This window comes from Echeneis naucrates, chromosome 6 (assembly GCF_900963305.1).
Source record: "Echeneis naucrates chromosome 6, fEcheNa1.1, whole genome shotgun sequence".
NCBI classification, from domain to species: Eukaryota; Metazoa; Chordata; class Actinopteri; order Carangiformes; family Echeneidae; genus Echeneis; species Echeneis naucrates.
The window spans coordinates 20,908,342-21,010,524 of record NC_042516.1 but is presented as its reverse complement, the minus strand read 5'-3'; the positions used below and the strand labels follow the sequence as shown (position 1 = coordinate 21,010,524).

The 102,183-nt window shown below is 40.8% G+C and overlaps 4 protein-coding genes across 5 annotated transcripts; 2 read left to right on the top strand and 2 right to left on the bottom strand.

Annotated features, from left to right (window-relative positions):
- The first annotated feature begins 2,675 nt into the window (after positions 1–2,675).
- Positions 2,676–20,018, top strand: smg5 (SMG5 nonsense mediated mRNA decay factor). Its single transcript, XM_029505309.1, has 22 exons — positions 2,676–3,100; positions 3,433–3,531; positions 5,769–5,892; positions 6,923–7,079; positions 7,735–7,824; positions 8,185–8,274; positions 9,211–9,289; positions 9,384–9,509; positions 10,830–10,898; positions 11,308–11,537; positions 12,040–12,177; positions 12,580–13,506; positions 13,666–13,835; positions 13,942–14,017; positions 14,960–15,135; positions 16,128–16,286; positions 16,504–16,563; positions 16,834–16,993; positions 17,541–17,631; positions 17,727–17,801; positions 17,888–18,026; positions 18,917–20,018. The coding sequence occupies exons 1-22, from the start codon at positions 3,036–3,038 to the stop codon at positions 18,998–19,000; spliced, it is 3,384 nt and encodes a 1,127-aa protein (XP_029361169.1). The 5' UTR covers positions 2,676–3,035; the 3' UTR covers positions 19,001–20,018.
- A 1,248-nt stretch (positions 20,019–21,266) lies between these two features.
- Positions 21,267–41,876, top strand: paqr6 (progestin and adipoQ receptor family member VI). 2 transcript variants are annotated; one of them, XM_029504414.1, is made up of 8 exons: positions 21,267–21,389; positions 32,422–32,696; positions 34,387–34,514; positions 34,932–35,137; positions 37,323–37,449; positions 38,057–38,153; positions 38,365–38,509; positions 40,146–41,876. In XM_029504414.1, the coding sequence occupies exons 1-8, from the start codon at positions 21,329–21,331 to the stop codon at positions 40,409–40,411; spliced, it is 1,305 nt and encodes a 434-aa protein (XP_029360274.1). In that variant the 5' UTR covers positions 21,267–21,328; the 3' UTR covers positions 40,412–41,876. The 2 variants fall into 2 exon arrangements, with proteins under 2 accessions (XP_029360274.1, XP_029360275.1); XM_029504415.1 differs by lacking the exon at positions 21,267–21,389 and adding an exon at positions 24,847–25,258.
- Positions 41,877–45,980: 4,104 nt separating this feature from the next.
- Positions 45,981–71,261, bottom strand: ntrk1 (neurotrophic tyrosine kinase, receptor, type 1). The gene is made up of 16 exons (XM_029503831.1): positions 71,062–71,261; positions 66,778–66,852; positions 65,692–65,763; positions 62,780–62,848; positions 61,564–61,718; positions 60,383–60,525; positions 59,596–59,734; positions 57,212–57,547; positions 55,963–56,021; positions 55,769–55,871; positions 54,216–54,371; positions 53,996–54,126; positions 52,978–53,150; positions 50,130–50,370; positions 48,907–49,065; positions 45,981–46,166 (listed from the first exon to the last, which is right to left on the bottom strand). Exons 1-16 carry the CDS (start codon positions 71,259–71,261, stop codon positions 45,981–45,983), a joined length of 2,397 nt encoding a protein of 798 aa, XP_029359691.1.
- Positions 71,262–98,803: 27,542 nt separating this feature from the next.
- Positions 98,804–100,230, bottom strand: LOC115045510 (type-4 ice-structuring protein LS-12-like). Its single transcript, XM_029505242.1, has 3 exons — positions 100,179–100,230; positions 99,732–99,882; positions 98,804–99,065 (listed from the first exon to the last, which is right to left on the bottom strand). The coding sequence occupies exons 1-3, from the start codon at positions 100,228–100,230 to the stop codon at positions 98,804–98,806; spliced, it is 465 nt and encodes a 154-aa protein (XP_029361102.1).
- Positions 100,231–102,183: the final 1,953 nt, after the last annotated feature.

Below are 102,183 nucleotides of genomic sequence, written 5' to 3'. Positions count from 1 at the left end.
GTGCAGACTTAGAACATCAGCGAGGTCTGTCACTTTACAGCTGCATTCCTGAAGCTCTCATACAAGAAGTAACTCACATAATCTTAAGCTTGCACTCATTTTCTGACCAACTAAAAAGCTTTTCTAAGTAGATTTGGGTGACCAAGCAATGTTTGTACATATATAGACTTAACACATTTTTTTTTTTCCCAAAAACTTCCATCTGCATTTCTTTGAAAATTCTCGACCTGTTTTTGAGTTGTTGCGTATCGGACTTTCACTTTAGGTTCCTATGGTATATGTTTGCAGCGGTTGTCATTCAGAGTTATATATTTATTCCGACAACCCTTATATATTTCTTGAAATTTTGTTCCCCAAATTCTGCCTCTCATGGAGCCTTCCGGCCTTTTATTTAGATGCGGTTAGACTGGAAAATCCTTCCATGAAAGTATACTGTCATTACTTAACATTGCTTGTTTTTGTATAGGTCCTTACTAAATAAGTGTGCCTCCCCCCGCCCTTATACTCTTACTAACCTTAGATCCATTAACTGCGCTGGTCACTCATATTCATACCCCTTGACAAGCCATAGCCCCCCTCCACCCCTCGCCCACCCCAGAACTCTTCTATTGTTGTTTTGACAGGACAGACATTTGGGGATTTTGTGTATATTAATGGAAGAGTGATGTTGAAGAGTGTATTGCAGTTGTATATGGATTTGTTATGAATGTGGATATTCTGATCATTGAATTATTATTGTAATAATGATAATAATTATTGCCACTTTGATTTTGTTGATTAATTCATTTAATGAGGTTGATGAAGATGCCATTGTTCTCTTTCTTTTTTTTTCTTTTATCATTCTTTCTTTTATTTATTTATTTTTTTCTTTTCTTTTTGGAATACACCGAAATTTATATTTTTCGGGTGGGTGAATCTGGAGATAGAAATACGTAAATAAATTAATAAATAAACAAATAATTGAATTCTTATCTTGGTGTGGAAATGCGTGTTCTGTTTCTGCGCTAATACGGGCAGCTCTCAACAAATCCACCCATTTATTTAGATTAAAGAGTCACTTATTGGTGTCAAATTATCAGTAGCAAAAAACTATTCAGTAACAACATCAATGACTGCTGTAGTTTATTTAGTTATTAATTAATTATTAGTTATTTAGTTTTGCTGCTGTGAATATTCACTATGGCATCATATATATCAATATAATGACCCACAGAAAAAAAAGACAGCAGGAATGGACATTTTCATGGGATCTATTGTGAACAGTTAGAATATAGAATATTTCTAGTCTTACCATTTAAAACATGACACGGCTTACTTTTTTTAATTAATGATAATGGAAAATTTACCCATTCACAATCATAGAAATAGATGATTCTCAAACTGAGACCTGCAAATATTTGGAACTTTTCTGTGATAAATGTCTCATAACACTGACGCCTCATCAAAAATAGTTGTCAGCTAAGGTAGAGTTGATCATCTAATTAATGACCATTTGTTTCAGCATGACACTACATGTGTAGACTGTATTCTTATTGACAGCAAAGAAAATGGAAAGTTACTGGTCTGCTTTAATGGTTGTACCTTTCTTCTAGGGTTTTTTTTTCTTTTGTTGCTGCCCTCCCCCCAAGATCTACAAGCTCATTTACTCCAACTTTGTTAGATCACAGTTAAGTTTACATGCTTTGTGGATGAATCATACTGCTTGCTCATCTGGGTTGTCCACATTTTTTCTGCATGTCAGGACTGTGATCCTGCCCTTGGTGAGCATCTCCAACCATTTCCTCTGTCTCTCTCTCTCTCTCTCTCGCCAGCTGAGCTGCTGAGAGTGAGAATGGCAGGCAGCATTCGGGAGCTGGGGACTCAGCTTGAACTGAATATAGCAAGCTTGTAATTATCCTCATCCTCCTACACTTAATCGCCTGCAGTTTCTTGGTGGGTTGGCAACTTCTGCGTTTGGACAGCACAGAAAAAAAAAATATAGCACAACAGAGGAGCAATGGTTCATGCTGTGTAAACAGAACAAACAGAGCTGAGACTTCCACCTCAACCTGCTCCACGCCTGAGAATCACATACACCCGTGTACTGATTCTGTCAAGTTAGATCATGTTTTTTTCCTCAAACGTTTATATTAGATCCAAAAATCCCACAATAAGACAGAAAATAGGATGTGAGATAATGATAAAGGGGGATCAGTAACATCTGCTGAGCCAATGAGGTGTGAGTCTCCGTTTCCATAATCAGGAGATGCATCAAACTATCAAAGCAAGCATCCTTCAATATGGCATTTAGCTTTGACTTCAAACATACAGTAGTAGTTAAGAGGGATGGAAAGTAGTCTCTGATCTTTGTGGACCTCTATTGGCAAACTGAGGAATCACAACAACATGGTTTATAGAGGCCAGAGTCGGCGTGAAATTCTTATTAATAGATAGATAAATAGATAGACGGAGGAGCTTTTCTTTAAAAGCTGCCGTGTAAAGTGATTTAATTATTCTGGTAATAATTAGTAATTAATATAATTGATGAACATGTCAGTCATACAGAGTTTGTATGAAAAAAAATTAAAGGTTTGTCACCTGGAAAAACAAACCTACCCCCCCCCCTCTTCCCCCCACCCTCGATCTAATCTCGTGATCGCAAACCGCAGTCTCGCGATATTCAGGCGGCCGCTGCCTGATAGGAATAATGGCCGCCTTCGTAGCAATGGCAGGAACGGATAACAACACAAGGAGCATATCAGAGCGATTTAGCTGACCAGGAGGAGCGCAATCAGCGGGCACCCCCTCCCACCCGGCTTCTGAACGGATGGGTACAGGGGGTTTTGCCAAAGGACACAAGGAACGAAATAGACTCGGAGGGAAGGGGAGAAAAGCTAACGCTACCGTGATAGCTAGCGGCTAGCTGGCTATCAACACGGTTGTCACTGCCGGGGAGAGAGAACCGCGGCAGCCGGGAAAGCAGCGTGTCCGGCGGGTCGGAGGAAACGGCGGCTGAACGCTGGAGCCTGTGATCGGATCGCCGGACAGTCGCTAATATGAGTGGACCGGGGCAGGACAGCGAACCAGAGGCGAAAGTCCTTCTCATCAAGCGGCTTTACAGGTAAGTTGGCGAGGCCGTTTTTTTTTTTTTTGGCCAAGCTAGCCAATGTGCTAATTGGACGTTATTGTGCTAGCTTGGCGCTCTCCAGGAAATACTGTACATATTGTTCAGTTTAATAAGCCGTCAGGACACCGAGGAGCGGGTCGTCATCAGACCGGACGCAGTGGGGTGAGCTCGGGCTGAATTTCACGTGTTTTCCGCGTTCGTCACTATTGTCTTTGTTGTGCAGAAATGAAACGGAAAGGTTTTTGTGTTTGGCTAGCGCACGGCATCCTTAAATTGTTTATGCTTGTCATCATCCTCATGCTGTCTTGTGTCTCCATGCCACCCAGGGCTGTGGTGGAGTCTGTGCACAAGCTGGATGTCATCATCGGCAGCAAAGCATCCTACCGAGAGGTCTTCAAGCCGGAGAACATCAGCCTCCGCAACAAGTAAGTCCTGTTGTCCCGGAACTGGCTGTCACAGAAGGCAAGTCTGGGTGCTCTGTGCTCAGTCTGTCCAGCTGTGAACATCTGCATCAATTCAATCCCATATTCCAGCTGACTGTGACTCACCTCCTGTTCATTTTGCCTAAGTGGCTCTAAAACCTGCCAGGCATCCTTTATGATATGTATTTTGCAAACCGTCACACTGCCTGCCAGTTCTGATCCAGTTTCAGCTTCAGTGTCTCTCATATGGTTTGCGTGTGGGTAATAATTGGCTCTCCAGAAGATAATTAAATCAAGATGCTTCCCAAAAAAAAAAAAAGCCCACAATGTCTGATAATGTTTTTGAATCCCCAAAAGGCTTTTCTAATCATCTGAATGAAAGATATTAATCTGATGCCCAAATTGCTTTCCAGTGTTTGATTTGGAAAGAAATGTGAAACTTAGGAAGCCAATTAGAAATCATGTTAATCATTCAATGTACACCGTATATTTTTCTGTTAGATGGTCTTGTATATTTGAGAGATATCTTCACAGCCACAATTTGTTCCTAAATAACCTTCTGGATTTTTCAAACGTCACTGGTAAATTATATTAAAGACAAACATATGTTAATATTTAAGGGGGTCATTGTACCAAGTCCTAATTTGTTTCTCTCTGTAGGAAATTGTGTGTTCTGTGCAGGACTGAACATAAAAAGTACTACTTTACTTAGTAATTCAGCTAAAGAACAGGATGGTGGTGTTTATTTGCATATACATTTTACAAACAGAAAGCTTTAAAGGGAAGTACTTGATTAGTTATTTGAGAAACAGGCATGATGCATGTCTACACAGTCAGTAAGAGACCGCAGATGGTATCTGACCCTGTTCAGTACCTGCATTTTAGGTTTCAGGTCTGCACGTTGAGCTTTAGATAGTAGTCACATCTATCTATCTCTTTTGACAAATAAGACTTTTAGAAAAAAAAATTATGCAATATTATTATGTTTGTTTTTCATGAAGTTGAAAAGGTGTTATATTAACAGCTAAAATCTGAATAATAAAATAACACAATCTGATGACATGCCTCGCTGAGTAGAAGTGAGTGTACCATGTGTGACCAGATTCAGTTTCACGTTTTGGAAGGTTTTTAAACCTGTGTATCCACTAGAAATCAAATCCTCCAACACAACATGTAGTTTTACGTGTGACAACTATAAATCACACGTAATTTACAAATAGGATGATTCAGCACCTCAGTACAAAGTGGGGCTTATATTGTTGCTTCATATTAGTATGTCACGCTCTCTGCCACTGAAGCTAATTGAAGAATTAAGCACAGAAGAAGAGATAAGAGAAATACGCCATATACTTGCCCAGCTGGATTTAAATAGCCTTGTCACTGGCTGCACACATTAAAGTGGGCACTCAGATTTCACAATACTCTGGTAAACAACTATGATTATGAATCAGTCTACACAGACTATGTTAGTCATAGAACAGAAAGAATGCTATTAGTAATACAACAAGGACTTTCTTTTTGTCTGGTGTTTTTTTTTTTTTCTTTAGCAGCACTGCATCTGACTCATTTTCATTATTGATCACCAAGCTTTGTCCTTCAAATGTCAAACCTGTTCCTGTTCATCACAATCACACAATATTACAATAATCCTTAACTTGATATATGGACCCAGTTGCCAGTTTATGAGGAACCTTTACCTGAAACCGATACACAGTAATACAGCAGCCTGTGCTGTAGTTCTACATAGATGAAAGTTGGAATTAATTTGTTGGGGGTTTTTTTTGTTTGTTTGTTTATTTTTTTTTATGTGTTGTTTTTACAGAGATTATTCTGTGACTTATCTTACTTTTTAGATATACACGAGTTGGACAAAATAATAGAGATGCCTGTCAGAATAACACACAACTGCACTACAAACTACTTCCTTGGCAACAGATAAATCAATACCACAGTCATATTCAGGATGACATAGAAGAAGCAAATCCTCACATGAAAAGCTGGAACCAACCAAAATAGTTGTGAAATAGTTTTCTGTTGATTCATTCCCTACAACTCACTTTTCTAAATCTACTGCCAGGTAATTAAATATGCTAAAACTGGAAGGGCTACGTGCTAAAATTTCTCTTCCTGCTTTGTGCAGAATTAGGTTGACTCATTGGCCCACTTGTGAAACAGTTGACCCAGCTACCTCCTTAGCTTATGCATATGTTCATCTGTTTCTCTCCCCTGTATTTTTTCAGGCTGAGGGAGCTTTGTGTGAAACTGATGTTTCTCCATCCAGTTGACTACGGCCGTAAGGCCGAGGAGCTGCTCTGGAGGAAGGTTTACTATGAGGTCATCCAGGTTATCAAGACCAACAAGAAGGTAACGCACCCTGCAGCTGGTGAAAACGTTTTCCTACAAGTGTTAGGATACCACTTGTACGCTTGTTAGCTGGCTCGTTACCCCGTTTTTCACTTAAAGGTCAACTCTAACATGACAATGCTGCTCTTTTGTGATCACTAGCCTGTAAAATACCAAGAGTGTGTACACGTTATGCATGGCTTGTCTCAGTGGAAATCAAATGTCAAAGAAATGACACCTTTGGCCCTTTACTCCGCTACTCCACCAACACAGGAAAGCCATTATTACCATCATCAAATTTTGCTGGGTCAGATCACAGCTGATTTGTTGTGATAGGAATGTTCACTCTTTATGTCAAACAAATGGTCAAACATCATCACCTGAATCTGCAGCTCCCATCAGCTAAAAAGCTGCTTTACAGACCCCCCCACCCCCAACACACACACACACACACACACACACACACCTACTGTTTTGGTTCATATTCATTGCTCTCATGACATCATTTGCAGCTGCATTGGTTTTTTTTGGCAGAAAAGCTCTAGAAAGCCACTTTATTCTGCCTGGTCAGGACCAAACCCAGACACAATTTAGCATTTCGCCAGCCAACAGAGTAAAGCATTTAGCATGAAAAGAGCTAGATATCAGTTAGCGGTTGGCAATGATGAAAAACAGAACTAAAGAGGGTGAACATTGGACTTACATTCCAAATGTACACTAACATTGCTGGATGTGTAAATAATTGCTTATCAGTTTGCCATTTAAACTGAAAAGCTCATGATATGTCTGTGTAAGTAACCATGAAATGGTGCAGGCCTAAACCATAATGATTTTAACAGTTAAATTTAGAGTCTAGAGTCTAGCTTAGTCTTAATCTCGTCTCATCTTAAAGTACAAATTGTTGAATTCTCCTCTAACCCTCTCAAATTTGCCCGTTTAGTACTCTTTCCTGAAGTCCACCTAAGCACCCGATAGCTAATGGTTATTATCTTTATGCTGCCCTTTTATGTCTTAGATTTTCTCTTTTCTTTCTCTTTCTTCCACGATATAGCACATCCACAGTCGCAGTGCTTTGGAATGCGCCTACCGCACACACCTCATCGCTGGCGTGGGCTTCTACCAGCACCTACTGCTCTACATCCAGTCGCATTATCAACTGGAGCTGCAGGACTGCATTGACTGGACCCACGTCACTGACCCACTGATCGGTCAGTTGTACAAAACACAAATGACGCACAGATTTTTAACATTCAGGGACAGAAGCAGCTTCGATACTCTTGCTTAATGTATTCATATCTGAACAGCCCAAACTCTGTAAAGCATCCCCTCGGTTAAAGTTTGACCTAAAGTAGAGCTGGAGTTAAAATTAACTTTGTATAAACGGTTATTTTTCAGTGTTAGTTTACCGTTTCATTAACATAAAGTCTCTGTGTGTCCATTGTTTGAAGTCAGTATCAGATGTCAGTGTTTCCTCCGTACAATGCAAAGCGGAAAAACAGATAGAGAAGTACCCAGCCCATCTGGTCAGCAAGGACAAACAGGAAGTTGTAGGGTCACAGTGTCGCTGGTTATCTAGGGTCAAATACCAAGGGATAAATGGGGTCTCCAATCCTGTTGTCCAGCACGAAGTACAATTTTATTTAATCTAAAAATGAAACAAATACACAGCTTCTGGTCCACCACGTAAAAAAGGATTTGGATTTTTGCACTTTAGGCAGAAAATCCTCTAACATTCAGACTCTTCTCTGATCCTTTCTTTGTTCTGTCGTTACATAACTGCAAGTCATGCTGGGTAGAGCATCAGATAAATACTTGAAATTTAAAGAAAAAGAAAAAAGAATCTTGTGTAATTGTTCCCCACAGGCCGAAAGAAACCAGTGTCAGCCACCCCTAAGGAGATGGAGTGGGCACAGATGGCCTGTCATCGCTGTCTGGTTTACCTTGGAGATCTGGGTAATAACACTATAATAAAATATGCAATTAATTAATCTCTTTAGCCAGCTTGTAGAGGTGTGAGACAGCATGTGTGTGATTCAGCGTGGGAAATTTTGGCTTTTATAGCTGGCACTGGGCTTGATGGTTGGTTCGAGACTTATGTGATACAGAGATATTAGTACCTTGATACGTTGTCAACTGAACATTGTAGAAGTATATGCAAATTGTCCATTTGTGTGTAAGAAAGATTCAGAAATATTTAAATCCCCATATTTCCACAATCGCACACAATGATCCTGTGGTTTAGATTTTAAAACCAAAAGTAGTTCTTCTTAATATTTGTTTTTCATATTTAACTGTTATTTTTTCCTTATGCAGCCCGTTACCAGAATGAGCTTGCTGGAGTGGAGGCTGAGCAGCTGGCAGAAAGGTTTTACCATCAGGCTCTGTCTGTCATGCCGCATGTGGGTGAGTGACTGTCATGAAATAAATCTTAACACAGTAGTCCGCTGTTGCCTTTGATAGGAAGAACCCAGTAAGGTTTGTCTTTCCTGGGCGTGGATCGTTACAGGTGTATTTGCTTTATAAAAGGCTGGTAAAAGCGTTTTATTCAGAAGCTATTGTGTAGGTAGTAGCAACAACAAAAATGTTTTGTTCAGCTGTTCAATGGAAAAAACATTTAAGTACATCATCAATCAATGTTGACTCTCTTTACAACGTTATTGTGGAAGAACACCATGTTTCACTTGTACACAAATTAAATGTTCAGAACTACCTAAAGGAGTAAAAGAATAGTTTTAACGTTTTGGGAAACCTTTATTCACTGTCTTGAGAAGATGAGCAGATCTATCATGTCAATCCTGAGTCAGCAAGCTTAGCTCAGCAAAAACAGAGGGAAACAGTTAGGGTCACTCTCACTAGAGATAATGAAATAAGGTTACTAGTGGGGATGCGGAGCTCTTGCTAAAACGTTCAACTATTGCTTGATAATATGCAGAGTTGATTCCATGGCCCACTGTTATATGACACTAACTAGATTTCTATGTTCCTTAAGTAAGAAAATATTACATATAATTTTAGCAGAGAAACAACTAGAGGCGAGACATTTGAGACATTTCCAGTAGTTTCTGTTTATGATCTTCTCTGTGTGCCACAAATTACTTTAAGCGTAAGTACAGATTTACAGTACTTGCTTAAGAAAATGCAAGAAGTTAATACGTGGCACAAATAAACTCCATGGCTACAGCTAGTCATCAGCTTTTATCATGGCTATTTCTTAGCATGTTATCTTTCATTTCTCAGATTAAACAGGCAACACTGACTAATAATTCTCTGTCCGTATAAGGCAACTCTAAAAACAAATGATAACTTGTTGAACCGTTTTTTTCACCCACCTGTCTGCAGGAATGCCTTTTAACCAACTGGGCACATTGGCAGGGAGCAAGTTCTACAACGTCGAAGCAACCTACTACTACCTACGCTGGTGAGTAATGATTTAAATGCCATTTCAAATCATACTAGAGAATGAACCAGTTTGGATAAGTAAAAGTGTTAAAAGATATTTTATCTGTGCTTAGTATCCAATCAGATGCCCCCTTTGAGGGCGCCTACGGCAACCTGAAGCGCCTGTTTGACAAAGCTGCCAAGATGTACCACCAAGTGAAAAAGCAGGAAATGAAGAAGCTGTCTCCATCTCGACAAAGGTGAGGAAGATGCCCAGGATTTCTGGGCAACTGTGACAACACAATTATTACTCAGTCCTAGTTCATATTATATGACAAGCCATTAGCAGATCATTTTTCTGGACACCAGTGATAACACCTTTTGAATCACAAAGGCACCTCAACCATAACACAGAATCTCACAGCAGATGGAATTAGATGATAGATGATCCCTCTGGGTGAATTAGTTTGCTTAAACAACAAAGGTTACAAGGTTCAGGAGGAATAAAAGACAAATATTCACACACACAGAGAATGTAAAATAAGTAGGAGACAATGCTTGGTACCTCTGGAAGTATAGCTGGATTTTCTGATGTGGCTTTTTCATGATGGTGTTCAAAGGCTTCCGAAAACACTTGGACCGGTTAAGCTGCACTGTGATTTATAATTCTTTTTCAGTTTATTTATTATATCAGGATTATTTAGAGTAACATTGTGCATGGAGAAGCAGCACGGCAGCATTGTGGATAGCACTGTTACGGTGTGGTTCTGGGGGCTGGAGCCTTTCTGTGGGTTTGCATGTTCTCCCCGTGCCTTTGCGGGTTTGTTCTGGCTATTCTGGTTTCCTCCCACCGTCCAAACGCATCATGTTTAGGTTAATTGGTGACTCTAAATGAGAGCTTATTGTTCTCTGTCTTTCTATGTGTGTTGGCTCTGTGACTGGTGACCTGTCCAGGACCTGTCCACCAAAGCTGTGGTGTGTTCATTCTGGAAACCTTTTGCACCTTTTTTACTGTTTACACCTGTTTGTCTACTGCATTCCAGTAGAACAACTCTGCCATTTGATCTGCCTTCACACAGTTGGGCTTTCTTCAGTCTGAAAGTAAATTAAATGATGTTTATCACTGAATCATTCTCAGAGGAAACATTGTGCTAGATCACATCATATATTATAGAGGTGGGGGTTTTTCATATGTAGAAGGAAGCAGAATATTAGAAATAAATAAAACATAATATGATGAGCATCTTTATGAAAGTGTCAAAAACTGAATGGCATAAATATAATAAAAGTGGATTTTTATTTATTATGACAAACTGTTCTATTGGATTACGTTAGATTTGATGAAGTGATCATCAGTGTATTTGTTATGCAGATATGAATGATTTCCTTCCTTCTCCTCCACTTTTCAGCAAAAATAACACAACAAAAACAAATAAACATATATTCCTCAATATGTGGAAATGCCTGTTCAACGTCTTTAGAAAATTGAATCAAGCAACAGAATGGCACAAATAGCGAATCAAACTCTTTATTTGAACAAAACAACCAAAAAACAAAATTTTCCTGTCATTTCCTTGCAGATCAAAAGACATCAAGCGTCTCCTGGTGAGCTTCATGTATCTCCAGAGCCTGCTGCAGCCGAAGAACAGGTGAGTGAACTGGTGCTGTCAGTCATCTCCTGGCTGGCATCACGCTGCTCATCAAGCAAACACCACTGTGAAAATAAACCTTTGGTTGAACTGTTTTTTGAATCCATTAATTTTGTTAAGACAGGCTGCACCATCAGTCACCGAACGTCATCAGACATTTGAATCTGTAAAGTGTGAACAGAGCTTATGTTTTAGAAAATCCAGTGAATGTAGGAAAGATTATTTACAGTGTAGATATGTTCAAGCAACAACAGAACACATCAACCTACATTTTCTACTGACCCTCTGCATTATTATTATTTGATTAATCATTTATAAATTGTGTTAAACCTCTGTTTTGTTTTGTTTTGTTTTTTTTTTAAATGTCTCATTTCAACTGTGCGGTCTCCCCTCGTGTATCTCTGTGTAGTCTGATGGAGACAGAGCTGACTTCGCTCTGTCAGTCGGTGCTCGAGGATTTCAACCTGGTGTTGTTCTACCTGCCGCCTCCAGCACATGGTGGTGCTCACCACTCCCCTAGCGAAGAGGAGGAGGAGCAGCAGCCGCACGCTGATAGCTCCTGCCCTGTGCTGCCGGACACGCTTGTCTTCAAGATGGTGGTTACTTGTCTTATGGTGGTGCACAGCTTGAAGAGAGGAGGTTGGTGTTAATGTGACAATTTGGGATTGCTGTGTAGTGGAGATTTCAATTATTGTTCAGGCTTATCATAATGTCTTATTTATAAATTCAAAGTTTTAAAATAAATAGTAGACATTCTCTTTAAATTAGTCTTCAACGGCTTAATTCCATTTCTGTAGCATCTTCAGAATAACTAGATCAAAAGTGAACTGGAATAATTGTTTTAAAAAATTGCATAATTTGAGGAGATATACAATTAACTGGCCAGAAGTAGAAGTGACATAACTCTCTGTTAAGACACCATGAGAGGATCTGTCATGGCTTGACTGTGTAACTAAAATTTGGACACTTGAAAATTTGTATAAATCTGTATAAATCTCTCTTTTAAGTCTTTATGGACTACATAAAATACATAAAATTTATTCCACTCTGGAAAAATGTGTGGAAGTGGTTATCTAGAACTGCACTGGTACAAACTAACTGCACAGTTCATACAGATGTTGCTGGTCTATTGTGTCCTCAGGATCGAAGCAGTACAGCGCATCCATCGCTTTTACGCTGGCCCTGTTTTCCCACCTGGTGAACCACGTTAACATCCGGCTGCAAGCTGAACTGGAGGAAGCAGAGAGCCAGGTGCCTCCACTTCACACTGAGGCCACAGGTGAGAGAAGGAAGAAAAGTCAGACAGTGGCAGTTTGTTTTGTTAGTTAGTTAGTTCTGAATGAAAAAAAATGATTCAAAGGAAGCACAGTACAGGAAATCTCCTATTCCCCGTGGCAGCTACATAGATCAATTTGTCAATCCCAATTTGTCCTCATCTTTTAGGATTAAAGTGGCGCCTACATATTTACCCACACACTTCTTTGGCCTGGCTGGTTGTCGGGAGTTATTTCCAGCTAAACACGATTATTTATGTTGTCTGACATACCCTTTTAGGATTAAATAAGTGTAGGAGTGTTTAATTTGTTATGTTAAATATGTTGTTAGAATCAAAAGATTCCAGGGAAATGTCTTTTCCACTGAAGCTGAATAGGAAATTACAAATGCTGTTTTCCTCGTCTAGATGACTTGGAGATGAGGGATGTGTCCGCTCCACCAACAGACCATTCTGATGAGAGACCCCTGCAGAACGGTTCCCTGGAGCAGGAAGACGAGGAGGAGGAGGATGCTAAGGATGAAAATGGCACCCAACGTGTTGGTGCCAAAAAGCACAGCAGTGGCGAAGAGCAGCGAAAGTTGGAAGAGGACAAACAGAGGCAGAAGAAGAAGTACTCCCGCCTCTCTCGACTGCGCCGACGCCGCTGTGCCCGCAAGGACGGTCGAGGAGAGGATGAAAGCGACCTTAGCGAAGGCTTTGAGAGTGAAGAAGATGAAGATGATGACGAAGAGAAGAGGGGTCGTGCTGATTCAACAGGCGGTACCACGACGGGAACACCACTCAATCCTTCCACTATCAGGAATGAAGCTAAGAGAGACCCGTTGGTTGAGGAGGGGAGCTGGGGGAGTGGCTCAGAAGAGGAGGAGGAAGAGGAAGGAGGAACAGCGTTTGATGTAGAGACTGACTCAGACATGAACAGCCAAGAGTCTCGTTCAGACTTGGAAGACATGGAGGACGCAGAGAACTCAGAAAACTTGGAGGGCCAAGCCCGAGAGCATCAAGACGAAGAGGAAGACGAAGACCAAACCAAGGAAGAAGGAGGTGACAGGGATGGTGAGACCCCTCCAACCACTAACGGGCCCCTCATGCCCAGCGACTCCAGCATCAGCAGCAACCTCCAGGCCATGTCCTCGCAACTCTTCCAGGCTAAACGCTGCTTCCGCCTTGCACCCACCTTCAGTAACATGCTGTTGAGGCCTCAAACCTCCTCCTCACCGGGTATTCCCACTCCCACTGACACATCTGCTCCCCCTTCCCAGGAGACTCCTCCCCCTCCCGGGGATTCACCTTGTAACATGAACCCTGGTACAACCAACGGAACCAATGAACATGGTAATTTGCTTTTTGCCTCAACCTATTCTTCTATTTAACCTATTCTTATCTCCTTTTCCCACATTTAGGAGGGAAGCTTTCTTGCTCATTAGTTGTCTTTCCTACATTTGGCTGCTTTTCATTGAATTTTTAAAATTTTTGCTGTACCTTTTTCTGTAGACTTGGACTCAGATTCAGAAGGCAGCCAACACAGCACTCAGTCAGTGCACAGTGAGAAAACTCTACTAGAGAAGCTGGAGATCCTGACCAATCAGGGTTTGATCCAAGTGGTGAAAGTTTTTGTTGACTGGCTAAGGACCAACACTGACATTATCCTCATGTGTGCGCAGGTAATGCTGAAGTCCTTCCTGCTTCAAATATTAAAAAAAAAATAAATAAATCATTGACATCTTAGGAAAATATTGACCCCACTGTAATGCACTATCCTCCCTGCAGAGTTCTCAAAGCCTGTGGAACCGCCTGTCTGTACTGCTCAACCTGCTACCAGATGGCAGCAAGATGCTAGAAGCTGGTGAGTTACTGGTAGACTGCACTGAGTAGAGGTTTCTGGTTGTCATAACAGCAGTCGGGGTTTGGGGTTGCTCCTTTGTTCTGTGATGGGTGCTCATAGAAATGCTCCAAGTCAGGTTTAGCAAACCTTCTTTGGCCGCCTGTTCATTTAGAGGGGCGGGATGACCTCGTTTCATATGTAAGAGTCAACTTAGAAATAACAGCCAGTGAACCATACCAGTTGTGACACCAAAATATTCTTGCCATTGAGCCGTTCAGAAAAAGTCAAAGAAGCATTGATGTGCAGCATAGCACTACAAGTAAAGCCACAATGCTTTCTAAAATTATTTGACGAACCGTCTTTATTCATCTGTTGACTTAATATGAAGTATAATAACCAGAGAAGATCTATGAAATTTTCCCAGTTACACTTGCACAGACTTTTTCAAGGTATTTTGCAGATAGGTTGTTCCAGGCTGTCTTTATGTAATCCCAGACTGACTCTGTGATGTCACTGGAGGCCAGACCATCTGTTAGGTTACTCCTCCTTGTTTTAGTTTTTTGTAAGTCAGTTGTCAATATGACACTAAGATAAGAAGAGTATTATTTTGACTTCGCAGCAGTCCCTGCGTCAAATAGGACATGGGACCACTCACTAATTTGTTTTAAGAAAATTATTTAATTTTTGCTTTTCTTTCTTTTCTTACTTTTCTATCCAATAAATGTTTTATACTGTTTAAAATTTTGTATAAATATGTTATTTGTTGCTGTAGTTTAATGTAATTATGTTAATATCTAATATTTTGATTGTTTGTTTGTTTTTTTTATTAGTTTTATCTACACCTCAGCTTTAATCTCATCCTTATGTTGTTGACTCACTTTACAAACGGTGCTCATGTTCACCTCTCACTCTGAATATTTGGAGTCTCCAGCTCATTTAATTATTTATCGGTGTGTGTTACAGAACTTGGCCTGAACGCGGAGGTGACAGAGCTGTTAAATGAGTGTGAGCAGCCAGGTTTGGTCCAGAGTCTGCTGCTGCCCGAGGATTTGGCTCTGCGACACCTGCCGGCACTGAGCGTAGCTCACCGCCGCCTTGATTTTACACATCGCAACCCCTCCCTCAGCCCCCTACAGGAGGTACACTCACTCACAGGCACACACAGGACTCAGTTTTTAATGTAGGGTGATTGAGACATTTTGAAAAACAAATTAGCTTCTCTGCAAATTACCGGCTCGTATAAGAGAGCCTGCACTTTCTGAAACTACTGAGCGAGACAGATGGGTGCCCACCCTGAGCCTGGTTCTGTCTGAGGTTTCTGCCTCTTCCAGGAAGTTTTCCTGCCACTACTGCCAAGTGCTTGCTCATGGTGGGATTATTTGGCCTTCTTTGATTTGGCAATATATAAATAAAATTTGATATTGAAAAACAGTATAGAAACTGGTTGAGCTTTCTTAACTAGGCAACAAATTTGTGTTGTTATTTTCTGTGTACATTATTCCGATAACTAATAAAATGGAAGGAAAGCATCAGTAACTATTTGTTAGCATAATCAAATGTTAAAGAATTAGTGAAGGTATCAACTTAAATATGAGGAGAAGGTTTTAACAGTACTATTAATTGAAATCTTTACTTTTACAAATTCCAGTTCACAAGTGTGTCAGGAAGGGGGAGAGAGAGCCGACAAACCTGTGACTGTTGTCATGGCTAACATGTTACACAACAGTTGCTTATCTGCACATTCATCAGCCACAGAACAAAGTTAACAAGCAGCTAAATGTTAACCAACGTTTATTACCCAGCTGATAACTGTGTCTGTCTGCCGCTGGAAGCTCAGCGGCTTCTGTTTATCAGTTTAGCTTTTTGGCTGAAAACTGCTGCCCGCTGTGTTTGAGTCGCTGGGCCAAAGGTTTCACAGAGCCGAAACACGTGTAGAATCAGTTGATCAATCTCTGTGTTTTTATCACCTCTCATTTAATTTATTATTAAAAATATTAAGCGCAGCAGCTTCTGATATCTATTGGAGTTTCTGTTATTATCACAGATTATTATCAAGGTGAAGAATGGATTTAACAGATATTATATAAATGTTTTGAGTCTTCAGAAATGTTTTGTACTGTCTTTCCTCCAGTGTGTGGTGCGGGTTTGCTGCATTCGCAGTTTTGGCCATTTCTTAACAAATCTCCAAGGCAACGTGCTGCACTTCAATCCGGAGGCGGGAATCTTCACCAGCATCAGCCAGTCCGAGCAGGATAATCTGGTGCAACAGGCCAAGGCCCAGTTCCGAATGGTGAGCGACATGAACTTAAAAATGACCAGAAGAGCCACAGCTGGCCCTTCATTTAGCCAAGTGTCATTACTCTGCAGGAGAGTTTAGCCAGCATATAAAAAATTATGCGTCAACTTCAATAACTGTGAGAACTGTTAACGGTCCTAAAACCAAAAAACCTCTACTTTCACGTTCCAATTTGATGTCAACTATCCCTTCTTTATCTTTAATTGTCCAGGCTGAAGAGGAAGCTCGTCGAAATCGCTTAATGAGGGATATGGCCCAGCTTCGACTACAGGTTTTTACATTATCACTGTCCTCTGACTGTTTACCCTGTCTGTTCCCCTGTGAAATCTGAGCGGCAATACAACATAAACACAGCTGTCTGCTGATGTCTGTCATCACAGTCGAAAAACCAGCCAACATCCACCTAAATCTGACTGGTACACATCTGATAGAGGCAGCAGGAGCAGAACAGCAGCCCTCAGAGTCATGTGAAAGCTCTGACCACAAAATGAATTGCTCATCATCGTGAGCTGCTCACTTTCCATTTGTCTGATCCTTGCAGCTGGAGGTGTCGCAGCTAGAGGGCAGCCTTCAGCAGCCCAAAGCGCAGTCGTCCATGTCTCCCTACCTGGTGCCAGACACAGCTGCTCTCTGCCAGCATCTCAACCTGATCCGGCAGCTGGCTGGCAGTGGCTGCTTCATCGTCATCATCCCACGAACAGGTCAGTGCACTGCCTTCTCCTCCATCTGTTCCAAGGAGCAAGACAGAGGAGGATGTTTGGGTTACCCCACCAGTGTGGCCTTGAACAAAGTCTAAGTAAAGACATTTCTCATGACCTCTGACAATGGAGAAATGCCTATCAGACGATTTGAATTTATTCTGCTTTCTTACATAAAACTATAGTTCAGTCCAGAAAGTCATGTTAGTGAGGAGAGACATCAGTAAACACAGGTTTACTGCAAATAATGGCAGCTATTTTAAAAGCTGGCCTCATATTGAGTTACTATTGAGTTCATTGTATGTTTAACAAGTAAGTATATTTTCTTCAAAAACCAATTATTCATTGTTTGAACACACATGATTCCTGTAACATAACAGAGCTGGCATACAGCAAAAGCATAGAGTCTGAATAAATAAACTGAAGAAAAGTTCAGCTGCAGCTTCAAACATGATGCCCACTTGACAAAGTTGGTTACTGTGTCACATTGAGACTGTCGGTGTGAACCAGTTTGTGCCGGCTCTTGATCCAGGTGTTTTCTGTGTTGTAGTAATTGATGGACTTGACAGACTGAAAAAGGAAAATGCTGGTGCTAGAGATGGGATCCGCTTCCTGGAGTCTGAATTTCGCAAAGGCAACCGGTGTGTATCTGTGGTGAAAGTACAGTGACTGGTGGAGCTCCTGACTGCTCACCCTTTTTTTGGAGGCTGAAGTTGCTGCTCTTGTCCCTCCATAGGTACATACGCTGCCAGAAGGAGTCCGGTCGAAGTTTTGAAAGAGATAAACTGAAACGGCAGGACATCGAAGCCTGGTAACGCCTCGCTCCCCTTCGGTTTTCTATTTCAGCACTATCATTCCACGACTTAGATTTTGACCGGTCCTCTTCTCTGTTTGTAGGCATCTATACAAGATGGTGGACAGCTGTCGTCAGCTGACAGTCTCCCAGAACAATGGAGATGAAGATACTGCTGGTATGGTGACCATTCTTACTGGTCATCAAGTGGAGGAGCTTTGCACTCGGTCGGCAGCGATGCAGGTCAGTCAGTCAATGCTACTGATTCAAACAAACATTTATTTTTTTGTTTGTTTGTTTTTGTAGCTGTAGATGAGACAAAAAGTTTGTTGATTTAAAATTTTTTACACATCAAACTGACATCCTTTTCAAAATGTCAAAAAATACAACCATGCTGTGAATGTGTAGTTTTTGCATTCTACAGATTGGCCTGATGAGGATGCTGTTACTTAAGAACTGTCACCTTTAGAAGCATGTTTACTTGATAGGTCCTTCTCAGCTTATCATCAATGATAAATCAACTGAGCCAGCGATATTGGTTAATATGAGCTTATCAAGTATTCATCGAAGATATATTTATGGTCTGCTAAAAACTGGATGCTTTTTACATTTATTTTATCATGTAATATAACTTGAACCAGATTTTGTATCAAATGCAAACAAAACTACTAGCTACGTATAGGATTTGAATTATTGGTCAGTAATCTTTCTCATCAAGAAAAGACGACACCTGAAGCAACCTGTCTTCACAGAGATGAAATACAATCACTGCTTTCATTCTCGTATATTGTGTTGTGTGAAGTTGTTGAGGTTGTGATACATGAAAAAAGGTTGAAGTGTGAATCCTGGTTACTTTCTCAATAATTGCTAAATAAAAAAATTCCTCCGTGGCGTGAGATCAAGTCGATCAATAGAATAAATAACATGAAATTATATTTTACATATTCGTTGATAACAGGAACAAGACCTTGTTGATGCACTTGAAGCTCGCTAACATAGATTCTGACCCTCCTTTCTTTTTTTTTTCTTTTTTTTTTATTAGATTTGTTGAAACAACATTGTATTGGCTGTATAAGACTGAAGGAAAGCACAGTTTTTTGAACACTGTTTTGTTTTCATTCTACCTCTGTCAGGCGGCGATGCAGGCGGCGAGCTCGGCGGGCATGGAGCTGAAGAACATCGTGGCGTTCTATCGTCAGTGGAAGGAGATTGGCTGAGAGGTCACGGGGGGGTAGCTGTCGGTGCCGCGAACAGCTGATCGATCACAACACTCGCTCCCTCTCTCTCTCCCACTCTTTTGCTCTGTATCTGCGTCTCCAAAGGCAAAAAAACAACTCAAAAGAAAGCTGCATCGAAGGAAAAGAGTTCAAGGTTAGAGGGATGGAAAAGTAAATAAAGTGGAGTAAAAAATAAAAAATAAAAATAGAGATATGCAGGCGGAATGGCGCTATAAGAAACAGCAGATCTCCCACTCCCAATCCTAAACATCAAGAGTGACCCCTGGTGGTCGGGGTGAGGAAGCAGTGGGGTGGATGCTACACAACTTTTAAGTGCCCCTGGTTCACACCCTAACCAGGAAAACACTGTATATGTTAGCAAACGAGTACATACGTGTCGAGAGAGAAACCGCACACACACATAAACACACTCGCACTCTGACAAATCCATATAGATATTAGAGCAGTGGTCTGGATTTCTGTCCTCGCCTCTAATTCCCTTCCCTCCCCTTTCCTTTCAGTCTGTATTTGAGAAACAGGGCCAGGAATGTGCGAGTCTGGTTGGGCTGCATTTTGTGAAGTGGAGGGTGTATGAAGACAGGTTTGAGACAGAGACAACACACTCTGTCCACCTGACGCCCCGAGCTTCACAGCCTTCAAAAATCTAAAACAAACAAACAAGCAAACAGAAAACAACAACAACCGGGGGTCTCAAAGTTCATAGGCCAGAAAGGTTGAGGAAGACAGATGTACACTTCTTCGGGATCGATTTTTTTTTTTTTTTTGTGGCTTTTTTGTTTTGTTTTTCTTTATTTGCAGTGTACCTTTGTGACCAGTGACTTATGTATTGTGCTATCTCTATGAGGAAAAAAAACAAAAAAACAAAAAACAGGTTGTCGCCCTGTTAAAGGTTTTAATTTGGATTTTATTTTTGTACCAAAATGATGTTGATTATTTTGTTTTTGTAAGCTAAATCTGAATGATATATGCAAGAATGTTAAATCGAAAGGGAAAAGGTTGTCGTCGTCCGTTGATCACTGAACAAGTTCTTCAGATCTGAGGAAGAAAAGAAACAAATTCAGAACTTATATATATAAATTTATGAAGGTGTGGTGTCGGAGGGAGAGGCTGATTGGCTTCACATTGTAGCAAATCATCCAGGAGACTCAGAAGAGCTGACTTTCCCTGAGGAATGTGGGTTGTGTTTGGACCCCTGTAAACTCCTAAAATGTATCCCATCTACATCACCATTTCCATAGTGACTGTCCCATCATGCACAGTGCAACAGAAACAGTATATGTGTGTGGCCATGCATTGAACAATAAAAAGAAACTCATAAGATGCTGACTTATGGTGTCTTATCACCTCTCTGTGCTGCTTCGCTTCCTACCGACGTCTCCTGTGATGAACAAAATCACACATTTCACGCTGCAAAGTCAGCGACTAGGTTTGTGCGCTTGCTTTTAAAGAGGTCAGCGTCTACATGTAATGATGGTGTCTCCATCATTTAAGGAAAAACTCACATCTCTGAAGCAGGTCAATAAATAACGGATCAGTGCATCCACAATCAAATGCTGTTGAAGAACTGCAGCATTTTTTGTTACAGAGAAGAGGAAACGCTTGGATTTCTTTGACTTCAGTTGGAAGTCTCAAATGTTCGCTCAGTTTTGTGTTTACAGGAATTTTTTGGGAAACAGTCAGGCGTTGGATGAGGGAGCAGTAATATAACATCACACTAAATCTGATGGCTCACCCTGATGATGTCACCCAGGGGCTTTAAATAATAATAAAAAATAAAAAAAATTCAGTGCACTTGGACAGATGTTGAAGGCTGCTGCTGAGAGAAGCCAGGACATGTCACGTCTTTTTAGCAATTCTGCACTCACCCTGAAGCTTTATGTCATTTTTTCTGCAGCACTCTAACGCTGCTCCTCACAGTGACCCAAACCTGAAGTCCCTTTCAGTCACCTGTCCCTGCCTTTTCTCTAAAAGTAGGTCTGTGTGTGCTGTTTTTTTCCATCTCTTGTGTCCCTCTCTGTCCCGGGCCCCATGCCCACCAGTGCCTGGACACACAGAACAGCCAATCCCCAGTCAGCGGGGTCAGTGCCACCCTAACAGGAGATGGCTGGCACTGCTGCCTCCCCCCCCCTTCTTTTTTTAAGCAGGGTAAGGGGGTTGGGAAAACCTCACTGACCCGACCAACAATCCTCTTTCTGGGAGCCCACGGAGCTGGAAGGCTGCGGGGATCTCGGAGTGGGCGGGTGACCTGCAGGATGGGAGTTTTAATTATGCGCAAAACAAATTAGTTTGGACTCCAAACTCAGAAAAATGTCCACGCAGGGGTCAGTGCTCGCAGTGAGGAAATGCCTCGCCTGCCTGGAGTTCATGCGTAAGTAACTTCTCTTTATTTGCCTCTTATTTGGATCTTTTCAGATCTGCACTGTTTGTCGTTTTCCTGCGTAAAAAGCTCTCCATGCGCTTCGATCCGGATTAACGCCGTCCATGTTGGCCCCTAAAAGTTACTGATGATGGACTACTTCTCCTCTCTGCCAGTCGGAGAAAACAGGTTTTCTTTCATTAAATCCGACAGGAGGAGGAGGGGGAGAAGAAAAGGGGGGTGTTCAGCCCGAGGGGAGGGATTTCGACATCGGAGGGTCCGACATTGTTTTTATTCGCCTGCTGCAGGAATGTGCGGAGGGAGAGGCGGTAGTTTGGTCCTGCAGGGACGGGCCAGGCTGGGCGGGATGAGGATGGACTTTAAACTTTTCTGTTCCCAGAAAAAAAAAAAAAAAAAAAATACAAAAACAACTCATCACTCGTGTCCCTTCTTCGCTTCATCTCTCTGCAATGATCCGATCGGACACACTCGGCTGAAAAAGGCCGCGGCGGCTCTCTGCGCCTTTTTCCATCCTGCTGCACCGACTGTGTCCGAGCAGAGGGATGTTTGTGCGGACACACTCCACATTTTGTTGGATCTGATGGTCCTCGGCAGCTTTAGTGGCCTTCACGTCGCCTGAATTGATTCGCAAAACTTCACGGGCTGGTCATTGAACGCCTCCCCTTGCGCATTTAATCTTTGTTTTTCTCTGTTTACTGTTCACTCCTTCACTGTTTTATCTTTGAAAACAACAACAAAAAAAAAACAAAAAAAAAAACACCACCAACAAAAACCAACAAACAAAAAAAAAAACCCTGCACATTAACAACTTATACTCCACATTTTGAAAATTATAGTTGCTTTGCCCAAAGCACATGAAATTGACTCACATAATATGATGCATTGCTTCCAGCTCCATCCTGACTGATGGGATGCTAAGTGCATAAGTTTTATATCAAATATGCAAAATTATCCTGTCAGATAGCATACCAGTCTGAAAATAGCCTTTTGGTTGGCTGTAATCTGTTTAAGATTTGACTGCTAGAACTTCCTCTTTAACAAAGTTTGGCTCCTTTCATTTGAGAATCTGAGCGCCGCCTCCACTGCTGATATTTACCTCTTTTTAATGTAAATGATCAGAGTCACTGAGTGGAGTCTATAAGGCCACAGAAGGCATTCATGAGTCTGAATATGTGTCGCTTACATCTGAAGGTACAAGCGCACAGAAGATGATGATATCACTGATGAATAGGTGGGGGTACGTGTGTGCAGCTCAGATGCCTTAAACTACGATACGGTACGATATCGCACAAGTTTTGTACAGCAGCAGGATCTCTGGTTTTGTTATTTTTTTGGCACTAGTGTGAGACAAAAAGAGGCGGCTTCAGTGGAATTTTCCCACAGGGCCAATAAAGTTTTTCTTTCTCATGAATACCGTCTGTTATTTATAGTGTTGAGTAATATGCTGTGAAGATGGGTCTGAGAGTCAGCAGGGTGTGCTCTTAAAAAAAAATAAATAAATAAATATATATTACTTATGGCTCATTTTGAAAAAAAAACAAAAAACAAAAAACATTCATTTATCTGCAGTAAGTCGAACACTTGCCTCGACCTTATGAAGTCTTGTTTATGAGCTTTAGCACTTATGATGATCAAGTAGGCATGCTGTGGAAAAGTATAAAGAGGTGGGCAGAGAATGGGGGGCAACGAGCCAGGCTGGGAGTTTGACTCCATCCCAGCCCCCCCCCCCCCCATTAGCCATCAGAGCTTTAAATCTGTCGGCTGAACGTATTTGTTGATTTCAGAGATTAGTTCAGAATGTGGCCTCTATGTTTTCATCTGGGAAGAATCCAAAAGATGTGATTGATCAACCAGTATGTTCATTCTTTATTTACCATTTTTTGCAATTGCTTAATGTCACATGAAAGCGTAAGGAACATGGATGGCAGTGGTTTGTGCTCTCTCTCTCACTGATGAAGTGGAGTTTCAGAAAATCCCAGGCGACTGACACCTGTTCTGGTTTTCCCGATGAGCCCCTGCCTCCAACCAGATAATCTGGTTTGTTTGGTGAAGTGGTGCTGTTAGCAGGGCGGGTATTAAACCGCTGAATGTGCTGAGTTTACCATTAAAATGCCTTTTGTATTGTCTGTCACACTGGTTTGGGTGCAGGTGGTTAGACCGTCGCAGAGATCGGCAGATCGGCTTGTGCTGACGTGAAAAACGAAATGGTGGAACAGGATGTCTCCTCTGACCGGAGCACGGGTTCACATCAAACCTCTCATTCAAAGAAATCGTGTGACGGCAGGAAGCCAAAGGCCACCGAGCTTCCCGTAAACCCGACGACTGAGTTATCTAAGAGCTTTAGTCAGCTCTGGTGTGGAGTAACTTCCCTAAAGCAACTGCTGTGGCTGACTGACATCTGACTGACTGGCTGCTTTTCAGAGGTCATAGCCGTCATGAGACAGGAAGGGCAGTTGTTCGAGGTGTCTTACCCGCTCCAGGCCGCTGATTCTTTGACTTTTTTTTCTCACTCGCCACCAGACATTCAGAACGACGTTCGTGGTTTGGTGAACATTTGTGGTTTTCGGTAACATGTTTCATGAACTACTAAAGCGATTGGTGTTTTGTACATTCAAGTCCTCCTCAGTTAGCTCAAGTAACCTTTTTCGTTCTAGTGCCGTCATCAGTCTGCCGCTTTAGTTTCAGTTTTCGCTCCCAAATTTAAATTGAAACCGAAAAAAAGGTGTGGATGTGAGGAGGAGGTGAGTTAGGAGAAGGCCCTGGCCATGAGTTTGACCTGCTGATGAAGAGAATGGCTGTTTGTCTTTATTTGTCTTGTGATAGACCAGTGATCTGTCCGGGGTTGTACCCCACCGTGAACCAGTGCCAGCTGGGATTGGCCTCAGCTGCCCCCCTGTGACACCTAAAGGATAAGCAAGTATAGACAACAAATGGATTCTCCTTTGTCATGAAGTTGTCTTCATCGAGTTGCTTCCATCGGCTCTCTGTATCAAATAAAAACTATCCCAGCTGTAACCGGAACCTATCAAGGTCAGAAAACATCTTCTTCTCCTTTTGTCGCTTCTTTCTGGTTGTTTGGGACGCATCTTTGTGCTTTTTTTTTTTTTGGTTGTTTTGTGTAATTTCTTTAAAAAAAAAAAAAAACTACAACATTTTGCATGTCTTTTTGGTTTCTTTCTGTGTTGCTGTGGCCAACTTGTGTCTCTAACAGAGCTCTCGCTGTCAGGCGGTAAACATTCAAGGATTCCACCAACATGAGGGGAAATTAAGAACTATACAAATATATGAAAACAAAAAAAAGGACTCCCTTTTCATAAATAAATAAATAAATGTAGTAGTAATACAGTATTCAGGCTCAGCTGATAAAACCTCTGGAGGCATCTTGGTCTGGGCGGGGCAGCTTCTTCGCCGACTCCCCGTTTTGTTGCACGTGAATCCAGGAAATCAAACTCCGCGGTCCGGTTCGACGCTTCGGTTCTTTGTTTCTGTGTCGATTAATCGTCATCTCTTATTTAAAAAAAAATAATAATAAAATAAAATAAAAAAACTACAACATGACCCGCAACATGCCGTCGGTGGCACGCGCACACATGGCTCGTGCTGTTGTTGTTGTTGTCGCTCCAGAAGGGCCACGTGACCTTCCTGCTGGCTCGTGCGCGGACAAGAGAAGAGGAGGCAGAGCCGACGCTGCCAGAGAAGCAGAAGAAGAAGAAGAAGAAGAAGAAGAAGAAGAAGAAGAAGAAGAAGAAGCAGCAGCAGCAGCCGAGCCGGAGGACACACAGAGAGACTCTGTCCCTTCATACGGAGACACACGGGGGAGGGTGGGGGGGGAGAGACTTCCGGCATGTCCCAGTCTCGCGGTAAGTCCAAGAGACAAGCGTGTGTTTTGTTTTTATTTATTTTATTTTATTGTTCTGTTTTGTTTTAGTTTTTTTTTTTGTTGTTGTTGTTTTTGTTTTTTGCCGTCGCTGCGTCGATGAAGGCGAAGTTTTGCATCCTGGAGTCGTTGTGCGTCTTTTTCATTGTTCAGAGTGTGTGTTGTGTTGTTGTTTTTTTTTTTTTTTGCTTGTTGTTGTAGTTGTTGGAAATGCTGGGAAGTAAAATTAGTTTAAAAAAGGAGTGTGAGAGGAATGGGAAACACACATGGTGGGGTTAAAGGCTTCAGACAGAAAGTCTAAGTCATGTTGTGTGTTGTGTGTTGTGTGTTGTCGGTCATTCTGGAGATCTGTCCGGCCAAACACACCCAGACTGTCCTCTTTTTGTACATGTGTGTTTTCCACCACATGGACTTAAACCTACAGCCCACACAGGACACACTGAAGGGCATGTGTTTTTCTTTAGATTCATGCCTTTCACATTCCAGTGTCAGTCGGGGGGTGAAATATGAGTCAGTATCATTTAATTAGGATTTTTCTGCCAATAGTTTTAGCAGATTTTTTTGTCCAGTCACCAAATTGGCAAATTCTTGCATTTGAGAAGCTGGAACTAGCAATTTGTTTGCATTAAATAAATGTATAAAGAAGATTTATGAAATCAGCTACAGCTTCAAATGACAGGCATTATCTGTTGAGAGCTGCACGGTTTAATTGATTTCTCAACTAAGAGCTAATCAATCAGACACAAATAGTTGTGTTAACTGTTGTTCATCAAGCTTAAATTGCTCCAATATTCCCTTTACACCTTTTTTTAGTGTTGATCAGACAAAACAAAACACCTAAACATGCCAAACTGGTCTTTTTTTTTTTTTTAATTACTCACTTTGAGGAGTTAATTTGAGTAATTTTAGAGTAACCTGGCATTATTAGTTGCAGCCTCTTTTTTTTTTTTTTTTCTTTGTAACTAAATCTGTCATATTTTGTTGATTTCTTTGACTGTTGAGAGGTAGGAGAGTGAAAGCAGGACGATGAACAATGTGGATTTTCAGGTGCAAGTGAAAAGGAATGGAGTGGGGGGTTGGGAATAACAAACGTCCTGGAGAATGGGGGGGGGGGGGGTTTCTAGTTGAAGCTGTGTTGTTTTTGCAGCTATACATCGTGATCTGTGAGAACACTGTTGCGTAACTCTGAGTGGTTCATTTCATGTGAAATGTACACACTTGCCATAAAAGGGAGTGGCCAAGGAGGAACACCTTCAGAAAAACATTCTAGTATGACTTCAGACTTGAAGCCAAAACAGGGAAGCTCATTACAACATTTAGTGTTCGTTTTGTTGTGCAGGGTTTCCCCACAAAGTGTCGGATAATTAATTCTTTATTAGGGAACACAAGGATCAATTTTTTCTTAGCAGGATTCATTTTTAGCTTATAAAACAACAGAAGATAGTGGATAATATGATAGTCCTTGATCCCATTGAGATGATGGGCTATAATTAATATTTTCCTCAACTTTGGTCCTCATATTGTAAATTTGGCTGCCAAATATTTAATTCACATTTCTATGTAAAACATAAATCACAAAGTCCTGTCGAATGAGTTGAAACTGAGTGAGTGACCCAAAAGTTGGCACTTAAAAAATTGGTTCAAAAGTTAGTTTGTTATTTAAAATAATTACCGTCACGAGTACATTCCTTTTTTTTTTTCTCCCTCTGAGTTCAGAAAAATCTGCATTCGCTAGAATAAAATAAATTATTAATTGAGAAATTATTTAGCCATGTATTGGTCACTTTCCTAAATATTTAAGAGGCTGCCATCAGAGAATGGTTAAAAAAACAAACAAACAAACAAAATCATCTCATCAAAACAACTGTTGACAACTTTTGAGTTGACTGCTAAAGCGCGGAAGGAATCAAAGTAAAAAAAAAAAAAAAATCAATCAATTTATCAATTGTCACATTGAGTCAGTAGAAACTGAAAACAGCCTCTGGGTTAGGGTTAGCCTACAGATTATCTGTGATCAGTCTGTAGGTGTTTCAGTGATTTTCTGTGCTGGGGATAAACATGTTTAAGCAGGACAGTGGCCTGCTCTGTAGCTCAGCCTGAAGAATGAAGGAGGCCGATTGACATGCATTACAGGGAGCATGCGCCTGCCTGCGTGGGCAACATGGTCTGTGCATAGCCGTCTTATTGTTAGCCTCGGGCCAGTACAGACGTCCTTTGAGACAGGTCACATGACAAATTAACAAACAAGGGTAAAGAATTTCAGAAGGCAGGAGAAAGACGAAAGGAGGAAGGTGTTGCTTCAGTAGATCCAGAGTTGAGACAGCTCTCGAAGGTAACGACAGCAGTCTAGAACTGGTTTATATCCGTAGTTTGTTTTATTTTTTGTTTTTTTTTGGTCAAATGTTGATCATGTGAGCAGTCAGATAAAATATTTTGCGTCTTATTAGATTTGAATTCCTCCCCATGTTTGCTCAGTAAACATCCTTCAACAGATGAGCATCGTTCTGCACACTCTGCTCTGAGGAACAATCAGGACAGTGATCTGTTTTTGATTGTTCTGGCTCTACTCTGGCACACTGAGTTTAAAATGAAATACCAACTGAAGTTGAAGTGTTGACCTTCAGCGGTTCGAGGAATTTTTATTTGCTTTCTTGCAGCGATTTTAGACGAGATGTCTGTGTGCTATGAAAAGCTCCTCCGCAGCGAACGAACTAACTTTTTTTATTATTATTTCACCATGATGACATCTCAGCGCACAGTTTAAGGGCCACAGAGGAAGCACCACTGTGTGCAGTGGCAAACACAAAACCGCAAGCCAGAAATAATACAATTAATATCATTTGTTTTGTCTCCTTGTTTGTCATGTCAGTCACATGACCTCAGTTTAGCAGATGTCAGTATTTTGCCTGCTGCAGACCAAACTGAAGGCAAAATGTGTCGTGTAGAGCTCACACAGCATCGTCTGGGGAGTCAGATTTGGGAAAACATCAAGGAAAGCACTTCAGTCCAGTGGTGAGTCAGGACAAGCCTCCATAACAACACATTCCCTCAGTGTCTTTATACTTTCTAATCTTCTGTAGGAGTCATTAGATTAAGATGAGTGAGCCATTCGTCCAGCACTTCCTTCGCCTCGGCCTTTATCTCTGTGTACATTCATTAGCTGTGGCGATCCCACACGAGTCATTACAAGCATTACAAAGGGCGTGCAAGTAATTTTTGTGTGTGTTCTGTAAAACCCAAGGAATTTGTGCTTTTAGCTTTTGCATCTTTCATTTGATTTTTGAAGCTGACGAGCTCTTGACTTTGGAGATGTTAATTTGGAGAATGAGCTGAGCTCGGGCACTCGTATGACAAAATGAAGTGTGCTGTGTGGAGTATATTTTCATAATATCAGTTACTTTTTTTTATTCATTCGTCTTCAACCACTTCATCCGTTTCCGGGTCGCGGGGCCGCTGGAGCCAATCCCAGCTCACATTGGGTGAGGGGCGGGGTACACCCTGGACAGGTCGCCAGTCCACCGCAGGGCCAACACAAGAGACACAGTTGATTTAGAGTCTCCAGTTAATCTATACATGCATGTCTTTGGACGGTGGGAGGAAACCCACGCAGACACAGGGAGAACATGCAAACTCCGCACAGAAAGGACCCAGCCTGGGAACCAAACCCGCAACCTCCTTATTGTATTCTCAATAAATAAAAAAATGTAACTGTAAAAATACATTGCTAAAAAAAAAACAATTAGATAATTATCTTACAACCCCACCCATATCAGGTTCTGCAATATTTGTGTGATAAATCCAGATTATGCTTTTTTTGGACATAGCCCAGGTCTAGAATTAGGTGTGTCTGTCTGGTGTTAAACCACATGAAGTCACACACACACAGATCTCTCACAGTACCTGAGAACAGAACTGGAGGAGCCACATTATTTTCTTAAAATCTCCAGGAAACCACAGCTACCGATGGTGAATCTTATCTACTGAGCAAGAATGCATGCAAGATTTAATAACCCACTCACACTGGGAGCTTAAATGACCCCCCCCCCCCACCAATGTTACATGTCTGTATGGGGTGACTTTTTGTGTTTTATTCCATGTCAGATTATTTGCTCTCAGGATAATTATGTAAGTGACTCATTTACTCCAGCAAGTGAGCCAGATGAGCTCAGAAAGAAGGGTTAGGTGATGCTTCACATCAACACTGTTGCATCATTGGTTTGAGGATCCTGGCAACGTTTTCATGCACTTTGCGATTTTATTTTATTTATTTATTTTTTTTGTGCTCTTAATGCAAGTGAAGTTGCCAGATTGGAGCGTCGTTGTTGTTGCCCCCCCCCCTCCACACACACACACAGATTTTTAGGTGTGTTTTCTGGTTCACAGCTGTAAAGAGAAAGCGCTCAGCTTCTTCAGTGTCTTCTTGTTTGAGTGATCAGCATGCTGTGTTGATATTTTGGCTTCAGCCTTGAGCGTCTGACTGTGTGAAAGCTGTTGTTTTCTGTCTTGTGTGTTTGAAGACGTGAACAGCATTTGCATGCCGAATTTCATGTTTACGCTCACAAGTTATGTTTAAGAGGAATAGGGATTTGCGTTAAAATCTAGAGCTTTGATAAGTTGGTCAAAAGATTTTTCATTTACATGGTTAGACAGCATGAGAGGACACACTGGCATGATTCCTGGGTCAACAAGCCCACTCTATATACACACACACACACACGTATGTAAGTATTCAGAGAAAACTGTTTGCTTAGAAGTAATATTCAAATCTGTCTGACAGTTTGTAAAAACCGCATCCAAATCATAAACTGTCTATTCAAATCATTGTCACCACATGATCTGAATTCAAATGAGCTTTTCTTTCTAGCACTGCAGTAAACCCAGTGACCTTTAGTAGCTATTGTCATCAACATAAGCAGTGTGTTGTTGTTTGTGTGCTGCTGTGTTTTCCAGCTGTAGTAAAACAGAATTTGCACCAGCGTGCTTGCCTGTTAGGGCACAGACAGCTTGAGCATGTTCTCCGTGGTAGGGCAGGGTAGGGTATGTGTTTGTTAATGCATGTGAGAGTGTGAGGCCCCTCATTTCCATCCAGTGCAGTGTGTAACAGTCATCCCTTGGCCCCTGTACTCTGAAGGCTTCAGTCTCCACAAAGCTCACTCTGTCACAGTTAACAGGCTCGGGCCTGCAGCTGGGACGCAGTAAGTGGAGGTTGCCTCTTGTTGTTCCCACACTGCCAGAGCGAAGCCCCTTAAGGTGTGGGCTGTAATTGAAAGGAGACATGCCAGCAAATGTTTAATTCTGTTAGGTTTGGGGTGTGGTGCCCACACTGTAATTGGGTCCTGGCAGGTAAATAGAACCGGCGGCTTTGTGGTCTAATGATGGTTTTGGCTTTCCGTTCGAAAAAGAAACACAAAGGTGGGTGATGGCTTTTGAAATTCATGTCTACTAAAGTCTGAGACAACCAATCGTGTCCACTTGTGTATACTGTTTGCTCGGCCTAGTGTCTGTTAGAAACAAATGAAAAATGTCCCTACAGTTGATGCTGTCATTGTTGTGGTGTGTTCACAACAATGACAACAGAGCGGCAGAACAGTTTGTTATTGGACACTTCTATATTCAGACACATTTAGAGTTTGATGAGTACATTTGAAAACTGTCATACTGGATGCCTGAAATATATTGGCCAGTATTTCTTTGTTTTGTTTTGTTTTTTCACCCTTTCTCTGCTTAAATTTGTTTGTTTGTGGTCCTTACATGGAAAAAATAAGGAGCGTATATTTATATTTAAAACCCCCATCATGGATTCTGTCATATTAAGTAAACACCTCTTTCATGTTCTGTCTTTAGCATTTATCTGTTTAATTTTCCTGTTGCATAGCAGCCTACATGCATACATTCAATAGTATCTCTGATGAGATTGATAATCTCTCTCACGCTGACAAAACAAGTTTTTATCTATAAAGATGGGTGGAGTTTTGTGGGTAAAAATAAAAAAAAGTTGATGCTGTTGATACTACGAATATCCAAACTTGCTGAGTGATACTGACAAGTATGCAGGTTGTCTGTTAAAATAAAAATGTGTTTGGTAAGAAGCTGGTTATCAGACATTTCTGTTGTCCTGTCAGGACAAAACAATGCTTTCTGTAATATTGGCTCTCACAAACATGTCGCTATCATCATGTTTGTTTTTCTGTCACAAGCAACTGCAACGTGACAATGGCAGGCATTCTGCAAATCGATGTCTGGGCACATTTCAAGAGCAGTCCACAACAGGAGATTGTTCTCAGTGTCAGCTCCAGTCAACAAAGACGCCACACTCAAGGACTCTGTCATATAATCTTTTTAACGCTGCTGTAACGTTTTCACTGTCGGCATTATTGCAAAGATGAACTTGTAACACAATGTCCATCAGATGAAATTGGTCGAAACTGTGTGGGTGACCTCTGTTGGTGTCAGACTGAGGACCAGAATATCCAGATGGTGCTCTAATAATGTTTCTCTTTTTGCCTTTAAAGTCTCAGTGAAGTCATCTCATCACTCACTCTGTGTTAACACAACTAATCAATTTCATACGTTTACTGTCGTTGGGCTTTTTTTTTTTTTTTTCTTCCCCCCAACATCACTTCAACTTCCTAAAGGAGTCAACCAATTGATGTTTGAAAGCAGCACAGCATAGAAAAATGCAAAGCATGTATGACAGTTCAGTTTAGTTTGTGTTAGGCTGGAGTCTTATCTCTCCTGCTGCCAGCAGTGCTTAGCAGTGTTTATCTTGGAGGAAGAACTCCATCTGTTGAGCTGTTAACAATGTTTAGTTTTTTTTTATTTATACATATACAAAACTAAAGCAACAGATTCACAGAAGTATAAGTGGGGAAAAAAATTAACTGGTGTTAAAAAAAAACAAAAAAAAAAAACAATAAAATACACAATGCCAAGCCCAAACAGTCTGAAGCAGTGCTTCTCAATGATTTTCTGTTAGCACTGGTCGAGAGGAACAATTTTGATAATCAGTCGTTAATTTCAAATAAAAATAATTCATTCACTGTCTCCTGCTAGATGCAAATATCCCCATGTTTGTTAAGCAAAAATAATGTTCCCGATCTGCTGTTGTCTCACTGTGAGTGTCTTTGTTGTGTGTGTCCTTTTTAGTGTTTCCGGTGTGGCGGGGGATCGGAGCCGGTAGTGGCGTTGACGGAGGTGGTTGGAGCCAGGGTTGGGGCCGCTGCTTGCAATGGCAGCCCAAGGGTCCAGAACAAGGGCCCCGGATCCCCGTATTTGACTACCCTGTCTGGCTAGTCCTCTGTCGCGGGGGACGTGCCAGGCTCATAGAGGTTTGTCAAAGAGGGAGGGGCGCCATCAGACTCCCCACGGAGATGCTCAGCATCAAGCTTCCCCAGCTCTTCAACATCCACCAGGTCCCCAAGGTAAAGAAGGAGCAAGACCTTCGATGATCACTCTTTACCAAAAACATGTATAATGTTGTCCTTTTTAATTCTGTCCTGCTTCTTATGCTTTGTTTCCTTTTTCCATGAAATCATATGATGTAAAAGGTATTTCAAAACAACTGATGCCTCAAGAAAGTGCTCTTATGTAACGACAGGAATTCACAGGTCTGACTTCATGCTGCCGCCATGTGCAACAACCTTTTGTATATTCTTCTGTTTGACATATGAATTCGTCGTTGGAAGTACTTAGAATCAGACCATTTCAAAACAAATTGTGGATTGATCACTCTGTGCTGAAGATTTATCTAGAAACTGTAGATATCAAATTCATAGGCAGGAGTCTTATTTATTTGGCTGATCCAGTGAATTAAATGCCTACCAATGAAGCAAAAATCCATCAGTGTCACGAAACCTCAATGTGAACTGAAAAGCAGGACTTTGCAACATAATTGTTGTGGTTACTAAACTTTGATCCAGATAGATTTCAGCCACTCTGAGAGCTGTATCTGCTGCCTGACCCAAATGTGTGTGTGTATGTATGTATATATGTGATGTGAGCGACGAAGCCCATGATTTATTTTTTAATATCCACACCTCAGCAGGAGAGATGATGTGTAATGTGAGTGCTGGCAGGTTGTTGGCACTGCTGTGGTGGAGTTATCTTGGGTGATAAGTGGTTATTGTTCTTGCAGTTATACATCTGGTTTCCAGTGAGCACCTTCAGTGTACCGTAGATAAATATTTACCTTTCTGTTATATTCCCACTCCGTTGTTGCTGCCTGTTATGTTTACTAGAGCTCATTTCCTCCCTGTAGAGATCAACGAGCTTTTAAAACGGCATATGTAAAATCTTAAGTTGATATAAGTAGAATAACATTTGATAAACCAGTCAGTGATGCATAAGAACGGATTTTTCTGTAGGTCATATCTTTGGGTCAGTTACAGCAGATCTCGACTTAATTCCCTCAGTCGCTTTAATGTCCACAATTTGTTCCACGTTATGTTAGCGAACAGCCATCTGATGTGCTTAGACAAGTATTCAAGCTCGCGTCCTTTTGTCTATCTTCATATCTTCATTCTTTGCACATCTTGGAGTGGAAAACAGGTTTCCTTGGGCCGAAGTGTCATTTAGTAAGACAGACAGAAGCATCGGCCAATGAATTAACCCGGCTACTGTAACGGCTAATATTAGCTTATGTAAGTATTTTGAAATTTCAGAGATGCCGTATGTTCCCACCACGGATCACTGACAAGTGTATCATCGAAATGTAACATTTTCTGAGTGATGGAACACAAAATTATCACATAAATACTGTGACATCACAAAGGCACATTTTCTGGACACAAACTGTGCGTTTCTGTATGCACTGGGCTCATTGTTACTCCTACAGTATTAATATATAGAACCTAGATCTGTTTTATAATCCTAAAAGACATTGAGGTGTCACTTGATATAATATGGGACCTTTTGAAGGGCAAACACAAGCAGTGTTTGATAATTTTATATATTTATTTTAGAAAATTAAGACCTGATGTGTGAAAGTTGTAACATGTAATGCAAAGTTACTCTGAGGCCTACATTTTGATCCTATGAGGTAATTTTCTAATGTGGCGTGAGCGAGTGTTGTACAGCGTCACTGCTCATATGGACTGTCTGGTTGGTCCTCAGGTGTTCAGGGAGGACAGCATCATCTCTGGATATCGTCATCCCCGGAGCTCGGCGCTGGACTGTGTCCTCAGCAGCTTCCAGATGAACAACGAGACCATCAACATCTGGACCCACTTCTTGCCAACGTGGTGAGTAACGTCATTGAACTGTTCTCTAAATCCGAGCCAAGTACACTAGAAGGATCCATTAGTCACTGTGGAGTGTTCATTTGTCTTATATCTACAAACTCTCTTCAAACTATTTCATAACCTGGCCTTTTTTTTTTTTTTTTTAAATCAAAGTCCTAGTTTTGACTGAGACCAGAAAAATCTTCCAAGCTAGCAGCAAAATGGAGAGAAAAACAAACAACCCCTCACAGGCAGTAGGAGGTTTCTAAGGCTCATTAGATCTTTGAGGATCAGTGTTAAGTATCTGAGATGTAATCCCTTGAAACTCTTCATACAGATGTAAGAAAAAGGATTTTAGGGAAAACGTTGAGTTACGCAAAAATGTTATAAACCTGAATTGAGACAAGGCCAGGGAGCTGAACGGTTTTTGTGTCCCAGGTATTTCCTGTGGCGTTTCTGTGTCCTCTGCTCCACCCTGAACTTCCTGACCGACAGCTACACCTGGCCCCTGCTGGTCTACATGATGCTCATCTGCATTTACCCCTTCACCTCCAGCTGCGCACACACCTTCAGCACCATGTCTCCAGAGTCCCGCCACGTCTGCTACTTCTTTGACTACGGAGCCCTGAGCCTCTACAGCCTGGGTAAGGCGTCGGAGAGATTATAGCTTTCTGTGAAACTCGAAGGGAACGGTGACGATGAATGTGAGCTCCTTAAGTGATTTCTGCTGAGTTGATCTCGAACTGAGTAAACAATTTCAACAAATGCTTCGTGTGCGTTTGTGCATCTGCTTTCAACCGGAAGAAAATGAATGAAGTAAGCCAACAGTGTTAAAAAATAATTATAATAATTATAATTAAAAATGCTGACTTTCATCAGAATAAGAAGCCAACCCCCAAAACCCTATTTTTACTTGAAGAAAAGTGCCTTTGTGATTTCTGTTTCCAATGGCCAATTCTCTGGACTGCGTTTTCTTAGAAACCGCCTGAAGGAATTTCCTTGTAATATAGTACAAACCTTCACTCAGACTTCAAGATGAACCGTTCGTGGTCAAAAGATCAAAAGTCACTGACAGGAAATCACAAAGTAACTAACTGCAGCTGAAGCGTTTGGCGGAGCACATGTCTCAAATGTTTTGTGACATTAAAACATCAGTTTTGAAATATGATTTCATAACAATAAAATTAAACAAATGCAAAAGCGAGTGCAAGTCAGATGGCTTAAATATAAACAGAAGATTTTTCACAAGGAAAAAATTTAAACAAGCGTTAAGTAAGTACAACATGAATATGACCAAGGTTAAAGACAAGTGTTACAGGACGGAAAACAACGTGAACAATGAAGGTCAGATGTCCTTGTAGTGCAGCCTGTTGTTTGTTAGACAGTGGTGGGAATAAAATAAGCATCAAGATGAGCTGTAATTTTTTATTTACTTTTTTTTTTTTCTTCACACTTTACTCAAAAGAAATCTAAACCTGGATCTAAATGCCTAATGTTTGTGTTTTTGCGTGTTGTTTGTTTTTAATCCGGTGAACTGCTGGATTTAATCATGTGCAGGTCGCACTGCATTTGTCCTCTCAGCAGAAAGTGCGATGATGAGGGAAAACCTGCAGACAGAGCTTGGTGCTCTTTGTCAGACAGGAACCCTGAAATGTTTGAAAACCAGAAATAATATCATTGCTACCTAAGTCTGGCTTATTGTCTGACGTTTTGCTGTTTGTCTGTGAGTGTCCGCTGGGTTCGATCAGAGCATGTCTGGTTTCCATATCATCTTCAATCCAGTCCCATGTTTCATCCTTGAACCGGACAGTGTTTGTTCAGCTTCAGAACTCTAATAATATTTGCCTGTCTGTGTGCACTAACTTTGAATTCTTTGAAGACAGATGTGTTTTTTGTTTTTTTTTTTTTCCCCATCAATGTGTTCATCTGATTTTCCTTCAGGATCTTCACCGTCATGTCGGTCTGTCTCCTTCCTGATGGTTCATTCAGGATTTGACCTTCCAATCTAAACATCTGTATCGCTGTGTGACTCTGTGTACAGGTTTGCGGTTGTGTGTTTGTATTGTGAGTGTTTCTGATCCCTTCATGAATAAAATCCCACCTGCAGGCCAGCAGCCAAACATGAAAAACATGAACTGAGGGCCCCTTTTTTTTTTTTTTTTTTTTTTTTTTTTTTAAATGACATGGCCCCCGACAGTCTGACTCTCAATCTACCACAAACCTTCTTAGTGCCAAGATATATCCACTTTAATATGTTCAAAAGTCTGTGGCAGGATGAGCGCAGCAGGAGTGTGTACAAACTTTTCGTCCTGCAGTGAGAACAAACTTTGCAGTTTGAGGCTGAGCTTTGATGAGGGAAGTCTTTTGAAACCTGACGATAACATCCACGCTGTTCTTCTTTCGATCGTTTTGTTTCACTGGAAGCTTTGAAGAGCCAAGAACCTCGATTGTAACTGAAAACTAACTCTGTAGTTGCGATGGGGACAACAATTTCATTTCCTTTTTCAGAAAATGAAATGTTTGTGCTTTGGCGGCTCCCGGTGGTTTTATCAGAGAAGACACTATCAGAGTCTCGTGGATTATTTCATTACCTCCAGCAGAATCTGTCACCCATCAGTGGCAACTTTGACTCATACTGTAGATCGATTGAACTGTTTTGTTTGTTTTGTTTTGCTTTTTTTCCCCAAAAGTATTTTACGTTTTTGAAAAGAACCTTTCATTTTGAAAATGTAACGACTGTTTGTATAAATGCCAGGCCAGGAGAGGCTTAAAGCTCATTCCCACCCAACAAAACACTTTAAATTTTCTCGTGCTCTGCTTTGGTTTCAGGTTGTGCCATCGTTTACTGCTACTACGTCATGCCAGACTGTTGGCTGAACAGCTTCCTCCATCAGCATTTTGTGCCCATTGCCATTGGAAACACGTTGTTCTGCACCAGCCTGTCCTGCTACTCCAGGTAAAACACTGCTCCGCTCCCCCCAAATGCTGGTGGTCTGTTTGCTTTGTTTATCTTTGAGATGTGTCACATCGGGGGGGGGGGGACCAGCTCTGGCAAATTTAACGGATCGCACAAAATGATTAAAATTATAGCATAGATGGGGGGGCCATGTAGATAAATCTGAGTGCTATCAGGAGCGCAGCGTCCTCATGAACTGTGAAATGGACAGTCAGGGAGGGCACCCAGAGGTCAGCAGAGTGTTACGCTCATGCAGGGGTCTTTAACCTGGGTGAAGTTTATACCCTCCCTGGGGGTTCATCGAGGTGACGGTCAGAGTCGAGGCAAGAATGAATGCAACTAAATCCAGAAGACCTGCTCCAGAGGGCACATTATATAACCGTCTTCTGTTCGTGTCGGGGGGGGGGGAGTCTCTAAAACGGCGTTCACATTGCATCTGACGTTTAAACCCTCCACAGAAATCCAGACGAATGAAATCCTCTGAGCTCTTAAAGACACGGTGACCCACTGCAGTCGCTCAGTGACGGGCCAAAGCTTCTTCCTTAGAAAATGGACATTAACGTGGCTCAGCTGGTGTCTCTGTGCTGGACTGTCTTTGTCTCCACAGGTTCCTGGAGCTGCAGTTCCCACAGAGAAGTAAAGCTATAAGGACGGGAGCATTCGTCGTCCCCTTTATGTTTGACACTGTCCCTCTGTTTTACAGGGTGAGCGCTCACACTGGTTATGTAACGCACCCTTTCAGTCTTTGCACTATTAATGACTTTATTTTGCCAAATCCTCAGCGTTCATTAGTTTGTGTCTTGTGATATTATTACATAAAAGAGCAGAGCTGATTAGTGGCAGGTTTTGATGCCTAAAACGGGAACTGGTTTCATTTCCTGACCCACGACATTGAAAATGTTTGCCTTTGTGTAGATCCTCCTGTGCTTCGGGGGAAGCTGCTGCCGGAGCGACGCCTTGTCCAGTCACTGTTACCACCTTCTCTTTGCCTTCCTCACCTGCTTCCTGTTTACCGCCCACCTCCCAGAGAGGCTGGCCCCGGGGCGATTCGACTACTTTGGTACGTCCTCCACGGAGGTCACGGCAGGCTGAAAGCGGCTTGTTTGGTTCGCTGACGAATGCTTCAGATTTCAGATTGCACTCGTTGGCCTGTGGTCTCACTGTGCGCAGGGAAAGGTCGGGTTAGGCTTGAAACAGGAGGAAACAAAAAGTCAAACACTGAACACCGTGTCCTGTCTGTAAATTCGGAACGCTTTTACTCTCCACATGGGGCCGTAACGTGTATTTTTGCCCTCTTTTGTCTTTGCCTGCTCTTGAACCTTTTCCCTGGTGACCGCCGGACAATTGACCCAAAACAATGGCAGCGAATCAGACAAGCTTTTGATTTGATGGTGTTTTTAATTTCTGTAAAATTTTCTGCCTCTTTTCTTTCGGTTTATTATGTTCTACTGTTCATTGTGTTAATCTTTAATATGTTTCATTGAGTTTCCAATACAAAAACCTCCTGATGGCGTATGAATACACACCTACACAAGTGAGTCCCTCATCCCCTTTGAGGCAAATAGAAACTACACTACAGCTGCTGCACGTTACAAATATCTTTGCTTTATTTTATTTATTTTTTATTTTTTTTGTATTCTCCATATATTTTTCTTTTTTTCTACTTTTTTAATATTAGTAAAATAAGGAAGCACAGGTTCTATCACAAAAAAAAACAAACAAACATTATTTGCCTACTTGTAATTATTTGGGAGAAGTTATATCTAATTTTTATTTTTCATGGTATAATTACAGAAAAAGAATTTAGATTCTGAAAGAAAAGAGCAAGCAGACACTTTTATCAATTAGTTTTCATTTTAATTTTTCATTTTATGTTCAAATTTAGTAAAGTTCAGAAAAAAAGAACTTGTTAAATAAAAAATAAACAGCCATCTCAGTTTCACTTCAGGTATTGAAAAATGCTTTTATCCGCAGATCAGTTTCTGAGCCTCCGTAATGGAGTATGGATTAATCTGAGTGATATTTAAACTCTTTTTATGGTCCCACTCTTTGTTCCCGCCATTGTTTTGTGCAATAATGTGCAGACCTGCCGATACAAAGTAATCTCTCCTGTTGCTCTCATGCTTTGTCTCACACGACATTTCTGCAATTTGAAAGGCCCTCAGCTGTTATTATAAACAATAGTCATGCATTTATACTCATGCGGTATTTGTCTGACCTTCATAAATGGCCAGATTGTGTAGACGTACAGGATACACATGTGTAATTTTTAATCTGTTGTCACAACCTGGAAAACCACAGCCTGATCCAAAGTCATTTATTTATTTACATTTGGGTTTAAATGTTAGAGGGGAGATGTTTCGTGATGGTATCATGCGGTTTGACTTTGGAGCTTTTGAGTGGCGACTGAATTATAGTTTGATGTTAGTCAGATCTGTTTGAGCGTTTCTGTCATAGCTGACTAACACTGTTGTAAAAACAACCTGTCATTTAATCATCAAAATATAATTAGTGAATTATTGCAGCTCTTTTATGAACGTCTTTCAGAAACAGAGAAAAGCAGCAAATTTTCCGATTTGAGAATCTGGTCGATGAAATGAAACCAAGAATTTTGAATCAACATGGATGTGTATTTATTTTCTGGCTGACTGATTTGTTTTGTTTTGTGCACTGAACCTTGTCTTTTCTTGACTCAGGCCACAGCCACCAGCTCTTCCACGTCAGCGCCGTGGTGGGGACTCACTTCCAGATGGAGGGCGTGATAGCGGACATGATGTCCCGGAGGACGTGGCTGGTGGCCCACGGCGCTCCGCCTTCCTTCCTGGGAACTATCGGGGCGCTGGTCGTCAGCCTCGTCCTCAACCTGGGCATCATCGCCATTTTCAGCGCACCGCTGCTGTGGAAGCCGTGCCGCAGCTCCAACCAGCCGCACACATCGACGTGCGGAGGCAAGGAGCAGTGAGGGCCCCCCCCCCCCACACACCTCGGACTCACTTTCCAAAGGAAAGGTTTGGACTCTTTGTCCGTCTCAGCCATGTGTTTGAGGCAGCTATTAACAGTTCACAGTAGAGCTTCTCTAACACCAGTCGTTGTCAGATGTTCAGACGTGATGTTTTTGATGTGCCATGTTGTGCGCGGAAGCATTTTTTTTTTTTTTTTTTTTTCCAAAGTTACACAACTGTTTCATGTGTTTGCACAGAAGCTGAGGACCCACACACAATGAAGCCTTTTAGTCTGTAGGTGAGAGACGGGACACATGCCGTCAAAAAAAGGCTCTGGGTCGAAGGAAGCACGCTGTGATAACGCAACACAAAAGTGCCTTGTGTTAGACCCACACAATGGCAGTGTTTACACTAGATCAGTGCACATACAACTTTAAATGTCAAACTGGAAACAGTGAAATTCACAGTTAGCAGGGATTACACAGAGTCCCCTACTTTCCTTAAAGGATTAGCCCAAAATATTCAGTGGAACCGGACTGTTTTTGGTGTAGCCCGACATTCAGCTCCACATAATATGATGCAGATTGTGTTTCCGGCTCTCATACATCCTGCACTGACTGGGATTGATTCACAGGCTAATGGGCTTCTTTTTCTGATTGCCTACCTAATTATGAAGCCTACAATCTGCCCCCAATAGGGGGATAAAAAAGTTCCAGTGCAGCGGTGATTAAGACAGGTGCCATTTCTGTAGCTGTTTCCATGGCAGCACTATCGCGGCCTTATGCCCCCTGAAGGTCTTGTTCTGAACAAATGGCACCATTTTCTCTTGTTCTTCCATCACACATAAAAAAAGATTGATCGTGTAATTACAGAAAAATACGAAGGGGAAAAAAAAAAAAAAAAAAGAAAATAATTGGCTTCAATTCCAGTTTGCAAGAATTTACATATTTTCAGTCCAGTTTCATTTTTCAGCTTTTGTGGTTTGTAACTACTTTTGCTGGAATTGAGAGAAATTGTGAATTTAAAGAAAACAACACAAAGGACATTTGTTCATAGTTTGGGGTCATATTCATGCAGGAGTCTTGTGGTGTTGCAGCAATTTGGGGAATACAAAGTATAAAAAACTCCTTATATACTGTTACCTTGATGGCAGGCTGTTGTTTACATTTGCCACAGAAATTATAATTGTCATGTATTTATGGAATTTTTTATATTTATTTTAGGAGCAGAATTGGGAGTGTTTTTCTTTCTTTCTTTCTTTTTTTTTTTTTTTTTTTTTTTTTTTTTTGAGGGGTGGAAACCAGATTACTATCTAAGACAACTGTAATTATTGATAAATTAATCACTCACACTGAAACAGTCATTTCACCAACTTATTTTAGTCCATTAAAGAGTCTTAATACAAGTAGAAAAATATTTACACCGATCATTTCCTAAAGATTCCAGTGCTGATCAACTTTCTTCAGCTTTTTCTAAAAAAAAAAACCAACAACAAAAAAAAAGGCTGATCAGTTGGTTTATCAGTTAGTTTGATTGCATTTCATAATTTTTGAAACCTTTTTATGCAATCAATTTTCCTGTTAAACTTCCATTCGTAAATTTAACATCTTTGGTTATTGGACCAAAATAACTTGAGCATTATAATAATAATTATTATTATTATTATTATTATTATCATTACATTACTATTAGAGACTGGATGAAGCATGAGAGTTTAATTGTGAACCTCTCTGTTGTCGCACTAACATACAGTAGGTACAGATTTCAGAGACACTTGTGTGATTTGACAAACCTCATAAGTCCAGAAATTCACCAGTAATTCTTCTCACACACTCACGCCTGTTTTATATGTGTTGGTCGAGGGTTTCATCAGAGGGGGAATGTATGTGATACTGGTGGGACGAGGTGTGGTACAGTTGTTGGATGCTGAAGTGGAAATGTCAGACGCAGAGTGAAGGTGTAGAATCACAAAGAGCACGCGCACACACACACACACACACTTTTGTATTAGGGCATTGTGGTGTATAAAGATGTTTTCAGGGTTTGTGTGCACAGTCAAAAAGTCCTGTTGCAGACAAAGCGGAGCAGTATCTGCCCTCCGTGTGGTTTCACTTCTTGTTTTATCTCCACTCCTGCCGGCTGTTGATCGATGTTTATTTTCTCCACACTCATCACCTTACAGCGCTCAGCGCTTTGACCCTGTTGATTCTTGGAATTGCATCATTTCTGGCTTGCGATGTGGTTCGTTTCTATCGACCCAAACGAGCTTGGATGCTCCTTTTATTTCTCCTGTTGTGTTTTTTTTTGTTGTTGTTGTTGTTGTTGTTGTCGTCGTCGTCTCATCTGTTCAGCCTCAGAGCTGACTTTTCCTTCAAGAACTGAAGTGTGGTAATTATTTAGATTACTCATTACGATCTTTTCCAGACCAGATCACTGTTACTCTGAAGGCTTTTTGTCCAGCAAACCTTTTATTCCTCAGCGGACAAAATTGCTGCAGATTGTATTTTTCAGGAAAACATTACCTGCAGTGACTTTTTTTTTTAACATGCAGTGTATTGAAGGATGTTTGATAACGTGAAATAGAGAGCAAAAATGAGAATGGGGTGAACCATTTATTACAATATTTCTGTTTCAAAAAAGGAGAATCTGGGTTTGGAAGACTTACTGGTGCCTTTGAAAAAAGGTTTTATGCAACTTTTCTTTTGATATGTTAATTACCTGCAAAAAATGACTACAAACTTCTCTTAAAATGTGTAAATACTTTGCTGCGTATTCCATGTATTTGTTACTTTATTTTACTAGACCTGTGTAATAAATTAAGCCTTTTATAAATGTAATAACTCATTTCAGTAATTTCAAGCTTCTTCTGTCGTTTTTAGTTGGCAGATTTATTTATTATTTTTATTTTTTTGGTGCTTTATCTGCTACGTTGAATGTTTGAGTATAAAATCCAACGTAAAAAGAGAAAGGTGATAACATTTTGTTGAAAACCAAATACTCAGTTCAGTTTGTAATTTTTAAGAAAATGGAATCGGAAACTCTTTGGCATTTTAGTTAAAAAAATGTACTTTGATTGACTTAACAAAACTCATTGACAAACTAAATCAACGAATTGATTAATAGTTGAATTGGTGCAGGTCACATGACGTAAACATAACAAAATGCAGCTTGTAATCAGATCTTTAATCTGTGCTAAATACTAACCTGTTAAGCGTGCAGATAACATGCCGGCAAGTTTGCTTAAAAATATATATTTGATGGTGAATTCTTAATTTAAGCTGCGGCATCTGAGCGATGTGTGTTTGTGAGCAGTAGAGGGCAGAGCAGCACAACAAGAGCTCTCTGAGCTAAATCCCCCAACATTTCTCTGCAGGGACACCAACTGTTGGCCGACTACATCAAAACAAAACTCACTTTATGAAGAAATTTTGTCCACAATGATCTCTTCAAGGCAGCTTTTTCTCAGAGAAAGATCCTCTGGTGTAAAGTTGCTGTTTGTTCAGCTCCCTACAGAACCTTCGAACTCAAAAACCCTTCAGGATTATTATTTTTTTTTAAGTATTTGAAGTTGTGCTAACTATAAATTTAAACTGTTCATCATGTAGAACTAGATCAGCCAACAGATCGCAGAGGGGTTCTTTTCTCTTCCTGCTTGGCCTTTGTCTTTACTGCCTTACAGGATGAACAGTAAAGCACACAGACTGAATTATTAGTAGCAGTAGACACAGACACAAAATGAATGGGAAGAAGTAATTACCATTAAAAAAAAAAAAAAAAATCAATATCCTGTGCATTTGTACGAGGAGACAGAAGATTTAAAAAGTAAAGTTTCCCAGTGCGGCGCTCTAAAGGGAGTACCGCTTTAAAAATGGCCTCATTTCCAGCTTTTATTTATAGTCGTACTGCAAACAAGCCGGGAGCTTGAGTGCTAGAAGAAGAAGAAGAAACAATGAGCCAGACATGAGTCCTCCAAGTGTTTTCAACCAGCCCTCCACTCTCTGTCTCAGTACACCAGAGGTGCTGGAGAAAGAAAGAGCCAGAAAGGGATGATAGCATTACTCACAATCCATTACCACTCCCTGGAGATGCTCTGCATGCAGAGTGATTGGGGGGGGGGGGTGTTTGTTTGTTGGAAGGCCGGTGGTAAGGCAATATGAAACTTGATTATTCATTTTCAATAACTGTCTGCTGAGCATCCCGTAGAGGCGTCGCAGGTTGCTGATTAGTTCGTCAAAATAATAGAAAGCTCTTGAATAGCCTTGTTAAGAGTTCTAACTCCAAGCGCAGACGGCATCCCAAATCATTGTTCAGTCTGAAGCAGACCATAATGAGGGATTGACTGGTGTTGGACGTTCTCGGGCACGCAGCAGCCCGATATTTCTTTTTTCCTTTTTTTAAATCAAGTTTTATTTTTTTCAATGGCAGAATATACAAAGTGCTGGAGTAACAATACATGAAGATATATTTTCTTAGCATTAATACAGTGTCTGTACATTCAGTATTTACATTTAAAGGCATCATGATGTTTTTTTTTACAGTCCCTCTGGTTGGATTTATTCTTTTTATTCTTTTTTTATTTTTTATTTTTTTGTGGTGGTGGCCTCACTTCCAGTCTCTGTTTCAGAGCCATCTGTCGCTCTCCTCCTGGAGTTTCACTCACTTTAATCCATCTGTTACCTCTGAAACCATTTCACCCCCCCGTACTCAATTTCACTACAGCGCTCTGATTTCTGGGGGTTGTTACAGTAGCATGTTTAACATGAAGCCATTCCTGAGTCCGTCTCGTAGGCAGTGACACAGGTTTGTTTGTTTGTTTGTTTAAAGTTCATTCTTTCATATCGTATTTGACAGCGTTAAAATGTAAACAGTAGTTAATATAACAGGAAACCCTTTCACTGCTGATAGATGACATTTTCTTTGTCTTTCCTTTGAAAAATATTTATGATACACTTGATTTGACACTTGAGAAACAGTCTTTGAAAGGTTCTGATTGTACATTTACTGAAAGCCTTAAAACAACTTCCCATATCAAAACTCCAAAATCACTGACTCTACTGTACAAATGTCTTCTGTGCCCAAATCTGGAAATTGGCTTTCACTTTAGTCTCATCATGTGAAGTGCATTCTCCTGTAATCACCCATTCATTTTCTAATTGCCTTTCAACAAGTGTCGCCAGTAGAGTTTGAATAAAATTTGGCGCAGCTCCCAAAACTCTGCAGGGACAACAACAACGACAAAAAAATCCCCCTTGAGCCTTCATCTGATATCGCAGAACATAACGGCCATAATACTGTAAGTTCAACACTTCCCCATGCATGTCCCTCCGTCAGGCTCCCTCAGATACACGTGAAGCACTTTGGTAAACATTTGACAGGTCTCCAGAGAATTCATCAGCCATCTGGGTGAAAAGGGCAACTGAAGCAGGAAGGTCACTGCTAAACTGTTCGTAATGTCTCGTCAACCTTCGAAGCGGGAAAAGCAGCGACTGGGAGAAAGAACTGGAGAATCACTACTTCCAACTGCAGCGTGAGTGGAAGAAATAAAAAGCAGATTTAAACTTAAACGCCCCCGATCCCCTCCTGACCCCTTTATCCCAGGATATCCAGGTACACCGGGGGGTTCTTGACCAGAGCCAGCAGCCGGCCGTGGATGTCCTTGATGATCATCCTCTGCTGGGGCTCCCTCTGCCAGCAGCCCTGCATCAGCAGGTACACCTCCTTGGGGCAAGTCCGCGGCCTCTCCAGTTCCCGGCCCTGCGTGATGCATTCGATGGCCTGTTGGGGTAGGACGTCTCAATTAATACGACCAGAAGTTGTTAACGTTTTAACCTCCTAAGGTGCTGCAGGGATCACATTTTGGGTTTTTTTTTTTTTTTTTTTTATTCTTAATGTTGTGAGCCTCACTCTCACACTTGTGGTCACCAAAGCACATTAAAATGATTTGTGTACAATGAAAAAGGCCAACAGTCCCGCCAACATACATACCGAACAAAAGCTTAGGCCTCATGAGCTCCTTTAAACGGTCAATTCCTGAGGCTTGACGTTGATATTTAAAAGTTCAATTAAAGCTTCTCCCAAATCAGTATAAAATATACAACAAACATTTAAAAGATTTTGACCAGCGATTTTTATGACTGCAAACAAACACTTTGTCATTCTCTGCAGGCCGAACTTGGACTGTATATGATGGAGACATTGTTTCTGAACTCTAAACAGCACTTTTACATTTGTGTCTTGACAGTAGCTCCAATATGAAACTGGATGAATGGCTTTGGTTTTCTTTGTCAAGGTTTTGAGATGTCTGCCTCTGACATTTTTGTCAGTGGAGGTCAACAGAAGCTCTTTTGTGATGCTCACAACATTGAAATGTTATTACATGAAAAAAGTATTTGTATTGCAAAAAAAAACAAAAAACCAGGCAGTGTCCTTGTTACTCTCAAAAATCCACAGGCTCTGTAACAAGTTTTAACCAGAGACAGCCGCTGGCCCGACTGTTGACGGAGAGTCCTCCCCATTATCTGGAATAACAGGAGCATTGTTTCTGAAAAGAGATCCTGTTTTCAGAGCCACCTGATTCATCTTGAGGCAGCAGCAGGAATCTTTTTGTTTGCCAGTGGTCTGAACTGTTGCAATGAACTTGGCGGAGGGATCCAGGGAGGATCTGATCTGGATCAGGGGGCATCACTTTTCGGAACTGTGTTTATTTATTTATTTTTTTTATTTTTTTCATTTTATTTTCTTTCAGGCTCTTGACGTAAAGAATATTTCAATACCATCTGTTGCAGATCCAGATTGTAGTCTTTATTTGACAGACGTGTGTAGGATTGTTTGGCCTTGGCTGAGGTATGAGCTCTATTCATTCTTATTCCAATTTATCTTTTACTTTCCTTTTTAGGGACTGTATAATAACTTTATGCACCTTTCTCTGTGTCGTCGATTTGTAGATTCAAATAAAAAGAGTGAATTATAATCCCTGGCAGCAACGAATGAATATTTATTCTGAAAGTCTGCAAGACAATAATTTTTAATAATCAGATATGTTTTTGGCCAAAACAGCCGTGCAGATTAGCAGATATGTGTCCATTAGTCATCACCTCGGGGGCAGCCCAAATATGAATGGCCTCCTGGCTCAGACACTAATGGCTGCGATGACTGATTGAGTTCACACGCTCCTGCTGCTCGGCCAATAAATCACTGTCGAGGATGAGAGAGAGGATTTCCCTGCGCACTCTGTTTGAAGGGTTACTGACTCAACCTCTTCTCCGTCCTTAACCCCGAACTGATCCGGTGAGCGGAAGAGGCCTCACAGGCTCGAGACCGGCGGCCCCAAAATGGCCGCCGTCGCTGCTGCGTGCCGAGTCAGTATTTTTAGGATGATTTATCTACGCCACTGCTTGTTTAGGCAACATGATAATTTCACCTGTCCCTCATTGCCCGAGACAGATTAGGTTAACGAGGTTAGAGCTCATTGGCCTTGGGCAAAAATGAAAACCAATCAGATTAGAATTGAGTGGAGGGGAAAAGTGATCTACTCTCCTCTTGAAAGGAGAGAGGGCTTCGTGCTGTAATAGCACCGCTGTGGTTACAATGGAGTCCCACTTCTTTGGTGCTCCAGCAGAAGGGCTAGACTGGACCACCCTTAATTACTATGAACTTATTGATTAGTTTAAGAGCCGTGTAAAACTTCAGCAACAGACGCTCCGAAGCATCCACAGCTACAGTAATTATGTGGAAGACAGCCGTGGAGAAAGTCTTCAGATCCTTCACTTGTGTTAAAGTCCTTTTACTCCATTAGAAGCACAGAAAAAGTCATTAAGTTACATTCAGGAAAGTGAATTGAAAGTGAAAGGGTCAAACACATTTAGTTATCTTTTCATAACCGCTGATTTTTTTTGTTGGACGTTTTCAGTTTTCATCTCCAGAATATTTTTTAATGTATATTTTTCTGTTAAAAAGAGAAGCTGAGAGCGGCAGAGAGGTGAGAACATGCCACAGAGTTTGTGCTTTCATTAGTGTACTAACACGCACTATGGGCCTGTCTTCTATTTGAGCCGCGACCACTGTTTAATATCACATTGTGTAACAGTGTTTAAATTAAGCTTATTTACAGCAATGTCAAACTGCAGATCCATTCTGTCTTTATTTGGGGAAAAGTTATCATTTCAAGCAAAGAAATGTCCGTTCAATGGAAGTTTTTGTGAATCATCCACTGCCATGTTGTTAACAGCACAAGAATAAAATCAGACTGTCTTTGTATTGCGACGCCGCAGAAAAACAAAAGCAAATAAGAGCATAAGCCACTGTATGTGGTGGTGTTGTTGTCTGTATGTGGCTACAGACAACAAAATGTTAGTGGGAAAATGCCTCAGATATCATTTGGGTGAACCGATCCCTGTTTGCCCAGACGTTTCATCGGACTACCGATAAAAATCAGCTTCACTTAGCAGAATGAAGAAGAAAAACGGCAAAAAGAAATAACACTTTGGCTGTTGAATAACTTTCTGTCCCAACCCACCTCACTGTTGGACAGCTGGTACCAGGGCTGTTTGCCGTAGGTGAAGATCTCCCACAGGACCACGCCGAAGCTCCAGATGTCGCTCTCCGTGGTGAACTTCCTGTACATGATGCTCTCCGGGGGCATCCAGCGGATCGGCAGCATGGTACGTCCACCCACCTGAGGAGGTCGAGGAATCACACCGTAAGCTCTCATTATTTTACGTGCCAAAACACCATTTTTACTTTTTGATAGAATCGAACACATGTGCCATCCTTCAGTGGAGAATTTTTAAGTAAATTATCAAATAAAATCATGTTTCTTCTTCATCCTTCAGCTATCTGTAACAAATACAACAAGCAGCTTGAAATCACTGATATTCTGGATAACAAAGAGGTTTAACATGCAAAAGAACTTCAAATTTTTGTAGCCTGATAAAATGTGAAAAAGAAAACGAACTCATCGCCACCAAAATCTGCTGTGATTGTGCTTTTTTTATTTTTTTTTTATTTGTGAGTTCTCAAAGCAGCTGCCTGTTGATTTCACCTTATTGACTGGAGTGCATGAAAAGCTTTGTTTCAGTTGTATGTGAAGAAAGGAGTGAATTTTTGAGTGAGGAGTGAGTGCTGGAGAGCTAAATCATGCTGGAAGTGAGATGACCTCTACAAATCAGAATCAGATTTAAATCACCAAGGCCTTTCAAGATGAAAATTGCCAACGAGCTCAGATCAGCTCAGTTTGATTGAAAGCCCTCACAATGAGATATGTATATATTATGAGCCACACTTTAAATATAATAGAAAATATAATAGAAAAAAAAAAAAAATAGAATACTGCACAGGCTAGTTTTACATCCGATACATTTACATCCAATTTGGTATCATGAGAAGCACAACTGAGGTTGAGAATTCAGATTGTGCAAACTGTATTTAAATGCATTAAAAAAACATTATAATCAATAATCATAATAACCACTGTAAGCACGTGTTCACTTATTGAGTCATCAAAGATATCTTGCATAACTTTTGTGTGATTCCAGCAAACGATTTGTTTATTTCTCTGCATTACAAGCCAAAATCAAGCAAAAGGGTCATTTCACAACAATAATGAAATTAAGTATGAGTAACACATTTATAATCACAGTACTCTGAGCACCACAAAAAAACTAAAGCATTAATTAATTCACCTTGACTGGACAAGCAGATGAAATTTTATCGATGGGTGTCTGAAGCGCAGCCACTCACCCGGTAGTAGTCTGTGCTGTAGATGTCTCGTGACATCCCAAAGTCTCCGATCTTGACCACCAGCCCCTCTCCCACCAGACAGTTGCGGGTTGCCAGGTCGCGGTGGACAAAGTGCAGCGACGCCAGGTAGACCATGCCCGAGGCGATCTGGGCGGCGATCTGCAGCATCTGAGGCAGAGTGAGCTGACCCATCGGTGGCATCTTGGATTCCTCCAGGATCCGAGCATCCGGGCCGTGAGCTCTGCAGATGCCAGAGAGGTGAGTGAGTGTTTAACAATCAAAGCTGCAAGATCTGCAACATAAAACTGATTTACACAAAGTAGCAAAGGATTGTGCTTGTGTGCAGCGTGTGTGATTCTGTTTCTGAACACAAGAGTTTGACTCCCGTCACTCCGGAGGTGCCAGAGGCTGCTACAGGAAATTCATCATCCAGCTCTCAGGCCTGGATCAGTCTGAGCACAGAAAGAACTCAAAATGCTCAAAGATCACCTTTTGGCCATCCTATACGGTTAATGAATGATTCCACTTTCCCTCCGTTACCAGCTGAGCCCCTGTCCTCCTCTACAAAGCCGGTATTTCCACATGTAAAAAGAAACAGATCATGCTGGCCTTTTGTTATTCCTCTGTTCCTATTGGCCGTTCGGATGTCCCTCAGTATGTTGGTAACTATGGCATCAACCTTAGCTGACCCGCAGGACAGTGAACGCAGCATGAAATCTAACATGAACATGTGCGAGCTCTTGAGGGCCTTGCAGAGGTGATGAGGAGGACAGTGCCATAGTAAAGCCGTTTAACGGTGATGGTTAATAGAAAACACGAGGCTTGTAATACGCCCACAATTGATTTGCAATAATGCAATTCAGAGATGAAGAGCACATTGACTCCCAGTTGTTCTTGTGGATCATAAACACCCTACCTCACATCGAACTCCAGCCCAAATGAGCAAATCACAGATGATGTGTCTCCATCCATCCTAATATCTCTGCTATCCACTTTGTCCCCTCCTTACAAAGGAAGTTGTCTATACAATCACTATTAGTTTAACAGGCAGGTGGCAGGGTGGGAAAGCAGCTGCATTGTGGGGGCCCTCAGACGTTTCACCCATTCTGTCTGCTGGAAATGCAATTTCCATCCATTGGTGAACATATATCTCAGGCAAAGTCTGTGTGCATGTGTTTTCCTCCCCAATCTGACACCTGGCAGCCAGCATCCACGGTGTCTGCTCCAACAGTTTGGTCAGATGGTCTCCCAGGTGCCAAGTGAGCTGTAACAGGTCAACATTGTCTCAGCATCTTCAGAGCTTTCAAGACGTTTTGAGTTACACTTTAAATTTTTTTTTTTTTTTTAAAAAGCTCCTCCGTCACTGTGTGATATAACAATTCAAGTGTTATTATGAACCCATTGGCTACATAACCACTTTTTTTTTTTTTTTTAGATATCGTATTATTCAGAATACAGTTCAATGCGTTCAAGTGCTGTATCTTATTTACTGTGTACATCAGTATTCAAATTAAATCCTGCCACATTTGAATTTCACCCTGTTTATAATGTGAGGACAGCTTTTCAATGAGATATTTGCCCCTTGATATGTTCTCAATCACATCTGCAGTCAAATTTCAACCTTGCCTGTGATGCACAACACTTTTTATTTTTCGATTTTTGCTTCACTGCAGCCTCCATTTATTTTTTGTAACTTTAAGATGATTTAAATGAGTAAGTGGAAGAAAATAGAAGAGCTTGAATCACTTGAACAAAAAATTATGAGAAAGTCTTTGACATTTCTGATTTGTAAAAAAAAAAAAAAAAAAAAAGATTCATTTATGAGCACTATTTAAACTTGTTATTAACATTACAATTCATATTTATATACCTTTATTTTTATTTTTATTTATTGCATCTAATGATTGCTAATTAGTTTTTGATAATGAAAAATATCAGAGGTTGAGGTAGAAGTCCAAATTGCTGCCACAGATAATTTTATGGTTTTCTGATCGTCACTTCAGCTTTGGAGTAAAAAAAAAAAAAAATAATAATAAAATGTATGATGGCTGGATTCCATTTGGCTTCTGCAGGTTCTGGGTCTTGCTGTCAAACTTAATGGGACGTCTGAATAAAAGGGAGCCGTCTTGTCTGCTGAGGAAAGAGGACTATGGTTTGTGATAATGTGATACTGGCGTTTGGAAATAAGAGAAGATGTAACCTTTGATGCAGAGTTGGGAAAATCTTTACAGCTTTTCATCTATAACCTTTACTGATTTTACAATGAAAGGATAATGTGTTGAGTTCTGTTGTAATTCAGTTTGCTCAGCAGGGATGGACAGTTGTGAGAGGCCTCAGCTATCAGGTTGCTCTCCTGTGGAAGCTGCTCCCACTGTGTGTCTTCTCTGCATTTAAGATTCAGCTGAAAACTCCTGTATTCCTAAACTCTTAGCTGCTACAGGTCGATGTTACTGGCAGAACTGCCATGATGCCATAAACTCTCTCCCTCTCTCTTTCTGCAGCTATCTCTGACTCCAGAGCAGCAGGATCCTGATCTGTGACAACAAAACTCATTATTATTATCTCTTTTCTGATTGCTCTCCTAACGACGCCTTTTCTGCTGCGTCCTCCTCCAGTCTGGCTCTCTTGGAGCTTTCTTGCTGTTGCAGGTGCTGCAGCTGAGTTTCTCTTTAGCATTGTAAGCTCCTGACCTGACCTTGTAGAGTTGCTTCAAATAACGTATATTCTCATTTGGCACAATACAAAAAAAAAAAAAAAAAGAATAGAAATGAAAAAGGAACAGAAAAGAATATTTGAATTAAATTGAATTTTTGTCCTTGGGGTCCTCATGAAGTGGTCTAGTACATACCGTAGAAAGCGGTTCAGATCTCCGTGCCGCATGTACTCAAACACCATGGCCAGCGGCTCTCCATCCGTGCAAACGCCGTAGAATCGTACAATGTGTTGGTGCTGGAGCACCGTCAGCAGCTCCGCCTCCCTCTGGAAATCCTGCCGGGTTGACTCGTTGGCGTCCTTCAGAGTCTGTGACCACACGGGGATAATGCATTTAGATAAACACGCTGCTTCTTCTTAAACCGCATAACAGCAATTACTCAACTGCCTTCAAACAGGGAAGAAATGAAACAAAGCAAAATACGATTAGAAACACTAAATGAACAGAAGAGGTTGACAGCAGACAATAATCATGTAGAAAAGGAATAAATGAGAAATGAAGCATTGTGATTAAATGTGATGACAGAATATTTTAAAGCAATTAGCATCGCCTTCATAATGGAAGAAAAAGTGGTGTGAAAATATTAATTTCTAGTAAACCTGCATATCTGATTCATTTTTATATATTTAGATCATTTGGTAAAAAAGTTTGAAAAAGTTGCCAGTCTTTTTTTTTTTTTTTTGGAGCACTTTTGTTTTCTGAGCTGAAAGTGAAAAGTTCTCAATCCTACTAAAAGAAACAAAGGAGGATGATTGTGTGACTTGTGCATCAATGCAACGAGTTCTTGCACACACAACTCTTTCTTACACAACTGCCCACGAGTTCTGCAAGAAGAGCACGTCTGATTAATGGGATGATAAAGAGTCATCATCTTGTTTTTATTCGCTGTGGTTTGCATTAACCTGGTGTAACATGAGCCCTGTATTACAACCACCTGACTGTCCTTTAACAAACACATCTCACTCTGAAACCACAGGATGCTATTTCAGTAAGTGGAACATTTAACTATGTTTGCTGTGCATTTTCTCGTTGCAGCTGTTGCGATAAACTTCAGTTTTTGCTAAGTTTACAATTGGAACAACAGTCTTAAATGTTGTTCAGGGGGAATAAACAACATTAACGAAGCGGAGAAGAGCTCGTGAAAGTTATTCACCTTGATGGCGACCAGCATCTTGTCGCTGTCGGGGCTCAGGTTGGCACACTCTGCTAGGTAGACTTTGCCAAACGCTCCTTCACCGAGCTCCCACTTCAACACAATGTCCTGCCGTTTAATATGCTGGACACCTGATCATAAAGCAGAGAAGAAGTCTGGAACTGGAACTTCAGATTTCTTGTCGAACAAGACAAACAACCAGCTAAGAAGTCAGACTCACACATGTCTTTGTCTTTGATGATGCCGCAGAAGTACTGAGGATTCTCTACAAAGCTGGACAAACCAGAGTCTTCATCTGAGGAAGGTGGGCTTGTGCCAAAGTTCATGAAGCGCAGAGACACGGCCAGGTCATCCTCCGTACCCAAAACTGATGAACCTAATGAAATGGTGGAAGGATGCAATTGCGCAAAACGGAGATATATGCAACACCTAATCAGCTTCTAACCATTTGTGATTACAGTGGCCCATCAAAAGGAGAAATTCAGAACCCATTTTTTCCCCCTTTAAGGGATCAACACTTTTCTGCCACCAACTTGGTTGCACATTAGCTGGTACCATGGCGACAGATGATGACAAGCCCCAATAATCACTATCATCAACCACACAGCAATCAGGCCACATTGAACTGTAAAAATGACCATGTAACAAGCCTGAATGGTTAGCAACTCCTGACTACAGTGCGTATTAAAAGCCAAACAAGTGGGGCCCAAATTGTAAAACCTCACTCAGCAAGGCAAACCACAGAACCCCCAGAGTCCAACATGGTAGAAAATGGAACAACAAAGAGAGCGCACAGGCGATGAAGGGAAGGAAACAGGGAGCAGGGCCCACTTAGGCAATCAGGCCCACTTAGGCACTTTGAGAGTGAGAAGGGTAGATGTGTGTGTGTGTGTGCGTGTGTGTGTGTTAGGGGGTGGGGTCCAAGTAGAGCTATATCATGTCTAGCTGTTCTACCATCCATCTATCCATCCATCTTCTTTAATGGCCTTCACCACGTGGCGGTAGCCAAGGGAGGTTTCTGCCGCCGTTCTCATGCAGTAATTAAGGCACTTTAGCTCGGCCGGCACAGCGGCTGCCTGTGTGCAAAGTTACAGCTCAGTAGAAATCCTATATATTAGCTAGTCTCTCCTATGCCTAACCTTAAAGGAGCCTGACAGAACCATCTGCAACTTGAAACAATAATTTGACAAAAACGTTGGACTGTGGCTCACTGCTGTTAAAACATTCCTTTTCAGACACGGCTCTGGGCCGAAGTCGTGCCACCAGCTGCAAAAGCAGACAGATACAGAAATTTAATGTACGAGTGATGTTGAAAGTCACGCTACATCGGCAGTCAGTGCAGTAAAACGTTAAAGGATTAGTTCCACATTTTGGGAAATATACTCGTTTGTTTTCTTGCAGGGCGTTAAATGAGATGATGAAGTTACCTAAGCTAGAGCCAGGAGGTGAGTCGCTGCCAGAAAACTGTGAGAGTATTTCATAATATTTATCTGCTGTGTACTTAAACAAGTCAGCCTGTAGCTGTTGTGCACGCTCAAGGACAATTTTTGTAGAGCAACATGTCAACACCTACTGAACTAGGTGAGGAGAAGCATAACACGTTTTTATACAAAAAAAAATGTAATCAGAGCCAAAACGCGCTTTAGCTTAGCTTTAAAAGAAAACAAACTGAGTGAGTTAAGTGCTGCAAACCATTCTTTGCCAGAACAGTGACTTCTTCAAACCTCAAAATCTCATACAGTTCGATTGTACCGCTTATGAATGCACACTTACGGTGAATACCAAACTTGGAATGCTGGCCACACTTGTTAATAACCAAAACCATGATGAGGAGAAAAGTGCAGGCGAACACAGCCAGACCCACAGCCACAGACACCTGTCCAAACAGAGACATGCAGATGTGTAGTTACACGCAGCAGCGTTATCGATAGACTATCATGAAGCTTTCCCTGGGAACGATGTCATACCACAAACACTCGGCTCTGTGAGTTCTCTGTGACGTCCATATCTGACTTGGTCGTAGGAACTGAGGGGTAGAAATGGGAATTGTTAAACAACGTGAAAAAAAGTGTGTGTGTGCATATATATTTATTTATTTATTAAAAAAAATCAAACATTAATTCTCTATAGCTCTGACATTCTGGAGATTTTGAGGAAAATCAATTGGATGTACATTTGGCTTCACAATTGAAATAGTTTTTCTCCTACGTTGTTTGCCTTGGGCCTTCACTGAGTTGGCTGCCATAACAGTGTAATTTCACTTCTTACTGATCAATGTAAAAAAAATGCAGTCAAATAAAATCCCTCCCCCTTGAACTCCTGGACTGTTGTCGGCTGTCTGCGATGGTCAGAGGCATAGACAATGTTTCCTGACTGACTTTGTCCTGTTAGCAGATATATATTAAAAATTGGTGAAAAGACAAGCACTGTTCCATTCTGTGCGAAGCGACAATGCAATTGCAATAATGTTCTGTAATAAGTAATCATCTGAAAGCAGGACAGTCCAATTAATGAAACGCTTCTATAAATTTAAAGCAGTTTAACAGTTCAGGGCAGTGATATCTGGCAGAAGAAGGTAGAGCTGATCCAGCTCTACTACGCTGGTACCAGGAATACTAAAGACTCAGATTGTGTGTGGAGTTTCTGCCTTTTCACAAAACTCCATAATCACATCTAGGAACGTATTAATTTCTACAAAGCTATTAAACATGTTTGCTCATGTACTGTTTTAAAGTACCAGGTGTCACATTTGGATAAGAATACTGATGTGAATGAGCTGAATTAGCTTTGTTTTGTGGAAATTCTTTGATAAAAAGTTGTTGTTGTTGGACGACACAGCAAATGAAGAATCACTCATTCTTTCTGAGTATGATGCACCATTTTAATTCAAAAGGCAAAAGACAGAAGCTATTTTCAGTCTGACAGACTCTGACAGGTTCACATATCTTGAACTAATGATGTTTTACATGTCGCCTTCGATGCCGAGATGGTGATCTGATTGGCTCCTTACCCGATGCCATGTATGTCTGTATGTTGTAGAGCTCACTGTGAAGTGTCACAAATTAATAAAGTAATTGTTTCAACACTGGAGCTTGCAGTGTTAAAATGATAAAAAAAAAAAAAATTCAGATAGATCTGTCTTTCAGCTGCCCTAATGGCCTACTCTGCTCGGAAAACAAACATCCTGCAGCTACAAAAACAATTTCAGGAACTTACCGGGAATCACCCCCTCAGGATCATCCAGCGGGTCGAAGGGATTGTCCATAAACATCCCAGTGGCGGTGGCCTCATCCCTTCCCAGTTTGTTCTCCACAATCAGGGTGTAGTCGCCGTTGTTGATGTGGGTGGGCTTGTTGAGGAAGAGACAGCCGTGTTTCACTGACCCGTCAGACGAGTCTGTGATGAACTGGGTGTAGGCGTAGGCCGTCTCGTTCAACGTTTTGCCGTTGTACAGCCAGGTGAAGCTCGGCGCAGGGTTACCGTCCACAGCAAAGGGGAAACACCAGTAATGCTGCTGCACCGCATCTCTCAAAAAAAGGATTTGAACTGGAACTGTTGAGGTGAGAAAAGTCAGGGTTGGTCTTCATCCTGCTGCACCGGTTACTGTGGCATTTTCCAACAAAATTATGTTTGGCAAAAATGTCTAATAAGTTCATGAATAAACGGCATCAGTCTCATGTCAGTCTATGAAATCTAACACAACAAGCAACAGTTAGGGAACAGTTGAGAAATTGATTAAGCGTGTTTTCAAAAATGTTCCTTCTGTAAACATTCAACATTTAACAAAATATGAGATTATTTAATCTATAACATGAGCTAATCACATGATTTAAATATTTATCTGCTAATTCACAGTCAGATAAATGAAGTAGGACAAGAAGGAAAATTTCAGATACTCAAGTGCACCAACTCACTGTTAGTCAAATAGAGATGATCTGCTCTGTCATGATTTTGTGCTGCATGTGCACCTTGATCATGATCATGACCTGAAGGTTTCCTGTGAGTTTTCCACGAATCAATGTTCTCCATCTGTGCTGCAAACCTGTCCTGACCTGCTATGAATAATGAACCCCGCTAGTCGTCGAGCCCCTGACCACAAAAGCTACCTGGAAGCTCAGCAGGACACAAAGTTACAGGAAATAGCCTTGTTTGGATCGAACACAGCTCTGGAGTGCAGAGACCCCTCATTCTGCTGCTCTTAACCCGTGACCCAGCTGCAGAAAGTGCTGTGCTAAAAGGATCCAGAGGGACACGTCTCTCTTCACGGCTAAATTCTGTGACGTTGAGTGAGAATTAGCATTATTTATCACATTTAACTAATCATCCACTGGCGACCTCTGCTAATCTTACACAGCGTTTTCACCACAGGGGTTAAGAGGAAGGATAGAATTAAGCTTGATGAGGCTGCCAGCTCTAAGACTTCCCTGCAGAATTAGACAGTCAAAAGATTGTTTGTTTGTTTGTTTGTTTTTTTTAAATTAGGCAAATACAACAAAAGAAAGATTCCTGAAATCATTCGTATTTAAACAGAACCTTCGCGTGAAAAACGAAACAGACACAAAACTGTGCTCTGTATTCACCTATTGAATTTGAAGTAAAAAAAATATATAAACCATCGTGAGATGAATATAGAAAAGCTCCTCTGTGAAAGGGAAGCTAGGCTGGTACCAGGAATCAATGGCACAGAGAGCCACTCAGCAGTAAACACCCACTGTTCTGGGAGGTAATTAAGAGTAATTAAAGGGCTAGCGGTTAACGAGTGTCCGTCCACCAGGGGGGCTGATGTTGATAGATTAGCCGCACTAACGCATTTACAGACTGCCAATCACTGCGGATGAAGCGGTTTTCCGGAGTAGGAGGGAAAAGTCCATTAGCACAAGCTCAAATCAGATATTCGCGCGGGTTATCAGCCCCATTTTCCTGATGCTCATTATCTGTCCCATGGTGCTCGTGCATTTGGCTTCAGCTGATCGGCGCCCTCGCTCTTTTTGGCTTTATTTTCTAATGAGTGTCACTGAGTTGGTGATACACAATATTGTTTGGGCAGTATTTTCAGTAATGTATCACTAATGTGTCTCACTGTGTTTTTCTGTGGGACCGCTGGGTGCTGTCATTCCTCACTGTTCCTCAACTTCCAGATGCACTAATGCATCTGAAAAGAGGAAACAACAGCAAACCTCCTGGGTCAAGCTGCAACTGTAATTTAGTACAGTACAGTTGGATATGGGGTGAGGGAGTACTTTAAGAGCAAGGAGAGGTAAGTTCACTTTCCTTTGTCCTCGCATTGTATCCCTGCATTAAATGGCAAGCCATACCTGCAGCACTTCACTCATATTATTTTAACACTTTTCACCAGTTGCCAGAGTGAGTGGCAGATGACAGAGAACTCCATTAGAAGCATGGTGGGTACATGCTCGTATTTGGAGAAGGGGCATTTAGAAGAAATCAGTGCAGTGCAATTTTCTTTTCTCTGCCTGTCCACCCTGCCTGCACTAGAAAAATGGCCCCAGTGTGCTCTTGCCCTAACCTCCATTAAGCCCAACGACTTGTATTGAGGCTGTGAGCTTTTAGGAGTACGGTTTTATTTCGCAGGCACTTACACTCAATGTCCAGTTGCACCATGTCCTCCCTGGGCCCAGCTTGGTTCTCTGCCTCGCAAGTGAGGTTGCGCAGATTGTCTTTGGAGGAAACGTTGGTGAGGGAAAGGACCAGCTCTAATGTGGAGCCCCAGATTCTCTTCTGCAGCAGGCGAGAGCAAGCGTGCACAAAGAGCAGAGGGGGTTAATCCAGATGGGCACGGCCACACAATCACTACTGCATCAATTAGAGGTGCACAGGTGACAGGGATGAAGTGGGATCCAATTTACTCCGCTGTAGATCAATACATTACAGAAGATTACTTTTTTTTTTTATGTTTCTTCTTACAAAGATTAACAAAGCAGTGAGCAAATCTGAAAAGAAAATGGTCAAATAAAATAAAGATTTGGGGAAAATGTGAAAACAAAAATCCCAATTTCTACAAGAAAACACAGGCACAAGCCAAAACAGCCAGAGAAAAGCCAGTGACAGCAAACCTATTTTCACACTGAACCGTCAAAGCAGCACAAAAAAAAGGAGGCGCAACATGTGAGGGACAGACAGACACACAATAAATGTAATGTGTATCGCATAGGCCAAAAGAGTTCATATAAAAAGTTGCAAAAACTTCTAAAAACACAGATTAATCTACGAACTGGTGTGATAACGCTCAATCTGGCAGCTCAGAAGTTTCATATCAACATTATCACATTTGCTTCCCTGTACGTCACGGCTGGGAATTGTGTTTATAAAGTTGATGATTTGTCATTTCAGTCATACGTGAATCCCGTACTCAAACATTTTCAGTACCTGGGTGGAGAAGGTCGAGCTCAGCTCATCAGTTCGCCAGCTCACATTGGGAGTGGGATTTCCTGACACCTGGCATTCGAACGTCAAGTTTCCGCCCTCTTGAATTTTGGATTTGGAGAAGTTGATTCTCACCTCAGGCAGACCTGAGAGCAACGGAAGACAGCATGAGACGACAAGCCACAAGGTCAAGTCGCTAATGAGATGGAACGACTGAGTTGGGTCTTTTTAGCGGTTCAGAGAAACAGGCACAGGGCACGAAACGCTCTGATATGTTTCCTGGCAACAGGATGTTCTACTGTATCCAATTAAGGCAACAATCCGGAGCCAATTTCTTTCCTGCATTACACTGCACCTGCTTATGGAAGGCATTAAAACACATAATCGAAAGAACAGATGATTTTTATTTTTCCTTTTGAAGCCAGCTGGATGAAACGGCAATATTCAGATTTTCAGAATCAGAAGCAGAATCCTCTTTATTCTCGCTGTTCGTAAACAAACACAGAGATTAGTGCAGACTCTTCTTAGAGTTAGAATAAGATATAGACAGAATAGCATGCAATAGAATGTAATATAAAAGAAAGGGATATCTATAAAAAGGAAAAGAGATTTTTATATGGCAGCAAAGTGACCCGTATACTTAAAATATTACCAATGTAAAATAACAGTGGGCCACACTTGGGTAAAAAAAGAAATGAAAAAGTGGTGAAGTGTGTTAAAATCAGATTCAAAGTGAGAACATTAACTTTAGCAGAACAACCTCTACAAAAACTCTACTCGCACTTTAGACTCTTTTCATCTGAGTGGTCCCAAATTTAATTTTGCAGCATCATGAGTCACAGAGAAATATCTTCAGAGGCAAGACCCTGGAACAAATGGTCTGACCCCCCCCAGATGGGCCTGATCTCAACATCATGGAGACAGAGGAGCTGCGGTAGATGGTCAACAACAACAAAACCTTCCTGTCAAGTAAAGGTGTGTGAGTGCAGCTGGACAGTGGCAGAAAAAAGAGATTTGTTTTGGTCGTTTTTTCTGTTTACTGTACTTTGTATGACATTATCTGACAAATAATTTCAGGGTATTATTTCTGAATGCGAACTAACGTCTCCATTAGAATGATCACCTTCTGAACATTTTGCTGCAAATATTCATATCAAATATATCAAAATGTCAGCCAAACTCACTGCAGTTGTCTATCACCAGTGTGCTGAGACGTTTTTCCTTGTTGTCAGAGAAACAAGACAGCATTTGGGTGTCCAAGTCGCCACGGTCGTTGACGTGCCACTGTTGCAGCCAATAGAGATCACATGAGCAAACCAGAGGGTTGTCTCTCAAAACTCTGAGGGAGAAAAAGGAGAATAAATGTTTCTTTGAGTCCATCTTTCTGAGAAGAAACCACAGGAAAGAAACAAGCTCCAAGCACCAGAGCTTATGAATAAAACTACCACAGAGAAATAAATCATCATGAAAACATGTTTTCTTTAAGTGAAAAGTTCAACAGAATTGGCCCACAGTGATGCACGTACAATATGGAGATATATATCATTTGAATCTAGTCCTTGAAGAATTTTACTCTATGAACACAGAAATGAACCTTTCATACCCTCCAACCTAAGATATCATCGATGATTAGTCATTTTTCTATGACCTTTAAAATACCTCATGACCTATACTACAAGCTGACAATCAAACTTGATGGGGAAAGCACAATAATTGTACTTGTAGCTCCTATCTTTGCTCTTCTATAAGATTCATATATAACATGAATAAGATACACACCATTGCCGGTTTAGAGCACAAAATACTGTTCCTGTTTTTGCAAAACAAAAGCTGCATTTTTGAAAAATGATATCATTTTCTCTAATCATGGAGGTAAATATCCTGATGGGACCACAGTGGCACTAATTCTCCACTTTTTTGGATTAAATACATTTTCTACCACCGCACGGTCACCAGCACGTTTCAACACATTTCAACCTTTGTCTTTTTCTTTAAAACTCAAGATTTTTGTTTTAACTTAAAAATGCAAGAAATTATATTCTGGATGGAAACACACTTGATGAAGTCATGGAAATTACTTTTTAAGATGCATTTGATTCTTGATATCAGGTAGAAAATGATGCCATCTGGATTAGTCTGCTGTGTTTTTTGGGTTAGGACTAAATCAGAGTACTGTACTGTGCAGAGCGCTGATGGCACAAATGGAACTAACCATAAATATGTTGTGCGTTTTGCACATGTTTTCCAAGAAGTCAACAAGCTGCAGATCTGCTTGTTAGAATTTTGGCACATTTTGATGTACAGTAGGTTTAATTCTTCCTTTGCAGGAAACCCAATTGAATTTGGAGATCCATTTTTAATGGATGGGACTATCCTTGTTCTCAGTTTAACGGAACTCACAGGTTGAGCAGGGGTAGGAAATGAAACACTCTCCAGGAGATGTGCTCCAGTGAATTTGAAGCCAGGTTCCTATGAAACAGGGAGAGAAGATTCACGTTATCGACGTCTACTTTACTTCTCTGTCACTACATGTAACACAACAGCAAACTGAGCTACTTAGGTATCTAGTGTGTGAAAAGCTGTAATATGTGGTGGGAAAACTTTACTGTCCTAACATCATTTATATTGTTAGACTGGAAGGAAAGGGCAGCCTGAGCATAAGAAATATGTAGAAACATGTTTAATTACTACAACAATGTGTGTGTTTTTGTCACAGTTGTAATGTAGTCCTGTTCTGCGTTTGAGGCACAATGTGATTTGATCACTCACTCTCGGAACTTATCTGCTTTGAATTATGTTCAGGGGGAAACATTAATGCATCCAAATGGTTTCAGATCAATTGCCATGACAAGTATTTCGCACTAGCCACATTTACAACCCCCCCCCCCACACACACCTCCAGCATCACTAACAGTGTTTGCAAAGTGTTCAGTACATTAAGTGATTCGTCACAAACCGTTCTTAGAGCGAGGACACATCAAAAGTAAAAAAAAAAAAAAAAAAAGCGAGCTGGAAGCAAATCTCCTTTTACGCCCTTGTTGGGAAATTCTAGATCGAGCTTTGTGCGTCACCCAGCGCCGCCACCTGTGCGAGGTGGACAGATGAAGGAGCCGAGATTATCAGGATGGTTCGAGGAGGAAACATCACAGATTCTCAGTTGAGCTCTGACTCAGAAAAGAGGCCTATTGTGGAGTAGACATATCAGGACTGGTTTATGTTGTCCATTATAGTTCTCTCTGGTTTCAGGTTTATTTAGCTGCGCCCTCTATCATTAGGGCGCAGCTATCATATCATATCTATCACAAGAGAGTATGATGTTATAGTCCGTATGAATCCCTGCAGGTCTGCCTCCGTTTAGATGAGACTGTCACTGGTTCAATGGTATTTCAAGATAGTTCAAAGCATGCTACCATTTTCAAGCTTTTATTGCAGATACAGAGAGAAAAGGGAAATGAAGACGCAGAGCAAAGAGCCGTGGGTTGGACCCAAATCCATGATGTCGTAATTAGGACGGAGGGCCGAACCAGATGAGGTACCAAGGCACGACGACGCTGTACGAAAAAGGTAAAAACCCTCACTGATTTGGTACATCTGGACCCTGAATGACAGGAACACAGAGAGGGGATGTGAAAGTCCACCTATGACAGACAGATGTTTGTAAATGTGTTTGAGTGAGAGAGCGAGGGGCTGAGATAAGGAGGTGTCAAATAAATCAATACACTGTGCATATAACACGATTTTACCCATTTGAAATTATAGAAAAATATAGAAAATGTTATTATAATTCTTATGGGAGACCATACAAAAAATATATTCACTTGGTGAATTATCACAGGTTTGTTATATGAAACCCTTTAATTTGCTGAAATCTAACAATCCCCTACTTGTGACTCAATAAACAGCTGATGTGGCAGCATTTAGCAGGACAAGGCCAGCAGCTCCAGACATAAATACTGTGCCAACTAATGTGGAATATTTAGCTTTGCCTCCTAAAACTTAGAGAAAGTAAATAGAAATATGGTTGTTAAATCAAGACTACATCTTTAATGGTGCATGTCAGGCGATCGTTACAAGACCATAATAGATGAATCCTGTTGTCAGTTCTCCGAGGCCACTTAAGTATCATCACGGTGGCTTTGAAATGAGCCTCAGCCAGACAAGAAGCCAGACTGTAAGTAAACTCCCCTCAGAAGATGACAAAAAGCCACATTGGGGAGCGCATATATGGAAACCAAAGCATATTCACTCTGGCAAGGCCAAGAGTTCAACTATTTGTTTTCCTCGCTCCCAAAAGTTCATGTCAGATGGGTTAGCCATTGGGGGTTCTCCATTACCAGTTCGATTCCTCCTCCAGTCCAGAGGGGGAGAGAACAGCCAGGAAGTGCAGCTCATTCTCAATTTTCTTAAGACCTGAATGTGCTTTTGTGTGCGGTGCGGATAAGGACGAGAGCACGAGGAGAAAACACAAAGCAGCCTGTTCACTGTGTGGTTTAGTTTTAATCTCAGAAATACATCTGTCACGCAGAAGCCCCTCCACCCCCGCCAACCCCATCCCCATCCCACCCTATCTCTCTCTCCACGGTGAAATATTGATCAAGTGATAATGGACCCTTAGTGGAGTGTATTTATTATGCATCAGTTCTCGATAATCCGCCAAAGTGAACGAGTAAAAGGTGACTGGTGGATGTCTTCTCCAATTTCTCGAGTTCGCTCAGCCCACTCCACCACCACCACCACCACCACCACCACCCTCTGGCCCTCAGAACCCGCTCGTCTTTCAGATAAACAACATTGGACATGTCGCAAACATTCAGTGAGACAACGAGGACAAGATGGTGGCGATAAAGGTCAGCTGCTGATGAATAGACAATTTGATGGTTCCAGTAGATAATTCTTCCAATTATTATCTATTGTTGGGCCTGGATTTGAAGAACTGGCCAGATGTAAGTGTAAAAAAAAAGGTTGGTTGGTGTTTAACAAACAGGCTGTTTGCTGAAGTGTTTTGAAACGTGTTGAGGTATCAATTTTTTACCACACAATGTTTCTTTTGTCACTTCAGTCTTCAGTGAAAGATTTCCAAAGATATAAGGCTGAGAAAAGATCCAATTCCTCGCAAATTTCCCAGATCTGTGTTTGATTAAAACCTTCAGCTGAGTCGCTGTGATTTTCAGAAGTGTCCCTCTCTCCCCATGTGACGTGAGCAGTATTGAAAGGTCAGTTGAGTACTGACTGACAGCGACTAATAATCTGAAACACACAGGTCAAAACGCAACACGGGGAAGACAATCCAGTTGTATTAAGAGGACACTTACACATACTGGAGCTTGACGTTGTTTTGGAAGGCGTTGCTGGCGATGAGCCTCAGTTTACATGATGTAACTGTGCTGGAGAGGAGTAGAAATCACAGTAAACACCAAACCAGAGGAAATCTGAACACATAAATAAAAGCAGAAGAGCTCAGAAAGGTGTGTGGCAGAGATAAGAACAGGGCTTGTATTATTATTATCATTATTGATTAATGCACTTTTTTTTTTTTTTTTTCAGTTTATCTGTGAATTTTTTTGTTCACTCTTCCAGACTCAAAAGCTCAAAAATCTTCAACCCACTGTCATTGGAAGCACAGATTTTCCTTCCTTTCTTCTTTATTATTAAATAATTTGCCAATTATTTTTTATTGACCAACTTAACCTTTTGGCAAAATCCTTTCATGTAGAAGTTAGTTTGTTTGCTATGAATGTAAGAAACTTTTCTGCCTCATATTAATTGCACCTCTTTACAAACATAAAACAGAGAACATTACAGATGTGTAATATTTTTCTGTTAAGGGCCAGAAGTATATGGACATGACATGCAACTTTTTAACTAATGTTCTTGTTTAAGGGGTACTTTTGGCTATGTATGAATTGCATTCGCAAAATCAGCGAAATCAGCGTTTTAACTAACTAACTATAACTATTTATCACTCTGGCATGGATCTAAGGAGCAACTGACCATTAGCCAAGCCCCTCCCACAAGGAGAAACTGACCAATCAGAGCAGCAATAATTGGGCACAGCAGTTCTACATGATATCTCCATTTTACTAGTAAAAAAACGAACAAAAAAGTTACATTTTGATGACTTGTCCAAAAGTTAACCAAAGCTTACTTTCGTTTTACTACATGAAATCAAAGACAGATTGTTTACAAAATGACTCACAGCGCTGTGAGAGCTGAGAAAAAGTGCAACAAAAGTAAGCAAATTGGAAATCAGCTAATGGTCAGTTGCATGGAATGACATTTTGTAGTGAGAAATGCACACAGAACAATCAGGACAATATAGACAAGTACATAACAATGCTGGATGCATCAGCTGCTCAACATGTCTTATAGATGCTAACTTGGAAGAAAAGTATACTTACAGGTTCTTCAGTTCGCGGTAGTTAGCAAAATCTGATTCTGTTATATTCTCCAGGCCTGCTTGGTTTTCTATATAACTGGTTGATAAAAGCAAGGGGGGAGAGAGAGCGAGAGAGGGAGGGAGAGAGTTACAAGTTCAATCCATACATTTTGGTGTGATGTTCAGCTGTTTACTGTGTAATTGGATGTTGACTGAAAAAACAAACAAAAAAAACAAGAGACGAAACGAGTGAATATGTTTCTTCACCAAGAACAGAGCAGGATAACCTGTGATTATTATTATTTTATTTTTTTCAACTTTGGAAAGATTAATAAAAATATTGATTTGCCATACAACAAGGATTGTAGAGCTATGAAGAGATTTTTAGCTCTAATCCAGGAGGCTTTCTTCAGATTACAACCGAACAGTCATGACCTGGATGACTGAAAATCTTCCAGGACTACTGATTTGCCATTTTAAAAAGGCCAGTTTTGTACCAAATAAAACACCGTGTTAACAAAGAGAACAATGGAGGAATGGTTTTCTATTTTTTATTCGAGGTAAAGCATAGAAATGCCACTCTATTAACAATAACAGTCCACACTGAGCACAGAAAGTAAGAGAAGAGGCTGCAGCAAATTAGGGTCACCTGTGTAACCTTTATGTCAACGCTCAGCAGCTAATTACTTAGACCATTAAAAATTTTTAAAGACATCATCATTCAGGGGAGAGAAGAGCAGAAGGAAGGGAAGTGGTTTGGACGAAGCACATTCAACCCCGAGAGTGAGCAGGATATAAAACTATGATTATGGAGGAAAGGAAAGCAGCGAGCATCTAAATTCAACCTCATTAACATGTGTCTGACCTCCCTGACATCAACGGAGCAGACTACAAGATAACAAAACCAACCAAGATGCCCAGGGATTCGCAAAAAGCTCATTTCATTGTGGAAAAAAACGACGCCTTAAGAGACGCCAGGTAAATGAGGCTGATGGGAAATTCTTCTCAATGAGTCATTTTCCACTTCTCCCCTCAGCCTATCTCAGAATAACTAGTGAGCTGTAGATCAATTCAGCACTCAGCGCAAGGACAGCCAGGCCTTTTCATGAGATGTTTCAATAGATGGTTTGATGGTTCTGACCTACCAAGGATCTCGCCAGCGCAAACTGTCCATCCAATCCTCTGCCCTCATCAACCCCCTGTTTCACCGTCTGTCTCTCACTCACTCTGCTGTCCATCCTATATACGAATGTTGTCCATTTAGCTCAGGAGGACACTCCTTCAATGAGCTTTTCTGAAAAGATTAGATTCACTAGAATCAAATATTGAGGGGTTTTATCCACGTGAATGTCTCCATCTTTTTTCTCTCAAGCAAAATATCCTTGAAAAAGCTTTCCTTCCCACATCAAATGAACAAAATGATCAAAATAAAAAGAAATTATAAAAATAATATTATTTTCAAGAGAGCACCTTGAGGCAATGACAATGGAAGATGAAAAAAATTGATGAAAATGTGAATGCACACGAAATTCATCCAACAATGCCGCTTCATTTCTAAGGTAGACAGAAGGAGCAAAAAATGTATTAAAAAATTGCCATAAACAACTAAAGAATCCCCAAAAATTCAAAATATGTCTGCTTCGTCAGAGTGCTTTTATTTTGAAAAAAGTAGTGAAAATTTGCTGTTCTTCAAGAATATTATCAAGCTCATCTATCAAAATACATGCAACAGAAAGAGGTATTTTCTCTTTTATTCCATGCATACATTCTTCTCAAAGCCCACAATGCAACACAACGTTGCTGCAGGTGGCAGTTGATGCAGTCTGGAGATACCAGCTTCAAGCAGAGAGGAGCAGCAAGCTGCAGAAAGAAGTCTGGGAAAGATTTACATCTCCACATCTCCAGCTTTCCTTGTTTTCACACTTCATGACATTATTGAAGGCAATTTATCAGATTTCTCTCAACTCACTCTGCAGCCACAAAAATCCAGAACATATCTGTATGTGAGTACGACTCGTTTCAAAAAGTCTTAATTGCTGGACACACGTCTTCCAATTCAACGAAAAACCTCCTCACAGACTTCAAATCAGACCTTGGCTGACCCTCAAACTAGTCGTGGCATCAAACAACTGTTTTAAGTCTGACTAAAGCTCCAAACAACTTGAGAAATAAAAGATTTCAAGGGCATTAAACACAAGCTAATGTGAAATGTATTGAAACTGAAGATATAAACTTGAATAGATGGAGAGATAGATGGATAGAGTGATAGACAGATAGATAGATAGAGTGATCCTCCTTTGTAAAATACCTGCAGTAATTTCTACATGGTGACAGCCACTTTCAGCATGTGGCATTGTTTCAACCTCCCACTTCTCTGTTTGTCAGCTGGAACACACAAACCTTTTTATTCATGTCTGATTGACCCACACAGCAATAATGTGATTACGGGGCAGGTGGGCTCAGGATCACCCATCGCCCTTACTTATTAGATTGAGCCAAGTGGGTTGTATATCATCTATTGTTCCCGGGTGGGGGCATTGACTGGCAATTCACAAAATTGAATTTATAACTAGGCGTATGATGAATTTCAGCCCCTGTTCCACAGTTAATGGCCCCTTGTTTGTTCTGTGCATTGGCTGTATTCCCTTGCACTGCCAATACAGTGAGTGTTGTTGTTTGCTGGCATGTAGAGCACGGTGGTAAACAGAAGCAGAGAAAGCAGAGAAAGACCCGCTTTCTTATTGATTGAACGGTTGAGAGAGAATGTCAAGCCTCACCCTGAGCTCCAAGAAGCATGCTTAACTACAGGTACAGGTAAGAGAGAGAGTTAGGGGAGAAAAGTAAAAATAAAAGAAAAGAGAGACAGGGAGGAAAAGGGAAGGAGAGTGGAGTATTTTGCTCCACCAAAAGCAGCATTTCGAAAATGGAGTTCCTTCTTAACAAGTGCTAATTGCTCAGATCCGGGGACAGGAACAAAGAGAGAACAGCGTGGTGGTGCAGAGAGTGACATTTAGTTTTCCATGTTGGAGCTGATGCTGGGTTGCATAATAATACAGCAGCCTCCTTTAAATCACAGGTGGTCAGTTTTGACATCTTTTCCCGTTGAAAGTTTTAAAAAGCCAGCATTAAATAACAGTCATCTGCTGCGATGAGCGAGAAGCCTCAGTTCATCTGAACCATGACTCAGATGAGTTTTATTCAAACACATTTCCCCCAGGGAAGGTCTCTCCTTCGGCTCTGCCGTCAGAGAAGCGTGACAAGTATGGCTGTTAAGATCTGTCTACATCAAACCAAATTACCCACCAAAACCGCAGCATAAATGATCAGCCATTTCTTAATTCATCTGTTGAGCTGCAGCTCAGGCTCGAAGAGGTCAGGACAACCTAAGTTGCCTGGCATGTCAGTGGGTCCTTCATCAGGAATGGAATTCACATGAGAGCCCCCCGACAAACACACACACACACACACACACACACACACCCCTTATGAGGAGGATTACTTTGAGTATTGCACAATTCATCATTCAATTAAGGTTTTAATTGCAGATTTATGGGTTTAAAAAGTGTAGCACAAAGGTTCTAACTCATTCTAATTTCTTCAGTTCTAACTAAAGAAATTGAGCAACTTGGTCAGCGCCAGTTGCATTTATTTATTTTTGACACTCAAGTCGAAAAATGATTCAGCTTGTGACAAAATAAAATAAACGTAACTCTTGTGTGGCTTTCTTGGGAAAGACTTCATATGGCTGAGACTCCTCGAGGCCACACATTGTGATGATGCAACATCACTTCCCATCACTTGATGCCACTGTTTGTCAGAACTGATCCATAATTGATTTCCAATAACCAGAGTGACTAAATCACTGCCAAGCTAATGCATCTCAGACATCAAGCGGCACCTGGATTTAGTCCGCTGATCAAATGATGACAAATACACCAACACATAGCTGAAATTCACAAGAAAAAGCAAACACCCATAGCATTCAGAGGAACACATGTTGTTTTGGACGAAAGCAATGGAAAGAACCTTTGCAGTTGCACAACTATCCTGGGAACTCTAGCGGTGATTACTGAGTCATTTGACACCCAGTGTGCATAAACACAAGTGTACAGGACGCACATTTATTGGCAAGAGGTTTTCTAGATATTATGAGAAAAGTTTCAAATGCTCCATTAAAACCACAAACAACCCAACCCAATGTAATAAAGTCAAAAAGTCAAGCATCAGTATCAGGGAACAGGAGCGCATCTGAAACACTTGAGTGCATTCAGAGGCGCATGCAGAGCAGGTGACACGTCTTACTCACATCTCCGTCACGTTTTCGCTCTCTTGCGGTGCCAGAATCGGGATGCTGGTGATGTCATCTGGGTCCAGGCACTGCAGCATGGCGGACGAGCACCGGCAAGCCGATGGGCATCCTCCCAGTGTGGGCGCCGGGGCCAGGCTGAGCAGGGCGAGCACCGAGGGCAGGAGAAGTGCCAGGGCCCGGGGTGCCACCACAGCCATGCTGGAAAGAGGTTTTTCTCAGCAGCAGCAGTAGCAGAGAGGTTTAGCTTTAGCTGGAGGAAGTACCTGTGGAGTTCACTTAATGAAGAGTGAGCGAGGAGAGGTGCTTTCACACTCTCTTCCCCTGTCTCCCTGGCAGGGCTGAGATCCCAGCTGCTCAGGGTCTGGTACTGAGCCACAGCTGTACTGAGCAGCAGGAGGGGCAGGCGGCCAGGCAGGCAAGGGGCCTCTGGGGACATGGTGGTAGTGGGCTGCAGCCTCTCCCTTTCTCCCTCTCTCTCTCTCTCTCTCCCTCATCTCCATGATGAAGGGAGGGGCAAGATAACTGGGGCCAGAGTCACCAGACACCTCAGAAAGAAAGAAGAGGAGGGGTGGGGACGAGGATGGGAGTGGAGGGGTAAAGAGTGTGTGTCGATGATGAGGGGAGGAGATGGTGATGGAGATCTCATCTGCCTCCCTCCCCGGGGTGAGAGGTCTGGTGTCCTGCCAGCAGCTCAAGGTGCAAACCAGAGCCAAGAAGTCAGGGCTCCTGGGTGCTTGTTTTGGACTCAGCACTGCTCTCACAATCCCAAAACTACTATAGCAACATCCTGCCGTTAGGACGGATGGAGCGCTCCGTTCTCTGAGGATTGATTGTTGAGACTTGGGAGGTTGTGGAAAATCGCTATCTGCAAAAAGCTGTTTTTCAGCAGTGTGAAGTCTGAGCAGGATTTAATGATAGTAAATGAAAGAAAAGGAGCGCAGGTCTGTGGGTGTGTTTGTTTTTAGTCCCATATATACAGTATAGTTGAGGCTGGTAAACAATAGACATGTTGCTCATTGTGAAACATTTTGTTTTTGACTCCAGAACTGCATGACTACAACATTTTCACTTGCTACACTTGACTGGAGAAATGTACTGTGGCAGCAACATACTTCAGAGCTGTTTCTGAAATGGAAAAATCTTCTATGGACATGAAATCAGGGCCGAAGGTTGCACTGAAATCGGTTTCAGAGATAATTTGAGATGAAGTGAGGTTGCGCGTACTGCTCCTCATCTCATCCACCCAGCTCAGCTGTAGGCAGTGTAGGTACTGGAAAGAAGAGTGCACAGAAGGACTGCTTTAAATCTTTAGAAAACATCATAGCAGCGAGCTACAAAATATGTGGAGCGTTGAAAAAAGAAAAAAGAAGAAGAGAAATTAATGGAAGACAAATGGATCTCTGGTTCAGCTATACATTCCAACGCTCTCATTCCGACACAGCTACACAACAAACAGAGCTGTAAACTCAGGCATCAGACACATGATAGCAAAAAACTTTCAGCCTTCATTTCTAAACGTAAATGAGGAAATATTTTAAGTTCAGTGTTTTGGAGTGGGGGTTGTGGTTTTTTGTGGTTTTATGGATGATTAAATAAACAAATAAATAAGCTAAATCCTTGCATCTCTCATAGTGGATAAAGTGAAACTATGCCAGCAGGTCAACTGCACATGGTATCACTGATGGTGCCTCTAATCCTATAACTGCTAACATTAACCTGCTGCTGTCCATCACACATATGTTCTGTACGTAAGTGGAGCTGCTTTTTACCCATGGGACAAATATTGTGCCCCGCCCCCATTCCTCTTAGTCACTCTGCACATGAGTAAGGTCATAGTGTCCCAACCACAATTACTGGCCATGAGCTGAATAGTCAGTTTTGCTGCCGTCATCAGGATTATCAAGGGGCTTAATTACTCTTCTCTTTACGTCCCTTTTTCTTGGTCTTAGCTCAGCAAATCATGCAGCGGAACAAGGCACTCATTCACAGGAAGTGTGTTTGAGAGCTCGTCTGACAGCCGGTGCAAGAAGATAAACTGAATGGTCAGTTGGGAAATGCATGTGACAATATTCTGCGTAACTGTGTTAAATTAACATATGCAAATGAAGGCAGGTCGTATCAGCAATCTATTTTCAAATCTTTTATACACCGTTTTTAATGGAAACTTCACTCTGATTCAGATGGAAGTTTCTCAACTATTGGATGGAAGGAATAAAGTGGTGATCTGGCTTTTCTTCTGGCATCACCAGCGGATCAAGATGTGAAATTTCTGTGGTGATTGAGGTAAACGTGATTTCTGCAAATGTCTACATGTTAGGGTTGTTTTACAATATACAGAGTATATAATAAGAGCTTTTTCCAGCATCCGCTGTTAGTTAAGAGAGCCACTGGGCTGGCCAGGAAAGGAGGAAAGGTCAGGATTCAGATCAGATCTCCAGACCTTGAACTTGTGAGTCATTCCAGAGAATTGCTGAACATTGGAATATAAGTTAAGGCTACCTGGCTGCCTTTACTGGAGGTTTGTGATGGATTTTTAACCCTGAATCTGCCTTGAGCCACTGTGCCAAAGTCCAGCCTCAAAGTCTGTAACATGGCTGCTGTTGCAGCTGTTTTGAGTACATTAGGCCTTTACATTGACTCAAACAGCAACATGCAGACAACTACAAGTCAAAGCGACTGGAAAGATGTAGTGAAAAGCTTAATCTTGCTCGTTAAATCTTTTGTTTGTGGTCACACTGTTATCATTACTCTATTTTATATTTCTCCAGTTTTACTACAGAGATAGTGTCTGTCTTACATATTACACTTTACTTACTTTGCTTATTTAATTTTGTTTTACTTAGTTAAATGAATTTATGTTTATTTTTCCGAAGACTTAGATAAGTGCAGCACTATCATCTGCCATGAGGAGCCGGCATAAATCATCAGTTAGATTGGACACAATAAATCCTGATAAAACAATAACCAATCAAGCAATTTACATTCCCCACCCACACACGTCACCAGCTTCCTCTGGAGGTCCATGTTAACTTCATAAAGTTGACAACTAAAATAACATCCATTGAAAAGTGTCTACTCTGAACAATAGAGGAATATGAGACGGGGTATGAAGTTTTACATTTTCTGACTGAAAATTGTTACCTGTTTTTGCATTAAGATCGATTTCACCATATGAAATTATTATGATGATTGTCAGAAATACTAGTTATAGCTTTGATGATCACCAAATAATGTAGTGTACAGAAAGTGACCGCTAGTTTACCAAACCGTGCTTGTTTCTGTCTGTCCTGGTCCTTCAGTCAGCACTATTAATTGACAAATAATCTAATTACATAAGAGCCATGTGACAATTTTCAAACTCCCATCATTTGGAAACAGTGGACATTCGAAGGATAATAATGGTCTCCTTTCTCTCTGGGTATTTAATTAGATTACTGTTTTTGCATTATAGTGATTGATGGCCAGAAAAGGGGTTAATTGCAACACTTGGATTTTGGATCAATCTCCCCCTGTCACGTCAAAGATAAATATACGGGTTAGGTCTCCGCTCACTGGGAACAAACAGTCACTGTTACATCCTGTTTTATAGATTTGACCATGTTACCAGCCATATCTCTACCACATGTCCATAACTTCCTCTCTCTATCTCTCTGGCACGTACGCACACAGCACACAGCTTCATTAAACCAGCCCATACGCGGCGATAAAAATCGGACTAATAAGTCTTCATATATCTTATTACCCATGGTTGTGAAAAACTGAATTAAAAACACATCAGCGCACCGCACTGTTGCCCTGGGTCCCTTCATCCCATCATCCCTTCTGTTCGGCAGGGGCCCGGTCAGCCATTAAATTTGGTACACAAATGTAGGGTGATCAGAAGATGAATTCCCTCAACTTTTTTTAATCAACAAATGGCCACTTGGTTTGAACACAAATACTTGTACGGCTCAGTCTGTCAATAACATGATCAGTCACATCCTGATTTATGTTCTACCTTCCTCAAAATGGGACCATGGTTTAAAAAAAATTTGTATCATGTTGTATTGGAGACTTTAAACTAGAGACAGAAATCATAAACTAACACGGAAAAAGTTTACTGAGGTAATAAATTGAGAGAAACGGGTCATTTTCCCATAGATTACGCTGCGATCAAACTTCCTTATTCATCCAGATCATTACATAGAATTCAGCTTTTAGGCACTTTTCAGCTACATTCATTTTCATATAGTGTCTTTGTTGGTCATCAAGTCAAACCTGATGGTTCTGGACATTCTGTACAGACGCTCAGGGAAAATGAACCTGTGGCTCTACTGGTAAGTACAACATCACAGAACTTCTAGAGATGATGTAGACACACATCATTTCAACATATGGAAAACCATGGTATCAAAGACTGATTGTTGCGCTTTTCTTTATTATTTATTTATTATTATTATTATTATTTATTGTTTATTTTAGCCGCCATCTACTTTAAAAACTAAAATGATTTTATTGGAAATATATTTGGGAGGTCTGAGGAAAGTTTTCAAGGTATTCCCTTTCATCCAACGACAAAAAACCCCCAGTAATAATAACAAATTGGACAACACTGTCAAGGTTGTACATTGGGAGAGCTTATGGCGTTTTACATGGAATATCTGAGCTGTAGATTTGTATAGCAACAGAAGAAAGAAAAACCAAGGTGGGGGGCACAGCAGGCAAGTAATTAGCATGCAGAGAGGAAGAGTCTTGATGATAAACAATCACTTTCAAGTGTGTGCAGCATTGGATAGAGAACGATATAAGGAAGGGGCGATTTAGAGAAAGAGAGAGCGAAAGCACAAGAGAGCCAATGTAACAAGAGAACAAGCAGGTGAGTAAAAGCTCTTTTGGACCAAGGACAAGGAAAAGCTTTTACACTTTAAGTGGAAAATGCACATAGGTGCCATGTTTGTCTATAGGCCGAGTAGTCTCTGCCTGTCATTCACTTGATTGATGTAATTAACACTGATGTGATGGATTGTTTTTTTTATGATGATCTATTATATTATTTTAAAAGAAATATAGTTCCTTTGTGGAAAATAAAGTCAGTCTGGCTGGCCAACCATCACTCATAATCACTCAATAAGTGATACCTGAAGCTAATAAGTCCCTCCACATAAAGGTCACAGATGTTGTTCACACAAAATCATACTTTTAAAAGTATTATATTCAAACTTCCTCTGACAGTAAGAAAATGATGACGATACAGTAGCTGTTCTCGTGTCCAATGAGCACCAAATCTCCATTGTACCAACTGCCCAAACTTATATACATAATAAATAGTGACACTTTTAAATAAATTGTCAATTTTGGTATAAGAACTTGAGAGTTATGATCAAAAGTAAATCCTGCAAGGTTAAAGTGATGACTTTTGATTTCAGAAATGTTATTAGTTCATCCTTGAGTGATGTTTTGGTCCAAATTGATGACATTTCCTCAAGTGGTTTGTGAGATATCATGGCAGTTTATTCAACACAAGACAGTTCAACCTGTGAAAATTGTAAATTGATGTTGAGTGAAAGGACTTTTAGTGTAAAAAGTCTTTACTTTTACTAAAGTACAACTTCTTTTCAACAAAAAACCTGCTTTCCATACTGTATGGTGTATGGCATGAAAGAGAAAGACGGGCTTCCTGGAAAAAAAAAAAAAAAGAAATCTATTAAAAAAAATCAATGGGTGATACTCTAGAGAGCAGAAGTTGATCTGAATTTTTGAAAATCCCAATTTTTATTGAATATTGCAATAAAAATCTAGACAAAGCAAAACCAAAGCTGATCTCTCATTTAGTTTGAGTCTGAGATTTCAGAGAGACAACACGGACGGTTACAGTGAGGTTTCAGCCTGAGAAATCAAATGTTAACGCCACACTTTATCCAAAGAGCTCTACAGCAGCGCGTCTCCTCCGTCTCTTATCAGATGCGATGCAGTTCAGCACAAGCTGATGGAACAAGATACAGAGAGGGGACTTTGTGTAAAGCATCATATGCTGCAGTGTCTTTATCTACAGATCTGGACATTAAAGCCAGCCCCAACCCCTTGTCAGATGAAATCCTCTCCTCCCTGATCGATACACCACTAAGCAAAACAGCGGTGTTGGGTGTAGCCATCTCAATTTCGTCACCTCTCCACTCGTCTTTTTTTTACATTCAGCCAACCCTCGCCCGTCTTATTTTCCATTTGCATCTGTGGCTTGATCATCAACACCCAACCAGTAATAGCAGGACCCGTGCTGTGTGTGTGTGTGTGTGTGTGTGTGTGTCTGGATGTTTGAGAGCACATAAGCAGATCACAGGGGTAAACCCAGAATCAATGGGCTGGAGCAAACTATAGTAGAAGTTGTGTTAGTGTGTGTGTGTGTGTGTGTAACCAGATCGGCCCGTCTCAGCCCATCATTAGTAGCCGGGCCGTGGACACCAAAAGCCTCTGAGAGGCTCATGCAGATGAGAAGAAACCCGAGGAGCTGCAATGGATGGGGAGGGGGGGGATCTGCAGTAGTTAGTTCAGAAGCTAATGAACAACAGAATCTCTCCTCCTTTCTGCTGCTGTTACCTTGTACAGCGTTTGTCCCTGTTGTTGTTGCTGTTGTTGTTGTTGTTACCTTCTTATGGTTGGACTGAGCTGAAGAGGCCTTTCAGGAGAGATTAAAAAGTCTTCTATAACCAGTGTCCTTCATTCTTATCCCCCTCCCTTCATTTCTCTCGTCTTTTTCTGGTAGTCTCTTTCTTTGTCTTTTCTCATCAAAATGACACAAAGAAAACTTTTGGCATCTCGAGCCACTCTTCACTGAGTTCTCACACAGAGTGGTCGTAGTTAACCCTGAATGCTGTTTTGCAGCACATTTTCATTTTGTGCGACAACAACAACGGTCAGAATGATGAAATAAGTTTTATAACTCAGCTGAAGTGGAATTCCCGAGATAATATATTTTTAAAAATGGGAAGGATGGACAGTCTGAAGACTCAAAGCCAGTGCTGGCATAAAAACACTGGAGCTGACAAAAACATCTAACGTGTGGAGGAAGATCATGTTGATACAGACCAGCATCAGTAAATCAGTCGATTTAGATTTTCAGTGTGTTCTCCATCCCCGTTAGCTTCGCTCACACTTACTTTGGGAAAGAAAGGGGCACCATCTTTGGTTGTGTTTCTTGTAAAAACTGCTTCCATTTCCGTGGGTGTAGGGTTAAACAGTGGACATTTCAGACTCTACATTCTACTGCGGTGGATGGCTCAGAAGTTCCAAGAAAAACCACATCAGTCATTTCAGGAAATGCCCAGTAATGCTCACTCAGCCAAACCAGCTTTAGTCTTCTCTTAGATATTTTAGGGACAGTTGGATGGAGGTGCAGGTTGATGGACAGTGTCAGCGAACTTCTAAAGCCAGATTTTCACTCTGGTGGACGATAAAATAACTCTCCATCTCTCCGACTAAAAGAAGGTCTGTGTTGTGACTGGGCAGCTCAGCTATCTGTTCTCATTTCTTATGTAACCATTCGTGGTGCTTTTCATGTGATAACACCACGCACGTCTTTCATAAGATGCACTCTGAGAATGTGCATTTACACATCAGATATCAGATGAGACGACACCTGAACAATGATGCTGGAGGCTTTTAATTTGAGAAAACTAAGATAGAACTTTTGTCCTTTTAGTCCGTCTCTCAGTTTCTTTACCTTTCTTTTCTGTGTCAGTATTGCTGAAGCACTCAAACATATTCATGCTGAATGTAAAAATAAAGTCCAGCCTCCCTGACAAAATCTCTCTCTATACTGTACTGCTCCTGCATTCTGCAGTAAGAAATTCACTGGAGTCACTTTTTGCTTTCAGTTGTTCCTTCACACCACAGTGTTACAAATAGCCTCTATAAAAGGTCGATAGAAGACGAGAAATCTGTCAGCGTGCATCTGAAGGCATCCCTCCACGTCACGTCAGTAAACCTCACACAGCACTTTGTGTCAGAAATGTTGATCTCAAACACACAGTTCATCCATTTGAAAATCCACATTTAGCACGCTGAATCTTCAAAATAAGTATTGATATATAAGCACTTGGTTTAGTTTAGGAATAAAAACAAAAATGTTAAATACTGAGGCAAGAAACCTTAAGGGGAATATAGTCGATAATCTGATGTTCTAACTGTCAAGGTTTCATATTTACTATTATGAGAGTGAAGTCAATTTCCTCTGAGTAATCATGTCAGTCAATAGAGAAAGAGGTTCTCAAACAAGCTGACCAAATCAACCATTTTCTTGTCATTTAAACCAACAAGGCTGCTGCATTGTCAGACAGAAATTTCACCTTGTGCAGTAAGTCAAACTAAAAATATAAGACTCTCCTCCTCCTTTCTCCTCTTATTGTGTGACTGTCGCTCTGTCTCCCTCCTCCCATCCCCTCAGCCACATCTCCAGCTCATATTCATGTTAGTAAAGAGCTGCTCTCCATTATCCTAATTGAAAAATGAGAGTAAAGTGCCACTTTATTCTCAATACACAGCCATAACCCCTCTATTCATCTCATGCACTGTAGTTCATCCCACTACAGCAAAGACAAATCTTCAGTATTTCTGCAGAGATCACAAAGCATGAGGGATTAAGAAGCTAATATAATAATTAGTTTCCTTTAAGTAATATTTATTGTATGGTTACATCAGAAAAAATATCCAAGATGCAAAAAACACATTCAGAGACACGCACATGTGCAAAGTCAAGATGATGAGATGATTTAATATTTGTTATGGTTTCCCTCTCGCCACACACACACACACACACACACACACACACACACACACACACACACACACACAGCCCAAATCGTTCAGTAATATTAACATTGCATTTTGTGACTCATACACTGCATGTTCTACTTTCTGCTTGCTCCATTCTCATAAAGAGCTGATATGCTTTCTCCAGCTCTGGGAAAAGTCAATAATCCAGTGAAATACACGGCAGGAAAACAATAATCACATACCGCTCTCATTCTACGATGCCACAAGTTATTAGAAGAAATTATGGTGCAAGTATAGAATAACACACAGAGCAGTGGATCATACTGATGCCGAAAAACAGCATCCCTCTGAGATGTTCAGCAGCATGACCTATGAATCTATATATATATATATATGTGTGTGTGTGTGTGTGTGTGAAGTTATGTATTGTATACTAGCTCATGTGCACGGGAACAGTCATTTGTTCGACGTGCACTGTGAGTACAGTGTGTTTTTCTGAGAAATAATCTGCAACTTTCATCATAATAATTGACTGGTTTTACTGTTACCTTGACCCATTACGTTCAGCGTGAGTGAGAATCACAACAATGACTCAACAAACATACACACAAAGATGTGGAGAGAAGGAAAAAAAAAAAAAAAAAAAAGCTTTTAGTCTTCTAATCACTGAGTCTGTTTATTTTTTTTATTTTTGCATCCCCTGGAGCTGGAAACAACATAAGTATAACCACTGTAACTGCAGCTCTATGAGCTCTGTATCAAGTGGGCTTCCCCATTCAGAACGGGAACAGCAATCTCTCTGGGATAAACATGAGGCACTGGGTGATCGGACATCATTAGCTCACATTTTATAGTAGGAGGGACTGATCAATTACTTGATTAGTCGATTGACAGAGAAAAATCTGCAACTATTCTGATTGACTCATCATTTCCAAGTCCGAGGGGCACACCAGTTGTTAATTGCTCAGCTGGTTGAGCATCGTGGACATTTGAATAAGTTGTACTTCTCGCAGACCACCTTCGTGTGGCACAGAGGATGACACCATTACGTCTGTGGTTGGGCTCACATTGTGTGAACGGCACCCCGTTGTGCCTGCAATTTTCATGGCAGAACGTGTGAGCGGCAATTCGTTTATATAAGAAATTCAACTTTCATTCTATGCCGTTAAAGCATCTGCTAATATTCAGCACAGTGAGCAAATGAATCACAAAGTGCTCGGTGGCCTGCAGTCTCAGTTAATGATATGTCAGCATGGCTCAGCCAGCGAAGCAACAGGAGCTGCATTGGGTTAAAATAAGAAATTTGGTGTGTATGCCTCCATTTTGAAAAGCATTTTCCAAGTGCACTTTGCCTTGAAAGTGCTGCTGTTGGTATTTTACTAAGTATTTTACTAATGATGAAGAGAGGCCATCTCCAAACCTTCCAACTTGGACAGACAGAATCCATTTTACCACAAATAAAGGACACTATAGCACCCTATCAGTGCAACAGCAGAGCTGTATTTTCTTTATGCTGGCAAACCTATCCAACTAAGTGGAAGCAAGTTCTTTTTAAAGGCAGTAAATCCTTCGACATAGGAATTTCAACATATGCTGTCAAATTCTAATGCAGACAACATTAAGGTAGCCAGCCATTGCTTACGTTGTACTTCCTCAGGACAGGAACTGACTTGTGTGGACACTTGGGATCTTGGAGTAGTCAGCTTTTCCTAAATGGATTTTACTTCAACAAGTCAGACTCAAACAGTCCTAGTTTTTAACCTTGTGTCACTTTATAAAGTTTTTCAGGGTTAGGTTAATCGAGAGGTTAAATAATTGATCAACCATATTGCAATACAAACAAACATTTAAACATTCATGATCCTCTTTTAAAGATGCATTCAAGAGTTTTCTGTGAAATTCATAATTTCACTAAAAGCGAAGTTGTTCATTTGTACTGCCTCAAAACAGCGCATGCGTCTCTGCGGCTTCCCTGCATGAACGAGAACTGGTCGGAAGAGCGCTCAGTGTAAACTTGAGAGGACTGACTGCTTCTCTGTGATCAGAATGGGACATTAGCTGTAAGCAGCACCAGGAGTCAGCCCAGATCTTTCCAAGTCACACAAAACCGAGTGAAGTGTCCGAGACTGATGGTGTGCGTGTGTTTTTGAAGTACAGCCTCTGGTGTCACAACTGCATTTTACTCAATGAAAAAAGAAAAATTCGGCCTGCAATTTTCTAGCATTTGAGTCAGTCATTCTGACCCTTGTAGCAGAAATCCGCCATTAGCAGGTGCAAAGTAACAGCATCTCAAGTCCTATTTGTGTTATGCAGGTGAAAATATTATGGAGAAGGGGCTCAAAGATGTGTTTGTCAGGAGGGCAACTTGAACGTCAGCCCGACTGAAATGTTGCTCTTCGTAGGTGGCAATCTGAATTAGAACATCATCGGCAGTCTACAGTGAAAGGTAAGAAAGTGCAGCTACAAAAAAGCACAGACAGCAGTTCTTCAGTTCTGCAGGTGCTGGCTGGTTATATCTACATTGTGGGGGATTCAGAGTATAATTGCCAGACCAATTATTGTTGACTTAGACATCAAAAGATCAGAAAAGCGACAGAATTTACCAGGATCCACCATCAGGGGGCAGGCATGCATTTATCACATTCTATTCTATTATGCAGATGTTGAGCTGTTTCACTTGATAAATGAAAACTCTGACCTTGTGGCAGTGCAGGAGGAAAAGTCAGTAGGATCCATCGTCTTGGGACCATTTGTGTGTTTGAATCCAGTCCACTGAAATGTTCCAGTTTGGGCCAAAACAGGGGGCTCACCAACATCCAGCGTTAAATCCTTTCAGCGTGGTTGAAAATGATTAAGATCTGAAAGCAAAGTACAAATAGCAAAGACAGTGATGGTTATCCAGGTGACCTCCTTGTGTGTCTAGCTCATTCCCAACAATGGGGAATTTATTTATTACATTTCATTGACATCACCGATCAGTTTTTTTAAACAGCCTTATCATGACAATAATTAGCAATATCCTGAATGGGATGAGTAGAGAGAGGCAGACCCTGAGCAGCATAAATGGCTGCCGGATGATGATTTAATTGGTGACTGTACTGACCAAGAACACAACTAACAACCCTTTGGGCAACATCATGATTTATCAACCAGATGTATTCCTTTGTTTGTCCCCTCTTCAGGCTGAGACTTGCCACATCCCATTGGCCATCTAAGGCCAATGCTGGAGGACGGCTATAAAGCTGCCATTTTGGCAGGATGGATGGGGATCAGCAAACCGGGTTGGGAGATGGGGCCCACCAGAGGCCTGGATGTAATTAGAGTAAATTGACGATGAATGGTTTCTGTGTCACATTTCCACATCAGCTTTGGTGAAACATGTATGAAGGGTCAGAAGCATATGTGGAAACACACAAATATTGAATCTCATGCTCACAAACTTACACACGCTGTCAGCCACTAGGTCACATGACGAGAGAGGTTCCGAAATCTTAACTTCCTGTGTGTTTTGTGACATACACGGTATATAAAAAATTTTCAAAGGGCACCACAATATGTTTTGAAACGGACTGTTGGTCACACACAATGTCCTGGATAAAGCTTTGATTTCCATGATAATGTCTCAAATTGTTGATGGAGGGGCACCATTTCATATTAATTTACAGCTTTCTTCATTCATTGCAGTGTTAGTGAAATTTATTCTACTTTGCGTTCATAAAGTTTAGACTGATTCCTGCATGTCCAGAGGGGACATTTCAAGGACGACCAAATCAGCAAAGATGTATGCCATTCAAAATGATATAAGATACGCACAGAACTTTATAAGCATTTATTTCTTTAACTGATCACAATGTTTATCTTATCTGTGTTTATAAAGTGTTGGTCCTTTGGCTTCACATCCCCCATTTTTCCTGACTGTCGCCAACTAATCCACCTGACAGCTTGATATCTAAGTGGGCACTCAGGGAACTCACACTTGAGGAGCAGAGATGAGATTTAGTTACTCACCCAGGATGTGGACAAAGGAGAAATTGCGCTCTGCATGAGGTTGAAATTATTACTCAAGGCAGGAGCTCACTACTGTAAACATATCCTCTGGCTTATTGATCAAGAAGACAAAAATTGTGCAGTGTCTGGCAGCAGACATTGCATGCAACAACAAAACAAAAACAAACAAACAAAAAAACCTCATGCTTTGAAATTGTTACAAAATCTGAATTTGTACCTTATTTATTGTTCACTCGAGCGTTTGTTTGATTTTTTTGAGAGAAAAGATTTGTCAATCGATTTTTTAAAAAGCCTTTGAGGAGCAACGAGTCTTCTGTCTTCTGGTATCACAATTTCATGTTTACCTGGTGCATATTAACCTCTGACAGAGTTAGTGCAAACAGCGGTCATGACCTGTGTAATCAGGCCTCTGTGGGTCAGAACACGCTGAGTCCCAGAGCCAGGCCAGACAGATCAATGGCGAACTCAGGCCATCATTGATCAGAGGACGAAGCGAGCGTCAATGCTCAGGAGCAGCTACAGATGTGATATGTGAATTCTCGAAAGAAGACGGCGTCCGGGGTCCAACAGATATACGTCTTCATAAAGCTTAAATGTGCAGTAAGACTTTTAGTGCTGTAATTGATGATAAAATGTGTGCTAAGGGTTGCCAAGGTGGACGATCAATACAAGCTTCCTTTCTCACCTCTGAGCAAAAACTTCCCAAACTATTTCAGCCCAACCTCCTAAAGTTTTCTCAAAAGAGCATGCTGCCTTTAAAAGCAAATCCATTTCACCACCACACAAAATTAGGGTGGAGGAAACAGCACAACACAAATGACACTGAAGTATCCTGATGTAAGAGCTGAGCTGATGAATAAGATTCACCACTCACCGATAACTCATATTGAACATGCAGGAGTTTTGTCCTTTGGTGTTTTGTCCACATATATTTGCATCCAATTTCTTACTTAATGTGAAAAGTCATTTGTATTCCTTCAACTGGGATGAAAGACAGGACTTTAATCTTATGTGCTGATTCATTTCTAAGGACCTCAACTATGGACTTATTAGGAAGTGCTTGTTTTGATCTCACCCTTGTTTTCTACTTATTTTAATTTTTGCTTCTCTTGCAACTTGTGTAAGCATTGACATATCGCCAAGTTACTAATCTACACATTCTACATCTGTAGAGCAACATCATTATTCATTGTGAATCATTTGGCATGTCTGTCTGTTTGATCTCCAGCCCCACTTTTCAGAATACATCTTTTAAAGAGAGAGGTTTTTAAAAAAATAAATAAATAAAAAAATCATTGAGTTACTGTTACATTGCCTTGATTTTATTTTAGCAGCTGTAGTTTCAGGCTGCGATGGCACCAAAAAAAATAAGGCAATTTTTTCCATTTCAAGCACCTTGATTTTCTTCATGAGCTGTGTGTCACGGCCACTCCATCTGCTGCAACTACTGACTTATTGACAGGAGGGCCAAATCAAAGCGAACTGAGGATGTACAGTTGTCTGAAGGGCTCATATTCCTATTCCTTGGTTTATAATGATGTTAATATAATTATCATCTCATATCATCACCTTTGTGGCACAGTCCTAATGACTGAAAATGAAAGCATGCCTGGGAGTATGATGTTTGTATGCAAAACCGCTAAAATGATTTCAAAATGTGACTCACAACACAGAGATAATGACATTTCACATGCTGCTATATGCATATTGATTTTAAACGTCTTATAGTGTACAGTAGGCAGATGTCTTCTTTATCAGGTATGGATTCCATATTTATATATGGTGAAAGTATCAGCCCACAGAGGAATTAACACAGCCTCCAATGATAAACTGAGCTTAAAAAAAAACAAAACATCAGAAGGTCTATAACTTTGCACTTTACTGAACGACAGTAAATGGTGGTTTACAGTCATCTTTGATCATGAGTTATTATTGGCATCATTGCGTCATTTTAATCCAAACCACAGGATCCTATTAACCCCAAACAAGTCATTTGCACTTCTGTAACCAACCATGAGCATATTTCCTTGTGGTTTTATTTTTGAGGCAGTAATTTTTAATGACAGTCAAATGACTGACGTGTTTATAAGATTATAACACGCATGTGCGTCACTCTGAAGTTTAAGTACAAACAATGTGGTCAGACATTTTATATTGAGAACATGTTAGGCTTTGAAGATATCAATGGCAATAATGTGAAAAGTTTAAATATTTATTGCAACTCCTGACCTACAGAAATCACCAAGCGAGGTTAACAGATGATGTAAACGGATAGAAATAGGCAGCACATTTTGACTTCTGCCTTATTAAAACACTGAACCTGCCATATAGCCCTTCAAATCACATGTTGAAGGTTGGTTCTTAAAAGGTGTCGTGATGTGATGATGTTTGTCATCTTGATAAATATGCCATTCATGTTGTAGGGTGAGCTTCACTAAAAAGCGTTAAGGAGCTGTGAAGAGCCGCGAAGGAGTGTGAGGTGGGAATATAAAGATATAGCTGTGGGAGAGCAGAGAGCATGATGGGATTATGATGAAGAGCATTATGAATGAAAAGGAAAGTGCTAGAAACGGGGAAGGCTCAAGAGGAGGAGGGAGGAGAGGAACAGAGGACAGCCATGTGTCTGTGTGTGTGGTTAAAAGGATGGGAGAAAGAAAAGAAAAAGGAAGAAAGGATCAAGAGGAGGAGAACCAGCGGGGGGAGGAGAGCGCGACAGACGGGAGGGAGCACGGAGGAGAGATGATGATTTGTGGCTCTCTCCAGTGTGCTAGCGTTACAGGAATGGCCCTCCAGGGCAGCATGAAAAGCCTCTTGATTGTTAGGAGTGGTAACTGGAGCCCCCAGCTCCTTGCCCTGATAGATTTATTTACATTTCAGCGCCTGGACCCCACTCAGAAAAAAATTATATGAGGCAGCCAGGGCATCAATATTTTGGAGTAGTGATGATCCTCCTTTAGCAAAACCCCCCCAGCTCTTTTGTTTCATGACTTAATGTTGCTGGTGATGCTGCATGATGTAGTGGTCAGTCATTGGCTGGGATGGACCTGAGTGATTTCCTGGCCATTATATACGCAGGCTACTGTACGTTTGGAGAACTAATATACAAAGTGTCTCTGGAGATATTTTTGAAATGGTCGAGCAAATTTCATCGGGGCTGTAAGAGTCTCGTTGTCTGTAATTACCTTTAACTAACACTTAATCAATTGCTATTTCATGAACGCGATTGCAATATTACATCTGAGTGAGCACACTACAGCTCTTCTTGGTTGTTGTACTACTGTGATTACTTTCAAGTCACTGCAAATGGCCAAGTTGTCACTTCGTTTTGAAAGGCTTAAAGATATTTTTACTGAACTCCCCGCTGTGTAAAATATTAGACCAAATGTGCAGTCTAAAATTATAAATGCCCCTTAAGGTTTTAATTTGTGCCTACCATGTAATTACTTCAAATCAGCCACTGAATGCCAGATTTTCTCTCCGCATTTAGGCTGCTTCTCTGACTGCATTCTGTTGATTTACTGCCTGTTTTCTATTAATCCTGAGAAGACAAAACATATTTTTTTCAGCATCATTTGAATGATTTTTCTCTTTATCAGTCTCCACTGCTACAATAACACTTTGAGTAGCAAAAGGGAACGATTCTCAGTCACTTACATTTTCCTGCCAGGCCAGAAAAACACCCCACACACAGTCCCAGCTCAAAAAACCTCCACGCTCCCGCCTGGATGGACATTAGCAGCAGGCATTGACTGAGCGTTGGCTGGCAATTGGAGGAAGACTGAGAGCAACTTGGCCAGCTGGCAGCCAGAGAGAAGTCTGTGGAATAATGAAAGGAAAATATGCATTAGCGTTAAACTGTTGTTTCTAAAAATAAAATCGAACAAATAAAAATGTCCAGCTAGCAAGGAGCTCCACGGGTTAGTACTTGGAAGTTTAATGCTAATGTTGCCTGGGCAAAATGTTCTTCAATAGAAAATCAAAGTGTTGAACAATTTACAGTTTTAAATTTTAATTTGGACAAATTTTTATATTCACTGAAAAGTGATACCAACAACTTGTTTATGTATTGTTCAAGACCCATAGTAAGTAGCACCATACCAATTTTGATGATGAATATTATGATTTATGTCACATTGCAAATACAGTGGATTTCAGAAAAATGTAAACAGATCATAAAAGTGGCTTTAAAAGGAAAGTCGAAGTAGATTTCTTACTGTCCGGAGTGAAAGTGCTCATGATCAGTGGTAAATTATTAATAAAATACTGCACTTCAACTAGCAGGTTGATTTTCATTTGATACTGTGTAATTCTGACCAAATACCTCAGAGGGTGACATTGGACTTTTTGCCTACACTTCTTTGATGATTAGCTTGATTAATCTATAAAATATATTGTAGTGTTTCTGATTAATCTGAAGTTTATTCTTTTTTTGCAAAAATGTGTTTTTGTCTTTTCAATATTGGTTACTAATCCAGCAGTATAATATAATATCTGCAACTTTACTGAATAAGGGAGCAGGAATTTTTGTTTTATTTCACATTTCGGTATCGATAGCTTTGTTTAAGTAAACAACTACTTCTTTCCACTAAAGCTCAACTAGGAAGTGTCCAATATCTACCACGCAGTTTTTTTCTTCTCAGTATGTGGTATATGGGGGAAAAAAAAACAAAAAAACAAGTCAGACTTTTATCTCCTTGCTGTTGGATAATTCATTTACTATTCAAGCCTAATTTTGCTGTGCCGTGAGTTTGAATTTTGTATTTAGTGATTTTCAGTAGTAGCAGCAGCAGCAGAAGCAGTTTAGGACAGGCAGCAGATATCCACAAGCACACAGCGCTCAGTCTTAAGTGGAAGAGCAGCAGCCGCTCTCCCATTTAGGATAGTGGGCTATTTAGTCTGACAGCCATTAAATATGAATTAAAAACCACACAGGCCTCTTTGCCTTCAAAAATGTCATTACATATCTTTATGGTAGCCGATTGTTGAATAAGCAGTTTGCAGGGCTCCCCTGGGGGCAAGGCTGGGGATGGGAGAGTAGAGTGGAGTGAAGTGGATGGAGGGAGAGGAGGGAGGAGGAAGGAAACTGGGGTGGTCAGATGAGTGCTGTAGCAGAAAGATAGCAAGATGGGATAGGGGGACAGATGGGTGGAGGAGCGAGGAGGAATGAGAGGATGAGTGGAAGAGTAGCAGAACAAAAAAAACAGAAGGGGAAAGTGGGGGAAGTACATGGCCACGCATGGCAGTGAGGCGTGGAGGATGGAGAGAGCAGTGGAGAAATAACGAACAGGCAGCTCTGATTTAACGGATGAAGCCTAATAGCAGCTGAAATGGAATCTACATTACAGGTCCTAACTGAGTGCAGTACTTCAGGGGCCAAGCCCCAAAAGGAGCAAATAATAGCGCTGGCTTGAAGTGGTGCTTCAGTTTCTCTCCAGCAGATGAGGGAGATGTGTAGGATGGAAATGAGATTGGAGGGAAAGGAGAGTACTTCAGAGAGATACTGCCCTTCGTAGTATTTTCAGCATTGTTAAAAATCGTCTCAAAAGGTCAGCCTGTGCCCTGGCGACTCATTTGATTGCACACTGTTTATGGCGTGGCCAGGAAGCCTAAACTGCCAAGCTGTAATTATCCAAGCTGCACCTCCAAATTGTGATGGCTATTGTTAAAGAAATGAAGACATTACCATAGGTCTTGTAGCATTCTTCAATGCACCCTTTGTTGATGTAATGCAGCTAATTTCACTGAAATATGTTCAGTACACCCCCAGACAATGGACACTGCACTCAAGTTTATCCTACAGAATAAAGTGTTAGCATGTCAAGAGGACAAATGTATGGCAGGAAAAATTTGTTGCTTGTATGCTGCATTGTTATTTTCAGCCAGGCGGACACCCCACAGTAAAGTGCACTTGTCTGATTGAGCTACAAAAAAAAAGAAAGGTACAAAAGCACAGTGCAGAGTCCTCCCCCAATGGACGAAGGGCATTTTTAAGACTGTGGAGCAGTTTGGCTTCAATCTGCTGCTTGATCATAACTTTTCTGTACATCATCTGTTCTACAAGAAGGCTTTCTTCCCGACTACCAGAATGACCATCAAGTAATTATTTTCTACTAATACTTAATGTAGGTTAAAAATTCATGAGAATAATGATGTTTTACTTTCAATCAGGCAAACCGTTAGGAAATATGGATAAAGGGGCAAAGTTTGCCAAAGTGGGCCTTTCATCCATACCAACATCAACGTCGCCATCTAGTAGCAACCCTGAACTCAAACAGCATGGTGGCCACGAGGGTAGAGTATATATATATGTTAGGTGTTCTGCTGCAAATGTTTTCACCGCCAGGTTTGTTGTGACAAATACGTAATACAAACAAATCTGCTTCAGTGTTTGCTGTCATTCTCACTTGTTGCTTCTACCATGGCTGGCTCTCTCTCACCGGCATCCCTGCTTTCCTCCTCCTCCTCCTCCTCCTCCTCCCTCTTCATTAGCTGCACCGATCCCTTCCTACCTCTCTCTTGCTGCTTCAGCAGCCACAGCAGCACCTGTTGTAACATGGAAATGGAAGAAACAAATTAGCTGGAGAGCAAATCACACTGGTCCGACTGTTCAGCTGTTTCCTTCAGTGTGTGGGCTCTTTCTTGTGCTGAAAGCTCTGATTCATATTGTCTGACCATGTCCACAGATCCACTCTTTGAAAAAAAAAAAAAAAATATATATATATATATATATTGTTTTTTAGATTAATGTGGACTGAGGGATTAAAATATTCAGTTTCAGTTAAAGAATTACCACAGTGTTGTTCATGCACAAATCTAAGAGGGAGAGAGAGCAAGAGCTTCATCCGTTCTGTTTTACAGCAGTAGTAAGTGTTTCCAAATCATATAAATACATAAAAATAAATACAGATAAACTGGACTGTCAGTGGTGATTTGATATGTGTAATGTTTTGCTTAATTGAAATTGAGGGACCACCCATAGATCTAGTCCTTGTTTTCTTACAGCCTAGTAAACCGTTTCATTTTGACCACGTTTGCATAAAAGGAGCATCACTGTCCAATCAGAGGCAGACAGTCACACCAGCTGCACTTCATTTCATTGTGCTTGTCACAGAATGGCAAGGTTAGGGAAATCCTTATGAGGTAAGTGAGGCCGCCAATGTATTGGGTTTTATTGTTTGTTTGTTTTTTTTTCATCTAATAAACAATGGAAGAGAATAAATTAGCACTGGTAAGCGTTCCTTGTTGAGGAAGAACCTTACATCAATCTGAGCATCTACAAGTTGACCATCTGTTCATTGGGTCGCTGCTTTTAAATCAGACAAAGGGAATACAAATAACTGACTAAATTTAGCCGGAGTATTGATCTGACAAGGACTAAATGTAATCATTGAATACAACTTACAGGCGTGTCCTAGTTTTCTTTGTTGTCTATTTAATCAGCTTCTGATTCACAATCAGAGGTTACAATGTTGTAAGGAGCCACCATTGGGCCCATGTTCAAATTTATCCAAACCGTTTAACACAAAATAGTTTTTGAACAGCCACCTCAATCAGTGTCCCTGCAAAGTGCTCCTCCTTCTCAAATAAAACCTAAAAACTCTACTCTTGTCTCACTGTGTTTATTTCCATACTCACAAAGCCAGGTTAGACAACATGGAGGGGGCTTCACGTAGCAGGACGATTTACTCAAAATGGTCAGAAAAAAAAAAATCCATTGAAAACGATTAACCGGCCGCCATCTTGGATACGTACCGGAAGCGAAAAGAAACCGGAAGCAGCATATTTTTCGGCTGTAGGAGACGAGGTCGTCCTAATACATCGAATTCGACCCCACGTGACACCGGAAGACAAACAAAGCGTTAAAATAGTTAAAACTTTCCTTTCAAAGAAACGTGGAGGTCAAAAAGCAGCAGCCGGAACCGGAAGTTGGGCAAGAGTCGCGATCACCTGTTGAAATCGTCATTTCCGGTGAGTGCGCCACAACAGCTGTGTTTGATTTGGGGCAAAACTGTGTACTCTCTACACAACGTACAACATGTGAGCATACATGGTGTACTTATACACTGAAATAACTTCTGTCCCACTTCCTGTCGAGCCATCTGCCGCCAATCAACCTCAGGAGCAGACGTCACTGGAGAGGTAAAGGAGTATTATTATTATTATTATTATTATTATTATTTTCTTGTGTAGATGGAGATTTGATAGCATCGAAAATGTTGTTGCCTCGTTATATTTTTACAGTTATAAGATGATTGTACCTCCATTTTTTCTTTACACTTTGTGAATGTCTGACTTTGACATGTAAATGTGTGGCCACTGATCCTGTTAGATAAAAGCAGTAAGAGCACAATTTTACCCCCCCCCCCCCCCCCCCCCCCCCCAAAAAAAAGAAGTACCTACAAAAACGTACTTAAAGTATCAAGAGTAAAAGTGTTAAAAGTAAAGCAAAATTATTTAGCAGTTTTGATTTCCATAAATAGATTTTATAATCATTTAAAATTAGCGGTTTTATAATTTTTTCACACATTAACAAATTCATCACTTGTATGTTGGGATAAATTGTAGTTACATTATTCGCTTAAACGTTTTCTTGGGTGATGAATGTTAGTCTCATCTTAATTGAAAACAATTCATCATAAGTTATTTGCTGATTATCGTTTGCATTATTTATTACAACCTGCCATGACAATTAAAGCTGATGTGCAATGTTCACATCTAAACTGTAGTGAAGAAGAAATATGGAAATAAACAGAAATAAATAAAAATAAAATCAGTGACTTTTTTTATATTCAACCCCTGGTAACAATAAACTCAGATTTTGTTGATTTTAGAGATTTAAAAAATGCCTATAATTCCAAATAATTTAATATCTAGTAAAAATTTTTATCTCATGTGGTGTTTTTAGTTTGGCTTAAAATGAAGCGGCTGGACTGTTTATTTATTCGTTGATTAGTTGGTCGGCCTGACGGACCGATGGATGGATGTTTGTGGAGACGGGCAGTATCGTGATGGTCATCTGTAAGGTCGAAGAGCAGACAGCCCGCCAGACGTGCGCAGCCACTGATTGTTGTTCTATTGATCATGTGATTGGTCAATACATTGCTCTATCTGAAACATTATCTACTGCTATCAGGTTATCCCAAGTTGTCTACTGAAACAAAAAAAAAGCCCTTACAACTTAAATATTCAATAGTGGCATGTTGCTTGTACAGTCAATATAGATATTGATTTTATTGTATCCAGGACTACTTATCTTATTTTTGCCAAAGAAGGAACCTGGTTCACACCTACTCAGTTCAATCCCTCCTTATGGTCCAAACAACAACAACTGCAGTATTTTGGTCGAGCATCTGCACACAGAGGTGTACAGCTTCACTTGCACTCTCCTCTTCCCTGCGTCGCTCTATTTTGTGTGTGTGTGTGCGCTTTCACTGCTGTAAGTCCACTTAAGGGCCTTTGGTTTCAGAGGAAGCCATTGTATTTCCTCCATCGCCTAGCAACCATCACCAAGGCCAGCACTCTATTGTTGCTGAGGCTGAGCACCTGAATTGCCTGCTGCCTGTTTCTACTTTTCAAAATTGTACTGTAATTTCACAAAGTGGTGTTTCAGCATTAGGGAGGGAGTGAGAGGGAGAGGGAGAGAGAGAGGGAGAGAGAGAGAGGGAGAGAGAGAGGGAGAGAGAGAGAGGGAGAGAGAGAGAGGGAGAGAGAGAGAGAGAGAGAGAGAGAGAGAGAGAGAGATAGAGAGAGGGAGAGAAAAGGAGGGAGGGAGAGAGAGAGAGAGGGAGGGAGGGAGCGAGAGAGAGGGAGAGAAAAGGAGGGAGGGAGAGAGAGAGAGAGAGAGAGAGAGAGAAAAAAAAGGAGGGAGAGAGAGAGAAAGAGAGAGAGAGAGAGAGAGAGAGAGACATGGCTGTGCTCCAAATTGGAGGGCTATGAAAATTGGGGGAAGCTTCATTTGGTGGTTTCACATCAGGAGTTGCACACATTTGCAAAAGCCACACCAACAGTGCAGAAGCAAAGACATTTAGAGTGTATTGTGCATTCAGCCGCTGATACAAAACGGAAACAAACATTGAACGATTTATATAGCGTAGGGTGTTCAACTTATACTGCGTGTGTGTGCGCGTTTCTGTGCATATGTGTGTGAGACAGCAATACGGACATAAACTGAAATGAAGATAAACAAATGGAGGAATGCTTGAAACGGTTTTTGCAAGTTTACAGCAGATGGTGTGTTTATGGCTTCATAGTTTGCTGAAATGCACTTTACAGACAGAGAGACTGATAGAGAGGTAGAAATCCACAAAGATAGGTGGACAAAGAGTGAGGAGAGAGAGAGAAAAGTGGCGATACAGAGAGAGAGAGAGAGAGAGAGAGAAAGGAGAAAATGTGAAAAATATGAACAGAGCAACATGTAGTGGGAGGGACTTGAGTGTTGAAAAGGTTTGTGGGCTAGATTTTTCTTAGTGACGTCACTTTTACACAGTTTCCTTGAATAGCACCTGTGTGCATGGGGGCTGTCTGTCTGTTAGTTCTGAGTAAAAACATAACCCATTGCCAGCAAAAACATATCTATCAGTCTTCTCCACTGGTCAATGGAGACAGACTGTCTGTTTTTTATTCCTCAGAGGCCAACATCAGCTCTGCTGCCTTCAACGCTAGGTGTTAGGAACCGGCGCCCTCAACCCTTTCACTGTCTTAACCTCAACCCCCAAAATCATTTTAGCATCTTTTCTGTGAGCTCACAAACATTTTTTAAACGTCTCCTTCATGTGAGTCTAATTTTTCTTCTTCTTCTTTTTTTTTTTTTTTCTTTTTTTTTTTTTTGCACTTTCTCTTTTGTGCGCGTGCAATCAGCGTCCTTGTGGATGACCCCAGGTGCCTAATTCAGAAATGGTAAGTGCCAACAATTTGCCATCAGATAAATCTATGTGTCTCTCATTTTTTGGTGGCCATGTATTTTTGAATTGTTCTGAGTGATAGGTAGCGAGAATATTTGTATGGCCTTTTGAATATTTACTGTGTTTAACCTATTATTGCAGTAATTAAGCTCCTCTAAGTCAAAGAAATGTTTTGCTCTTTTATATTGTCACTTTGTCGCCAATGTCTGCCATTGTCACCTGCTTTCTCTTATTGATTTTCAGTTGTGCAACTGGTCCATTCTGTCTCCGCGTCCCTGCATTTAACACGCAAAATACAAATTGCTGTACACAAATGTGACATCCAGATAAATCTGGTAGCTCTCAATCAAGAATTTAAAGTATTTCAAACACATACACACATTTAGATAGAACAACACACACAAGCAGGGAGTTATTGTCAAACACACACTCATTGGGCTGGCACATACACGTCACACAAACTGTAGATGTGTGCGCACGCACATACACACAGATAGATATAGATCAGGTTTCATTGTATTCACACACACACAGACACAGCCTTGTCTGTGTGGAGGGTCCAGAGAGATGGCAGCACTATTGCCCAGTGTGCTCTCAAGTTTCTGCAAATACTCACATCATTCTCGAAATTTAGGAGGAATCAGTTTCTCACCCTGATACTTCAATGCAAATGGAAGTGCAGCGTTATGAATGCAGCAATAATTAGTCACTTTTTCTGTACGCAGCAGCAAAAGAGACTGAAGAATAGATTAATTCCATCTTCATTTTCTTTCTCTTTGCCATATTCTGTTTTTATGTGACAGAGCTGAAGAATAAGCAGATAACACTTAAAGACCGCGCATGAAGGCGACAGGACCCTCGACAGCCATTCCCTATCGCAATATGTTACATGAACATTTATGATGTAAGTATGTGATAATTCAAACCTGTGTTCGTGTAACCTTTTCAACATAAATCAACCATCTAATGTGATGTATAATTTGATGACTGTACTGCGTGTCCATCACGATAATAAGTGTCCAGCAGTATAATAAGTGTCCTGCTGAAGCATTAACGAAATGGCAAAGTGCCAGTGAGTAACAACTGACGTGCAATCTTCCCTCAAAAGCTGACTTCAGGTGTCCAGAAGGCTGTTGTTAAATGTGAAATCTGTCAGCGGGGCTCAGTGCAAGCTGGAATACAGAATTTATGGGAGAAAAATAATTTACTTTCACATGTACCTCAGTGAAGTGATCAAACCAATCAACAAGAAGAAGAAAAGAAAAATCATTATCTGGCGCAATTATCCACTAATCTGTTCACAGCTGTTTCTCGCTATTGTTTGGGCATATTTGTGTAATACCTTATTTTCCTCTTATATAGAGTTGTTTCTTTTAATTGGGACTGCAACAATTATTCGATATTTAGGAAGAACATTAAGCGACGTCTCCAAATGTCTTGTTCAGATTTGACCAAACCCCAAAATATTCAGTTTACTATTAGGAAAGCATGTTGAGCACTTGGATCTTTCAAATGTTGCGCAATTTAGATGAAAAAATGACTGAATCAATTATCAAAATTATCACATCTTATTTTTTATCATTATTGCAATTTTTCCTTTTAATTCATGATGAACATGATTTTGTTGTGAAATTAATATAAATGCCTTATAATATTACTGTCCTGAATCAGTTTAAACCTAATTAATTTTCTAATACATTATACACACACACACACACACACACACACACTCATAGGTACTGTTGGTTTCACTCTCCATCATTGGCATAATTTACTTCAGCAGTGTTGCTGACTGACAACTGAATCAAACAAGCGCCAGCTCATAAAAACACACCACAGTGACTGAATAGCAGTGTGTCAGCAGGTGTTTTCTGTCTCATCAAGGTTGTCACTGGCTGTGCCGAGGCTTGGATCACACAGTTTGTCCCGGCAGATAACCTCTGACGCTGGCCCTCCTCCAAGCCTCTGCCTTCATCCGTCCCCCCGGCCTTGTCATTCCCTCAGCACGTCCGGCTCTCAGACTCAGTCCTCTGCAGGTTCACACTAAACTGGTGCTTTGCTTGTTTCCAGGAAGAGAAACTGCAGGTTTTCCAGCTTTTAATTATTACAAATATTGATATAGTGTAGTGGCACAATGAAACAAAATATTGAATACAAGTAATCAGAGCTGCAGGAGGATGACTTCATGATTCCTGTTTTCAAAAATTAAAAATGCTGGAGGAAAGATAATGAAGTCGTTGAACAGAAATAATAACCCTGTGCAAGAGAATCAGTTAATCTATTCTTGAAGTGTTTTTTTTTTTTTTCTTTTCTTTCTTTCAAGCACTTTTGCAAATGGTTTCTTGACAGGCTACTAACCGATTAATTTAATTTGTACAAATACAAGAATAAGGCTGCTCAGACCTGCGAAACACAGGCTCCAGCCTCCATCCAAGAACTTTGGAAGGCTCTGAGGAAAGTTTGGTCTGAAGGCGAGCAGTGGATGTTTTGTCAATAGCTCCTTCAGCCCTCCCTCACATCAACCGGAAGATTTGGATAATACATCAGCTCAAGGAGGCCACCTTGAGTATCGCTCATAGCCTGGCAACAGAACTGGATGACAGATTATCACTGGAGGAAACACACTTTACTGATGCACAGATTAATTGCACATGGCATTAAAATGACTTTAAGTTTAAGATGGTAGTTTTTAAAACTGCTGCTCAGATGAGAGCCTTCGCTGTCCTGATGAGGAAGTCCACAGCAGCTTGGAAGACTAGTGATTTTGTTGTTTTGTGCTTAAACTGACAACAAGTCATTGTCTCCCTCACTGCTTTGAGACATGAGCTCGAACTGGCGTGAAATTTATAATGTTGTGTGCCCCTGTGGCCTTCCAAAAGGAGCAGCAGTGATTACGCTCTTTACCTTCTGTGATCGACTGGCTAATGTGTCATTTGATCACAAATCAAGATTCGTCCCTAATGGAGAAGCCGCATACTGAGTCCAACAAGACTACTTGAATTGTGAATATCTAATTGCATGAAAACCTCACTGCACATTATCATTGAATTTAGGTGAGCTATTGATAAATAACAAAGAGGCTATTTTTAAGTGTTCATTTGACAATTGATGCAGATTTTTGATGGATCTTTTTAATTAGGTTTCAAGGCCATTTACTTATTTAAATTAACTTCAGTGCCGGAAATGAATCCAGCCTTGCAGGGTCTGTGTTCAGTGATGCATGAGCAACAGCACAGAGATGAAGTTGACTGATAAGATTAATTTTTGTTCATTGGTAAGAAACACACTTCATTATGTTTTAAAAAATGTGAATAACATATATGCCTTTTTTTTTTTTTTTTTTTTTTTTAAATTACAGCTTCGAAGTGCTCTGCTTCTACAAAAGGCTGACTATGAACATATCTATTGAGAGAAACGGAAGAAGCTGTATTGGAGGTTCATTGGATATTGATTGACTTGGCCATATTGTAAATTAAACATAAAAATGCTCTTAATCTGCTTATTCATCTTTTTCATGCACCCATGGGAGTAATCTTTTATTTTTTTATTGTTCCTTTCACCTTTAAGGTTGCTCAGATAAACACAGGGGAAGTAAGACTTGCTCAGCTTTCATGGGGAATAAAATTGTTATCATTCAAATTTTTTTATAAAGTTAATTATTGGCTCAAAGTCAATACCAACATGAATCTGGGTTAATCTCATGCTGTAAACTGGACTCCAGACCTACTTCTCAAGATTGAACCTCAAATGATGGAAAACCTCAGTGACCCAAAGGTTGGAGGTGATATAGATGTTGGAATTTATGCCACAAGCAACTGTCATCAGATTCTGCTTTAAATTTATTTCATTTTAGCATTATTACTTGCCCTTTGGCTTTTCATAAATTAACCCCTGTGCTCAAATGAATGCAAATCAAATACAGCTCGTTGAGCTCAAAAGGAAGACTGCATCAGCTCAGAATAATTACTTTCAAACGCCTTTAATGTTCGCATTCAAAAATCTCATCTCAGATGGCTTAAAGATGGAGGAGTACGCCAGGAAAAACTCCAGCAAAGCATTTTGGGCTGAACCAACACGGAGCTTCACTGAGGGGGGAGCAGGGCCTTGGTCTGCTCCATCATCTGCTTGAAGAGATTCTCCATCAAGTCGGTCAGAGGCTTGACCTGGGCGTGGAAGTTGTCGGTCAGAGGTTTAACCTGGGCGTTGAGGTTTTCAGTCAAGGGCTTCATCTGCTCCTCAATGTTGGTGATGTAGGGTTTGACCTGCTCCTGCAGCTTGGTGGCCTCAGCCTGGACCTTCTCAACCAGAGGCTGGATCCTGGCCCTGCTGTCCTCCACGTATGTCCTGTTGGTAGGGGAGAGGAAATGTTATCCACTGATGCTGACTCACATGTGTCTTTTAATAAAGAAAACTGAACTAAAACCTCCCCAAGAATTCATCAGTGTGCGTCTTAAAAAGATCCAATGTTGACAACCAGTTGGCATTGCAGCATGTTAATCAGGGGCAAGATTCTGGATAAGTCATAATAATGAGTTTTTATTCCACAATGGGTTTTTCCTTTACGTTTTATTTGCATTTTCTCACCATTATGTGGCATTTTCACGTCGAAAGTGAGACAATTGTTTCTAAAACCATTTTTTCAGTTGCATAAGGTTTTCATTTCTTTTAACCTCAAATTTTATTAAAAGTCATATCAAAAATAAAGAATAATGTCAAATCAGTGGAGAGGTAATGAGTTCTTCTGGAACTTTCATTGGAAGCCATTTAGACCACAGTGCTCAAAGAACAATTTAGCTGTCATGCACTCATTACCCTTACAGTGAGGCAATTTACTGAATGCCCTTTTCTATAAAATCTATATTAATTCTTCCAGACATAAGAATCATACTTTGTCCATAAAAAAGCCATGAAAAACTGAATACAGTGCAGCTATTTTCCGTTTGAGTTAAAGCTGTAGTGGATGAAAATGCAAGAAAATAGAGGTTGGTTTTTGTGCCGGTTGTTACTTACTGTGCAGTGTTGGCCATCTCAAGAGCCCTGACCTTCTCCACCATGTCATGGGTTGCAGTGGTGATGCTGGTAGACATGTCCTTGATGAGCTTGGTGATCCTGTCCACATCAGACTGGACGTCACGCTTCACCAGGGACATGGCCTCAGAATCTGTAAGCACGCGTTTTAATGTTTTTCAGAGCTACTTCATTTAAATACGACATGACACACTGCAGAACATGCTCACAAATAAGTTAAAGTGAAGGGAAGGAATGAACACAACTCTTAGTTCACTATCAGGTTTTTGTTTCAGTCTAAAACTCCAAGTATTTTGTAAATTACAGTGTTGGTGTTAAGAGTATGATACTGAGATATCAAAAAGAAAGGCTGTAAAAAATGTAGCAGACACAACTTTTACATTTCCATTGGTTTTGAAAACAAACAAGCATTAGTAAAGCGTGTCTCACCATGTGCAACAGCCAGCATGGCAACAAGTCCGACAATGAGGGAGAATTTCATGGCTGCAGATGAGTGAGACCGACCTGAAGACAGTTAGAAGGATCAGTCAAACAGCACTGATAGAAACAAATTCAACAAAGTCGTGGCAAACTGTGGAGAAGCTGTAACATGCAAAGGCATTTTTCGGTGAAGGAAGAAATTTAAGTAATATTCGAGGTGTTTCTCTCTAACATATGAATAGTACATTTTCAGTCAGAATAAGAAACACAGGAAGTCAGCAGGAGAAATACCTTAACCCCTGGAGCTCTTAGACCTAATGGTGCCTCCTGTTTGGCTGCTGAAGGGTTTTATAGCTCCCAAGGATGAGTAAATCACAGCTAATCACAATTTAATCACTTCCAACACAAAGAGCTGATGACCCTTGATGCTTGATAGTTGTGATGAGAAAGGCACAAAGTTCATTCTGAGTGTGACACTAGCTAGATGAATGAAATCGCAATTTACAGTAAATGTGGGATACTTTTACTATACATGAGTTTTATGTAAATTTCTAGTTACACTTCATCTCAAGGGACTGCATTGTACTTTTCTTTTATATGACAACTAAAGCTGCTGTTTGATGAGCAAAGTGTTACACACATCAAAAAATCTCTTTTAAAATACGATGTATTTTTATAAATTAAACTCCAACAATACATGAAGTCGCAAAATGACCTGAACTTCATCCAACAGCAACAAACGATTGTGTGTACGCATCAGCATTCCACTCATGGTTTTGGTCCTGTGCGCATTGTGAGCATGTTTAATTTTGATACTTGTGTTAGTAAATGTTATTCTGTATACTTGTGTAACAGTGCTCACCTGATGTCGTGCAGTATTGTTTTCCCTCCTGTAACTGAATTCTGACTCCATCACTTGCTCATATAAAGAGATATGTTAATCGTCTAGAAAGGACAATGTGTAATATAACCACCCTTTGTGTGTGGGTTGTTCCCTTATTTTTTGACAGTGTTACCCCCCCCCCCACACCACCACCACCACCACCACACACACACACACACACTATGTTTTTATTTTTATTTATTTTTTTGCTGGCAGCCATTACTTTGATTATAGCAGAGGCTCCACTGATGAGACACTCAGTCAGTTTTGCTGACAAAGCCTTGGAGCTAATTTTCTCAGCCCTATCAGCGGTTGCTCCATTCAGCGGAAGGGGGAAGGAGCTCCTGATAAACTCATCTCAGAAGATAACCTATTTCAGAAGACACTGTAGTTCTCATGTATGTTATTACGTTCCGTCTTTGTCTTGGTACTTCATGCTTTCACTGAATTATGTTTCCAGAAATTTTAGCTGAAATCCTTTTTGTTTTTCTTTATGTTTCAGCACATTGTGGGGATTTTTTTTTTGTTACACCAGTGGGAAAGGTTTTGCTTTGTAAGCCCACTTATCTATCTGTTTTTGTACAGCTTGTTATGGCACTACACTCTGTGTTCCTGAACAATGAGTAAATAGGGTCATCATCGCACGGACAAATTCTTTAGCAGACATCATGTTCAAACTGCTTTGTAAAGTGTTTTTAAGGGAATGTTGCTTAAAGCAAAAAATGTCTCTCACCAAGGCCAAGCTGATTTCTTTGATGGGGGCAGTGAGGTCAGAGTTGAGTGATGATACTTCAGAATTAAATACAACAAGACAAAGACAACTGAATATCTGTTTAGAATGAATAAGGATTCAGGAAGATATTGATAAAAACATGATTATACGTTAGACCAACAGTATGTGCAGTTGCCCGTTGATGTAGAGGTGATGTGTCCATGTGCTTGCATGCTTACATGCTAGTTCCACGTCCATGAGAGTAAAGTTCAAGTCAGGTCTTATCTTTGCTCTGTAATCATCACTATGACTTAAGGGAGTGATGAATAGCACCCTCAAATATTTGCTTGAGTTATTTCACAAGCTGAATAAAGTAAATAATCAAATATATTTAAGACTTTTACAAGATGATTTCATTC

Coding starts and splice junctions, on each gene's coding strand:
- smg5 (XM_029505309.1), top strand. CDS start 3,036: ATGAGTGGACCGGGGCAGGACAGCGAACCAGAGGCGAAAGTCCTTCTC. Junction 5,893..6,922: donor TTATCAAGACCAACAAGAAG/GTAACGCACCCT, acceptor TCCACGATATAG/CACATCCACAGTCGCAGTGC. Junction 7,080..7,734: donor CGTCACTGACCCACTGATCG/GTCAGTTGTACA, acceptor TGTTCCCCACAG/GCCGAAAGAAACCAGTGTCA.
- paqr6 (XM_029504414.1), top strand. CDS start 21,329: ATGTCCACGCAGGGGTCAGTGCTCGCAGTGAGGAAATGCCTCGCCTGC. Junction 32,697..34,386: donor ACATCCACCAGGTCCCCAAG/GTAAAGAAGGAG, acceptor GTTGGTCCTCAG/GTGTTCAGGGAGGACAGCAT. Junction 38,154..38,364: donor CTGTCCCTCTGTTTTACAGG/GTGAGCGCTCAC, acceptor GCCTTTGTGTAG/ATCCTCCTGTGCTTCGGGGG.
- ntrk1 (XM_029503831.1), bottom strand. CDS start 71,261: ATGGCTGTGGTGGCACCCCGGGCCCTGGCACTTCTCCTGCCCTCGGTG. Junction 55,872..55,962: donor CACAGAGCCGAGTGTTTGTG/GTATGACATCGT, acceptor CTGTTTGGACAG/GTGTCTGTGGCTGTGGGTCT. Junction 54,372..55,768: donor TTCCAAGTTTGGTATTCACC/GTAAGTGTGCAT, acceptor CCATTTCATTAG/GTTCATCAGTTTTGGGTACG.
- LOC115045510 (XM_029505242.1), bottom strand. CDS start 100,230: ATGAAATTCTCCCTCATTGTCGGACTTGTTGCCATGCTGGCTGTTGCA. Junction 99,883..100,178: donor CATGCTGGCTGTTGCACATG/GTGAGACACGCT, acceptor GCGTGCTTACAG/ATTCTGAGGCCATGTCCCTG. Junction 99,066..99,731: donor GAGATGGCCAACACTGCACA/GTAAGTAACAAC, acceptor CCCTACCAACAG/GACATACGTGGAGGACAGCA.